Source organism: Myotis yumanensis, unplaced genomic scaffold, assembly GCF_028538775.1.
Source record: "Myotis yumanensis isolate MYYU_CA2020_CCGP unplaced genomic scaffold, mMyoYum1.0.hap1 SCAF_3, whole genome shotgun sequence".
NCBI classification, from domain to species: domain Eukaryota; kingdom Metazoa; phylum Chordata; class Mammalia; order Chiroptera; family Vespertilionidae; genus Myotis; species Myotis yumanensis.
This window is the reverse complement of record NW_027223754.1, coordinates 148,580,308-148,724,486: the sequence shown is the minus strand read 5'-3', so window position 1 is coordinate 148,724,486 and position 144,179 is coordinate 148,580,308. Positions and strand designations below refer to the sequence as shown.

General features: G+C 39.8%; 2 protein-coding genes across 2 annotated transcripts; both read left to right on the top strand.

Annotated features, from left to right (window-relative positions):
• Positions 1-84,190: 84,190 nt before the first annotated feature.
• RAP1B (RAP1B, member of RAS oncogene family) lies at positions 84,191-130,581 on the top strand. The gene is made up of 8 exons (XM_070409772.1): positions 84,191-84,345; positions 120,213-120,295; positions 121,281-121,349; positions 122,839-122,895; positions 123,307-123,447; positions 125,538-125,681; positions 126,623-126,739; positions 128,917-130,581. Exons 2-7 carry the CDS (start codon positions 120,239-120,241, stop codon positions 126,707-126,709), a joined length of 555 nt encoding a protein of 184 aa, XP_070265873.1. The 5' UTR covers positions 84,191-84,345; positions 120,213-120,238; the 3' UTR covers positions 126,710-126,739; positions 128,917-130,581.
• An 8,552-nt stretch (positions 130,582-139,133) lies between these two features.
• LOC139005383 (serine/threonine-protein kinase MARK2-like) lies at positions 139,134-143,953 on the top strand. Its single transcript, XM_070407637.1, has 3 exons — positions 139,134-140,015; positions 140,645-143,590; positions 143,735-143,953. The coding sequence occupies exon 2, from the start codon at positions 140,903-140,905 to the stop codon at positions 142,853-142,855; it is 1,953 nt and encodes a 650-aa protein (XP_070263738.1). The 5' UTR covers positions 139,134-140,015; positions 140,645-140,902; the 3' UTR covers positions 142,856-143,590; positions 143,735-143,953.
• Positions 143,954-144,179: the final 226 nt, after the last annotated feature.

Here is a 144,179-nt window from a genome sequence, read left to right as displayed (position 1 = left end):
GGCCCTTTTCTCTTTTAGATGCCCACTTGGACCTCACTCCCTTCAACAAGACTCTCCTGGCTCTTCTTATACCAGTCAGGTGCTCCTTATCTTAGCACTTTTCAAGTAAGCCCGGCAAGATATGTGTGGTTTTGTTTGCCATTTTACAGGTAAGAAAACAGACGTCAGAGAAACTGAGTAACATATCTCACCAAGATCACAAAACAGAAGCAGGAATCAAACTCCTATCAAATAATTCCAAACCGGACGATCTGGAAAAGATCATTCAGTGGAATTCTCTTTAAGATTTAATCTACTAAACATTAAGAAAGTAGAAAAGTGAGCAATTATCTGTTGACTTTGGGCAATAAACATTGAGCATGTGGATAATTATAAGAATGTATTGAGCATCAGTGTGTGCCAAGTGCTCAGCTAAGTGCTTAGTGCATTCTCTCATTTCATTCTAACAACATCCTGTAAGATCTAATAGGGATTATTCCTCTCCATCTACTTTTACATTTACAGTTAAAGAAACAGAGGCTCAAGGAGGTTACACTGGAATGTGACACAGTCAAACCCAGGTTTCTGACTCCGAGGTCACTTGCTTCACCTCCTCACCTATTGCCCACTTCCAGCCTCTCCTCCCAGAACCTTTTCTTAGATATTTATTTAAGGGGAGAAATGGAAGCTATAGGGTGAGGGCTTCCCTGAATTATCTTGATAACTATTCAATTCTTTCTTTTTCTTAACACATACAGACATACTCTAAAAAAAAAATTCAGACTTGTGTTCTAATTCTGGTTCAGCCACTTACTAGATGGAATGATTATATTCACATTATGGAACCTCCAAAACTCAGTTTCCCCATTTGACAAAAGAAGCTGATAGGACCCAGGGTTGTTGTAACTGAAGTGAAATCATGGATGTAATGGAAATATCCTAATACAGAACCTAGTAGACAGAAGCACTCAATAAATACTGAACCCATAGAGATGGGTGCCAAGTGCTCAGCTAAGTGCTTTAAATACACCCATATTTAAAGCTCGACCGAGGAAGGCCCCTGGTTCTAGGTTTAAATATGGGTATAAATCAAGCACATACTAAATAACGGAAAAAATCTCCATTCATTTATTAACTCAGTCATTCACCTAGAAATCTTGTTGACCTTTCTTGAATCTCTTCAGTTAAGGAGATTTTAAGATGACAACTTTCTAAAATAAAAAAATTTAGTTTTATATACAGTAGATAGCAACATCCCTTGCACATTTTTTTCTGAATTTGTTTGTACAAGTGCACAAATTTATCTATATTTTACACATGTTATCTTTTTTTTAATATATTTTATTGATTTTTTACAGAGAGGAAGGGAGAGGGATAGAGAGTTAAAAACATCGATGAGAGAGAAACATCGATAAGCTGCCTCCTGCAAACCTCCTACTAGGGATATGCCCGCAACCATGGTACATGCCCTCGACTGGAATCGAATCTGGGACCCTTTATCTGCAGGCTGACACTCTATCCACTGAGCCAAACCGGCTAGGGCTACACATGTTATCTATGATGATAAATACCCTATTTAATTCCACAATTATCTATTAAGTGCCTCCCATGCTAAAAACCATCCCTAGCCCCAAGGAGCTCATAGTTTTTTGGGTAAACAAGCACAAGAATACCTAAGACATGTGTGCTAATGATGTCATAACAGAGGCATGTACCAAATTCCATGGGAGCAATTAATTCTGCTTAATGTGATGGGGACTAGTTCACAGCAGAGGTGACATTTGAGTTTAGCTGTGAAGAATGAGTCAGCTTCTCTAAGAATTGATGAGCATTGAAACATCAGAGTCAAATTTCAAAGAGGAAATCTCATTAAAACTATGACCATGAGAATGTCACATCAGAAAAAAAAAAATTTCTCCTTTTGCTTGGTCCAGATTGTTAAGGACAAAACAGTTGTAATGACTTTCAGGGTTAGTCTGCAAAAGTCATTTGATGATGGTTTACAAAGCAAACGTGTGGTATTTAACTATCCCAAAGCCACCATTGTGTAGCACTTAGGATTCTGGACAACGCAAGTTTCTCCTTTGAGGGCTCATATATAATGAATGTGTGTTACATTAAAGATTATTGAAGATTGTAAGCCTTTTGTTCATATGTATGATTGGTAGCTTTTAAAATATTGATGCATTTATGCAAGTTACTTGACTTGAATTTTACAGTAAACTCAGGAAAGAAAATGTCAAAGTTGAAAAATTTTTAAATGAATTCTTTAGAAGAAAAAAAAAACACTTCTTAAAATAGGTAATACTTTGAGATAAATTAGTCTACAGAGCTCATCCTGGATCTCAAAGTAAAGTAGTTCAAGGAAGCAGTAATGAAATGGCAATTTTCAATATTTAGCTATTTTTGACTTGTTCTCTGTGTAACCCGTGTTTCCTGCTTTTTGCCTCTAATCACGCTCCCTCTGAACATATTTGATATGCTGACAGAGAAGTCTAGCTGCCATTTACGTGACACCTGCTACCGTCTCTTTTTCCATCGCCTCCATCCTTGCATTGTTCACCGTGCCCAGAAGGCACTGCCATCCCCTGCCACAGCTGATGTCAGAATGACGAGGCTGTTAGCGTTGTGCTGCCCACTTGGGAAGGATGTCTCTCTTCCCTTCCTGGCTTACCCTCTCTTAGAGAGAAAGGCCTCAGAGATGGAAAACACTGTCAGTGCAGTGGCCCTTTCAACTTTTACTCACAAAGTCCCCATCCCCGTCTCCACAGGACTCAGATGTCAGGCCCTGGCAGGAGACAACCTTACTGACAGCCCCAGACCTCTCCCCTCCAGTGACCAAAGCTTTATTTCTGGGTTCACCTCGCGCCTGGATGTCTTGTCCGTCAGAACAAATCCTCGCCAAGGAAGCCCTGGGACCATGTCAGAGGGACAGCCTGGCATGCCATCTCCTCAGATAAGGACAAGCTCGTATGAATGTCAGAGATAGAAGTGGTTTGGGATTATAGGGTTCTTGATATTATTCCTACTTGCTTTAGTTACTTGATAAAAATATGTTAAGCCTCATAACAACAAACCTTGGAGGAAGCTAATGCCTGCTTTTATTTGAAGAAGGAACAAAGGAGAGAAAGAATGTCCCACTTAAGCTGTAACTTTCCCCAAGTAAATGTTTGGTAGAAGTGGTCCATCTATGTAACCACTATGACCAGATCACTCTTAGGATTTCAAATATTTTCCTTAAGAATAGCAACAGCTAAAATGAATGCCACATTTTACAAAGCCTTTGTCATCTACATTTGATCGTTTCATTTTTAAGTGTCCTGTGAAGTAGATATCATTGTGATCTCCATTTTTCAAGACAAAATGAAGCAGTCCCTCTCACTCATTACTGCCCCCCTCCCTTCATTACTAAACTTTACCAACCCTTCAAGCTACACCTAAGACATCATTTTCTCCAGGAAGACCTACCTGGCAACCTTGGCCTGGCTAGGCAGTTCCATTCTCTGTTTCAGTTCAGCAGAGTATACCAGTTGACCAGGAGGAACTTGGGGTGGCCAGAGCCCCCCAGGCCAAACACCTCAAGCCTCAAACTGTCTCATTCATTCTCTCCAAAGTCATCTGAGGAACATCATCTTCCTTCTGGGCCAGGGCTCAGAAGTAAAAAAGGCTCAGAAGCACTGTCGTGGGAGAATGGCTACGAACCTGGGTGTTGGAAGCACTGTTTAGCTGTGACATTGGGAAGTTATCTCACCCATCAGGGTGTTCGTTTCTTCATCTGGAAAATGAAAAAAACAATAGTGAACACTAACAGAGAATTACTATCACGTAGTCTATCTCATTTGCTTTTCACAACAGTATAATTTAGGTGTTATTACTCTTCCTATCACTCAGAGAGGAAACTGAGGCATGGGGAGGTGAAAAATCACACGGATAAGTTGTTTGAACTTCACACTAACAGTATAAGAGCTGTGATTCAAACCAAGCCCATGGTTGTTTATAATCACTACACTACACTGGGATCAAAACTGAACCCTCCTCATAGAGTTGTTATAAGGATTAATTTTTTCTTTTTTAATTTATTGGGGTGACATTAATAAAATTATGTAGGTCTTGGAGGTACAATTCTATAATACATCATCTATATATTGTATTGTGTATTCACCACCCCAAGCCAAGTATCCTTCCATCACCATTTTCCTCCCTTTACCCTCTCCTACCTCCCCCGACTCCTCAAGGATTATATTTTATAATGTATGTGTAAAGAATGCTCTTGTCTCAGAATTGTAACTGAAGACCAAAACCACAAGTACCCCCACTGCTGCCCTGCAGGATTTACTGGGAGGTACCAATCCAGAGAACTAGGCTTACTAGCCAATATCATGCCACCCCAACTTCCACCAAACCCAGCCAATATAAAGAGACTCACAGCCCTGGCCAGTGTTGAAGCATCATCTCAGATACCAGAAGGTCACAGGTTTGATTCTTGGTCAGGGAACATACCTAGGTGGTGGGTTCAATCCCCAGTTGGGGCACGTAGGGGAGGCAACTGATCAATGTATCTCTCTCCTCTCTCCCTCTCTCTCTCTCTCTCTCTCTCTCTCTCTCTCTCTCTCTCTCTCTTCTTTCCTCTCTAAAATCAATTAACAAAATTTTTTAAAGACTCGAAGACCTGCCTCTAAAACAGCGGTTCTCAACCTGTGGGTCGAGACCCCTTTGGGGGTCGAACGACCCTTTCACAGGGGTCGCCTAAGACCATCGGAAAACACATATATAATTACATATTGTTTTTGTGATTAATCACTATGCTTTATGTTCAATTTGTAACAATGAAATTGGGGGTCACCACAACATGAGGAACTGTATTAAAGGGTTGCGGCACTAGGAAGGTTAGAACCACTGCCCTATGTAATCAGACCCAAGGAAGGAGATGTGGGCAGATGGATGTTGTGCTGTGCTGCTGGGGGAGAGGACAGCAGTTCTGCATCCCCCTTTCGTAGAAAGACAGACTCTGCACTTGACCCAAGAATTGGCTGGCCACAGAGGGTGGTTGGAAGTTGGAGCCCATCTTGCCGTGACTGGCTCGCATGGTGGGCAAAAAGGCCCCTGCATCAAGGTATTGCAGAGTGATGCCACCACCAGGGATGAAGGGTCAGCTGGAGAAGATGGCTAAATCCTGCAAGGGGTCTCTACTGCTTAGGGAAACTGCCTTCAATGAGTCCCTCCCTGATGGGGCACACTGACGTCCTCTTATGCCCCACCTATGAACCGTGGGAACTGTGATGCTTTCCCCACAGGCCTGTCATGAAAGCTCAATGAGATGATGTGTGTGAGATTCCTTCTGCAAAGCAGACCCGTGATTAATGTTAGCTCCCTCGCCACACTCTCGCTGCTTGGTGTTTAAAGCCTGGATAAACACTGTGAGTGTGGGAAGAGAGGGGTAGCTTTTCATAATGTCAGATTCAACTGAAAAAGCAAAAGCTGTGTTTGCAGAGTTCTATCTCTCTGGATTACCCAGCAGATTCTGAAATTTATTAACCTTTTTACTCATTTGTGAGCACCAGCATGAGGATTTTTTTTTTTTTTAATAATAAAAAAAATCTCCTCATTCTGGCAGCCAAATAAAGGGAGGCCAGGTGTTCAGGATTAAAAATGCATTACCCCCACCACTGACTTCCCTCGGATGGTGTCAACTATTTTCTCTTTCATAATATGTGCCATTTCTAAGTAGAGAAAGAAGAGGGGGGAATGAACAGAGATGCTAACAGGAAAAAGGGGAGTGGACAGAAAAATAAAGGGTGAAAGTGGCAAAGAGAAGACGGAGGAGAATCCTATTTTTAACCAGTTACAGCCTTCTTTCCTCCACTTAAAAATAGATCCTCTTCCTGCCCACAGTGAATTGAGTGAACAATATCTGGGGTTGCATAACACCATTTGTGTATCTATTTAGAGGCACTGATATTGTGTATCTTTGGGGCAAGTTGGGGCAGGCCTTTTAACACTGGATACACAACCACCAAATTTCCTGTAGAGATGCTTCTAAGAAAAATGTGTCCACATCCACAATATCATTTTTTTATTATTATTCTTAGCACAATATGGCTATTTTCTTGAAGTAAAACTAGGATAATTTCCGGTTGCTGGTAGTACTCATAACACACACGTGGACTGTCTGCAGTCTGTGTGGGTACCATGCTAAGCTCTTGACATTCATGGTACCCTTCTGTTATCAATGAGGAGTCCTCTGCGTCCCCACCTGTTGCTGGTAGAAGTGGGCTTCTTGCGATGCCACAGGAATAAGAATTTCCTGAGGCCCCCAGGGAGAATGTGGTATCATGGATGAGGCTTAATTCTGTGAGATTAAACCCCTGGGTTCCCAAGGTCCCATCTCCCTCTGTCCCGCCATGGGGAACGTCCCATTTTGTCTTCAGCAGGGCTCAGATCAGAGCCACTACCCAGAGTTTCTGCTCCATATTGAGGTCCAGTCCAGTCCAGCATGTGGCGAGCTTAGCTTCTGTTCCCAGCTGCAGTCCATTGCGTGGAGGGCCACACGGCCATGGCGGGAACATGGGCCAGTGCAAGGCAGCAGGAGCAGAGCAAAAGGAACAAGAGAGAGAGAATTCTTTGTCTGGGGATTATGTATTCCCAAATTTTCATGGACTTGCATTAGGGCCCGCCCTCCTAACCAGTGATCTTTGTTCCCAGGTTAGACTGACAGGCAAGCACCTTCCATAGGTCACCCCAAGTTTACTGCACATGTGCCCATCTTCCCTTCCCCCAGTGACTTGCAGGGAATGGACTGGGGTTCCCTGTGGAGCGTAAAGTTGCAGCTTCCTGGTGAAGCTGCTCAGGTGACCATGCTTATACTGTCTGGCCTCCCCTTTGCTCCTTTCCTATTATTAATATTAACGAGCGAGCTCTGACGGTAACACTTTCAGCAAATGAGGAAATTAAGGCTCAGAGAGCCAGATGCCTGGACCATGGCCTCAGAGCTCCTATGTCAGCAGTTCTCAACCTGTGGGTCGAGACCCCTTTGGGGGTCCAACTACCCTTTCACAGGGGTCGCCTAAGACCATCGGAAAACACATATATGATTACATATTGTTTCTGTGATTAATCACTATGCTTTAATTATGTTCAATTTGTAACAATGAAAATACATCCTGCATATCAGATATTTACATTACAATTCATACCAGGAGCAAAATGACAGTTATGAAGTAGCAACGAAAATAATTTTATGGTTGGGGGGTCACCACAACATGAGGAACTGTATTAAAGGGTCGCGGCATTAGGAAGGCTGAGAACCACTGTACTATGTGGTGGAATTAGGTCTGCCTCCAAACCCTGAGCTTGTCACCTCTGCCTGAATATCTGCTTTAGAAACCTTCAGTGGCTGCCACTCTGGAGCCCAGGCTGGGTTCTGACACTGGGAACAGGAAGAAACCTGGTTCATGGGAAAGGCAAGAGCTACAGAGCCAGTTATTACAGAAGGAGACTTGTATTGCAAACAAGCCCTTCAAATTTTGCACACAACAAGGTCATGGTGCACCATGAGTCTGTTCAAGGATTATTTTGGAAGCCTTCTGTCATTTCAGAGTTTAATAATATGAAATTAGACCCAGGATCCTCAAACAAACCCATTTCAAAACTACAATACCCTTAGAAATTAGCACTTCCATTAGATTTGAGACCATTACGTATCCATCTCTCTTGCGAGTGAAAGAGATGCTTTTACGTTGGAACAAATACAAAACATCAGAACATTTTCATCCAGCACAATTTCCTAAACTCCTCTTATCCAATTTCCCAATTTTGTCAGATGCTTGAACCTGAGATAAAGCTCTCCTCTTGGCCCAGTTTCTAGTTCACTTTACTCTGCAACAAAATTATTCTTAGGTTTCATTATCAGGCTGTTTCGTAGATGGGGCTAGGGTTTCATTATTTAAACACGCAGTCAAAATACACAAAGAAATGTTCCAGAAACAAACTTTTGTTATTTTCTTTGCATATAATTATTGAATCTTTATGCCATTTTTGGTGTAGATGTGAGCAAAATGTACACATTGCTCAAGATGTACATATTGTAAGAGAACTCATTAAACAATTACAAATTTACTATAAACAATAGTTTCTGATACTTAGATAATGAGAAATTTCTCCAGAGATCATAAACAAAAGGTATTTACAACAGGTTACGTGATTAAACAGCCTAAATATGTGGAAAATATTTTCTCAATCTTATGTGAATGAAGATTGCACACACCACAAATAAGGAAAGTTTTATATTCTTTAAACACAATAAAATATTGTCAATCCCAAACCAGTATTTTAAAAAATCCTCAGTTACACATATTTATTATATATCTATACAGTTAATTTTTACAAGATCTTTTCTAAGATGCCTTTGGGGTACCGAAATAAATAATAAATACTTGGGTCACTACTTTCAAGAATCTTTCAGTCTTGTAGGAGAGTAATGAATGTGTTTACAAGCTATAATATAAAGAAGTATGTGATGAGGGCCATAAAGAAAGGTTCAAAGCATTATGGGAGTTCAGAGAAAGGAGGGATCATCTCTATGTAAAGGCACCAGAAGATGGTGGGCAGACCATTCCGGGCTAATGAAATACATGAGAAAAGGTAATTCATACTGTTCAAGAAAGAGTCTCCTATGACTGGAATTCAAGATGTCAATGGTAGATACAGTAGGAATGTTAGCCTGAAACCAGATCATGGAGAGCAAATGCCAGACAGAAGGTTTGGAAGTTAACCAGTTAAAGAAACACAGACTCACTAGGTATAATCAATAGTTAGCACTTTATCTAATTTTTATCTGTTTACAATACCTCTTTTTAAAACAGCTTTATTGATGTATAATTGACACAATTAACTATAACTGTTTAAAGTGTAAAATTTGGTAAATTTTCACATAGGTATGCACCCATGAACCTATCACCACAATCAAGATAATAAACATATCATCCAGCCGGTGTGGCTCATTGGTTGAGCATCAACCTGTGAACCAGGAGGTCAGAGTTCGATTCCCAATCAGGGCACATGCCCAGGTTGTGAGCTAGATCCCCAGTGTGGGGCATGCAGGAGGCAGCCAATCAATGATTCTCTTTCATCATTGATGTTTCTATCTCTCTTTTTGCTAATAAGTAGTATTCCACTGTATGGATATACCACACTTTGTTTACTTATTAACCTTTCTAACGGGCATTTGTGTGGTTTCTAGTTTGGGGCTACTACAAATAAAGCTGCTATAAATATTCATATATGTCTTTTATGGACATATGTTTTCATTTCTCTTGGGTTAATATCTAGCCATGAAGTGTCTGAGTCACACAGTAGGTTTATATTACACTCCTTAAATAACTGCCAAACTATTTGCCAAAGTGATTTCCCACCTTACATTCCCACCAGCACTATGCGAGAATTCCAGTTGTTCCACATCCTTGCAATCACCTGGTATGGTCACTGCTTTTTAATTTTGGACATTCTAATAGGTGTGTAGTGATACCTTATTAAGGTTTTAATTTGCATTTTCCCAATGACTAATGACTTTTCATGTTTTTATTTGCCATTTTTATAGTTTCTTTGATAAAGGGACTGTTCAAATCTTTTGCCCATTTTAAATTATTATGGTTGGTATCTTAGAGTTCTTTATATAGTCTGGATATAAACCCTTTATCAGAGATATGATTTGCAAATATTTTCTTCCAGTCTTTTGCTTGTCTCTCAAAGAATAAAAGTTCTTAATTTTTATGACATCTAATTATTTTTTAGTGGATTGTGCTTTTGATACTACATGTAAGAAATCTTTGCCTAACTCAAAGTCACAAAGATTTTCTCCTGTGTTTTCTCCCTGATTTATAGTTTTACATTTAGATTTAAAACCCATTTTGAGTTAACATTTTTGTGTATGATGCAAGTTATGGATTGAAGTTTTTGTTTTGGAGGGGTTTTGTTTGCAGTCTTATTGTTGTTGTTGCTGCTGCTATGGTTGTTTGCAGATGAATGTCTAATTGTTACAGCATTATTTGTTGAAAAAATTATCCTTTTCTGTCTTTATAATCCTGATTTGTCTTTATACCCTTGTCAAAATCAATTGGCCATTATGTATAGGTCTATTTCTGGACACTATTCTGTTCCATTGATCTTTTTGTCTACATTGATGCCAATACCACACTGTCTTAATTACATAACATTAAAATATGCCTTGAAGTCAGGTGGTATAAGTTCTCCAAGTTTGTGCTCTTATTTCAAATTGCTTAAGCTTTTCTGGGTCCCTTGCCTTTCCATATACATTTTAGAATCAGCTTATCCATTTCTACCAAAAAACAAAACAAACAAACAAAACACCTGATAGTATTTTCATTGTGATTGTGTTAAATCTGTATATTAATTTAGGGAGAACTTAACCATGTTGAGTCTTACAATCTGTAAGTCAATATATCTATTTTTGGTCTTCTTGCATTTCTCTCAGCAATATTTTATAGTTTTCCATTTACAGGTCTTTTATATCATTTCCCACATCAAACCTTAAATATTTAATATATTTGTGTTATTTTAAAAGCTTTTATTTCAATATCTGATGATGCATTGTTAGTATATTGAAATATAATTGTATTTGATCTTGTATCCAATAGTCGTGCTAAAGCCACTTAGTTCTAGGAGCTCTTTTGTAGAGTACATAGGATTTTCTATATAAATGATTGTTATCTGTGAATAAAGAGACTTTTACTTCTTTCTTGCCAAGATGGATGCCTTTATGTCTTTTTTTTTCCTGTCTTATTACAAGACAATTATGACTCCAAAATCCCAGAGTCCCCATTAAGAGCATGAGGTGCCTGACTTACTGCTGTCACCACTGCGCAAGAATTCCTCAACTACAAGTGGAGATGGCTCTCCTTCAGGATTAGGCCTGTGGTGAAGACCCAAGTCCCTTCAGTACTGAGCCCTGCCATGATTTGGTCTGTAGTCTATGTATATTCATGCACAGCCTTCCAATCCCATTCTAATCATCATAGATATATACCCTTGATCATCATTCTGGGTTCTCCTTTCTCTTATGGAGGGTTTCTCCTCAAAAGCCTTCTATGTCTTTGCCAAATGACCTCAGTTAAGTCCATTATCTACCACTTCCTGGAAGACTACTTTTCCTTATGCAAATACACCTATCTTTTTTTTTTGCAACTTCCCAGAAGGGTAGTATTTGTCATACAAAATATAAGTCCGGTTTTGTACTTCCCCCAAAACAATAATATCTATTGGCTATACATCTATCTAAAAAAGACCATTTGAGAGATTTTTCTCAGATAAAAGTATACCTGACTCAAGGAAATTTGTATATCTAACACTGGAAATAGCAGCTACTGACAACTTTGAAGTAACAATTTTTAAAAACTATTACAGCTTTGTCTGACTGGGTATTCCCTTACAGAAGGTCTTCCAAAAGTAAGAGAAATGTTTTAGGAACATGAACATAACAGTGATTTGAAAAGTAAATGAGTGTTAGAAAGAGAGTTGAATCAGGAAGATTAGTTACTAGACTATTGTAAAAATCCAACTGATATGTAATAAAGATGTGACCTAGAGATGATAGTAATAAAGAAAAGTATGAAAATAAGGCAGTTCTAAATAGAGAGATTAAATAAGATTCTGGGAGTGAATTTGGAGAACAAGGGAGAGAAGGAAGTCACAGATGGCAAATTAATGGAAGTAATGATAATACCTTTAGAAGAAAATGGTCAGTACATAAAAAAACATAAAGGGCAAGTCTGGATGGAAAGGTAATGAGTTAGATGGTGGACATGTTGAGTCTGGTTCAAATGTTGAGAGGCACTAAGTAGTATTGAAAGAGGGTTGGTGGTGATCAGGAAACCTGGCTTCTAGTTGTAGCGCTGCCACTAACTCACTGTGCGACAGTGGCAGACACTGTTGGAACCTGCCCAACATTCATGTCTCACTACACCTTCCTCCTTTCTAATCTAAGAGAAACCAGATTTAGTTTCTGCATCTACTCAACTTGGTGGTGCCATGTGCTTAAGAGGAGATTGGATTCAGCCTCAAATGGTAAAATCTGATTGGTCTAAGCTAATTACATGTCTCATTCCCAGGACCTGTCACAAGTCTAACCACTGAGGCATGAAAGAAAGTTGGCTGTGTGCTTCAGGGTAGTGAATACTTCCTCTGGAGATATGTCCCCTTCTTTCACGGGACATTGTCACATCTAAATAGGATCCAAATACAGCTACCTAGCCATCAGGAGCAGGCCTGTGGACAGACCAACATGCTGAGGATGGCAGAGCCAGGCGATAGAGAGAACCTGGGCGTTTGACAGTGCCATTGAACTCCGACGTTAACTGACCCTGGCGTGCCATACTCTTGTAGTTCTTGTTATGGAAGAGCATACACTTATGTCAGTTACACTGGAACTTCTGTTATTTGAAGCTGAAGCCATCCTTACTGATGGCTTGATCCAAATCAGTTTACTCCCCACACCAACATTTCTTCCCTGTAAATTGATATGGTCTCTCTAAGAACTCTTCCACCTATGACCGCTCAAGATTTTATTATTACGGGTAGAAATGGATGTGTAGCAGTTGGTTAAATAGCAATACTAAACATCTAGAGAAAGATCAAAACAAAAATACAGATATAGAAGTCAGTTTCTGTGAAACACATAGCCCTGGTAAATGAGATAAAAACTGACTTCTACACATGTTAAAAATAACACCTGATTGTATCCTCAAAACTTGCAAGTTCACGTCATTGCCGTTTTCTATGAGCAAACCAAGACACAAATGTCATGAAAAGTGCAAACAATGTCCCATACTGTAAGGGATTGTCAGGATTTCAACAGTATCACATGTTCAGACAGGTCAACAAGAATGAAGACTAAGAAAAGCTCACGTGCCTTGATGATTAGGGGGTTCTTAATGCTTTCAAGATAACAGCTTCATGGGCAAGGAAAAGCTAAAGGAGTTCATCACTACCAAACCAGTATTACATGAAATGTTGAAGTATATTTTTTAAGAAGAGGAAGAAGAAGAGGGAGGAGAAGAAGGAAAAGAAGAAGGAAGAAGAAGAAATATGAACAAGAAAATGGCAATAAATACATATCTATCAACAATTGAATCTAAAAATCAAAATAAATGAACAAGGAATCTAATGAACACAATAAACTGATGAATAAATAGAACCAGAGGCATGGAAACATGGGACAGACTGATGAATCTCAGAGGGAAGAGGGGGAGGGGAGCAGGAAGAGATTAACCAAAGAACTTATATGAATATATGCATTACCTATGGACACAGACAATAGGGTGGTGAAGGCCTGAGGCAGGTGGGAACCTGGTTGCGGGGGAGGGGGTACTTGTAATACTCTCAACAATAAAGTATTTTATTTAAAAAAAAAAGGTAACAGTTTCTGCAAAGACCTAGGGGTGAAAGAAGAGAGCAAAAAGTGGGAGATGTTAAGGAAGTGAAGACCACTTTTAGCAGAAGCTTAACAGTCAAAGAAAAGGGAATGATGAGCCTTAACTGGTTTGACTCAGTGGATAAAGCGTCAGCCTGCGGACTCAAGGGTCCCAGGTTCGATTCCGGTCAAGGTCATGTACGTTGGTTGCAGGCACATCCCCAGTAAGGAGTGTGCAGGAGGCAGCTGATCGATGTTTCTAACTATCCCTCTCCCTTCCTCTCTGTAAAAAATCAATAAAATATATTTTAAAAAATAAAAATAAAAATCATCATTCTCCCCTTTAAAAAAAAAGGGGGGGAATGATGAATAGTACTTCAAGGGAGCAACAAGTTTGAGGGGAAAGTAGTTTGTTTTGCTTCTTGTTTATAAGGAGGAAAAGGCTGAAGCATATTGGTGGGCAGAGGAAAAGGGGTGAGTGGAGATGAGCAGAAGGTATAGGAGAAGGATCTCACCAAGACAGCAAGATCCAGAGGACACAGGAGAAAATGAGCCCTTTGCCATCCCTCTAGTGCTTACTCCCTGAGCTCCAGCTGAAGTGAGGGCTCTGATCGATGGCCAGACTGAGCTGATGTAATCACTGATACAAGATATTAATAATGAATGAATGTGATTTCTTTTATGCATTATTTTAATAGCCCTTTATAAAGGTACTATTGGAAAAAGACCATAGGGTCTTTTCAATGTTTATTTTTAAAATGCAGAATTACTACAGAAAAGTGTCACTGTACAGTTAAAAATCAATATTTATTTCATTCTAATAGAATATAACCTATAAAGAGGAAAAAGATTTTTAAAAATATTGTTAAAAATAAAATGGCTTTATAATGGGTCCCAAATTTCACTGTTAAATTACCTAAACCTACATTACAAGGGGAAATTCAAATAGAATAATAGAAGTTACCACTTAGCAGGAATTTACTATGTGCCAGGCCCTATGCTAAACACCTCATATATATTACTTTACCTAATCCTTATGACACCCTGTGAGATGAGTGTTATTAACTTTATTTTATGCTGAAAGAAGGGAAAGAAGTGAAGCTCAGAGAAATTATATCCCCAAGATATAACGGTACTATTCTATACCAGTTTAATAAATCAAACAATTATTCATGCATTCGGAGTGTTAACTGTGTTCCAGGAAGTGCTAGGTACTTCCTCGTCTCATGGCAGCCATGTGAGGTGTCTGCTTTTATTATCCTAATTGCAGATGCAAATCTCAGGGCCAGAAAATGAGCCATGGGATTCTAGAGTCCATCCTTTCAATCAATGTGCTCTGGTGCCTACAAAGATTTTAAAAAATAAAGTCGAGGGAAGACGAATTTGAAAACGGCTTTACAGGATCAGGTAACATATCCAACAAGTATGAGCCAAGTCCCCAGTTCCCTGAAAGGAATAACGTATACTATAAATTTCCAAGGATGAACATGTTGCCTCTAGCATATAAGCTTAATAGTATAATTAAAAACCTTTTAAGTCAAAATTGAATGCCAGTCATGAGACACTAAGTATGATATGTTTAGCACTTTCCCCTTTATAAAATAGTTGGTAGTTGGTGTTCCAAAGAAAAGCATGTATTTGTTCTATGGTTCAGTTCACTATTGGCTTCCAAGTACACATTGGCTTAGGCCTTTAAAAGTACCTAGCTCATCAGTTTTCTCTGAATTCAAGAGTAAAAACTAGAATAACCAGAAATATGGCAAATCATATTTTCAAAAACCAATGTCATTGCTTCATTTAGTAGAAAAGAGAAATATTACATTTAAAAAAAAAAAAAAAAAAAGCCCAGCAGGTATGGCCCAGTGGTTGAGTGTCAACCTATGAACCAAGAGGTCAAGGTTCAATTCTGGTCAGGGCACATGCCCAAGTTGTGGGCTCAATCCCCAATGTGGGGCTTGCAGGAGGCAGCCGATCAATAATTCTCTCTCATCATTGATGTTTCTATCTCCCTCTCCCTCTCCCTTCCTCTCTGATATCAATTAAAAAAATATTTTTTAAAAATATATTCTGAAGTCATACTGCCTTGGTCTAAATCTAGGCTCTGCCACTTACTTACCTATGTGATATCTGCTGATTTTCTTATCCTCTCTATGCCTCATTGCCTCAACTGTAAAATGGGGATATAATGATGATTAAATGCAAAGCCTGGCATATGGTAAGCACTATGTAAATGTCAGCTGTTATATGCACTTGGGTGTTTATAACACCATTTGTGGTGTCTGTGTTCTCAGTTTACTCTTGCCTGGCTGGATAAATAAAAAGTATAACTTTTTTAAAAAATTATAACTTTTTTAAAGGAATGTTTCCAGTGTTGTCCTGGGAAGAAAAGAAAGAAAGAAAGAAAGAAAGAAAGAAGAAGAAAGAAAGAAAGAAAGAAAGAAAGAAAGAAAGAAAGAAAGAAAGAAAGAAAGAAAGAAAGAAAGAAAGAAAGAAAGAAAGAAAGAAAGAAAGAAAGAAAGAAAGAGGGAGGGAGGGAGGGAGGGAGGGAGGGAGGGAGGGAGGGAGGGGGAGGGAGGGAGGGAGGGAGGGAGGGAGGGAGGGAGGGAGGGAGGAAGGAAGGAAGGAAGGAAGGAAGGAAGGGAGAGAGAGAGAAGGGAGGGAGGGAGGAAGGAAGGAAGGAAGGAAGGAAGGAAGGAAGGAAGGAAGGAAGGAAGGAAGGAAGGAAGGGGGAATAAAAGACCCTCTATGGCAGCCATTTCTACCCGTCTTGCCATCAGAACTGGCTATATCATTTCATGAAAAATGAAAACGTCGGGCTCCTTACTCAAAAATTATTAAGAATTTCATGATGGCAACAGCATGGAGCCAAGAGTGAAACCCCTCCTGGGCGAGGACCACGTGCCCAGGAAGCAGGCCCTGATCGGCATCATTTCCTTGGACCAGAAGGTCAGACTCAGAGAGCTCTTTAACTTTACTCAATTGCTTATTTATTTTTTAGAATATTTGTTTCTAGCCCTACTTTGTCCAGGAAAAGATTTAAGGTAACTCTCCTTCTATGGAAAGAGTCTGAGATAGAAACTGATCTTCAGAAAACCAGCTTCCTGTTCCCATGCGGATTTTCACTATGTCATTAAACAGAACTGCTCTCCTGGAGTGTGGGAAAAAATTCAGCAATCTTTAAGTTAATAAAGATGCCTTCTGTTCAGGGATAAGCTCAGAAACCTTTTCCTGAACTGGGAACAGCACAGTCACCTCTCAATGGACAGAGCATCAATGAAGCCTGAGGCACAAGGGCAGTTTTTTACCCCCAACCAACATCAAGTGTCCTAAATGAGCAACTAAAGGTTTTTATTCCCATTGAGAGAACCCACTGAATTTTTTAACATGCTGTTTTCCTTTGTAATTTTTCTCACGTTGTTTTCTAATCATTCAAGAATATTCAAGGCTGAAATATATTAACATTAGTTTTGTATCAATAGTAGGTTACCAGTTAACATCTATTGAACATTAAGACTAATGCCAAGCCCCCTTTCTTAATGAAGAGCCTTGACTTTATTAGGTTCAAATAGCAAATTAGTAGAAGACTACACATAAGTATAGTGTATTTTATTTCAAAAACGCCTGGTGCTTAGCCTAGATCTATCCCATATGTCCTTCCTATAGGCTAACAAGGAAAACGCAATCTATAAAAGACTCCCATGTTCACTCAATCGCCTCTGAACCCTCTTTGAACTGACAGCTAGAGAAGAACTTCCATTTGTTTAATTCATTTGCTCCGTTTTTTAACCTAGGCACCCTTCAAAACTCTCAGCAGTCTTGAATCTTCAGGAATTGTTTAGAAATAAAGCAACCATGGTCTTTGCAGATATTGGCAGATGTCGATAACACTAAAATATAAATATCTGCTTAAATCAGCTCATTTTTTTATATTGCTATTTATCAGCACTTGGATTTCAGTTGTGGTTGGCCAGACAGCCCTGTAATCAGATCATGGAATAAGGCCAGGTATCGGTTATTAAAGCAAAAAGAATCTTGAGTCCAAAGGTAAATAAAAAAAACTAAGAAGAACCATGCAATAGAGGCAAAGCAAATCCAAACACCAGGACACATATTCAAGCCATAGTAGGACAGGTAAGTGATAGAAAGTAATGTAGCAGGTGATGGTCCAAGCAACTGGTGCCCCATCATACAGTGCAGAGCTTGTCCGACTCAGTCAACTCTGACTCAGAAAGCTTCAGAGAGAAACGAATATTCAGGACAAAAAAAACAGTCTCTGCAGGGATGGTGGTGTCAATGAAAGACACATTGAAAACAAAGATAAGAAACATTCAGGTCATTACTTCTTAACTATTTTACTCTCCAGGTCATTTCCATCTGCTGTAACTGTGTGGTAGAAATACTTTACAATGACATGATACTGTGCATCTCTTCCCACATCCAAGTTTAGTAACGTCACATTGGTAGCTTGAAATTGTCCATGACAGGAGCATGTACATTGTGGAAATTAAAACAAACAAAAAAACAAAACAAAAAACATCAAAGTAAGGTTTTTTGGAGAGGAAAGAGGAAGGAGGTGACTGTTAAACATGTACTAGTACAGTACTGGTTAGTGTCTCCCAGTACAGAATTTATAGCATTGAAAAGTATAATATTCATGGATGTGAAAAGGAAAAAGGACTTTGTGACTGCAGATTCCTAAATCCAGCATATACTGTTGTCCTCACAATCTGTTCAATCTGCTGGCTCAGGTTCAGCCCATATGCTCTATTTTCTGGCCACATCCAATGTCCCTCCAATAATACACCATGTTTCTCATACCTCCATTTATTCAACCGACATTTTCCAAGCTCCTGCTGAACATTGGCACTGTGCTCTGGATTGAGGAATTAGAGGTGTAAGGAATCCTTTCCACCCTTAAGGAGCCCACAGTTTAGGAAAGAAAAGGAAGCAGCAAATGAACAAATGCTTATAATAGGGCAAGGCAAGGTGAAGAGAGGTGTACGCATGTGCTTTGTGGGAATGCAGGAGATGCACCATAAGGGAAGACTTCCTGTAAGAGACAACAGTAGAGTTGCGTCTTGATGAGGCAATATGCTTTCATGGTAAGCACATGAGTTCTTAAATCTCATTTCTTCTTGGGTTCAAAACCCAACTCAATCAGTTTATTAGCTAAATAATCTTGAACAAGTACTCAACCTCTTTAAACCTCCGTTTTCTCATCAACAAAATGAGACCCTCTTCTCCACAGAATCATTGTGAGATTAAGTGAAATAATGAATGTAAGGCATTCAGCAAAACATAAATTGCTTTTACAACGTTTGTTTTATATTGTGTTAGCCAAGTGAAGAAGGGAGTAAGGAGTGTTTCTGGTAGAAAAAAAATCGTGCAAACAAAAACAAAGAGGCATAAAAGATTATGACATGTTTTCCCAAGTACATCTTTTAAAACATGACTATAATCTAAAGCAATAGGAAAGTGAAATTTACTGTATTTCAAAAAATGGCTGTTTCTGTACTTTTCTGTAACTACCACACCCAGTTTCAAAGCAAGAGTCATCTACACTCCTTCCTTCCAGTCACCCCCATATTCGCTCAGTCACCATGGCACACAGACGAGTGCTTCTCAACCCACTGCAGTGAGGTCCATTTGTGCTCCAAAGCTTTTATAGAATACAATTAAAATGAGTTACTGAAAAAATTACATGAAAAGCAAAGATTTACATATAACAACTCTAATTTTTTTCATTATTAGATTTAGCAGTTATAAAATTACTCTTTGAAATTACTACAAATGTTTCTAAATTCTTACTCTCAATTTCTGTATTTATCTCATAACAGACTGGTAACAAACAGTTCACAAACTGTGACCAGTTCAGGAACCATACTTCGAAAAGCACTGCTGTAGAACAAACTACCTCCTTAACATTTCTAAAACATCCCAATTTCTTCCTTTAGTTCAGTGTTAGGCCCTTATATCTCCTTCAAATAACGACTTTCAAAATGGCTTCACTGCCTCCCAGATCTTATATTCCTCCAACCCACCCTCCACTTTTTAGTCAACCAAACCTTTTTAAATTCCAAATCTAATTATGTTACTCTCCCATCTAAAACCTGTCAATTATTTTCCATTGCCTTCAGGATAGAGCCTGGAACTCCACCACCTGACATCTGTCTCCTTTTCCAGTCTTTTTTTACAACCACACTCTCCTCTACTGTCCTACCACACACACACACACACACACACACACACACACACACTCACACATACACACACACACACACACACTCACACACACACACACACACACACACACACGGTCTTGCACTCTGTTCTATAAGCAAACCAAATACCACTAGCTGTCGCACACCTCCATACCTTTGCTCATATTAATGCCTCTATTTGAAAAACCTTTCTTCATCTTCACCAAAAACAAACAAACAAACAAACAACAACAAAAACTACTTATCTTTCAATATCCAGTTCAAAGGTCAGATCCTCTACGAAACTTCTGCCTTCTCCCTGCCCAATCGCTGCCTCGGGATCTGACACAGTCCTTTGTGTACTCACTGCACCCTGTGCGTGATGTGATGACTATAACATTTATCAAACTTATTTGTGTCTATTTTCCTCACAAGATCGTAAGTTGCTCTTGCACAGATACCATGTCTAGACCTTTGTGTTTTATTTCCCTAGCGCTTAGCCTACACAGTTTCCAGCATATTATTGGCACTTGTGGAATGAGGGATGGAAGGAAGGAAGGAAAGAAGGAAGGAAGGAAGGAAGGAAGGAAGGAAGGAAGGAAGGAAGGGAGGGAGGGAGGGAGGGAGGGAGGGAGGGAGGGAGGGAGGAAGGAAGGAAGGAAGGAAGGAAGGAAGGAAGGAAGGAAGGAAGGAAGGAAGAAAAGGAAAGAAAGGGGAAAATGAGGGGGGAAATAAAGTTGAAAAGGTAAAACGACCAAATCAAAAAGTACCTTATATATCCTGTAGTAGAATTTGAATTTTATCCTAAAAGCCATTGAAGGCCTTGATGTATTTCAAATGGGGGTGTGACAAAACCCCTAATTGGATTTTTGAAAGATGGATCTGGCAACAATATGATGGATGGATTGTGGGGTAGGAGGAAACAAATGAGCCTAGAGAGACAAGTTCAGTATCTATTGCAGCAATCCAGGCAAGAAGATGGAGAGGAGATGAAGAGAAGAAGATTGGTTCAAGGGATATTTATGGGGTTGAACTATGAGAACTTCACTAGTATTGATCAATGGGAATGGGGGGATAATTTCCAGATTCCTGTTTTGGATCACTGGTGCCAATCATGGATCAGAGGAATATGGATAAGAAGCGGGTATGGGAGGGGAAATAACATGTGAGCTCCTTCTTCTCTACTTAGTAGCAACTTTAAAGCATCACACTTTTCTCAAGTTTCACCTCAGATGCCCAGCAGAGAACCTCACTTGTTTCTCCATTAGGGAAAACAGCAGACATAAGGCAAGAATCTCTCCACTTCCTTATTCCTGACTAATTTGTCTGCATCTTCCCCATTCAGGCCTCAGTAGAAGAGGTACCCCCTCAGGTCTCACCCAACCCTGTGCCCCAGGACCTCACCCCAACGAGAGCCTCTTCTTATATCTTTAACCTCTTCTTCTCTCTTTCCCACAGCATACAACTTCAAAGCTCTCCTATTAAAGGGCCTATCACATCTCCTTCCATCTGTTGCTTATTCCTTGCTTTTCTTTAACAACCAACTTTCTTTAAGATAAATACCTACTGCCCAGCCAGTGTGGCTCAGTGGTTGAGTGTCAACCCATGAACCAGGAGGACAGGATTTGATTCCAGTCAGGGCACATGCCAGGGTTTCCGGCTCAATCCCCAGTGTGGGGTGTGCAGGAGGCAACCGATCAATGATTCTCTCTCATCACTGATGTTTCTATCTCTCTCTCTCTCCCTCTCCCTTCCTCTCTCTGAAATCAATAAAAACATATTTTTAAAGATAAATACTACTGTTAACTTCGTTATATTTTCAGTACATTATCATTGTAAAAATCTCAAAAAATAGAAGTATAAAGGAGAAATTACTTATACTTCCACATCCAGAAATACTTCTTGCTAATACATTGGTATATTTCTTTTTAGAAGTTTTCTATGCAGATGTACAAGTATATATAAATATCTATTTTATAAATACTTTTCACTTCAAATTATACTTGATTTTTTAAATTGTTTTCTATTAACATCATTTTAAAGAATGTGTGAATAATCAATTGTCTGGCTATAATAAAAATTTATTTAATTTTCTCTTATTATTGAATTTTTTAATTTTTCTAGTATTTGTTAAAATAAATAGCATTGCATATTATAAACATCTTTACTTACATTTCAGATTGTTTCCTCAGGATAAATTTCTAAAAATGGGACTCTGTGTCCAAGTGTATAAACATCTTTGACATTTTTGATACATATTCCTAAACTGCTTTCCAGAAATGTCGTACAAAATATATTTCTATTCACTCACGACTGTCAGGTTTATTTTCATTTAGAAAACAAAAGAAAGAAATTTTTTTCATCTAATGATCAAAAACAGTATCTGATTGTTTTATTCTGCATTTCTTTGATTAAAAGTGTAGTTGGCCACTGGACTCTACACTTAAAAGTGGTTAACATGGTAATTTTTCTGTATATTTTAGCATAATAAAATTTTTTTGAAAAAAAGTGAAATTGAACATTTTTCATATTAATCATATCTATTTTCCCTTTGGTGAATTATTTACTCATCTCCTTTGCCCATTCAAATACTGGGCTCATAATGTTTTCTTATTGATTTTTATGAGTTCTTTACTAGTATATACTAAAAGCATTAAATCTCTTGCTGTCAAATTTAGTGAAAATGTTTTCCCTTATTTATTTTGTCATCTAAGTTTGTTTATGGACTTAGACATTTATGGAGGAGAAGGGATAGTGGAGGAACATTTTACATTTTTATATTATACTAGAGGCCCGATGCATGAAATTCATGCAAGAGTAGGCCTTCCTTCCCCCAGCTGCCAGCACAAGCTTTCCTCTGGCACCTGGGACCTGGGCTTCCCTCACAGCCCTGGCTTCATCCGGAAGAACGTCCAGTCTAATTAGCATATTACGCTTTTATTATTATAAATATTCAAATCTTTTGATTTTTTGGGGGGGGGAGAGGGAGGGTTCTTCCATCACTATTATGCTCAAAAAGTTCTTTTCCAGCCAGCCATCAGGTTCATCTCCCTGATTCTACTATAGGTATTGCTCACTAGTCGCAGCAGTAACACAAAGATGAAAACACTCATTCTCTATTTTAAGGAACTCTACTAGCCATGAGAGAGACACACAAATAAACACAAATGCATAAGAGACTGACTGCTAAAGGAGAACTGCTCATTCTACTTAATAGAGGTCCATGACTAGGTCAGGGGGCCAAATGAACCTGGTTTTATCATTATTTATTAACTAGAGGCCCGGTGCATGAAATTCGTGAGCGTTTAGGGTCCTTGGGTCTGGCCAGCGATCAGGGCCTATCGGCCCCTTCCAGCTGCTACTGGACGGGGCCTTCCTTTATTCCACACTATCCCCTGGTGGTCAGCACCCATCATAGCGAGCGATCAAACTCCCGGTCTCCCAGCTGAACTCCCAAGGGGACACTTTGCATAATAGCCTTTTATATATATAGATTTTTGGACCATTTAACACATTCACAAAATTGTGCTGTTTTTATAAATATATGAAATGGGAAAATGATAGGCCATTCCAGCTAATCAGCCCCTTCTTCCTGGCTCAGGAGGTTTTAAAAACAATGACTCATGTAATGTTCCCCAGGCAACTATCCATTGAGTCTTCCCACCAGTCTGAGTTTGTCAGCCTTTCTCAATTTTATCTAGGCAGTTAAATCTTAATTTTAGCATTATTAGCATGTTTACTGGTTTGCTATTTTTCAGAAAACACTTTAAAAAGAAACATGTAAATTACAACAAAGGTAACAAGAAATGCAAAGCCTCAAGTACAATGGCAATGATTGTTAATAAATGACCATCAACAAACATTTCAAGAAATTAATCAGCACAGATGGGCGTGGCAACCATGTGTGAAAGAAGTCTTAATAGAAATGCTTTGCTTCGAGTGTTTTGGAAAATGCTGAGTCTTTTTTTTTTAATTAAATCTTTATTGTTCAGATTATTACATTTGTTCCTCTTTTTTCCCCCCATAACTCCCCTCCTCCCAGTTCCCACCCCACCCTCCACCCTTACTCCCCACCCACTGTCCTCATCCATAGGTGCATGATTTTTGTCCAGTCTCTTCCTGCATCTCCCACTCCCCTTTCCTCCCCAAGAATAGTTAGTCCATTCCCATTCTATGTTCCTGATTCTATTCTAATCACCAGTTCATACTGTTCATCAGATTATTTATTCACTTGATTTTTAGATTCACTTGTTGATAGATGTGTATTTGTTGTTCATAATTTGTATCTTTACCTTTTTCTTCTTCTTCCTCTTCTTAAAGGATACCTTTCAGCATTTCATATAATACTGGTTTAGTGGTGATGAACTCCTTTAGCTTTTCCTTATCTGTGAAGCTCTTTATCTGACCTTTAATTCTGAATGATAGCTTTGCTGGATAAAGTAATCTTGGTTGTAGGTTCTTGGTAATCATCACTTTGAATATTTCTTGCCACTCCCTTCTGGCCTGCAAAGTTTCTGTTCAGAAATCAGCTGACAGTCGTATGGGTATTCCCTTGTAGGTAATTGAGTCTCTTTCTCTTGCTGCTTTTAAGATTCTCTCTTTGTCTTTTGCTCTTGGCATTTTAATGATGATGTGTCTTGGTGTGGTCCTCTTTGGATTCCTTTTGTTTGGGGTTCTCTGCGCTTCTTGGACCTGTAAGTCCATTTCTTTCACCAGGTGGGGGAAGTTTTCTGTCATTATTTCTTCAAATAGGTTTTCAATATCTTGCTGTCTCTCATCTTCTGGTACCCCTATAATTCTGATGTTGGTGCATTTGAAACTGTCCCAGAGGCTCCTTACACTATCTTTATATTTTCGGATTCTTTTTTCATTTTGCTTTTCTGGTTGGGTGTTTTTTGCTTCTTCGCATTTCAAATCTTTGACTTGATTCTTGCGCTCCTCTGGTCTACTGTTGGGTGTCTGTATAATATTCTTTATTTCAGTCAGTGTATGCTTAATTTCTAGTTGGTTCTTTATCACAACATCGAGGGTCTCATTAGATTTCTTGAGGCTCTCATCAAGTTTATCGGCAGTTTCTAGCAAATTATTGAAAGCCTTCAAAAGTGCGTTTTTTAGCTCTATATCCTCCATTTCTGTCATGTTTTTTTGTCTCCGCATTTTTTATGCTTTCTTGGTGCACCCCCTTGTGGTCTTTGTGCACAGTCTTGTTGTAGTTAAGCCTTCATTGTTGTCAGCAATACTAGGGGTGAATTGATCTCCAGGCTAACTGGCTATGAGAGTCAGCTGTGTCTGCAGTGGGAGAGCTTCTGTGCTGAATCTCTAGGGTGGTGCTAATCTAGCCTTTGCCTGAGGCTATCTGGCAAATGCTTCTATGCAGAGCTTGGGCGGGGCAGGTCCCAGGGGATCTACAGGGTGGGCGGAGCGAGCAGTTATGGCTGCTCTCAGTTCCGTCCCCAGTGGCTCTGCAACCGCTGCAAACCTCAGAGAGAAAGCTGCCTTATGGCTTCTCCCGTTTGAGTCTGGGTCCCTAGAGACTCGCCCGGATCTGGAGCTCAGAGTCTGAAACTCCCTCCCAATTGAAAACAACAACCTCACCCTCCGCTGCCGGCCCACTCCACGTGCACCTCGGCACCTTAGTATTTCACCTCCGCACTGCGCCTCCTCTGAGTCTCGGTATGGATTTCTCTTTACTTCTAGTTGTAGAATCTCTCCTCAGCCAGCCTTCCTGTCATTCTGGGTGATGTCCGTTCCGTCTTTTAGTTGTATTTTTGAAGTGGTTGTTCAAGGCAGCAAACTCCAGCGTTAACCTATGCCGCCATCTTGGTTCTCCTCCGAAAATGCTGAGTCTTATACACTGCTAACCAGAGCATAAAATTGGTACAACCTTTCCACAGGATAGTTTTTCAATATGAGTTGAGGCTTTAAGAGGTTTATACCTTCTTTTAAATCATCACCGGAGGATATGCTTCCATTGATGAGGGGGGGGGGGGGGGGGGGGAGGGGGGAGAAAGAGAGAGAAACAATGATGCAAGAGAGAAACATTGATTGGTTTCCTCCCCCACACCCCAACCAGGGATCAAACCCCCATCCTAGGTATGTGCCTGACCAGGAATTGAGCCCACAACCTTTTGGTGTATAGGACAATGCTTCAACCAACAGAGGCACCAGGCCAGAGCACATTCCTTTGGGTGTAACAATTGCATTGCTTGAAATCTATTTTTTTTTAATCACCAGAGATTTATGTAAGCAAATGATTATTTCAGTGATATGTACTATGGCAAATATTCTAAACAGTCTAAAAAATATAGGAAAATAATCAATTTATTGGTAGAACCATACTACACAATACTACATAACCATTCAAACTTTGCTTTCAAAAAATTATTTTATGGCCCTAGTCAATTTGGCTCAGTGGATAGAGCGTTGGCCTGCAGACCAAAGGGCCCCAGGTTTGATTTCTGTCAGGGCACTACCTTGGTTGCAGGCTCCTCCCCCTCACTCAGGTCCTGGGCGGGGCTCATGCAGGAGGCAACCAATTGATGTGTTTCTTTCACATCAATGTTTCTCTCTGTCTTTCACTCTCTCTTCCACTTTCCCTAAAAATCAATGGAAAAATATCCTCGGGTGAGGATTTAAAAAATAATTAAAAATAAATAAATTATTATGTGTAATGACCTGAGAATATGCTTCCTGTACAGTATAAAATGAAAAAAAAAAAAAGATTACAAAAGATATGTATGGTTTATTCCAATTTAGGTATATGTTACATAAAAGAGAGTGGAAGAAAATACACCAAAATGGTTTCCTCTGGCTAATGTAATTATGGATGCTCTTTACATTCTGGATTTCCAAATTTCTACAATTAATCCATGTTCTATGAGGGCGGGCGGGGGGGGGGGGGGAGCTATTTTGGTGTGAAAGTATGCTCTGTGCAATTTAAAAAACAAAACAAAACAATTTTTGTGATTGACTCTGAGCAGGCTTTTTTCCACCCAGACCCATTTCCAGAAAACTGGGTGATATTTAGAGGTATGGAGCTTTCTAAATGCTTCTATGGAAAGGGTATAAAAAACATGCTTCACCCTTTACTTAAAAGATGAATCAAAATGTGTTCCATATTCATAGTCCCACTCAGGCTTACAGCATTCTCCAAAAAGAACCATCATTTCTTAGGGGAAATAATTAAGAAAGAAAAACACATTGAATGCCTACCATATGCTGGGTAATTTCACATACATTATCTTATTTTATCCTCACAAAACCCTGTAACATTGAGTTTGAATGTATTTAAGCAACTTATCCAACTTCATAGAAGTATTGAGTATTAGAGCTGAGATTTAAAATCCAGTCCAACACCAAGCCAAGAGCTCTTATAACTGCCTCCTGTCTGTATATCTGCACATCTGAGATATACATATGGTCCAAAAAGTGTCTGTCATTTCTGTTAGGCTTGATCAAGCCATTGAACTGATACCCCTCCCCTGGGAACTGGTTTTCCAGGTCATTTCACTATGAACATTCCATTTGCTGAGACCACATTTCACTTGGGGTGACCACATTCCGTTATCCCCCCTCCGGGTATGCATAAAGAAGTCTCCACCCAGAAAAAAGCCCGCCAAAAGTCCTTTAAAAGCCGCTGACTCCCGTCACTGGGTGCTGGAGCCATCCAGGCTCAGCCACCTGCTGTGGGGATGATCGAATAAATTCGTAATCCTTCACCATTCTGGCCTCGTGCTTGTCAGCTTAGAAAGATGAGACATTCATACTTTGTTACGTCTATGAAAATAATATATATATATCTATCTATATATAGAGATATATATCTATATATATAGATTATAGATATAGATATAGATATAGATATAGATATAGATATAGATATAGATATAGATATATGGTGTGGGCAAAAGTAGTTTTATTGTGTCAATGTGACATTCTTTTGAGTTAATAAAGCTATTGTAATAAGCATAACCTGCATGTCTGTTTCCACATAAACAACTGTAAACCTTCTTTAGCCCACCCTTCTATATGGTACTTTTCTAGGCTTTCTATTCTATCCCATTCTATTCCATAAATACAGGTTTACGTGTTTGTATATCCTTACACAAATATGACATTATTTTAGTTAACTGATGTTTATGATAAACATTGATGTCTGGTAGCACAAGTCCCCAGGATTCTTCTTCAAAATTGGCTAAGCTTTTTTTCTTTCTAATGGATTTTAGTATCAGCCTGAGAAGTTCCATGAAAAGCACTGAATTTGTAGATTGAATTGGGGAAAATGACATCATTGTAATATGCAATCTTCCTTATCATAAAAATCTTTTACTTTTCTATTTATTCAGATCTTCTTTAATGTCATTCAGTAGTGTTCTGTTTTCTCCATAAATTATTACAGATATTTTATTACTTATTTTAAAATGCCTTACAGCTTTGTTGTTATTATGAATTATATATTTTCCACTAATTTTCCAACCCATAATTACCAATTAAGAATGCTATTGTGGCAAATCAAAACAACAATGTGGTACCATCTCACACCTGTCAGAATGGCTATCATCAACAAATCAACAAAGACAAGTGCTGGAGAGGATGTGGAGAAAAAGGAACACTCGTGCACTGCTGGTGGGAATGCAGAGGAGAAAAAGGAACACTCGTGCACTGCTGGTGGGAATGCAGACTGGTGCAGCCACTATGGAAGACAGTATGGAGTTCCCTCAAAAAGTTAAAAATGGAACTCCCATTTGACCCAGTGATCCCACTTCAAGGAATATATCCCAAGAAAACAGAAACACCAATCAGAAAGGATATATGCACCCCTATGTTCATAGCAGCACAATTTACCATAGCTAAGTTCTGGAAACAGCCTAAGTGCCCATTAGCAGATGAATAGATTAGAAAACTGTGGTACATCTACACAATGGAATACTACCCTGCTGTAAAAAAGAAGGAATTCTTACCATTTGCAACAGCATGGATGGAACTGGAGAGCATTATGCTAAGTGAAATAAGTCAGTCAATGAAAGAAAAATACCACATGATCTCACTCATTTATGGATAATAAAGACCATTATAAACTGATGAACAAAAATAGATACAGAGGCAGAGCTGCATTGAACAGACTGTCAAACTACAGTGGGAAGCCTGGGGAGAGTTGAAGGGAGGTGGGTAAGAGATCAACCGAAGGACTTATATGCATGCATATAAGCATAACCAATGGACACAAGACACTGGGGGGTATGGGAGGTCAGGGGAAGGTCAAGGGGAGAAAAAAAAGGAGACATATATAATACTCTTTGTAATACTTTAAGCAATAAAACAAAATTTTAAAAAAAAAACCTATACAAGTGTCAAAAAAAAGAATGCTATTGTGTTTAGCAAACTTGCTGAATTCTTATTGGTTATAATAGATGGTCATCAGAGTCTCTATAGATAATCATATCCTTTACAAATAAGAAAAAGATTTTCTCTTCCTCTTCAATCTCTTATTTCTTTTCCTTGTCTTATTGCATTTGCTAGGACTGCCAATACCATGCTGAAGAGAAGTGCTGCCAAAGGCCTCTTAGTCTTGCTCTTAACTTTAACAAGAATGCCTCCAAATTTTCATCACTAAACTATGGTAAAGTAAACCATTATTAAGCTTTTAAAGTTTCTTTTCTATTGATAATTTTCTAAGAGTCTGTATTTACATATTGGTGAGCATGAGAATGGGCTTTGAATTTTATCAAATGTACTTTCACTACCGAGATGATCACATGGTGATCAAGAAGACAGGGATAACAAGGAGACTTATTCTTGTAAATCCTTTTGTACCTGTTGAATGTGTACTAGGATTTCCATTTCCAATAATAGCACAAGCTAAATAACTGGAGCAACTCTCCAGCTGAAAACAACTGAAAATATTAAAGTTTTGAAAATATTTAAAGCATCACAGGAATGTTAGGAAGAAATTATTCAGCCAAAATCTTAGTGAAGATGGGATCCAGAAATGAATGGGACACTGAAAGCATTTGGCAAACCCGGCCACTCTCAACCTTGGCTGCCATGGCCTCAGGATATGTGAACACAAAAGCCCACAGCCTGCTTGGGGGATCTAATAGGTTATTCAGATCCCAAAGGACTGGTAAAAGGATGAACCCTTGGTGGAAGGATAAATCACAGCTCCTGCTCCAACGAGGCAATAATAAAGGAGAGGAAGTCCCCTGATGAGCTGGAATGACAAACTAATCCTCATGGGGATTCAGAGCCCAGATTCACACAACCTGGATGATCCCCCCAAAAAAGGCAAGAACTGGTAGTGTTCCCAGACATGCAGTCAAAGCAAAAATAAATCCCCACTGGAAGAACTCACCATCATCCAAGGCCTCAAAGGATGCTCACAAACAATTTCCTAAAGAAAATGAGCGACTCATAGTCCTTCCGGAGACCAAGCACTAGAGCAAAATCCAGCAGAAATAATAGAAAGCAGAAGCAAAACTGCAAAGCATTTGATATTAGAATTGCCAGACACATTACAAAATTAAAGTCAAGCTTGAAAATAAATCCAGATAATAAGAAATTATACGGGATGATCAAGCAGATTTTTTAAAAGAATTAAATGGAACCTAAAAAACTGACAATTATAATAATTGTCAGTAAAAACTAAATGAATGGTTTTTAACAACATATTAGGCATAGCTGAAGAAAGAATTATAAATGGAGGATAGACCAGAAGAACTTGTCTTGAAAGAAGCACAAAGAGCCAAAGAGATGTAAAACATAAAAGAAAGGTTAAACACATGGACGGGCCCTAACCGGTTTGGCTCAGTGGATAGAGCGTCGGCCTGTGGACTGAGGGGGTCCCAGGTTCGATTCTGGTCAAGGGCATGTGCCTGGGTTGTGGGCGCATCCCCAGTGGGGAGTGTGCAGGAGGCAGCTGAATTGATGTTACTCTCTCATCGATGTTTCTGGCTCTCTATCCCTCTCCCTTCCTCTCTGTAAAAAATCAATAAAATATGTATTTAAAAAAAAAAAAAAAAGACAACACATGGACGGTAAATTGAGAAAGTAACATGCCTCTAATCAGAGTCCCAAAAGAAAAAAGAATGAGAATTAGGCAATATTTGAAGAGATAATAACTGAGTTTTCCCAAGTGAATGAACCGAATTACAAATTGAAGAAATCCAATGAATTTTAAGAGGGATGAATTTTGAACTCTGTGAAAGTATTACATATTTGAAATTTTTTTAATTTAAATTGTTTTTGAAAAATAAGCCATTTTGGGAAGAATGGGGCAAGAGATAGTCTTTAAAAAAAGAATTGCATGTTGTGTGAGCAGCTCTGATTAAATTTATTTTTGTGAATTAACTTGTACATCAGAAAGTAAGCTGTAAATATAGAGGAAAAACAGATATCAATATATTCATTTAATATTTCATTATATGAAAACTTCTTATCCAAATTTCCCCTGTATCTATTGAAGCACAAATTATGTAATATTCTCATTTTTAAAAGAAAAGAGCATTGGTGCCCAACTGATGTAGCTCAGTTGGTTGGGTGGCATCTGGTGCACTGAAAGGTTGCCAGTTTGATTCCTGGTCAGGGCACAGGCCTGGGTTGCAGGCTCGATCTCTGGTAAGGGGTTTACAAGAGGCAACCAATCGATGTTTCCCTCTCACATTGTTTCTCTCTCTCTCTCTCTCTCTCTCTCTCTCTCCTTTCTTCTCTCTCTAAAAGAAATCAATTTTTTAAAAAATTTCAAGTATTGGCTAAGGAAACTAGTCCACTCAGAACTTCTTTAACCAGAATTTTGCTTCAATCACAGAAACCTTAATTGAATCAGGAACCTGAACTAAAGTGAACTCTGAATCAAAACCCAAAATGAAATATACTAATCTGCAGAAACACAAAGGGAACAAACACATATATGGTAATAACTTTACAGAACCAAAAATCTCTTAGAAAATCATTTGCTTATTTCTGGGTATCTTTTCTTTCTGATAAATTACATTTTTTTTCATTACTTTTAGAAAACAATTATCCAACAAGATAGTGTGTCCTTAAGAAGAACAAGTTGGATATTAAATAAAATGTCCATTCCACTCTCCTCTCCAGAAACCCCTATCCAACCCAGTCTGAACACAGGATTCTGAGAACCAGGCCTTAAAGGGAGCTCTGGAGAAGCTAGGAAAACACAGTGACAAAACCGAGAAGGAAGATGCAAGTCCCTGGCTCTTTTCTAAGGTGGAGAAAAACCTAAAAACTGGTAGAAAAGATATGAGAAAGCTCTCTCTCTCTCTCTCTCTCTCTCAACTCTCTCTCCCCTTCTCATGATCTTTTCACCAATTACATCTCTCTTTTGTGTTCATTATCCCTTTGTCCTACCCGTCTTTTGCTTATTTCCATACTAGAGGCCTGATGCACGAAATTCGTGCAAGAGTAGGCCTTCCTTTCCCAGCTGCCGGCACCGGCTTCCCTCTGGCACCCAGGACCTGGGCTTCCCTCGAAGCCCCAGCTTCGTCCGGAAGGATGTCCGGAAGGACGTCTGGTCTAATTAGCATATTACGCTTTTATTATTATAGATACTTGATTTCTACATCTTCTGCTGTTATCGCTCCTTTTCATCTTCTCTCCCATCCCTTTTATCCCCTTTCCTTTCCCTTCTCTTCTTCTAGTTTTTCTTTCTCTGGACCCTAGTATTTTAATTTCCAATCTTTCCCTTCCTTCATCTCTTCTTTTCAATTATCTGATCTCATTCTCCACCCAAAGCAGAGTATGTTTATAATCTTATGGAGCAGATTTGAAAGTATTTACTTATTTGCTTTATCCAACATGATGATGTACATTGTTCATAATCTAGGGGAGAAAATATTATTTATACACTTATCAGGCCTTTTTATTAAATGCTATTTTTATTTTTGTTCCATCATCACTGCCCCATAATTTGCAAAGCACTTTTTAGTGAGCATTGGTAATCAATTCAAAATTTATAACAGTGTTAGATTTCAAGAGAAAACTCTGATATTTCTCACTGTGATTAGATTATTACCTCCTTGTATTTATTCCCCCATGTAACCCCTACCCACATTGTATAAGGATTTGTTTGTGTGACTAGTTGAACATGGTGGAAGTGATGGCCTGTGACTAAAATTAGGTTATAAAAAAAATGAGCAACTTCCGCGTGGCTTACTTGAATCTCTTGCTCTGGGGAAAATCAACCACCATATTGTAAAGACACTCAAACAGCCCTACAGAGAAGTGCACATCATGAAGACCAGAGTCTCCTGTCAACAACCAGCACAGAGGGACCAGCCATGTGAGTGAGCCATCTTGGAAGCAGATCCTCCCGCGCCAGTCAGCCTTCGGTGACTACAACCTCATGAAACTCTCTCCAGCCAGAACATCTAACTAAGCTGCTCCCTAATTTCTCACAAAAACTGTAAGAGAGAAATGTTTATTATTGTCTTAAGCCACTAAGTTTTATGGTAATTTGTTTGTTATGCAGAAATAAGTAACTATTTCTGTACATTGTGGAGACAAAACCAAAACAATTTGTGCATAAACACCTGAAAACAGTTCTTCCTTTACCAGTAACAAATATGCATATGCCAATTTCAGAAAGGAGATTTTGAAATTTTTCTGGAACTTTCTTTTATGCACTCAGCTTAATTCAGCAGTACTTCTGTAATTCTTCTCTTATGAGGGTGGAGAAAATAATATACATAGAATACAATTAATAACTTTTATATCTAACAATCCTAGTTAATTATAAAACAGGCCCCTATGATATCAGAAATTAGATTATCTGTGGAGAGCGGCTACAGTGTTTGGACAGGTTCAAGCCTTGGACTAATGAGAGGGCACAGTCCACTCATGGCCACGTGTAAATCCCAGCTTGGAGGGCAAAGCCCTCCCAGCACAGTTATAGCCAACAGCTATAGTTGTGAGCTTGAACCTATGGTCCGAACATGTGGCCCCACCTGCCTGAGTGATGTGGGCTTGATAGAGTTCAGGTGCATGTAATTGATAGATTTGAAACCCACGAGAACATTGTAACCACGCCCTTACTTTGCCTCATGGAATTTGGCTATATGTAAAATAAAGAGACGGCTTACAGGCTGTGGCACTGTCTCTCTCCATCAAAGAGGGCAGTGTCCCACCCAGACCCAGCTTTCTTCTCTTGTCTGTCTTTTCTAATCCTTCACTGCTCCCACTCAGGTTCACCCTTGGCTGTGCTGGCGCGGCACAATTATCAACCAAAAATCCTAAAATATTAAGATATGAAATAGAAAAATAACTCTATACTCTCAAAACAATGCATTTTTATACTGAAATATCTTCTTTTAATTATCCATTATATGGAGCTAAAGAACATTCTTGGTGTTTGTTCTCATTTTGAAGACATTTCTACATTTCCTATTCATAATTATATTTTCAAAAAATTTAACCAAACTAATACTAAACCTTGCTAACTCTTATAAATGGGTATTATTATCTAGCTTCCACCACTGAATTTTTTTCTTAAATTAAAAAAAATCTATACTTCTAATGATCCCCCCTTCTATTAGAATGTAATCGAATTATGTTATTAACCTAAAGCTAAAATTGAACACCAAAACGTTCCTCCATATGAAAAACTGAACTCAACTCTACTGTTATATCATTTAATTGAATCTCTTGATTTGCTTTGAGTGCAGAGAGGCTATATTTCTGAATTTTTTGCTAGCAAAGTATCCTGATAGGTATAATGTGATCATCATTTACACGATCCGAGATTAGAATGCCAATAAAAAGGAATTTGATCAACATACCAGCCATGGAATCTGTTAGTATCTTTCCTTTGTAATAATAGCCACACTAGGTCTGTAGTGGCCTGTGAGGATTTTGATGATCTCTACACATTAGATGCTGAGTGGAATTCATTAAATGATTCAACAAACATTTATTGAGCTCTGATTGGGTACCAGGCATTTTCCTAGAGCTTGAGAAGCAGCAATGAACAAGGAGCATCAGTTCTCTGCTTTTATGGTCTGGTAGAGCAATAGCTGGCAGACAGACCAAAGCAGGTAAAATACAAACCAACAGAATCACTTCAGCAGGTAATAAGTGTTGTGGAGAGCATTCAAACGGTGAAGTGCAAGGAAAAAACTTTCTAAGAAGTGGCCAGAGAAGGCGTCTCTCAGGAGGTGATACTTCTGAAATTCTGGGTCAGAGCAGTCCAGCTGTCGGAAGCATCTGATGACATTGAAACCTTTCTTTAGATATTATTATTATTATTTTCATACCCCCAAATCCCTAAGATACTGTGAACTTTGTCCAATATATTTTGCCTATTGATTTACTCTGTGGTCCTCTGGATTGGATCCCAGAAGAGAGATGATCATGTGCAAAGGGTTGATTATCTTCACATGCAACTTAGCAACCTTGGTTAATGAGGAGTCCTTTGGTCATATTAGATACCCAATTTATCTGGTTCTGAATTTATCCCTCATGCTCAGGATTTTGAACTAATTTTGAAAAACTGGAGTTACTGGATGTTCATGAAAGGCAAGGCTAGAATCTTAAAGTTCTTTGTTATTCTACTAAAGCTCATTATTTTCCAACAGCCAGCCTCTTAAATTAACATTATTTTGAAGTCTAGCAGTTCAAAGGCTGCAAAATCAACTGTGATGCCTGGTGTATTTTATAGTCATGTTTCCAAGTACCTGTCCATGCAGTCTCTTAAGACACCGACGATGACAGTTCACAAAGTAGTGATTCTGCCCATAAAGTAGCGGATGTAACCATGACTGGGGTGGGTGGGTGGATGGGGGGGCGGGGCTCTCTCACCCCCTCAAAGATTTCAGTAAACCCATTTATTTTTTATAACACAACTTATATTCCGTAAACCCATTTAGGTCTGTGACTGTCCAGAGGCCTCCCCACAATTTATGAAAATTTCCTAAACACTTATTCTCAGGGGCTTTTCTCCGCCTCCACTCTTGGGTCCACACCAATTAACGCTGCTCTCCGTGGATCTAGACACGAGCCCAGCCCTTACAAAAGTTTCTACAAAACAAACAAACAAAAAACAAACACTTGCACCAAGTATTTTATCAGTTCAGTAATTTCAGCGAAAATTTGTGCGGGGGGGGGGGGGGGGGGGGGCGGGCGCGGGCAGGAGAGGAAGAATCTCGTGGAGCAGATGCGAGCCGCTCTCCGCCCCCTCCTTGGCCGCAGCCCCTCCCTGCCCAGACGCTGCAGCTGGGAAGTTCCTGCCCAAAAGCTCAGTTCGCCTCAGAAACATTCCGCCCACACCCTAGCCCCTCTGGGGCTCTCTTCTACTCTCCAGGTCTTATCAGGATGTTTTTCAAAGTTAAGACATTTCCCTTCCTGAGAGGAATTCTGGGGCCAACGGTTAATAAAATAACGCTCCGCCTTATTACACGTGCTGCACCGGTGTTCATATTGGGGCCCCTCTCTCTGCTGGAATAGACTGCAGGAGCTTTCATGTATTTGAGCGCTTGGGAAGCCTAACTTTTAGCAAAAATAAAATAGTTTAAAAACAAAGTGGAGCCGCAGGGAGGGGCGTTTTGGGGAGAGGAACTAACAAGTGGTTTTCCACATTTGCTCAAAAGGGAGGCTGTTGATCTGTGTGGTTTGTCACCGCTTCCAAAGCCAAGTTACATAAACTTCAGACCTTCTTTCTGTAGGGCTGTATTTTGCTGCAAACTGTGACATGCGTAATGAGCTTCTGATACATTTCTTTCTAGTTCCTCTATATAACCAGAGGGTTTTGCGTTTTCTGATCCTCCCCCTCCTGAGGGATTGCCACGTAAGATGACATCACAAATTCCTTCGTTTCATTAGAAACAGCCTCTACTTAGGTCAGGTTGTGAGAATTGCTTTTCTGCAGGAAATATATTTAACTGAAAACCACAGAAAATTTCTAAATATAAGGTAGCTTACTGAAACAGCAGGAGCTAGTACCTTCCGATACTTACTTATATGACACAATGAAATTTGATTCTTTTGAAATGGACAAATATAAGCAAAGGAAAAACTGAGCATCCCTTTTTATGGAAACATTTTGCGGAGATCTTAGGTTTCACATCATTACACGTTCCCTGGCTCAGTTGGATAATGGGCATGTAAACTGTTTTATGCAATTGAGAGGAGTATAATTTTCACATAATTTGGGGGTGTGATTATTATTCAAACATTTATGCATAATTATTATAAACAAACACCCATACAATTAATTCATCCGGGCCTGTATTTCCATGACTAAGCCCCACCCCTATCCTTTCTTGACCCCTGCATGGTAATTTCTTCTGACTCACTTTAATCACGTTTCATCTTCACAGGGCTTCTTAATAAGACAATCATTCTTGCCATCTCTCTGTAATGAAATGCTATTCATGGAGCTTGACCTGCACAACCTAAATGATTTCTGCAGTCAGTACCATCGAGTTATTTGTCCCAAATGGACAGTGGATGTTTCTAAAGCAATTCTCCCTAACAAATGCCTAATTTACAAGGCCTTTTAAAGGTATTAATACTATTAAGGATGACTCGCCTAATCAGTTTTCTCTCTGCACGCTTGACCATCTCATGAAAAAGCAGGTAACCCAGAGGAAACAAAAATGACAATTTTCTCTGCAAAGCCGTTCAGAACTTCAATCTTCTGATTTCTGCAACTGAATATCTTCAGGTACCCAAGGCCTCTACCTGCTCGGTGAAATCAGGCTCCCAGGGAGGACCACAGAACAATAGGTCACAAGGTAACTAGTGCATGTTCAGAATATAAAGTGACATTTGGAGGTGTGGGATATGTTTTCAAGAAATACACCAGGAATTTATTTTTAGGACAGTGGAGCTTCAAACACTCAACCTGGCAATACCTGCAAGGAGAGCATGCTGATTATAATAGTCTTATTTTTGAGAAGTCTGGGGGCCAATGGCAACACATTGGGATTTGTTAAAATGTGGATTCTATTCCATTAAACAGACAGTTATTAAATACCTACTATATACGAGGCTTCCTAAGGCTCACAGATGAGTAAAACAGTTCTTTCCTTCAAGAAAGGCATATCCTCACAGTGAACAGAGAGGGTATTCGTCATAAAAATAACCTTGAGTGTTTACCATGTGCCAGGTGTTCCACATGCATTATCTCACATAGTCCTCATGACAACTGTTCAAAAAATGATTAGTTGGACCCCTGAAATTTGCAAGAAGACAATTTCAGTGATACAAAACTTTATTTAACACCTCATGAAGTTCATGTTCAGAGAAGTGCAAAATGGGGCAGGAGACAAGAAGCTTTATTGGATAAAGAACAAGGAAGAGACAGACAGAAACTATCTGATTGGCTGGGGCCACATAGTTAACCTTGTTTGGGATGAGAAGACCCGAGTTGACTTAGCACAGGGGACTGGCTGACTGAATTTTACCGTGTTTCAGGTCAGGCAGAGCATTTACAGGGACAGGAAAGTTACGGTTTGTTGACCTGACACTTAAGCAGGACCAGCTCCATCTTGGGCCTAGAAACTTGTTTTAACGCAGCTTTGAGATAGAAGGACTGTTAATGTCTCCATTTGCAGGTGAGGAAACTGAGAGCTTAAGAAAATGTCCAAGGCCCGGGGAGGGGCATGCAGGAGGCAGCCAATCAATGATTCTCTCTCACCATTGATGCTTCTATCTCTCCCTCTTCCTTCCTCTCTGAAATCAATAAAAATATTTATTGGACATAAATAAAAAATGTCCAAGGACAGAAGAAAGTGGTGAAACCAAAATTCAAATTTTCTGAATGTTCACACATTTCCCCCAGTAACAAAGTCAAAACCGTCTTAACTTCCTACCTTCTTCTTTCCTTACCCTGCTCCCTCCACTAAAGAACAATCCCAGTGGGTAGTCCTGTCTCAGCAATGTTTGTAGATTTATGACCTAAACTCTTTTCCTGTACAGAGGGGAGGAAGTGAGTAACAGATGTTCCCGTGGTTGACCTTGCACTTGCTCTTACAGTGCCACCTTCAAACAGGGTGAGGAGCAGACCCCATTAGTTGCTGTGGGAGCCAAGACTGCATGGTCACACAGCCTCAGGTCACCATTTGGGTCTGGACTCTCTCTTCCTGTATGGCCTTGGGTACAGTACTGAAGTTCCCACTGCCTGAAGTTCCTTGTAAATAAAACCTAGATAACATATGCCATAGGGCTTTCCTTCAGTTTAAACTTTAAAAAACGTGTCAGAGGCACCATAGCACTTTCTTCTCTCTCCCTACCTCCTCCCTGCCCACCTTAAGTGCTTCTCCCTGTTCCCTGCAATTGAGGACAGTACCAAGAGGTCTTTACTCTCTGGTCACGCAACCTCTGCTCCATTTTTCCTACTTGGTCCCTCCCTACTATCAAAAGGACTTATCCTCACACTCCCAGAGAATCTGATCTCCACCATGGGGGCTACCTCCCTTTTCTGCATATTTTTCCATTTTATCTTTGATAATACCTTGTATTTGCTTAGCCTCTCTTACAGCCTGATTGGTTGCGTTACCCCAAAACTCATGTTAAAACCTAATGCCTAGCCCAGCCAGTGTGGCTCAGTGGTTGAGCATCAATCTGTGAACCAAGAGGTCATGGGTTGGATTCCCAGTTAGGGCACATGCCCAGGTTGCAGTCTTGATCCCCAGTAGGGGGTGTGCAGGAGGCAGCCAATCAATGACTCTCTCATCATTGATGTGTCTATCACTCTCTCCCTCTCACTTCCTCTCTAAAATCAATTATATATATATATATATATATATATATATATATATATATATATATATATACTAGAGGCTCAGTGCACAAAATCCGTGCACTGGGGCGGGGGGGAGGTCCCCTCAGCCCAGCCTGCACCCTCTCGCAGTCCTGAACCCCACAGGGATGTCCGCCTGCTGGCTTAGGCTCCATCCCCCCAGCAGTCAGACATCCCTCTCACAGTCAGGGACCCCTCACTCCTTATCGCCTGCCTGCAGTGGAGTCAGGAGAGGCTCCCACCACTGCCGCTGTGCTCGTCAGCCGTGAGCCTGGCTTCTGGCTGAGCGGCGCTCCCCCTGTGGGAGCACACTGACCACCAGGGGGCAGTCCCTGCATTGAGTGTCTGCCCCCTGGTGGTCAGTGCCCGTCATAGCGACTGGTCGTTCCACCATTCGGTCAATTTGCATATTAGGGTTTTATTGTATAGGATATAAAACCTAATGCCCAGTGCAATGGTATTTAGAGGTAGTGTGGGGCCCTCATAAATGGGATTAGTGCTCTTAGATGGCTGCCTATGAACCAAGAATTGACCTCTTACCAAAAGTCAAATCTGCTAGCACCCTGATCTTGGACTTCCCAGCTGGAACAGACTAAGGCAGTTTATGAAGCACTATCACAGCCAAGCTCCCGTTTGATCTTCCTCATGTTTCTATAAGACAGGCAGGATGGGTATTATTTGTTCTCCTCATAATATTTAAAGAAATAGAGGATCCAAGCCATGAAGGGATTTGTTCAAGGTCACATCAAGAGGGAAAGAGACAGAGCTGGACCCTTCTCCACTATTCATCAGTTCATTCAACTATTTGTTGAGTGCCAGCTTTGCACGAGGCACCATTCCAGAACTGAAGGTACATCAGTGAGCAAAGCCGTGTCCGCCCTCATGGAGCTTCCACTTTAAGTACAATAGATTTATTAAAAACAAATTAATGATTACATAATAACAATTACATGACTCATAATGCCAAGAGTTCTAAATGCTATGAAAAATAACAATGAAGCAGGGGAAGGAGATAAATAGAAAGTAAAGTGGCTGACTGGAGGCTCTTTTAGATGGGATAGTCAGGGAAGAGAGCTCCTGGGCAGAGACCTGAATAAAGTGAGTCATGTGACGAGCCATAGAAGTAGCATTCCAGGCCGAGAGAACAGCAAGGACAGAGGCCCTGAGGTGGGTGTGTTCTTGGTGGGTTTAAGGAGCAGTATGTCCATTGAACATTAACTTAGCTGGTTGTTGCTAGGTGTTACTTGAAAGAAGCATTCTGTAGTCCAGTAACTTTTGGGGCTTCTGAGGAAAGCAGGATGTTCAAGAGCCTATGACATATGAACGCCCTCTGAATCTTCTTGAGCATGTACAGTACATGGCGTTGTACAATGCTATTCAACCATGGAAACCTTCCCTCAGGGAGCACCTCAGGGGATTACTGTTCCACAGACACTCTGGAAATGCTGCACCACACCCTGCTTTTACTGGAAAGAGGAAGTTGGGGTAGGAACTAGAACTTCAGGCCCTGTGCAAGGGAGGCCAGCGGAGGACACCCACAGAGGCACAGAAACCCTATCAGGCAGCGGCAGGCTCCATGTATCCACAGCGGAGAATGTTCAGCCAACCCTGTCATATCAACTCTTTGAACCTACTCGTGGCCCCTGTTTCCTGTCTGGACCTCTGGTGTGTCCCACAATTAGCTAATTCCACGCTCTGCTGACTTGCCCTAGTGCTCCCATTTGGGGAAATGGTAGAAGGGCGAAGAGGAACTTATAGAAATCTGCTTAGATGGTGTTTCACCTCAGGTTGGGGATGGGAGGCAGGGCAGGGGGAATTTCCAGGGCCCTGAATGAAGTGTGCAGTTGGTGGCCTCCCCTGCAGCCTAGGAAGGAATTCAGCTCAGGTGGTGTCACATGCTCTGAGCTCCAGCTGCCATGGACACGTCCAGAAGCAATTCAGCTGCAGGCAGGTGGGGGCTGCAAGAGGAAGACTCCCATTTGGCAGGAAAACTGCCAGCTGTGAAGAATGCTGATCACCGCCTCACTTGAGAAGAATTCCCAAGCCTTCTGCAAGCAATGAAGCCAGGAAATGAATGGGAAGCAGCTGGAGTGGACCAGGCAGAGGGGACAGCCCAGAGAGCGCAAGAGAGGGCCAGGCAGTGGCCCGACCCCAGGGAGCCCCGCAGAGGTCAGCTGGGCCTGCTTCACCGGAGGGGGCTGTCAGGAAGAAATGGCTGGTCCCAGGGATATCACCCTGCAGACTTGGACCAAGACACATCGGGAGAGTGCCAGCAGGAATCATCTGTTGGCTTTATTTTTTTAAAAAAAATAAACTGTATAAATAGATGTTAATTCCAGATGTTGCTTATTCATAAAACACGTAAAAAGTGATCAGCTGTAAATACTAAACGAACTCTTCCTTTCAGGACTTTCAAAGGAATCTTGCAAAAAATCTGGCTAAGAGCTTGACCACAGACTAACAAATACATCCTAGATAAGATTAAAATTTTCATTGCAATGGCTTGTCATAGTATTTTAAAAAGTCAGCTCAGAACTGTGATCTATGCACAACTGAGAAATTCTACTGAAAACAGCAAATGCCCAATGACTACATTGCCCCTTTGTGTGACATAATAGATAACATTAAAGATAAAAGAACTACTATAACTTTAAGTAAGTGTTGAGAAATTTCTGAGAGCCAGACATTTTACACACAGCATTTTTAATGTTTACAATAAGCTAGCATTCTAAGCCCATTTTACCGATGAAGAAACTGAGGTTCAGAAGGCTAAGTAACCTGTCCAATGCCACAAGGCGAATTAAGTGATTGATCTGGGATTCAGACCCAGACCTCTCTGACTGAAAAGTCGGACTTGTATCACACAGATAACACGATAGGGTGGTTAGAACTGAGGACAAGGCATCCTTAAATTCCTTCTTAGCACACCCACCCACCCACTTGCAATTTATAAAATCTTTTTTTTTATCCTTTTTATCAGATGTTGGGAAGATCAATAAATATTTGCATTGTGCTTTGAGAGAATTAGAAGGAAAATGCCAGACTCAAAAAACGTTACTTATGCCATGAGATAGACCAGACATAGACTTAGACCAGTTCGACTGCTGTAGTCACCCACATGTCAGTAGCTTTGGACCCTTATGGGAAGAGCTCCATACGAGATTTTCAAGGCCATCACAGAGCCATAGTCACTGCCTTGCCAACTTCTGGGAAACTTGGTGTTCTTCTGATTCTTCCCTGCTCCCCAAACTACTCTTAAATTATGAAAACCCTTTCAGATGCAGGTACAAATGCTATCAAATTCCACTTTGTAAGGTCTATGTGAAACCCTCAGGGATCCTCATATACTTGATCACTTAAGTGATCACTTTTTCTGCTCCCTCCAACATGTCTTCCCAGAGTTAAATGTCATTCACACTCTTAACTAAAAATTAACTAAATCCTTTCTGTTTAAATTGCTTTATCTTACTAAAGTATTCAGTTATTCAATTCATAAGCCTACTACTGTGTGCCAGCCATATGCTCCCACAAAAAGAGGGAGAGGGGATTGGTTCCTATAACATAATCAACCATTGGTGTTGCATACACATTTTGTTTTTATTGACAAGATTGGGCATTTATATATTTTTAATCTACATTTCATTGTAATACACAACTGGGGCTGAAAATAGTGCCTAAATTCTCAACCACAGTGATAGTTTGATGAATATATAATTCATATAAGCCTTTAGGTTTTCCTAGCTAATCTAACTCCAGTTAACAGTGGTATCAGTGAAAAAGCACAAAAGGGAAAGCATGCTTTAGTTATGTTAGTATGATATGGACACTGATATCATGATCATATTTTATAAAGAGTCAAGTATTATAAAAACATTTTCCAATAGGTTTTCTTTGCATTTTTAAAAATCTTTATTGTTGATGTCCCCCTCTTCTGTCCCCGCTTTACCCCCCTCCACTCAGTTCCTGCCCTACCCCATGCCTTCACTACCCTATTGTCTGTGTCCTTAGGTAATCCATGTATGAATATAAGTTCTTTGGTTAATCTCTTCCCACCACCCCTCCTTCCTTCCCTCTGAGATTCATCAGTCTGTTCCATGTTTCCATGCCTCCTCTGGTTTTATTTTATTCATCAGTTTATTTTGTTCATTAGACTCCTTGTTCATTTATTTTGATTTTTAGATTCAGTTATTGATAGATATGTATTTATTGCCATTTTACTGTTCAAATTTTTACCTTTTTTCTTCTCCTCGCTGCTGTGTAGGAGACACCCTATGGAGTAGGACTTGCTTCAGTGAGGCTTTGGTGCTCACTGAATCTTCCCCTTGAGTGTGGCAGAGTTATAATCTGGCATGGTCTGAAGCTGTCTACCAGGTGCACTGGTTCTGGGGCCTTCCTAGAGGTACAAAATCATCCACTGCCTGGGGTCACCCAGCAAGAGCTACAGAGTGATCTGCAGATGGCCGCTATTTGTTTTGGGCTTGGAGGTGCCCAGGAGAGATAAAACTGTGAACCAAGGCAGGCTGCTGCTAGTGCCAGGCCTGGGGCCACTTATTGAGAGGTATGGGGCATGCTGAGTCCAGTAACTACAATACTTGTTTGAGAGATTTTAGTAAAGTCTGAATCCTGAGCCAGGACAGGTCATTCATATAGACAAGCCACTGCAAACAGCTTGGGTGGAACTACAAATTAGGGGGGCTGAGTCTCAGGGAATTACCAGGGTGGGGCAAACAGTGTGGGCCAGGTTGATGGAAACTCATATATGGTGCCTGCCCATCAGATCTGTGTCGGGGAGGTCTCAGCATAGGAACAATGACCTCTGGGAGCACTTTGTCTGAGAGAAAGCTGTCCCTGAGTTCTTGCCCTGATGTCAGACAATTGAGTTCTTCCCGTATGTTCCTGGATCCTTTCAAGCTGCTGCCCCAGTGCTGGAGCTCCAAGTGAGTGAATCCACGTAAGTCTGTGTGCTGACCCTTTAAGAGGAACTGCCTGGTCTCCAGTAGTCTCCGTGTCACTGGGCCACAATTTCCATTGTTATTATAGCCAAACATTTCAGGAATTGCTCTTTCCAGCACTGGAACCCTGGGCTGAGGGGTCTGGTGTGAGACTGGGACCACTTGCTCATCACAAGAGGCCTCCCCAGCCAAGATATCCCTTCCAATTAAAAACAGGCCACATGTGGGTGTTGGACCAGCCCCTTCCAATCAGTGCATCTGCCCCTCCTACTATTGTAAGCAACTGGAAAGACACCAGGTGTTAGACCAGTGGGGTTAGACCAAACCTGGGTTCAGCAACCTTGGTACTTGGGTTCTGGCTAGGAAAGAATTCAGAGTCAATACCTAAACTGTAAGAGAACATTTATTTGGTAAATCACAGAGGTAGAAGAAGTAATTCCTAGAAGAAATGGGCTCAGGAAACAAGTTATAGAAGTAAAGGAAGGGCCCTTGGAGCTTGGGAGTGAGGAAGCTAATGGTAACAGGCCTGGGGCAGGGAGGAGGAAGGGAGAGGGAAAGGCTCAGGCATGCTTCCGGGAGGAAGAGCACACTGGGTCCTCTGTCCTAAGGGTTTTAAGGGTGGAGATTTTTAGGGGAGGTCCCAGGAGAAGATCTCAATAGAATATTCAGCAGTTTTCCTGGTCTGTCCTCTCAGGATTAATGATTGATTGATTGATTGATTGGCCGGCACCAGGGCAGGAGTCATTATTCAATGCATCTGGTCTTGAGGCTGGTTTTGTTGCTTATCTGGGCCTAGAGCTGAAATACAACTGAAACATAGATGTTATCCCTAGGGAGGAAAGGTCAGAGGTCCAAACCTCAGGACCAGTGATATGCTAGGGGAGGAAAAGTCACCCTGGGGGCGAGGTCCCATCCTACAAGTGATTGTCCCTTGCTAGGCCCCTGGGGCTTTCCACCCTGATGACCTTCTGTACCTGGCCCTATCATCCTTGCTCTGTCATGTCTGTCTAACTGCTTGCCACACTACCAGCCTCAATGTGATTTCTTCTTTAATTCTCTAGTTCAGTGGTTCTCAACCTTGGCTGCACATTAGAATCACCTGGGAATCTTTTTAAAATCCTGATTTCTGGCCCTCATCCTCTGGAAATTCTGTTTCTTTGTTATGGGGTGGGGCCACAGCATTAGTAACAAAGAAACAGAATTTCCGGAGGATGAGGCCCAGAAATCAGGATTTTAAAAAGATTCCCAGGTGATTCTAACGTGCAGACAAGGTTGAGAACCACTGCTCTAGTTGTATGACTAACATTCAGGCAGATTTCCAGCATTTCTGAATGATAGTTGTTCTGTATTTTAGTTGTAATTTTGATGTGGTTGTGGGAGGATGTGGGTACCATGTTTACCTATATCGCCATCTTGGTTCCTCTCTCCATTTCCCAATAATTTTTATTAACAGCCTATCCCCATACTACACTCATAGCTTGAAAATATCTACAATTGAAAGAAAAATCGAGGAACAAAATTAATTTAGCTACATAAAACCACTAAGAAAGTTAATAACAGTAAGCAGTTTGAAATCTAGTTCAATTTAAGTTCAACATTAAAGCTACTGCATAAAAATTCCTTTGTAGTAAAATGGGTTTTTAATTTTAGAGGCTTTGTAGCCATTCTTGTAATCATTCAAGGTCAAATGTAGTGAGGATATAGTGAAAAAGCATAAAGCTTGCCCATGTTTGAAAGAAAGTGGCAAATTTCCTTTTAATCTTTTTTTCTACTCAACAAACTAAAACCAAACCTTTTCCAACCTAGTTCTATGCAACTATATTCACTCTTATAGTTTTCTACCATCTGATTTGTTGCAGTTTTAAATGATTTATTTTAGCATTTGGACCCACAGCAACATCCATTTTATGGACAGGTGGAGTTACTTAGTACATACTATAATCTGAAGACAGTAGAATAACCTCCTTTTTCCTTAATTACCTGAATTTCACTACCAAAAAAAAAATGCATTTCTTTGGGTGAAGATATTACCCCTTATTAAAACATAAATATTCACTTTTTATCATCCATTGGAATCACTAGAGGGTTTTAATCTATTAAAGGACAGATTTCTGGGGCCCATGCCCAAAGTTTCTTATTCTTAGGGGTAAGAAATTCCCAGCCCTGGCCCATGTGTTTGGTTGGTTGAAGCGTCATTTCATGCACCAGAACGTCTCAGGTTTGGTTCTTGGTCAGGGCACATGCCTAGGTTGTGGATTCGATCTCTGGTCAGGGTGCATACGGGGGAGGGGGTAACCAATCGATGTATCTCGCTCACATGGATGCTTCTCTCTCTCTTCTCTTTCTCCCTCTTCCTTCCTACCTCTCTAGAATAATTTTTTTTAAGAAATTCCAAAATTCTTGGGACCAAAAATTTGCATTTCTAGCAAGTTCCCAGATGATACTGATGCTCTTTGTCCAGGGACCACACTTTGAGAACCTAGTATATATTAGTGCTGCAGATTTGGGAAGGTATCACAGCTGGCTCCATCAGGGAGGAATAAGGATCTGAGCCTGGGACTGCTGGCATGTATAGAGCTAGACACAGGGTTCCAAGCAGCAAAACATTGTGGATAGAGTGGATATAAAAATAAATAGGAAACATGAACTGGGAAAGCAACACTGAAGGCGTAATGGGAGCAAGTACTTCTGAGAAGAGTATCCCACTTTCCATTTAGAATTTGGATGCTTGAGGAAGCAGTTTACAACAAGAAAAAATAGCTTCCCAGGTGTTAAACTTGGGAGTGCTAAGACTATTTAAGGTCCAAACATTACATGCATTTGTGCTTTGCTGAAAGAGGACATTCCCAGGTAAAACAGGGGAGAGTAACATATGTAAGGGTGTCCCAGTGGATGCTAGGATGATCCAAAGGCAAATGACTCTTGTTGAAATCATGGCTAGCTAATGTTTATAGTGTATTATCTTTAGTCCTTTCTCTTTTCTTTCATATGCAGGTGGGACAAAAGTAGCTTTGCAGTTGTTCATATGGAAAATAATACAATAATTAATAAATAATAATACAAGAATAAACTCTGGGTTTTGCATACTCGTAACTGTAAACCTACTTTTGCCCCACCTTGTATATATATATATATAAATTATTTTTTGTTATATATATGTATATATACATATATTTTTTTTTTCCTACTTCTCCTCCCTAATTGTTGTGTAAGATTCTTTCCTTGAATCAGACTTTTCTCCTCTAAAAAACATACAGTTATTTCTAGAGAAAAATCATTTAGGTCATCAATCTTTTCTTTGTGTTTATTCTCAAAGCCTCTTGGAAGTTAAGAAAAAAGAGCCACTTTCTTTTCTTTCTTTTTGTTTTGTTGTTGTTGTTGTTGTTGTTTTGAGCATCTTGTTTCTTTAAAAGGAAGAAATACCTGAATGAGGGTGCAAAAATTATATAAATGTTAAAATTTGGCAGGGTAATGCTTTGAATACTCTTTTTACCCCACCCCTTACAAAACAATGTAATAGTCACAAGATAATTTCAGGATTTATTCTAAGATATTAATTCATGGTGGTGTAAACCAGTAATAACATTCAAGGTTGTAGAATAGATCCTGTCACAGACTCTATATCTGACCACATTTAGAGATGACGCATCAAAAATCCAAGGTTAATGTCACTTGTGAATATGACTACTCCCACCCATAATAAGATCTTATTGCTAGGGGAAAAAAATTGACAGTGTACTTTCTTCTAAAACAAAGAAGAAAAGGGTAGATTTAGATTTCACATTTACTAGTAAATTTTAGAAAAAGGGAGCTGTGTCTGAGTTCTTTTGAAAGCATCATCCCATCAGGAAGAATTTATTAAGTATACAATTAATTCTCCCATACTATGCAACCCAACAATTTAAGCCCTAAAACAAAAGAGGTAGGCTTTACCATGCCAGTCCTATCTGTGGCAGAACACAGAAATATATACATGGTATTCATTCATTGAGAGTTACAATAGTCACAACACAAAAAAATTTAACTTAATAATCTAACATCGTCTTTCTTAAATTACTAAAATACCATACAAGGATAATTTAAAATGAACTGTCTCTGGGGAAATTTTCTAAGTGGAAAAAATTCTACACATTTTTTTGGCTCCAAATGATTTTTACTATATTTGCCAGATGCGTATTTTGATTCTACCTGATTATATCAATTTGAGCCTCACTATAATGCAGTGGATTTCTTAATTTTAAAATATGATTTCTCATCTTGGCTTTAATATGGTCAGAGTTCACCTATCTCTACATTTCTTTGTCTGTTTACAGAATGTATGGTTCATTTTTCTCCAACCTTTCAGCTTTGCTAGAAATGCTGGGCAACAGGAAAGAATGAGTTCATGACTCACCAGATTGTAAGCTACTCTTTGCAGTTACTATAAATACTGCCATCAGTCTCATTTTATGGTGCTGATAAAGGAAGGTAACCTGTACAAAGGAGTTAGTTAAATGATCCAAAATGCCCTTGCTCAACACTGGAGATGCATTAATTTGTAGTCCTAGAGTTGCAAAACAGGAAATGAAGTTTTTAGGGGCTGGCTGGCCAGCTGGTCAACCAAATAGTATACCATTATAACAGCAAAAGGAAATGTCATACGGCTCTTCCGTAAGTGTATCACAAGATTTATTTTGCAAATGCTTTTCTTTTTATATTTGATTGGTTCTTTTGTAGCTTGTATTTGCTTTAGCTTCTAGCTAAAAGATGCTTTACAATGACTGTGTCCTCTCTGAAAATGATTTGTACTCGTTTCCAAAGGACAGTTTCTCTGTTTAGCATTATGAAGTGATGTTTATGGTCACTTTGGAAAGTAGCACAGTTAATGAGATTACTGTTAAATCAATAGCACAATGAAATGCAGGGAAACTTTAGTTCTATGTATTTTCCTTTTGTGACATTGTTTGACATTTTACAATAACATTGTTTAAATAATCATATAAATCATTCAGTATACAGAAACTAAACAAATTGATATGCATAAGCACAGAAAACAAAGTGTGTTGGGAAATCAAAATCTATATTTAGGGCTTAGGTTAAGATAAGGGGAAAATTTGGTAAAATTATGAAAATAATATTGAGATGTGATGTAACAGAAGCACTGGCAGGTGAGGCCTTATTCTGCATTTAGTGATCATACCAATAATAAAAATATCATAGAAAACACATTTGATAAAATAAAAACTCATTAGAGATTATTTTTAAAAGAGGAGTAAAAGAATGTACATTTAACCACAGCCAGGCCTAAACAGAAATGAACATATAATATTGCATAGAAAACCATAAGGTTAAAGAGTTAATTTGATTAACCTTGAAAATGAAAGAAACCTTGTTTTCCAATATCGTGGAATAAAATTTAGTATTTACTATGGAGTAAGATAGTGTATCAACTAAATAAAGGTATGGGCAAAACATTTTTTAGCCATAAGTATAAAGATAGGAGGGCCCTAGTCAGGTTGGCTCAGTGGATAGAGTGTAGTCCTGTGGACTTACAGGTCCCAGGTTCAGTTCTGGTCAAGGCCACATGCCCAGGTTGCAGGCTCCATCCCCAGTGTGGGGCGTGCAGGTGACAGCCAATCAATGGTTCTCTCTCATCATTGATGTTTCTATATCTCTCCCTCTCTCTTCCTCTCTGAAATCAATAAAAATACATTTTAAAAAAATAAAAATAAAGAAAGGAGGGACCAACCTGACCAAGAATTTTTTAAGAGAGAGAAGGGAAGAAAATAGGCCAAAGAAAATATTGTGATAAGAAGGTTCCTGAAATATCAAAAGATTTCCGTAGTCAACACAACCAGGGCCCTCCCAGTGATAAGTCAGAAACATTGTTTGTCTAAACCAACTTCACTTCTGGGTCACATGAGAGGCCTTTAACTTTGAGTAGGAGTCTGCAATGAATAAATCTAACTTGCTAAAGTAACTTTTCACCATTGAACTTTGAAATGTTGAAGAGTCTTTACATTCAAGAAATAATTTCCATGTATTTCTAAGAATTAACAGGAGAAAACATAAGAATATGACATTCTTCTAATAATATTCTTCCATGTGTATACTCACTTTATTTCATGAATCTTCAAGAAGCTTTCCCAAATATCGCTCTCACGACATCAATCAATTCCTGGTAGAATTGATTCAATTACTAATTCTGCCTCTTGACAGCAACAGTTCAGCCATATAGAGAAAATCTAAGATGAAAATCAACCTAAGGCCTGATTCATGGCAATCACAATGGCCCGGATCTACAGAAGAATGCTACAAACAGGCCATCCCAGATATGCAAGAGCAAAGGGCCCTACTATTCACTTTCTGGATTCTCCTCTCTAGGATTCAGCTTACTGGTAAGATTTGCCCAACCCAAAGTCTGCCCTACCAAGCTCATCTCAAGAAGCTAAAAACTACTGTACAGGAATACTTTGGCTGATCCCAATTGAAAGGGGAAACATTTATGCAAAAACAAGGGATTTTTCTTACTGACCAAATCCAAACTCAAGGACCCTCTACTATTCGATGCATGATGCTGCTTCCACAAAGGAGGCAGGTGGATGAAACCGATTAAAACCTACTTAAATCTATAAAATAACTTTCAAATTATATTATATAAAAATGTAGCATTACTCTGCCATAATTCTTTAATTATGCTGATATAGAATCATATAGATACCTCTCCTCTAAAAATGTGAAGACATAAAAATTTTAAAAATTATTTTATTCAATTTAATTAGTTCATTTTTTAAAATTCAACAGTATGGTAGGCACTGGGGGAAGAAATGAGCACTACATAACAAACTGTGCACATAAGAGATTGTGTCACAGAGGAGACAGGCAAGACATTCAATGATAATCATACAGTGTAGCAAGCGCTATGCTAGAGATATGTTCCAGGAGTTGTGGGAATATACAGGAGGACATAGATTAAAGGGTCAGGACATGTCCACTGAGTATTTAACCTAAATACTAAAGAATAAGTGTGATACAGATAAGGAAATGGAAGGGGAAAGATTTGTATGCAGAGGGAACTGCCTGAGCAAAATCACCAAGGTAGGAAAGAGTATGATACTTTGAAGGAACTGTATACACAGTGTTGTGACTGGGAGCACAGAGGGCTTAGTGGAAAATGAGGCTTGAAAAGAGATAAGAGTACTACTACAAGATCCTGTATGCCATTCTGAGTTACTGGGGGTTTTTTATCTTAAAGGTGCCAATGAAGGCTTTTCAGCAGAGGAGCTACATAGTCATTTTCTGTTTTAGTAAAAAGCAGTATTAGTAAGAAGAATATCTGTAAGAAGGGATGGATTGTTGTAGAGCAAATCTAAATCAGAGAGACCAGTTAGGATACCAGAAGCAGGCACTTCTCCAGGGACTTACAATGGAGCTGCAGGTTAGCAGGATGATTCACAGGAAATTAATGGAGTCCACAAGATCTGAGGATCAGTTGGTTATGGAGTTGGGAAAAGGAGAGTCTAGGATTTTCCTCCTAGTTCTGGCTTGGGCACCTAAGAGAGGATAAGGGGCAGGAGATGTGAGAAGAAGGATGTTCACTGCAGGGAACTTTGGATCAGAAGTACCTGAAGACAACCAAGGGAAGGTGCCAGGGAAATGGTTAGAAATGCGGGCTCAGAGGAACTGCCTGGTGGAAGGTACAGGACTAGGAGTCAAATGTGTACAAAATGAAAGTCAAGGGTGTGGATAAGATGGCCCAGAAAGCCCTAACCAGTTTGGCTCAGTGGATAGAGCATCGGCCTGCGGACTCAAGGGTCCCGGGTTCGATTCTGGTCAAGGGCCTGTACCTTGGTTGCGGGCACATCCCCAGTAGGGGGTGTGCAGGAAGCAGCTGATTGATGTTTCTCTCTCATTGATGTTTCTAACTCTCTATCCCTCTCCCTTCCTCTCTGCAAAAAATCAATAAAATATATTAAAAAAAGAAAAAAGATGGCCCAGAAAGAGTGTATACCATTAGAAGAGGGCCAAGGAGAGAACCTTGGAAACCCTAACAAAATTAAGGTGTTTTTTTTTTTCAAACTAATAAATTTTGTTTGGAGCAGTGTTCCTTAGGTAGCAATTCATGATTAATGTTAATGATACTCAAATAATAATCTAAGTTTCTTTCAACATTTCATGCATTGGGGCTAACATGAGATGGTGGCTTTCTCACTGCAAACCCAAATCTCCCTGTCAATAACAATTACCACAGATCCCAACGTGAGACCTACCTGGGAACCATCAATTCAAATACCACTGCAGAAATATTTTAAGGAATCTATGAGATCAAATTTATTTTCATGACAAAACCAAAGCATTATTTGTCTCTTTCACTCTATTGATACTTGAAATGACATTGGACAAAACTGCTGGCACCTTAGAGCAAATCAGGGAAGTGGCACTAACTGTATTAATAGTCACGGTTTTCTTCATCACCCTAAAAAAAACTAATACTGCTGTCACTTAAGAATGCCCCAATGAAGCAGAAAAAGGATCCGTTTCTTACATTTCGACCTCTGGGGATATTTTGTGTGATGAAATGAAAAATACACATAAATCACTTCTATATACCAAAGTCCATGAGTGTTCCTAGAAAAAGCATTTGTACACTTGAGCTGCAAGGCTGGCCAAGCCATTTTTTTTTCATGGACCACATTTTTTTTTTTTTAAGAACAACTGACAGGAAAACCATGATGATTTAGACCTCAGTATTTGGCAGACATTCTCTCAAAAAATTAATGAAGTGAGCCTGTCACTTCAAGGAAAACACCTAACAGTATTTGCTGACAATGATAGAATTCAAGGTTAAAGTAAAAATTAGAGTTATGAAAAATTTGTATTCACCACATTAAGCTGGACAGCTTCCCAATGCTTAAAGACTTTTCCGATGACATCAATGGTGACATTAAACAATGTAATTTTTTTAATATTGTATAATATATTGTGTCAACCTTAGGGATATTTGTGTAATTCAGGGAACTAGTATTTTCTAGATTACCAATGAATGATGTTACAAAATCAAAGCGTGCAAAAGATTCATTCAAAGTACAAAAAGATCACTGATATGGGTTCATATTGCAACTAACCTTTATGTTAAGATGAAATAGGTATATTATTGCTATTTATATATTTTCAAATTTCTCAGTTTTTATTTTGAATAGAGTAAATATTGATGGATACAAGCTACACAAACAAAAGGTCTTTAGGGGTCTCAATAATTTTTTAGAATTTAAAAGAACCTTAAGACCAAAAATTTGAGAACCATTCTCTTAGGGAAAAACAGAACAGGTTTTAGAAAGGATATTCTCACTGCCCATTGCCCTTCGGTCTTCCCTTCTCTCTTACCGTCTCCATAAGCCCTGCCTAAATAGTATTTAGAAATGTCAGTCTACTTTTTTCATCCATTGACCATCTTTGTCTGCTTCTTCAATACACTATTCCATGACAGGTCATGGTTTTATTGCAGGGAAAGTTCTGCATTATTAAATTGAGAATTTGCCCTTCTCAGAAGCTGGTCTGATCTGCAACAACAAAAATATCTTCTCACTCTAATGAATACATATTTCTCCCACAATATTTTTAGAATCATTATGATCTCTGGTCATTTTTATATCACTCTAGCCCATTCTTAGTTTGAATGCCTGTGTTTTATTAGCTAAGCTATTCAAGCAGAAAGATAATTATTGTGAACTCTCCTAGTCAATAAAATTTCATTAGAGCATCTCTATGCACATGTTGAACTTTAATTAGTGTGGTTTCATCATGATGTGTAAATACATTAAAATGAGTAAGTTATTCTGGTCTTAATCAATGGAAGTAACAAGAAATTTATATTTATGAGCAAATAATATTTATAATGAAATATGCACATGCCTAACTTGGGTTTAAGGCTAGTACAAATGTTTTAACTTAAGAACAACATGCTACAGATATATTTACATGAGAGTTTCCTATGCTTTCTGCCCTTTCATTCAATCCATATTTCAGTTAAATGAATTTCCTTTGCTCTAAATAAATTGTGTTACATTGAAATCATTTAATTTCTAAGACAGGTAGCCAGTGTTTTGGGGTCTCAAATAGCAATTTCTGACAGATACTGTGGATGGACAATTACATGTATAGTATATATTCCAACACACTTCTAGCAGAGGTTGTAAAGGCAAAAACAATATATTTCTTAGACTCTCTTGAAGCCAGGGTTCTGGACTGATTGAAGACCCACCAATCAGATGCAATCATGTGGGAACTGGTTTTGGAATGCGTTAAGTAGGCAAGAAAGAGCATGAGGCTCCATTTTGGTGTGGATCAAGCTGGATCTGATTGAGGCTGCAGCAGTATCACTCTGCAGCCAGGACCTCAAACAAGACTCTTGATTTAACAGATGGCTGTGTGTGTGTGTGTGTGTGTGTGTGTGTGTGAATTCTCACCCAAGGATATTTTTCCATTTGTTTTTAGAGAGAGTGGAAGGGAGAGGAAGAGACAGAGAGAGAGAGAGAAAAAAACATCGACGTGAGAGAGACACATCCACTGGTTACCTCCTGCACGCTGGGGATCAAGCCTGCAACTGAAGTATGTGCCCTTGACCAGAATTGAACCCAGGACCCTTCCATTTGCAGGTCAACACTCTATCCACTGAGCCAAACTAGCTTGGGCAATAGATGGCTTCTTGATAATGGCAGGAGCATCAGTAGGATTCTGTGGGGGCTTTGGGAGTTATCTATGGAAGCTCAGCCTAGAGGCTATTTCTTCAGCTACCTATCCCCAATGATACTGTAAGCCTTTTTAAAAAAAATTAAAAATAAAATTTTTTACTGATTTTTAGAGAGAGAAAGGGAGAAGGAGAGGGAGAGGGAGGAGGAAGAGGGAGAGAGAGAAACATCAGTGGTTAGAGCATTGGCCCTTGGACTAAAGGGTCCAGGGTTTGATTCCGGTTCAGGGCAGGTACCTCAGTTGCAGGCTCGATCCCTGGCCCCAGTCGGTCGGGTCAGTCGAGTGTGGAGTCAGCCAATTGATGTCACACCAATATCTCTCTCTGGGTCTCTCCCCCTCCCTTCCACTCTCTCTAAAACAGAAAAATCAATGGAAAAATATCCTCAGGTGAAGATTGACAAAACAAACAAACAAGAAGTGTGAATGACTTAAGGAAAAGGCTGATAAAAAGGAGCTAACTCAATTTGGAGAAGAATTTTTGTATCCTTCTGTTTGGAGAAAAAAAAATTTTAGTTTTTGTTAGTATGAGCAAGGTTCTCTCCTGAGCCCTCTTTTAATGGTATGCACTCTATCTGGGTCACCTTATGCACATCCCTGGATTTAGTGCTCACCATTTTATACACAGTAGACTCTTGATCCCATACCTCCCACCAGGCAATTTCTCTGAGCTATGAGTCTGCCTTTCCAATCATTCCCCTGGCACTTTCCCTTGGGTGTCTTCAGGCACCTCAAACCCACCGTGTCCCAAACTGAACATCTTTTTTCTCAAATCCTTCCTGCAACTTGAATCCAGGTGTGATGGCAAGTACTCAATCAGCCATATTGAATCATGACACTAGAAGTCACTTTCTAAGGATGGAGCAACAAAAAGTTAGAGAGAGCCTGGGTCAGTGACTTCTCGGAGATGTGCTGCTCCTGGACTTCTTACCTCTGAACTGTTTTGTGGTGGGTTTTGTTTTGTTGTTCTTTTTACAAAAAAATAAATAAATATCTATCTTGTTTAAGCTACTGTGATTTGGGGTTTTCAATTATATGCAACAGATCTTAATCCTACCCTGATACACATAATTTTCCCAAATTATTTCTATTTTAAGGTTATGTTCTTTTAAATAAATGCTTTCACCAATGAGTAATAACAGAAAGGAGTCATTATCTCAAGATAATAGCTGTCCCAAGTTACAGAGTCAACCTCTGGACATATTGTTAGATCCATATTAAATTTTCAAGAGTAAAAGCTAGATTCTCCTGTATGCATCCTTAAGAATAAAAACTTGAGTTGAGTCAGTGTGTTTTACATACTATGTATCCCTCTCAAGCTGGGTACAGGAGTACTTACAACATAGATAACCTTGTGTTTGGGTAGTTTTTTAGCACAGTGCATAGAAACACCACGTGGAGTCCACCTGGGTTCATGCCTAATATAGAAGCACCCTTGGCCACTGACCTCTGGGGCCTGCTCTGGGATCTGTTAAGCTGAGGACCAGTAATCCTTTTGCTGAAAGCTGAAAAGGCAAATGAGGATCTCTTCATTCTCTGGACATCACACAGAAGGTTTGGCTTGGAAGCTACATTTGACCACAGTGCTCTCGGTTCACACACCGTTGTACCAACTCTCTAGGAGTTCTTAAACTATTTTGTTCCATGTGCCCCAAATAGGTTTGCAAGCCAATTATATTGAAATACAATTATCAACATAAATTTTGAATTTAATATATGTGATTCTTTACTAAAACATTAAATTTTAAGATGTTGCAGTATGTCTAATAATTACCATGAATTTACAGTAGAGAGAAGGATAAATGATATTTTGTGATATCAGTAACAACTGTGATATAAAAGGAAAATATATATCATTTCTATTAGAGTCGGAATCATGGCATTATCAATAGGTAATATGGTTGTGGTTTGTGGCCTACATTTATAGGGGAAGAAAATACTAAAATTTTGCTACAGATTGGTAAAAGAAAAAAATCAATATGTGGATTTTTTTCCCATCAGGTTCATGGGCCCCTTAATTCTGAACACAGATGCCTAGGGAGTCTACGAACTCCAGGTTAAGTCTGTGAATCCTACTTTAAATCATGAGAGAATCCTGCATCAGAGACCACATAAGAATTCTGGTTTGTGATGATTAATGCCTGACGGGATTGGTCCTGTATTTTAGCACCTTTCACAGTTCACGAACTTTATGATAGCTGTACTGCATGGATATCTAATTCCAGTCACTGTCATCCAGAAAGGCCTAGGTTGTAAAATGTTAATTCCCCTGTAAATGACAAATGACATCAGATTGCAGTTATAGCCAATGCATGGATTAAAGGAAAAATGAACTACCTAGCCCCTTAAAGATCTCTTCAGTGGAGGATTGAGACCCAGGAAAGTGTCTGTGCATCTACTCTATAAAGATTATGTTTTGGCAGATTCACAGATAAAAGACCTCAGTCTCAAAGGCCTTATTTGGGATATCCTTCTGAATACTAAAATCAAATGCAAAACTAAAAGAAATAATAATCAAATTCCTTTGAAAATTCACCATAAACATTAAGTTCTACTCTCTCTCCAAAATTCAATTTAGTAAAAGAACTTTCTATAATAAAGTGGTGTCTGATGAGAACAATTTAAGGAAATATTTCAGGTATTTTTGTCTACTATTAAAGAGACATACGCAAGTAAAATCTGATGGAGTGCTCATCACAAAGTATATGTTTTAAAATTTTATCAAAACCATAGGATATTTTTAAAAACAACCTCAGTGTTATCCATATAAACAGACTATAACCCAGCCTTGGAGTAATCTTTGAAGCCTATATTCAAATCAGTTCAGTGAAATTAGGAAAAATAAAGGGAAAACATTTCTGATTTAGAAGGTAGTTTCAAGTGGCCCACAATTTGAGGGTAAAATTAACTCTTAACAAAAAGATACATTCTGCTGAGACAATTCATTATCACAAATATCATTAATAGATGCAGAAATCATACAGAAAATTTATAAATATGTCCTGGCAATTCTAAACACACAAATGCACCACACAACACCAGATTTAGAGTCAGGGAAACCTGTTTTAAATCTTGGCTCTGCCACCTATTTCATTATGTGAGCCTGAAGAAGTTACTGAGCCTCTCTGATCCTCAATTTTCTCATCCATAGGAATAACTTCACCTGTTTCTTAGACTTGTGGTGAGAATTAAGTAAATAACTGTAAGACACCTAGAACAATGCCTGGTACATCTAAGCACTATACAGTATATTTTTATCATGAAAAAATTCTTGTGAGGATTAAATGTGGCATTGCCTACAAAGTTCTTGGCCATAGTGTCTGGCATATAGTTAATGTGCAATAAATGGCAGTTTGCATCAGAAATAATGGAAGTATTAGTATTGGCATTTGATAATGTTGGAACTACTGTTGATATCAGAATTAATAGAGTAAAACCTTGCCCTTTATGACAGCATGGTTGACCTGGAGAGCATTATGCTAAGTGAAATAGAATTAATAGAGTATTGCTATTAGTAGAGTATGGGCATTGGTATTGGTTTGGCTATCAATACTGGTATCAGTACAGTATGACGTTATCCTGGAATGCATGCCGTCGTGAGGAGCTCCTCTTCAACATGCTGTTGCTCTGAGAAACCCTTTTCTTGCCTTGCCTCAAAAAAAGATGAAAGCTGGGGCCCACCACCCTCCCTTGAGCATGTCTTAGAAGTGGATTTCAAATCAACAATTCCCTGTCTGTGTACAGCATGGCCACCGACTCAGTGCCATTGTCTTTGGGTTCGGCAATAGGGCCATGCAGCCCTAATAATACAGTTCTCTCTCAGGAACATCTTACTGGCAAGGAACTAAATATACCTGAGACTGTTTTACTGCCTTTGGTCCCTACAGCCACCAGCCCAGTTCTGAAAAGGCCAGCTATTTCTGTGCTCAAGCTGGATTCATTAAGAAAAAAATGTAATAGCCCAAAGATTTATTAATTTGCTAGCTGTGAAAAATTTTTTTTCATAAAATTCCATTATCCAGAATATCTAGAAATAAGATCTGGAAGTTAGCTGCATTCCCTGAGAACAGAGATTACCCTGGAAGCCGTTCATAAGTCACCAATCAGCTCTACAAGGTCATGAAGAGTGTCCTGGATTCCATGCCCACCTTGGGAATTCTGAGCTATCTCATATTGGCCAAAAGAAATGTGTTCATTATAATAATGATCTTAGTCACCATTAATTAAATGCCTGCTGTATGCCGGGTATCTTTCATAAAATACCCCTATTTCTCACAACAATCCTGTGAAGAAGGCATTATTGTCTCCCATTAGGGAGCAAAGTAACAAAGTCCCAAATCTGAAACAATTTGCCCAAGGTCACTGGGCTGCTAGATGGAAGAGCTAAGATTCAAACCCGGATCTTCACAGCTCCAAAACCTACTCCATTCTCCACTTGAAGTTAGACAAGGTTGATAGGAAGAGCCATCACTATTCAGGAGCAAATGTCTCTTCTAATTCCAGGATCAGCTGAGCAAGAGCAGCAACACTGAGCTAGTACATCAGTGCTGACAGCATTGCCGGTGGTGGCAGGGGAAAAAAAGGAGAATAGAGAAAGAACAGTAAAAATGGCAACCTGAGTGACACAAGCAACAGCAAAGTGGCCAGAACCGGAACAGTAGTTGTGAGAAAGCTACAGCTGTCACCAGGCCCAAGTAATGCAGCCCAGAGGAGGCCCAGAGTGAATGGCAGAACTATAGTGAATGCCAACCTTGGTCCTCCCCATGCCCCACTTAGATACACCCACACTGACTGGGTGACCTGAATAAAGACTGAGCATAAGTACCAATTAGGCCCAAGTAGCAAGGTGCTGGGGAAATGTCACTAGGTGACAGAGCAGCTAAACTGCTCCCGGACACAGGCAGAGCGCATCCTCATACTTTTGAAGAAATATATTCACCCACTGCCCAAAGGTCATCCTGGGCCTATCTCTGCAAAGGGATTTGTACAAATCATCTCTGTGTGAGCAATTTGTGCCGTCTCACCCCTCCAGGAATTATGTACGTCAGGGACTTGATCAGATTTAAATGCCGGGGGGGGGGGGGGGGGGGTTGTTGTTGTTGTTTTTGTTCTTGTTTTTTGAGGTAGAATAGGAAGAGATGTGAGGGAAAGAGAGGTTCCAGAGAGATTTTGTAGCACCCATGATGATTCTCTCAGAATCATACTTCCTTCTCTGTGCATTTACACCTCCCTTTCTCTGGGCACATTTTCTCTTCATCCCTGCTATCTGGCTGACCAAAGTTCCCCTCCAGGGCCCCCAATAAAGGTTTCTTCTCCCTTAAAATTCCCACCACTCAAAAATGTACCTCTTTAAACATCTCTTCCCTCACTTCCCAACCCTCCTCAGAAGTCCCTTTCCCTCAGTTTAAGTATCAAACAAAGCAATTTGATTAAACACATCTATTCCAGGTGTAAGTGAAAGATATCCTACCTCAGGAAACCTTCCAGATAGATGTCTGATAGAAACCAAGTGAGCACAGTGGAGAAAATACCGTTGAGCAGAGAGCCTTTCCTTCGAGCACATCTGAGACCCCTGATAGGTCTCATGCACTCCTGTTGGGAGGAAGAGAAGAAGGAATTGGAAAACCTAAGGTTTCTCCAAAGACTACGGGGGTGATTGTGCAGCCCCGTCTTCTAACTTGCTGAGGTGGGGGTGCTCCACAAGCCAGGTGTTCTTTGAGGCCCTCAGTGCACCAGTACAATGACTACCAAGTCTTAGAAATCAGAACATACTAGTAGTGATAATAGAAAACAGGCGATAGTTTTGCTAAAAGAAGTGATTCCATCACTCTGCTCTGGGTGTTGACTTTCGAATTGTTTGCTAAGGATTGGATTCTGGTAGCTAAAATTTCCAGATCCAAGCTAGGAGCTGATGGAGAAAAAGAAAGAAGATACTGGCTGGTTCTTCCACCACTAGAAAAGGAGGTGGGGAAAAAAGGGAGGTGAGCTCTTGCCCCTTCTCCCAAGGAAAGAGGTGGTCAAGGGAACTTCTAGTCTCTCCTCCTTCCAAAACCACTACTCAGCGGCCTGCCTTTTTCTGGAAAGACACAGCTTCCAAGGCCCTTGAGGAACAGATTCAAGACCCTTCAAAGAGGCCCTCGGGGCAGTTTCCTGCTCTTCCTCATTTCATTTTTCCCTTTCGTGGCTTGGTTGTACAAAGTAATTACAATGACCCTTAATATGTGCTACTTACCATTTATGCCTTGTTATCCTGAAGCACAATAATTATGGCTATCATTAAATATATGTCTAACTTTATTAGGGTGTTATTTGATAGGAATTCTAAACTCTGCTCACAGATACTCATATTTCATAATTTATTGCTCAAGTGGTGTAATCACCCACTCACAACTTTAAAAATATTAGGGGAACCATTAATTAAGAGGCCAGGTTCTAGTCCCAATTCTAATTCTAATTAGCTGTGTGATTTGGGGCAATTCCCTTTGTCTCTTTGGGTCTCAATTTCCTCCAAAATAAAATGAAGTCATTGAACTAAAAGGCTCTCTAATTTACTATGCATTTCTAAAATTCTGCAATGTTGTGATTACACTAACACTGAATATTCTTTAACATTATTAGGGAGACTTTTTACCTCAAAGGAGACATACACAAGCTCAAAAGTTATTATAAAAGCTGCCTGTGTTATGTTAGCCTGCCATTCACTGGGCATCATATCTGTCCGAGATGCTACTTCAGGCATTTCACAAACATGCTCTCATTTAAACTTCTTAACAAACATACTATTACTCTGACTTTAGAGATAAGAAAGCAAGGTTAGGCTGTCAAAGTCAGCAGAGCTGGAATTCAAATAACAACTCTGACTCGAAAGCCTGTGTCCTTCTAGTCACATTGTGATGCCTCTAAAATAATTTTGCATAATGTAAAGGAGGTAAGAGATTGGTTTGAATCTATCCCAAATTTAAAATACACCTTGAGGTGTGTGTGTGTGTGTATTTTTTTTTCTCTCCTCCCTTCTCTTTTCTCCTCCTCCTTCTTATTTAGCTAAAATTTCCTGTAAATTAACTTTTTTATTATGTTTCTCATAAATTAAAAACTTGAGTGACTACAAATATTTCTATTACTGGAATTAATTGGTTGTTGAATATCTGATAAATTCAAATGTACTGGTTTATCCTAAAAGTCAATAATCATACAGAAAATGTCCTAGAATTATTTATATGCAGAAAGGCTTTGGAACTAGATAGATAAATTTAAATACCAGTTCTGCTGGTAAAAAGTTATATGACTTGGGGTGGTTTACTAAACTTCACTGGTTATGAGTTTACTCATCTGTTAAAAAGATGCAATAATGCCTGCCTCACGAGGTAATAATAAGGACTGAAGGTGCTATGTAAGTGAAAATAGCTACAACAGTAAGAATGAATGCTGATGAAGGGCCAGGGACTGTGCTAAATATTTTGTTGTATTATCTAATTAGCCCTCACAATTGCATATGAACTGAGTCCTATAATTATCCTCATTTTACAGATGACAAAACTAAGATACAGCAAGATGAAGTAACTTGCCCAAATCATGTAGGTGGAGAGTGGCAAGGTCCAGATTTCAATCTATCTTCAGGACCTAAACTCAAAAGTAAGATGCCTGAAATAGAAGAGAAACTTGATAAAGGTATATTTCTTTCACCCCTAGAAATGTTTAAAGAGATTTATAATAAGAAATTGGTCAACACATTATTTGATAAAGTGAATTTAATTTCTAGCCTTAAAAGTCCTAGATTTTGCAGAGAATATTGCATCTGAATGTTGGACAGTATGGAATGACCTACTTTAAGCAAAGGAGCTTTAAATAATAAGTTCTGTTTTAAATAGCACACCCTAGAGTACTCACCACAAAAATTGCCAACCATTTATCAAGTGAGCTGGCAGTGTGTGTGTGTGTGTGTGTGTGTGTGTGTGTGTGTGTGAGAGAGAGAGAGAGAGAGAGAGAGAGAGAGAGAGAGAGAATTTCACCTACTGATTTTTTTTTCTTCTGACATTGGGTAAATAGACTTTTGTTATTGCCTTTGTCTTTGATACCAAATAATTTACTCTAAGCTTGACCCTTGAGCTTGAACACAGTATGAATCAAGATTAGTCCATTTTAAGGGAAAGTATTTAGGCATCTGAGATCCTTATTAGATTTCTAATTTTATAACTTGATATTTATCAATTTTTTACAAATCCCACAAAGGAAAGGAAAGAAAGGAGGAAGGGAGAGAGAGAGGGGGCGGGGGGGGGGGGGGGGGAGACAAGGCAGAGAAAAAAGGAAGAAGGAAATGAAAGAACTTGAAACTAAAACAAAAGATATAGCCACAAACATCCAAGTCAATAGAAGAATATTTCTCAATTAAATTAAAAAGATAAATGCCTGAAGATGTTCACCTAATACTTTAAAGATAAAAATAAATGAAATTTTACTGAGATAAGAATACACTGTTCATATATTTATCACACATATTAAAATTCAGGTATATATTTTGTAAATCTGAGGATAAGAGAGCAGGAAGTGGTTTCAGTGACAACAAAATGCATCACTTAGTAGGAATTGGGAAGGGAGTCTGCAGACTTGTGGATGTGGACAATTAGACAAGCAATGTGACATGACATCACATGGAGAAGGCCAGAGGTGTCCCTTCTGTTAGAAATCACCAGTTCTGGGCTCTGTTTCAGCCCTGCTGTTTAAGTTCCTATTAGTAAATTACTTAAATTCTCTTAATGCATCAGAAATGATGATACAACTACAATTAAGCTATGTAATCCATCTGAAACTCAATCTAGAAAAGCAGTTTGAATGAAATAGTGACATGATTTTCCATTTCTATTTGACTGTTTGTTTTCCCTGTACTTAAGGTGGGTTGAGGCTAAACATGTATATTTCAAATATGGTGAATTGCTCCATGTTTGTGGCAAGATAGAGAATTCTTGCTAATGGGTTCTCTCTTGGTCTTACTCTTCATGTTCTAGGGAAAAAAAATGTGTGAAAATATGAAATCCATTGGACAGGGGTGTTAATCAAGAACAAAATTAAAGCTCTAGGAAATTGCACAGCCTACATATTCAATTTTGTTTTCTTGACCGAAGTTAGATATTAAAAAATAAAAATACTAATTACTGTGGAATTCAACAGCAGGAAGGAGAGAGCAACCAAATTGATCACAATTTTTTTTTTCATTTAAATCGGTTTGTTAATTGGGTTAGAATCCTACTGCTGAAAAGTTTATTTTTAGATAGTTGCTATAAAATTTTCCAGTGCTTCTTTCAGACTGGAGTCAAAAGAAGAGTAAATGCTTTTTAAAATGACAAAAGGTTAAGATTTTTTTCACACTGGCAGCTTTGTTCTAAAGAACAGAGAGTTTGATTTGAAGACATCAGACCTAAGTTCTCTTCCTTGTTGTTCAACACAATTAACTCCCAAGCCTCTGGCTTCTATCGGAGGAAGTTTTATCTTGCCCAGCGTTAATGTATTGTGGTTGAGCTCTTCATAATTTTAAAACATATACCACAACCTCATACGTATTAATTTCAAGCTATTTACCAACTCACTATTTTTTTCTTCCATGAATAATGCATAAGAGAACAAAATAAATGGAATCAGTCTCTATTTCTCCACCAGTAAAAACAAAAATGAAAAAAAAATACCGTTGAGAAACATCTTTCCGACCAGAGTCAGTCAGATGACTGGGAAGTCACCAGTGATCTATCTTCCAGCATTTCAATTCTTCCATTTCTCTTAAGACCCATCTCCTTGTCTACCTTGCGTTGTCACTGTTCTATTTGTCTTTATTGTCCTCGGTTAAGCCTTAAATTCCTTGAAGCACTGTCTATGCTTATTCCATCTTGGTGTGTTTTTTAAATATTTTTATTGATTTTTAGAGAGAGAGGAAGGGAGAGGGAGAGGGAGAAACATCAATGTGAGAGCACAAAATCGATTGGCTGCCTCCTGCTCACCCCCTATCAGGGATCGAACCCACAATCTAGACATGTGCCCTTGACCGGGAATTGAACTAGCAACCTCCTGGTGCCCAGGATTAAGTCTAACCAACTGAGCCACACAGGCCAGGGCAATTATTCCATCTTTGATGACTCCACAGGGCCAACCTCGGCATCTTGCAGACTGTGTATACTCACTACATTTTGCTATCATTTTTCTTTTTACAAAAGGGATTATCCTACTTTATAGGTAAGAAAGTTGAAGAATAACAAGACTTGCCCAAGGTCACACAGTAAAGGAGAAAGTTTCCATTTGCAAGGATGCTTCATGGTCTTTATCTTTCTATTAAATGAGCCAATAAAATTATCCCCACCATTAAGTTACTGTATCAGAGAATGTTAAGTGAAACCTCCCAGATTTAGCTGGCTACACTTGCATGATTTCGGGCCATTCATTGTAAAGCCACAAACCTCTGAGGTCAGTAAAAGCTTTATTTTTAGTTTCACAGGGATGTTGGACTCTGCTTACTCAAATCTGCCTCAAAGCATGATGTTGTCAATTGTCAATTGTCATAAAGTGGATGTGGCTGGGCTGCTCTAACCTGTATTTGATGGAAGGCTTCCAAAAAGTCCAGGTAATGCAGGAAGTGGCAGGTGAGTCACTGTTAGTAGTTTTCATTCTGAATCATTCTCCACCAAACTCCTCAGGACAGTGCTAAGAAAAAGACTGAGCTAGAACAGTCTAACTATGGCCTTTTAAAGTTAACGTCCTTTCTCATTCTCTAATCCAAGGGTGACAAGTAGGCTTCATCTCTTGTGTTAATTGCAACTGATTGGTAGTGGGGCCTGGGATGCTGAGCTGAGAGAGATGCTGAGCCCATACCTGGGCTCAGTGTTGAAGAGAGCTTGGTAGATAGTTGGTGCTCTGGGCATGGGTGTGCCAGCCATGTATTTGTTATCCCTGACCTCACAGGAAGTGCTTTTGGCTAATCCTCACCCGAGGATATTTTTTCCATTGATTTTTAGAGAGAGTGGGAAGGAGGGAGAGGGAGAGGGAAATGGAGAGGGAGGGGGGAGAGGGGGAGAGAGAGAGAGAAACATCGATGTGAGAGAGACACATAATTGGTTGCCTCCCACAGGTGCCCCCACTGGGGCCAGGAATCAAACTATAACCCGGGTATATGCCCTTGACTTGGAATCGAACCTGCAATCCTTCAGGCCCACACTGTAATCCTTCACCAGCCAGGACAGTAAGTGCCTTCAATGGTGGAAATCTAAAGAGAGTCAGGAAGAAAGGGACTACCATAGCATTCCAGTATGACTGACCTATTTAAGTAGATCAGACTCTGTGGCATCCTGCAAATTATCTAACTCAAGAAACTTCAGACTCCACCACATGCAGGGCCAGTTTAAGCAAGAAATACTATCCAGCAGATATAATGTTCTTACGAGGTTTTAACTCATTTATATCATCTAAAGCATGGGGCGGGGCGGGGGGGGGGGGGGGGGCGGGGGAAGGGTGTTTGTTACATTCTTTTATTTTTGTATTGTTTCATTCTAAAGTAAAAGTTGAGACTCTATCTTTTGGCCCTAGTTATAAATTAGCTAATTACTTACTGTTATTTTTTTCCCTGTTGAGTCCCAACTAGACACATTATTTTTAATTTCCCTTTCTAAAAACAATGTTATCTAATGTCATTGTCTAGCTACCACATACCACTGAGCTGAACCTGCCCCCCGCACCGAGTTGAAATCAAGCAACCTTGATTTATTATGTATTCACAGAAATATAAATATTTGGAAAACTAATGAATTCTCTCCTGTACTTTACAGATCTGATGTGCTTCCAAACAAGTACAGGAGGCATCCTATCTAATAAAAGGGTAATATGCAAATTAACCATCACTCTGTCACAAAGATGGCAGTGCCCAGGCCCCTCAGCCCTGCCAGAGTCCCCCAGTCCTGGGGGGGCGACCGCTGAGAGCGGGCAGCGTGAGCAGCCTGGTGGAATGCTTGCTTCATCACCGTGGTGACAAGGCAAGCATTCCACCCTGGCTGTGGAGGGCCTCTGGGCCACGGCTGCGGAGGGCCTCTGGGCAGCACACACGCGTGTGGAGCAGCCAGGAAGGAGGGCCTCTGGGCAGCGGGTGAGGAGTGGCCAGGCCCTGCAGAGAGCAGAGAACCACGGGGAGTGGACCTAAGCCGTCACAGCTCCCAGATTAGAGAGGGTGCAGGTCGGGCTGAGGGACACCCCTCCCTGTGCATGAATTTCGTGCACCGGGCCTCTAGTCTATAATAATAAAAGCATAATATGCTAATTAGACCGGATGCCCTTCCAGACAAAGCCGGGGCTGTGAGGGCCAAACCCCTTGCACGAATTTCATGCATTGGGCCTCTAGTATTTTCATAAAAAGACTCATAACTTGCATTTTCTTCTTTTTAATTTATGGAGATGTTATAGGCGCCCCTGACAATGGCAGAGCCATAGCTGCCACCACCAGAGTTATTATGGCCCCTGTAAGACTCTTGTACTTGTCATTGAAAGGGAGGCTGCTTCAAAGCCGGGCACCTTGGAATCTGCCAAAGTGACCATTGCCAATGGATTGGAACCATAGCCAGCAGCTGAGAGCTCCTTACCTCCACTCTCAGAGCTACAGCATAGTCACTGGGTCACCTGTAATGCAGCGTCTATAGGAGCAAGGCCAGCCCAAGAAAACTGTGACTTCAGCGCTGGCCTTTTGCTGTCATCTAAAAAAAGCTCCAAACTCTGTGAGGGTGGAGACCATCACTTTCTTGCTCATTTTTACATCCCTAATATCTAGCACAGTGTATGGTACATAGCTGGCACTCAAGAAATCACTGTTGAATGTGTAGCTGATGGATGGATGGATGGATGAATAAATGAATGAATATCGTTCCCTCCAAGTGCTTTATGTTAACATGTTGGCATGAAACAAACAACAAAACCACAGATGGCTGCAGGCAGGGAAGACATTAGATAATTTTACACAGGAAGTAACTATCAAGCAAATGATTTTTTTTTTTTTTTTTTTTTTTTTTTTTGTAAAAGGAGAAGCCTTTTTGATGTAGCACTCAACCTGAAAGTTATTTTCTTCCTGTGAAGATCAGGGCAGTATAACACACTGAAGCGAGAGAAAAGAAATACCTAGACATTAGCAGGCAGCTGTAGAAATCAACATTGGAGAATTTTCCTTGGAGAATGGTTTCTTACACTCCAATAATGCTTGAATCTGTACAATAGCAAAGAGGAATGCACATACCTAGAGCTATGTAAAGTTTATAAAGATTCCGACCCAGACTCTCAATGCAGAATACTCTTATATGCCATTGTCTATACATAATTTATCAACTCTGAAAATAGAAAGTAGTGACTTGATCAGTGGGGGAGATATGGTGGGACTGGGTGTAAAATGTTATGAATCAAAAAGAGGTTTAGCAAGTAGTGCTGGACTGACAGAGATTTACTGTTATTTTTAGCAATAGTTTTGTACTGGTAACTCAGTCAAAATGAATATAGGAAAGAAACAGCTTATTGAAGTGTTGGGGTCCAACCCCAGCAGGTCCAGGGGTCCCCAAAGGTGTGGACGGAGTCGGCGAAGAAGGAATGACATGGAGACAGCGTTCAGTTGATCAGCAGCCTAGCCAGGATCTCTAGCCAAGTTCTGGTCAGGATCTCCAGCCAGGTTCTGTGTCCATGTTCTCTTGCTAGGTTCTCCAGCCAGGTTCTGTCCAGGTTCTCCTGCCAAGTTCTGTAGCCAGGTTCTGTCGAGGATCTTTTGCCATGTTCTCTCCATAGGTTCTGTATAGGATCTCCAGCCAAGTCCTGCCTCTAGGTTCTGTCTCTAGGTTCTTCAGCCAGGTTCTCTTGCTAGGTTCTGTTTCTAGGTTCTGTTTCTGGGTTCTGTGTCCTGTTGTCTTGTTACATCTGTATTTATACCAGTTGATTTTAATCCTGTCAATTTCTATTGCAAAGGTTAGGGCGTTTCTTATCTCCATTCCAGGGAGTAAAGATTATGTAGCTTAAGCATGATTGTTCGTAGTTAAAGTGATTAACTACCTGCCTGGCACTTAGTTAAGGGGTTTTATTCCCTCCCTAACTTCAGGGAAAAATCCCTACCTGGGGAAACAACCTTTCTCAGAGAGGTGACCTTGGTTAAAACACATAGCGCCAGGAAGGGGAGCAAACATATTAAGAACAGTATGCCATACACGCCAGGTCCCCTGAAACATACGCTGTGCAGATGCTTCCTCCCTGCAGCAACTGTGTCAAGCAGCAAGGATGGACCAGCTTCCAGCACTGAAGTATGATTTACATACCATAAAATTCACCTGTTAACAAGTATGCATTTCAATTTCATAGTAAATTCATGCAGTTGTACACCCATCACTACAATCTAGTTTTAGGGCATTTCTATCACTCTCAAAATTTCTGCTTTAACCTTTTGCAGTCAATCCCCACTCCCATGTCTAACCCAAGCAATTAATGTTCTGCTTCCCTGTTTCTGTAGATTTGCCATTTCCAGAAATCCTATACAATAAAGAGGTAATATGCAAATTAACCCTCATGCCCTCACAAGATGGCTGCCTATGACCAGGCCGGCAGGGGGGTTAGTGAGGGACGACCAAACAACTGAACAAGTAGGCTGCATGGGGTGACCAGGCTGGCGGGGGGTGGAAGGGGCACGTGAGGGGTGACCAGGCTGGCAAGGGGTGCAGTTGGGGGCAACCAGGCCAGCAGGGCCCAGCAGTTAGGGGCAACCAGGCCAGCAGAGGGGAGCGGTTAGGGGGCAACCAGGCAGGCAGGCAGGTAAGCAATTAGGAGCTAGTGGTCCAAGATTGTGAGAGGGATGTCCGACTGCCAGTTTAGGCCCCCTGGATTGGAGGGGGTGCAGGCTGGGCTGAGGGGACCCCCCCTTGCACAAATTTTGTGCACCAGGCCTCTAGTTTAATATAAATAGGATAATTCAAGATATTGTCTTTTGTATCTGTCTTATTTTGTATGATTTTTTTTGAGGTTCACCAATAATGTGCATATATCAATAATTTGTTTATTTTCATTAAATAGTATTCCATTGTATAATACCCATTTTATTTAACCAGTCAGTAGGCATTTTTATTGGGTCCATTTTTTATTTTTTATTTTGCTATTTTAAATAACTAGAGGTCTGGTGCATGGATTCGTGCACCAGTGGGGTCCCTCGGCCTGGCCTGCACTCTCTCGCAATCCGGGACCCCTTGGGGGATGTTGGACTGTGGGGATCGGGCCGAAACCAGCAGTCTGACATCCCCCAAGGGATGTAGTAGTGCACAAAGTGGCAGGAGGCTGGAGAAGAGTCAGAGCCTGGGCCAGTCGCCACTCCCACTCAGCCTGGCCCTGCTGCACCTGCCACAGCTTCTGCTCAGTAGCGCTGCCTCAGAGGTGGGAGAAGCTCATGCCGCCACAGCTGCACTTGCCAGCTATGAGCCCAGCGTCTGGCACCCATTGGTCAGCTGAGCGGCACTCCCACTAAGGGAGCACACTGACCACCAGGGGACAGCTCCGGCATTAAGCATCTGTCCCCTGGTGGTCAGTGGGTGTCATAGTGACCGGTCAACTGGTTGTTCGGTCACTTAGGCTTTTATATATATACTAGAGGCCCGGTGCACAAAAATTTGTGCACTCGACGGGGGGGGGGGGGGGGGGGCGGGGGTCCCCCAGCCCGGCCTATGCCCTCTCGCAGTCTGGGACCCCTCGGGAGATAACAACCTGCTGGCTTAGGCCTGTTCCCGGGTGGCAGAGGGCAGGCCCAATCCCTAGGTGCAACCCCTGGTCAGGCTCACAGCAGGGCCGATTGGGGAGTTGGGGCGCCACCCCGTCATGCACAGAGCAGGGAAGATCAGGAGGTTGCGATGCCACCCTCAGTCACGCTCAGGGTAGGGCCGATTGGGGGGTTGGGGCACCGCCCCCTGTCACACTCAAGGCAGGGTCGATGGGGAGGTTGCGGGGCCACCCCCTGTCACGCACAGAGCAGGGCCAATCTGGGGGTTGGGGCGCTGCCCCCTGTCACTCAGAGAGCAGGGCCAATCAGGGGGTTGGGGCGCTGCCCCCTGTCACGCACAGAGCAGGGCCGATCAGGGGGTTGGGGAGCTCCCCCCTGTCACTCACAGAGCAGGGCCCATCAGGGGGGTTGGGGCTCCATACCCTGTCACACACAGAGCAGGGCCGATCAGGGGGTTGGGAAGCTCCCCCCTGTCACGCACAGAGTAGGGCCGATAGGGGAGCTGGGGCACCGCCCCCTGTCACACACAGAGCAGGGCAGATCAGGGGGTTGGGGCGCTGCACCCTGTCACACTCAGGGCAGGGCCAATGGGGAGGTTATGGCTCTACCCTGTCACACACAGAGCAAGGCCCATGGAGGGGAGTTGGGGTGCCACCCTCTATCACCCACAGAGCAGGGCGGATCAGGGGGTTGGGCGCCACCACTGTCACACTCAGGGCAGGGCCGATGGAGAGGTTATGGCTCTACCCTGTCACACACAGAGCAGGGTCCGTGGGGGGAGGGGGGGTTGGGGCGCCGCACCCTGACACACACAGAGCAGGGCCAATCAGGGGGTTGGGGCACCGCACCATGTCAAACACAGAGCCGCAGGGCAATCAGGGGATTGGGGAGCTCCCCCCTATCAGGCACAGAGCAGGGCTGATCAGGGGGTTGGGGCACCTTCCCCTGTCACGAACAGAGCAGGGAAGATAGAGAGGTTGTGGCCCCGCCCCCTGTCACACACAGAGCCACAGGGCGATCAGGGGGTTTGGGCGCTGCCCCCTGTCATGCTGATCCTGGTGCCGGGAGGCATAATACCCTTTTACTATATAGAATAGAGGCCTGGTGCACGGGTGGGGGCCGGCTGGTGTGCCCTGAAGGGTGTCCTGGATCAGGGTGGTGGTCCCTACTGGGGTGCCTGGCCAGTCTGGGTGAGGGGCTGAGGGCTGTTTTCTGGAAGCGGATGACTGAAGCTCCCAACCGCTCCTTTTTTTCTTTTTTTCTTTTTTTATTCTGGGCCAGCTTTAGCTCTGAGGCCTCGCTGCTGAAAACATCAATACAATGTTGCGGTGCCCGGCTGAATGAAAGCCAGTTTCTGGGGTTTTGCTTAGCTTTTTATTTGCAACATAGTACATAGTTGCTTAGAGTTGCATCTGAGAGGCCGGCAAGTGAGGCGGGGAACGTTGGAGTCCGCAGTCACTGGAGCAAGCGAGCCTCCCTGCTCGCTTCAGTGCATGGCTGCCGGCCACCATCTTGGCTGACAGTTAATTTGCATATACACACTGCTTAGCCAATGAAAAGGGTAGCAGTCGTACGCTAATTACCATGTTTCTCTTTTATTAGTGTAGATAAATATATATATATATGAGTCTATGAGCATTCTTATACAAGTCTTTTTGTGAACATATAGTATTCATTTCTCTTGGGTATATACCTAGGAAAGGAATTGCTGGGTCACATGCAAAATTTATGTTTTACTTTTTAAGACACTGCCAAACTATTTCCAAAAGTGAATGCACCATTTCACATTCTCACCAGTAATGTGTGTGCACTCCAGTTTCCCACATCTCCTGTACTTGATAAAGTCAGTCTTTTGGAGCACAGTCACTCTAGTGAGTTTATTGTGATATCTCATTGTGACTTTTAATTTGCATTTTCCAAACCAAGGATGTCAAGCATCTTTTCATGTGTTTAATAACCATGCACATTTTTGGTGAAATGTCTTTCAAATCTTCTGCCATTTTTAAATTAGGCAACTTGTCATCTTATTGACTTGTCACAAGCCTTCAAACAGACATATGATTTACAAGGATTTTCACCTACTGTGGCTTATCTGTTCATTCTTTTTTTTTTCAATCGTTCATTTCTTTAGTTAAATACAATGATAATTTTTTTCTTTTCTCTCTCTCTTTTTTTTTTTTGGTTAATCCTTATCCAAGGATATTTTTTCCATTGATCTTTCAGAGAGAGTGGAAGGGATGGGGAGAGACACAGAGAGAGAAACATTGATGTAAGAAACACACATCAATTGATTGCCTCCCACACATGCCTCAACTGGGGCCCAGGGATCAAGCCTGCAACAGAACTACGAGGTACTTTCCCTTGACCGGAATTGAACCACACTACCCTTCAGTCTGCAGGCCTATGCTCTAACCATTGAGAAAACTGGCTAGGGCTGTTCATTCTCTTAATGACATCTTTTGAAGGGCAAAAGTTTTTAATTTTGATGATGCCCAATTTATCACATTTTTTTTTCTTTTATGAACTGTGCATTTCATGTTGCATCCATGTTTTTCCCTTTTTTTGTTTGGATTTTATTTGCTTTATATTTTTTTGTTTTACTTCTTTTCTTTATATTTTATATCCATATATTTCTAAAGTTGCTATATCTATATTTATGTCTAAATTAAACTTAATCAGTATTTCACAACAAAGTGTTTATCTGATTATGCCCCCTTTCTTTCATAAAATTACATGTTAAAAGAGCCGCACTTGGAATTTTTAAAGTGAGGTGAGCCCATGTGACAGTTTCAATAAATATTATGATGCCTCAAAGGCCAGATGATAATAGTGATTTCTCAAGGGCTTACTGTGTGCCAGGTACTATCTTAAGCTCTTTGCTGGTGTTAACTCATTCAATCCTAACGCTCTCCTGTAGTAAGTACTATTATTATTACCATTCTAGAGGTGAACAAATAGGCACACAGATTATTTAAGTAAATTGCTCAGAAAGTAGCAGAGCTGGGATTTGAGAGCTCAGGCAATCTAGCTCCTAAGCCTGCACTCTTAATCACTGCCTCTAAGCAACTTCCCCTACAGAATGATTCCCCAAATAAGATCTGTTTCTGTGGGGGTGGGGTGTGGTGGGTGTCTAACATAATGTCATCCCAGCTCCTCTTCTCTGGAAACTGCCTGATCTGTCCATGGGGAGGGTTCCTGTTTCTGTTGTGTGAACTTCCCACTGCACCATCTCTTCCGTCCCCACACACGGCCACTGCTGATTAAGCCATCTGTGAAAATAACGTAAGCTGAGCATATGTTGTCACTCTCACTTGAGGCTTAAGAAATAATGGAATTGCCCAGCTGGCGTGGTTCAGTGGTTGAGCATTGACCTATGAACCAGGAGGTCATGGTTCGATTCCCTGTCAGGGAACATGCCCAAATTGCAGGCTCAATCCCCGGTGTGGGGCATGCAGGAGGCAGCTGATCAATGATTCTCTCTCATCATTGATATTTCTATCCCTCTTCCTCTCTGAAATCAATTAAAAAATATATTAAAAAAGAAATAATGGAATTGGGAGCCAAGTCAAGTCACTAGATGGCTAGAGGCTGGGATCTCTATCACCTGCCACTGCAGTCCCAGGACTTTCCATGGTGAGGCTCACTCTGTCTGCCAGTGTCCACAGGCTGCCCATCCCAACATGGGTTTCAGGACCCCTCCCCACACCTGCGGGCCTCACTGAGCCCTCACTGAGCACTGGTGATACTTGCTTGTCAACTGTGTCTTTGAGGGATGGGCTTTCTGGGAGACAACTAGCTTCTCTGATAAACTAAATTGTGCTAATTGAGAGAGAGCTGGAAGAAACCTCAGTCCCTCCTACTTACTCCCAGGTAGCATGTGTAAACTGTAACACGGGATTTCTGAAGACAATGGCGCTGCTGTTTTCTAAACCAAGGGGCTTTAATAGTGGCTGTTTGGGCTATTTTCGTTCAGAAAAGAGAGGAGTATTTCTGGGCAATAGGGGCTATATTGCGCTCTCCATTCACGTCCTCTGAGCAGCAGCTTCTTTCCTCCTAGCAGAGGGCGAGCTGGTGAGCAAAGAGCCATCAGTAAACTCCATCAGTGACAGGCGTAGCTTCAGAGAGTGACTTCGGAAGCAGCTCCAAAGTGACACTAGCTCCAGTGACAGTAACAGGTGGCAAGAAATTCTGTTTGGGGCATGTGGTTTGAGAGAAAACAGTGTGGGCACTGGAGCCAAATCAACCTGTATTCAAATTCCAGCTCACTGCACACTCAAGCAACTCCTGGGCCCATTTCCTCATCTTTAAAGTACAGTTGATGACAGTGGCAACAGTGAAGGTTGAGGATTCATTTGTCCAAAGCCTGGCACACTGTCTCCCATATATTATTCAGGTTTACCCTTTTCAAAAAACAGCAACTCCACAGCTCCTTCTGTTGTTTCTCTCTCGCTCACACACACACACAAGCACAAGATAATTCACAAAAGAATCATAATTCTGAATGTAAAACTGAGACATTTCACAAGTAGGTTTGTGTAATTATTCAAATCATAATTCTGAATGTAAAACTGAGACATTTCACAAATAGGTTTGTGTAATTATTCAAGTCAGCTGATACATGCTCAGTACAGGGCTTTCTAAGAAAACCATGATCTAGGCTAGAGGAAAATTTTCTGTAGTTGCAATTTAGTGAATATCTCTTGGACTATGCAGCCAATGTTACCAAACAATTGAAAAGCTATCTAAAGTTTCTGAATACTAAAAAATCATTATTATTTTTTGGCTATTTATTTTCCAACAGTTGCAAAAAAAAGTGGCTGAAAATTTCACTTTCCAAACATAAAGGAATACTTTCCTAATGTTTTCAATACCTTTGTTTTTCTCCACCAAACTTCACAAACTCATCAGAACTTCATGCCATTCATCAGTATGTCTAAATCTGCTATCTTTGTAGCTGATGTGGATACTGAAATCACCCACTGAAATAACATAATAAAGAGATCTAAATTTGTATTGGTTTCTAAAAACTCAAAGGAAAATCTACCAATGTAACCTTTAAAAGTAAGTCCAGATGTAAATAAATAATAATGAGATCATATGGCTAACATTTGAGTGCTGATTATGTACAAGGCAATGTGCAAAGGATTTTAAATAGGTTTTTCAATTTAATCATCACAAGTCTGTAAGGTACATACTATTCCTATTCCAATTTTTTTAGGTGAAGAAACTAAAATTTAAGATGTGAAAATAGCATGGGTTCTCACAGCTAATAAGTTATGGAGTCAGAATTTGAACTCTGGCATTCTAACCCAGAACTGAAGTTCTTAACCAAGACATTTTTAAATTGTAGTAAAATATGCATAACCTAAAATTTACTCACTTAACGATCTTTAAGTGTACAGTTTTGTGGCATTAAGTACAATTATATTGTTCTGTAACCATCCCCATCATTCATCTGCAGAACATTTTCTTCTTCCCAAACTGAAACTGTTGCCCTTAAACACTAACTTCCCATTACCCCCAGTCCCTCACAACCACCATTCTATTTTAGTCTCTATGAATTTGAATACCTCATATCTTACCTAATAACAGACAAACATGTAAATTGACCGTCCCTCCGCTACGCTCACCAGCCAATCAGGAGAGCATGCAAATTCACCCAACAAAGATGGCGGTTAATTTGCATACGTAGGCACGAAGCAGCGGAGCGAAGACTGAAGGCTCCGGCCAGCCAGAGCAGCGAAGACTGAAGGCTCTGGCCGGCCGGAGCAGCGAAGGCCTGGGTCCTGGGTGCCGGAGGAAAACTGGTGTCAGCAGCCAGGGGAAGGGAAGGCCTATTTCACGAATCTCTTCATGCAACGGGCCTCTAGTAAGTGAAATAATAGAATATTTTCCTTTGTGGTTGGCTTATTTCACTTAGCAAAATGACTTCAAGGTTCCCCCATGTTGTAGCATGTAACAGGATTTTCTTCCTCTCTAAGGTTGAGTAATATTCCATTGTATGTATACACCACATTTTGTTTATCCATTTATTCATCACTGGAGACTGGGGATGTTTTCACCTTTTGGCTCTTGTGAATAACGCTGCTGTGAGCATGAGTGTAACCAATATCTATTCTAGTCCCCGCTTTCAATTCTCTGGGGGATATACCCATTAACCAAGACATTTTAAATACTTTTCTTCTCTTAGCTATTCTTTGTGTTTTGTTTGCTTTTTGTAAATGTCTCCATTCACGAAGCAATTACAAATGTGTAATATTTAGGGAGACTCTTGGGTCCCCTTAAGCTAGTATATGGAGAACAACAGGAGGAGGTTGGGCTGGCTCACAGCTTGGGTAAACGTAGGCATATGCAAGCCGACTGGTAAAGCAGACAAAATGTTTCAGGCCAAATATATTTTAAATATAATTTCTCTCCCTCGGCTAACGTGGCATTTTGTCATGCTTTTTTTAAGTATTACGGACATGACAAGCCACTGAAAATTTTAGATAGAGACAGAAGGGGAAAGGGATCCTAGTTAAAAAAAAAAAAAATGTTGTGGTTCTGAGGTCTACTGAAAAGCCGGAAGGAAATGTATATGCACATTAGTGATGTGAAAGGCATCTTTAAAAAGGATGTAATTTAAAAAGAAAAAAAAATGGGACAGAATCAGCTAGAGCAGGGCACTGAGAGACAAATGCCCTTAGAAGGCTGCTTCTGCCACTGTTACACTTTTATCAAACTTCTACCATCACTTTACTACTACATCAGCATGGCAGGGGAAAGGGTCCATGAGCCCTTGGGAAAGAGAGACCTGGGCTTCAATCCTGGCTGCCTCAGAATGACTTTATAGCTTCATATTTTTTACTTAGACTCCCTTAATCTGTTCCCTAACCTGAAAACTGGGATAAAAATACCCAACTCAGATCATTTTTTAAATGGATCATATGAGATAAGTTCCTAGTATAGGCTTAATAACTGCACTTTTTGTCTGGATTTTGGGACGAATTAATAGTTTTCAATCTATTGTCTATACTTTTTCACATAATGTAAATATCTGAAAGGGAGGTCCTTACTTTCTCAGCCTTGTATGTATAAAGACATGTAATGTAAAAGCTATAGGTTTTTGGAAGAAGAGATAGCCCAAAAAAGGGAGTGGAGAAGAGGAAAGACAGATGCAACAAGGGTAACAAAGTTAGGAGACATGTTGAAACTGAGTGATGTGTACATGGGGGCTCATTAAATTCTTCTATGTATATTTGAAATTTTCCACTATAAAAAATTCTTTTAAAAAATTAAGGCCAGTATTTACAGAATGGATGGGAGGAGAGACAAAAGTAAAAGTACATAAACCAACCAGACAATGGAAATGAAGAAGTGGTCATATTTTAGTGATTTTGGAAATAGAATCTATAGGATTTGGTAAAGATATGTGGAGTGAAGTAAAGGGAAGTGTTCGATTTCTGTTTTAAAGAGCTGGTACCATTTACTGAGGTGAGGATTTCTAGAGGAAGAGCAGGTTTAGGGGAGGTCAACCCAGGAAAGCTTTGCAGGAGGCAATTGGCTCTAAGTATCTGGAGCTCGCAGAGAAGTCTGAACTGCAGATACAGATCTGTAAGCCCTTGGCATTTAGATGACATATAAAAGCCAGAGGAAAGCCTAGAATTGCCCGGAAGTATGCAACAAGGAAAGGCCACCAGGATCAGGCCACCAACCCTTACAGGTCAGGAGGAAGAAGAGATAGCCCAAAGACAGTAGGAAAAAAAAAAAAACAGCCAGAGAGAAGAAAATCACAAGAACAAGGTGTTATGAAAACTGAGGGAATAGTGTTATAAATGCCAATTAGTAGTAGTTGAAATTACACTTATTAGTATCAATGGATTAAAATAGGCATTTTTTTTAGCTTCCCTAATAATCAACTCATGTTTTAAAATACCCATGCTATAAACTTTATAGCATTGTTTCCATTGCATAAATATTTTCAAATTACAAGCTCCTTTAGAACATAACCAAGCTTTGAGGGCTGTCATAAGCAAACTAAAAGGAAAGGCTAACCAACATTTGTTGAATGCTTACTATGTTTGCACAAAGTTTTATTGAGCCAACATTTATTGAGAACTTTTTAGACGATGACAGCTAACATTTGCAGAGTGTTTACGTTGTGGTGGGCACTATTCTGTTTGTGTTGTTAACTCTTTTAATCCTCACAATAATCCCCTACTGTAGGTTATATTATCGTATTCATTTTACAAATGAGGAACAAAGGAGCCAGAAGTAAATTACCTAAAATAAATGGAGCCAGTATTTGAACACTTGTAATCTAATTCCAGAACCAATCCCCTTATAGCTACTCTGATGACTTCCAATTTTTACAACTGGTCTCTCTCCCTCTCTTTTTTTTTTTTTAAATGTAAAGGCCTACACTAATAGATATTATGTGCGTTTATTTTAAAGATTACTAAAGAAACCTGGAAAGGTTAAACAACTGCCAGAGGTCCCAAATCCACTATAATCAGTTTGGATAATCTAACCAAGATTAGCAAAACCTTCCCAAACTATATTTTATGTCTAATATGCCAGGTAGTATGATAGGTACAAAGAAGTGTAAAATATGGTCTTTGTTCTCAAGGATCTCAGGATGGAGGGAAGACAAAAGCAGTTTAAATGAGACAAGTTTGCTAAGTACCAAATGAGTGGCACAAACAATTATTATTAGGGAAATTTTGAGAAGCAAGAAACCAGTAGTTCTGGGACAATTACTAAGATTTAAATAAATGCAAAAGAGAGGATAAATGTCTAGCTGCCAGTTAGCATTTATAAAGGAATAACAGGGCAACAGGGTATCTGAATACATATTTCAACTCTGCCCACATGTTTATATATGGCCTTGGTCACTTAGCCTTCCTAAGTTTTAGCGTTCTCATTGAAACTTACCTCTTAGAATCTGGTAATTATTACTGAGGTATGCGATTCACACACAGGCCTGGGAACGGGTAACTGGGACAGGAAGCTAAATACTATCGTCATGATAAGGTCTGAGGGGATGCCAAACCTGGAGAATCTTTGGCAAAGTTATATTGGCTGTTTGATTTAGAGACAGGCCAGATCCTGAAAATATTTTTATGTAGTTTTTGAAGATTTCCTTAATTTAAATTTCCTTTGAATATTTCATGACAAGGGTACTTTTATTAAGTTGTTTTCTTCCAGTGGTGTTCTGTTTTGACACTCTTTTTTTTACATGATGTTTCTGGAAATGTCATTTTCATTTGTATGGTGTTTCTCAGCTACAGCTTAAGAAAGGGGGACATTTTAAGTATAAACTGTTCCTTGCATCATAGACATTACCAATGACAAAATTATAGAACTGCTAGATTTATTTAATGTGGTATAGGCAGGTCTGGTGGCCAAGCCTACAGCTACTGAAATAAGAGTACAGAGAGAATTTGAAATATATCTTGAGACAAGTAAGCAGTTATTATCCTCAGTAGAAAACATACCATGTTGCCTCATTTTTCTTATATATAAGGACTTGGTTTCCCCAAGACAGAAATCTTAAAGGACTACAAACTACCATAGGAACGTATGAGTTCTGAGTTATTTTCCTATAATAGTAATAGTATAATTATGATCTTACCTTCCCTTGAATGATTAAGTGCTAGAATGTATAAAATAACTGCATAGAATTTGAACAAAGACTCTGACCAAGAAAACAGAATGTATCTAACTATGGATTTAAGCCATGGTTTTTCCTTTTTTGCATGAGCAAGCAGTCTTCTTATCCTTCTCAACTTCCAAGTCCAGCTATGCAGGGTGCTGCAAAGGAATACAATTATATTCCATACTATATACTACATATAAATTCATATACATGTATATAATAATAAATATAGTGTATACACACACACACATATATGCATACACACACAACAGAGGGAAAACCAGTAAGAAAGTGCCTTGAAAGAATCAATTTTCAATATTTTTTATGAATGAAATAACATAATGTTTAAGGTTAATAACTATCAATCCTACTGATAACCACGCTTAATTGGAAGCTAAATAGCATGACTCTCATTAATGCTAATAAACATTAATTGTTAATTAGAAAAATTATAAATTTGGGGGTTTTTTTAATCTAATTTTGGATTTGCAATAAGATCTTTGCTTACATGGACTTTTCAAATGAAACAAATGTGGTATAGATGGTATTTGAAATAAAACTATTAAGGAGGCAAATAAGATGAATAATCAGAAATACTCTATCAGGTTAAATACATCAAGAATTATGGGTGAGCACACTATTAATTCACTTCCCCTAAAAGGGGAAAAACTAATGTTGAGCTTATTCTAGTCCCAGGGGCTAAGACATGGCTATATTCTATATTTTACCTTAAAACAGTTCTGTGAGGCAGAGGTCATTATCCCACGTTATATTTGAGAAAACTAAGTCTTGACATGATTAAAGAATTTGCCCAAGAGCACACAGCTAGCATGTGGTGGAGCTGAAGACTGGCTCTAGTGTTCACTATTTCAAAGTACCTTAGGAATAGAAAACTCAATGAACCCATTTTGGATGCCTATTAGGTGAAAAGCACCAGGCCAAACATGAAAAATATACATCCTAATCTTATGGATTTTTTCAGTACAGGCAGGACCAGCTATATCATTTGCGAGACCCAGGGCAAAATGAAAAAGCAGGCCTCTTTTCAAAATCATTAAAAATTTCAAGATGCTGACATCAGATCATTAAACTGATCCTGGAGCCTTGCTAAGCACAGAGCCTTGTCACATGCCCATGAAGTTAGCCCTGAGTACTGGATGGCAAACAATGGCCTCCTGGCCACATCCAGCCTACTGCCTATATTTGTTCTGCCAGGAGCTAAGAACAGTTTTCACATTTTTAAATAGTGGTGGTTTTTTAAAAGAAGAATATTTGTGACATGTGAAAATGATATAAAATTCAAATTTTAATGTCCATAAATGAAAGGTTATTAGAATACAGCTACACTCATTCTTTATGTATCCTATGGCTGTTTTTGCGCAAGAAAGGCAGAGTTGAATATTTGCAACAAAGACCACCTGGCTGGCCCACAAAGCCTTAAATATTTACTATCTGGCTCTTTACAGAAAAAGTTTGCAATCCCCTGTTCAGGCAGGAAGGTAGAAAACAAGTAACAAAAGAAAGGAGCACTAGAGTGGTATGGGGATTGAAAACAGAAGAAACCACACTAGATTGGAAATATCAGAAAAGATGCTCTTTCTTGGAGGAAGTAGTGACTGAATAATAGGCAGGGGTGGGAGAGGCATTCCAGGCAGAGGAAATCACCTCTACACACCAGAGAAGTCGGAAAACGCTATCTATTTGGGCAAGATGAAAAGTCCACTCTCTCTGTAAGACAGTTTTAAGTGAAAGGGAAAAGTAAGACACACGAACTTTAACTTTATTTTGGTAGAGCAGGAAGTAACTGAAAGCTCTTTGGGGAAGAGCTCAGTAAGCTTGAATACAGTATAATTAATCTGGCAATGGTGTGTGTAGAATGGATCATAGAGGAACAGACCAGAGACCCAATGGCAAGGTAGGAAGGGATAGCTTAAGTCTAGGAGTTGAGAAGGAGTGCCAACCTAAGCAAGTGTGTGATCTTAGTAGAAATTAGTTATTATTTAACAGATGGGCCAATTGACTTATGGTTTAAGAAAAGGCCGAGAACAGTGTCAAGCTGGAAAAGTAGGTAATTTCAAATATGGTGATACAATTAACAAAAGGAGAGGAAACTGGTTTGGTGACAAAAATGATGAGTTCAGTTCGCACACGTGACCAGTTCCAAGTTGCCAGTGCAATATCCTGGTGAAGATTTCAAGGAGATAGGAATAGGGGCTCAAACCCAAAAGTGATTCGATGCTAAGAGATGCAGATTCTGGCATTCTCTAAACAGAGATAATAGTTTAATACAAGTGTAATGATTTCCAGTATAACAGAGGAAAACAAATGTATATTAAATTAAAATAAACTACTTTACACATTCTCTCAAATTCTAAATAATCCTAGCTTCATTCTTTTAAAATTGAGTCTTTCTGAGAGGAAAAAAAATAAAAATCTGTTGCCTAAGGACAAAAAACGTTCAGAAAGAAAAAAGAAGAGAACAGTCTACCCAGGTAACGTCTGCTTCCATGAACTAAGAGTTCCAGGCTTTCAGACTTCTCAAAGTTTCATGCAGTAACTGAAAAGTCAGTAAGGTCAAATTTATTTGAAATTCATTCACTCAGAATGTATAATAATTCCTATAAACCATTCTGGAATTTGCTTTTGAAATTTCCATTAAAAAACGGTTTTCTAAGGAAACATAATATTACTGAAATATGTAACATATTCAATTAACCTAAATTGTAAAACACCAAGAAAGCACGTACATACAGAAAACTTAAGGTCATTATAGTTCATTCTTATCCATTCCTTTTACTTTTCAATAAAAAAGGAGCGAAATCAATCATACCTTTCATTAACCTTCCAAATTTATCAAAGTTCATAAAAAATATTTCAAGAATAATACGGGGCTCATGAACTATGAACTAAGCAAAAGTCTTCAGTAACACCCCCAACTCCTACTATCCCTGCACTCTTTGCATCTCTTCGTCCATCAAAACCTTGTTTCATAAAAACTTGTACTAAGAGTAGTTGTATTTTAGGCTTTTCTCTAAGAAAGGTTAAGTTCCCGCCCTTTTTGGAACAAGACATCATTTGGAACAGAAAGTGCCTTCTGTTGCCCAGTACTGTAGTCAGATCATAAACCTACCTGTGGGTAATCCTTTAAATTGCATTTCAACAGGCAATTTATTTTATGCATATCAACAGTGATTTAGGTACAAGAGTACAAAGTTGTTTGGGATCATCGACTTGTTAACTGAGTTTAGCAAAGCAATGTGGCAAGAGTTCACCCAGGTGAAGGCACCAGTGGATAAAATACTTGCCAATTGAAAGGAAAATCCATTTCAAGAATGCAAAAGGCTATGCCCTGGCCTAGGCTCCTTCACGGAGCGCTAGGTGCGGTGCGTGCAACTGCGCGCTCAGTTACCTCTCCAGCCCGGTTCCCCAGCACAAAGGGACGCGCGGGCGCCCACTGTTGGGTGACGTAGGTGACTGAACTATAGTTTGCATCCAAGACACCTTCCAGTTCTGGAGGGCTCCGGAGCCCTTCGCATCTCAGTGCGCCGCGGGGCCCGGAAGCCCGCAGGCGAATACTCCCCGCGCCCGAGCGGTGGGGGGCGGGAGGAAACGCCGCGAGGGGCGCCGAGCATGTCCGGCCGGCGCTGGTGTGGTGGCGCGGAAGCCCCGCCCCTCGGCTCCCCTCGCCCCGCCCCTCGGCCCCGCCCCTTCCCGGGCCGCGTATCCGCGCGCCCCGCCCGCGGACGGAAGCGAGAGCGAGACTGAACGCCTGACGTCAAGGCGACACCGCCAAACCTCGCCCAGAGTCAGGCGTGTAAAGCAGCCGGAGCGGCGGCAGCGCAGGACCGCCGTGGCGCCGGGAGCAGCGACCCGGAGGGAGCGCAACGCGTGGGGCGACGCTGGCTACGGGGACCCGCTGACAGCGTGAGAGGTTCGCAGAGTGCGTGCGTGGCCGCCGAGGGGAGCGGCGGCGCGGCAGCCCTGCGGGGCGGGGGCCCAGGCGCCGGCTGAGGGGAGCGAGTGGGGTGCGGCGCGGGCCGGGCGGGGCGCGCGCAGCGGTCAGGGGCCCGGGCGGCGACCGCTGCCTCCCGGAGCGCGGCAGGTGTGCGGGGGCCCGGCGCCCGGCGGGCCAGCGCGCTGCCTCTGGGGCCGGCGGGGGCGAGTCGCTGCCGCCGCCGCGGGGGAGCAGCGCGCTTTGCGGAAGGGGTCAAATGTCTGAAATATGGCGGAGGAAGGGAGAGCCCGAGGACCCCCCCCCCCCCCCCCACCGCGCCCGATCCCTCCTGCCCGCGGCCGCCGCAGCCTCTCCCCTGGCCGGGCTCCCCTGCCGGCTCCCGGAGGAGTCGTGCCCGCCCCCGAGCCCCCGCGCTGGCCGCCTCGGTCCCTCCCGGGTGTGGGTGGAAGTTAGAACGGAAACCAGAAAGTTGTCTTTTGCGGAGACTCGGCTTCCCCCAGCCTGGAGCCCGGACGAGGGCCGTTCGGGGGAAACCACTCCCCGGCGCCCCGCGGGCTCGAGCCTGACAGGGAAAAAGTTTGCCTGGAACGGGGCTGGTCCGCGCCGTTTGTTGCGGGAAGTGGCAGGAGGGCGGCCGCGGAGGGAGCCCCACCTAGTCTGGCAGCCGCCGCCGCGCGGGGAGAAGCTGTTAAAGGGGCCTTTCCCTTCGTCAGCAACGGGGAGAGGAAATCCAGGAAGTTTGTCCTCTTTTTCGCCATCGCGATGTGTCTCATCCGAAAACTGGCTGTCAGCGCCTTGGATTTTATTTAAAACTACCCCGCAGTGAACCGGGCCTCCCGAATTTTTCCTATGGGGGGAAAACACACACACACACACACACACACACAAACTGATGGCTTTCGGAGAAGTCATCCTTGCTAGTTTACGCAGATGGTTTGCTTTCCCATTCTCTCTATTAGTTTGGGGGGAAAAACATGTTTGCCCTGTTTCTTCTGAGCCTCCTAAGCAGTTCTGTTTTACAGTAACGGGAAATCACTTTTTTTTTAACGGGGTAGAAAGTTGACACTGAAGGTTGATTTTAGTATTTTGGAATTAATTCAGTCCAACCGGATTTTAGTTTTGCTCGTGGTATGTAACATCTATGGAGTGTTGTAACTTAAAGCTTCTTGTAAATTTATTTTTAACACCCCCCCCCCTTTTTTTGGTAATTAAAATGCTGTTTGGACTTGCTCAACAGAACCTTACCTTAGTGAGAAGTAACTTACAAAAAGGGAAGCCGTTCATTTAACTTCCAAGTTCATATCGCTCCCAAAAGCTGACTCTTTGAATAGTATTTGAGTCATAATAGAGTCATGGGACTTTCTTTTAAGGCCCGGAAAGAACTATTGAGATCATCCAGTCCCACCCTGTCATTTTTATGGAGGAGGAAACTGAGGCCTGGGAAAGATAACTAGTTAGTGGTCCTGCTGACTTTTAGGACAGAAGTCTATCCCTAATAGGGAACCTAGAGGAAGAAATGGGACGTTTTCACATTTTACAGAGAATAGCATTCCCATCACACCCAAGAAAAGGTGGGTGCCTCAGTCAAATAGTGTGGAAGCACCACTTGGGTGATTGAATTCCCACGCATTAGGAGAGGACATTGCCACTCAGGAAATTGAATAAGTTTAAAGACACAGAGCCCTGAACGGTAGTTTTATTTGAACCCATCCGCGCTTTAAATCTCTGCACTGCACAGTGTTTTCTCCTGCCATTTCTCGTTTGGCATTCATAATAAATTGTGAGGCTGCCCTATCTGAGGAATCCCCAAAGTAAATCTTGGAAATACATATAGCTAGTTTGATTGTAACATGTCATGTACCAGGATACAACCAAAAAGCCTAATAATAAATTGGCGTAATTTTTAAATGTGGTATGATACATAAAAAGGAAAGCTCTTGTCTTTTGCCTCCCCAACCCCCACCTAAAAAGTCATCTCTTTTCCGGTCTATGACACATATCACTTCCTATCTTCTGTTATCTTTATGTGTATTTTTGTTACTTATTCCACTAAATTGTAAACTCCAAGGATAGGATGTGTTCCTTTTATGTCCCAAAGTACTGTCATGATACCTTGCCCATAGAGAATACCAGTTTGTTAAATGTAAGCACCATGAGGGTAGGGACTTTATTCCTTTCATTCTCCACTGTATTCTTAGTTCCTATAACCTTGCTGTGCACAACTATTTAGCATTTAGATTTAGGAATTAGTTGTAATGAACATTTCAAGAGAGGATATTTGAAAGAGAGCCTTGTATTCCTTCAAAAAGAAACATTTCCTCAATGGCTTTGGCAAACAAGTGTTTACTATAGAACTTCGGTATTTTCTCTTAGTTACATAAACGGAAGGTGAGCCCCTATAGTAAGGAGCTGTCTTGTAAGGAGGGCCTAGCCAAGTGTAATAAAGAAGTGATCATAAAAAAACCTTGATCCATGTATATAAGAATCTTATTAAATGTATCTTACAGTTTAATTCCAGGTTGGTAGGCCTGTGCATAGATTGATAACATGCTAATTATACATGTTGTTTTAAATATAAAGTCTTAAGATTTGGATGAGAAACTGTTCATGTTCAGTTTTCTTTGTCTTTTAGTTGTAGGTGCTTGATAAATATCTGTAAAGGGAGTAAAATTAATCAGTGAAACTGGATCTGATACCAAGAGAATTTGGCTGATTTTACAAAGATGCCCCCCCCCCCCCCCAAGTGTAGTTTAAATAGACAAATTTATTATCGAATATCAAGATCTTACTGATATGCACTCAAGTTTTCCTTAGGACTTAAAATAATGTTTTCTTGAGTGTGTATTGATAAGAGGGTGGATATTGATCTGTAATGTCTAGATTTAACTGCCTCCAGGAATAGTTTAGTATTTATGAACTAAATATTCAAAAGCTGTTTTTTTCCATTATGACAATGATGTCACGTGTTCAGTCTAGAAGAACTTAATAAAGATTGACCTTTCTTAAACTTTGTAAGGCTGTATAAAGTTGTGACTAAATAATACCTTGATTTTTCCCCCCTATCATTTTTGAGGACTCTGTGCTAGGTCTTAGAGATTAGGCTCAAGTTTTACTTTTTACCGTTTCAAATTGAATTTCTTTCAGAAATTAAGAAAGAGACATTTTGGCTAATGTAATCATTCATTATAACCTTGGACAAGTCTTCCAATAAACAGGAGTACTTATCATGGCTTACCCTTGTGCTGAAAGCCTAATGTTTTTCCTGTCTTAGATATTTTGCACATGTATTGAAAGGGGATTAATTACCTTTTGAGGACTTAAGTCTTTTATTAGTTCTCTGGAAATCTCTTGAACAAAATGGAAACAGTAGCTACAAGGATGAATTTATACATTTGCAGTAAAGGCTGACTTGATATATATATATATATATATATATATATATATATATATACACAGAGTGGGGCAAAAATAGGTTTACAGTTGTGAATATTCAAAGCACCATGTTTATTCTTGTATCAGTTATTACTAGAGGCCCTAGGCCTGGCCGGCAAACAAGGCCAAACGGGGCCTTCCAGCTGCCGGCCAGGGCCTTCCTTCATTCCGCACCTCCCCCTGGTGGTCAGCACACATCATAGCGAGCGATCGAACTCCCGATTGAACTCCCAAGGGACACTTTGCATATTAGCCTTTTATATATATAGATATAGATTGTATTTTCCATACAAACAACTGTGAACCTCCTTTTGCCCCTATCCTGTATAATCTGTCACATATTTCATTGAACCTAGTTAAGCACTGGTTTATAAAACCAATCCCTTTAGTTATAGATTTCTATTATAAAGAAGAAAGGTTATGAGGAACTCTTGTGCTGCCTTTAAAAAATTTGAAGTCACTTTTTAAAATGTACCTCTAGCCCTAACCGGTTTGGCTCAGTGGATAGAGTGTCGGCCTGCGGACTCAAGGGTCCCAGGTTCAATTCCAGTCAAGGGCATGTACCTTGGTTGTGGGCACATCCCCAGTAGGAGGTGTGCAGGAGGCAGCTGGTCGATGTTTCTCTCTCATCGGTGTTTCTAACTCTATCCCTCTCCCTTCCTCTCTATAAAAAATCAAAATATATTTAAAAAAATAATAAAATGTACCTCTAACAAAAAGAATACATCCTAACCCTGGTTGTTTATTCCTGAGGTTAGTCAAATTAAGGGTACACAGCAACTGATTATTATTTTCAGTAGCAGTTTAGAAAGAACTTTTGCTTTGCATCAGTAGAGGCAAAAAATTTTAAACTCTATTTCCAAGGAGTCTAAAAACTTATAAAAGAAAGAAGTAAAAATTCAGGGGAATGAATATACCAGATTTTTAAATATTTAAATTATTTATCAAAAGTAAAATACATACAACATGAATTGCAGAATTTCCATCTGGTCTTTATTATATAGAACAATATTCTAGAGCAGTGGTCGGCAAACTGCGGCTCACGGTCCACATGCGGCTCTTTGGCCCCTCAAGTGTGGCTCTTCCACAAAATACCGACTTCTGCGCATGGGCCACGAAGTTTCGAATCACACTGTACATGCGTGCCCGCACGTGGTATTTTGTGGAAGAGCCACACTCAAGGGGCCAAAGAGCCGCAGGTGGCTCGCGAGCCACAGCTTGCTGACCACTGTTCTAGAGTATTACCATGCTTTAAATTGTTTGATTTATATGAGGTGCTTGAGTACTAGGAATATATTCATTTTTAAATTAAGAATTTTAGTCTCTCTGACCATATAGAGTAATTTTGTGACATTCTTATTTTGAATTTTACATTGAGCTGGTTCCTTAAGGTTACTACCTTTGTAGTTATGCTACTTTATAATTTTGTAGTCCTGTTACGATACACACTCTATCAGTGAGGCCTTTTAAATTTAAACTGGATTCTGATCTCATGAAATAACTTGTTAGGTAATCTTTTCCAGTGTTGGGGGTTTAAATGGGTTTTTAATATTGTACAAGTAGACTGAATAAAAATGATAAAGGAAGAGAGAGCATCTATTAAAAGCAGTTATAAGTTATTTTGATCACTAAATTGCTGTCTTAGAATCATCACTTTTACCAGTGAGCTGATTGACCCATTGGTAATCCATTGGTAGATTAGCTGTATCTGTTGCTTTCTTCTTAGTCTTGTGGGAAGGAAAACAAGATCAAAGAAAATCTGTTCTGTTCATTTAATAGCAGTTTTTGGCCAAAGCTTCTGGAGAGGAAATGGAAAATGTTATGTAAAATAAAATTCTAATTATCTGTAGCTTCTAAAATTTATCCTTCTCATTAGAATATTTTTTTAAAGTAACTTTATCCTAAAAAAAGAAAAAAAACTTGTGTGACTTTGTAAAAGTTTTAGTTAATGGGACTGAGATGATTAATAAAGACTACTAATATAACTTCTTTTCATTTAATGAATAGATTTTAGGTGTCAAAATCGTATATATATTGCATCCAACTGTTACCTTGTGTTTTAAGATTGCAGTGAGAATATTACTGTTACTACATAGTTACTGCTTCCAAGATTATAGCTTCTGCTTCTAAGATTATAAATTATTAGTGATATTAAGCACCTTAGCAACAATAGCAAAACTCAGGAATCTCTCAAGAATCTTGAATTCTGTACTATACAGATAGTAAGGAAGGATAGGGATGGAGTATATAAATGTGTGTATTATATTCTTCTGCTCTTGAAATTATTAAACTGGAATATTGCACTGAATTTGTATTGGTAGGACTGGTTGAGTTTCCAAATACGTTTGTCTTTCTAGTTTTCTTATTAAAGTGTTTAGAATATGAAAAAGTATAAAGAAGAAAATTAATATCACTTGTAATCCTACCAGTACAATGAATTTTTAGGCCAGTTTGTACTTCCCTTTCTGAATCTTTCCTACCTCCTTGCTTCCTCAGTGGGAAAGATGACATATACTAGAGTTGTTGAAGGTTAAATGGAGTATTATTCATAAATGTTTATAAAAGAATATATTAATGTAGTATTACTTGTGTGTTTTTTAAAATATATTTTATTGATTTTTTACAGAGAGGAAGGGAGACGGAGAGGGATAGAGAGTTAGAAACATCGATGAGAGAGAAACATTGATCAGCTGCCTCCTGCACACCCGCTACTGGGGATGTGCCCGCAATCAAGGTACATGCCCTTGACTGGAATTAAACCTGGGACCCTTCAGTCCGCAGGCCAACGCTCTATCCACTGAGCCAAACCAGCTAGGCATTACTTCTTATTATAAAGCTTTTATTCCCCTGTAGCATTGCTACTCCCAGTTGAAGTTTACTTGATTATTTGATTTTAAGATTCCCATTAAGATATGAATGAAAAAATAATTGTGATTGTGAAAAGCTTAACAAATGAATTATCTAGCTCAATGATTTTCAAAGGTCCAAGGAATCCTAGAGATTGCCTAGACATTTTCAGGAAGTCTGCAAGCACAAAACTATTTTTACAACAACACTGAGATGAGTTGGTTATGGCTCAGTGGTGGAGCGTCACCCTATGAACCAGGAGGTCACAGTTCGATTCTGGCCAGGGGCACATGCCCGGGTTATGGGCTTGATCCCCAGTGTGGGGTGTGCAGGAGGCAGCCAATCAATGATTCTCTCTCATCGTTGATATTTTTATCTCTCCACCCTCACCCTTTCTCTTTGAAATCAATAAAAATATATTTAAATAATAATAATACTGAGATGTTCTTTGCCTTTTCCATGTGTTGACATTTGTATCAATGGTGCAAAAGCAATGGTGGGTAAAACTTCTGGCACCTTAGAATGAATCAGGTCAGAGCACCACAGTTAGTAATCATTATATTCTTCACTACCATGCACTCACAATTTAAAAAGCAGAAACAGCCCTAGCTGGTTTGAGTCAGTGAATAGAACGTCAGCCTGTGGACATGCCTGGAGTTTCGGGCTCAATCCCCAGTAGGAGGCAGGCAGGAAGCAGCCATCAGTAATTCTCTCTCATCATTGATGTTTCTCTCTCTCTCCCTCCCTCTCCCTTCCTGTCTGAAGTCAATAAAAATATTTTTTAAAAAATAAAAATTATTCAGTTTTTTATTGTTTTTGTTGTTGTTAATCTTCACTTGAGGATATTTTTTCCACTGCTTTTCAGACCGAGTAAAAGAGAGGGGAGGGGAGAGAGCAAGTGAGCAAGAGAAACTGATGTGAGAGACAGACATCAATTGCTTTCCTCCCCCGTGTGCCAGGGATTGAACCTGCAACCCAGGTATGCGCCCTTGACCAGGAATCAAACCCCAGATCCTTTGGTGCTCGGGCCAACACTAACCAGCCAGGGGGAAGAAGTAAACATTTTTAAAATTAAATCTCAACTCTTGTATACATCATTTTAATGTACTGTGACAAAATGGGAAGTATGCTTAAAACACTTTTTGCTGTCATGGTTGTCTCTGGGGAAAGCATTTGTGTGATTATTTGAGTTGCAAGTTGGACTGGCCATTTTTTTAACGAACACCATTTTTACTTGAAAGAATCCCTGACAAACTATAGTTATTTGGATTTGGGTATTAGGCTGACATTTTTCTCAAAAATAAAATGAGTCTGTTGCTTTCAGGCAAAGATTGACAGTATTTATGGCCAGTGATAAAATTAGAATTTTTGAAAACTTGTATCAGCCACTGTGCTCTTGACAGCTTCTCATTATTTAAAAAGATTCTTTTGATGATGTTGGTGATGTTAATAAGTATGTTTTTGTTTTTAATAAAATGTAATGAAGTGTGTCAATATTTGAAGATCTGTGTAACTCTGTGAACCAATATTTTCCAAGTGACTAAGCACGATATTACAAAATCATGCATAGATAAGAAATTTTTCCACAGTTCTACCTAGACCAGTGGATTTTAATGTTAAAGAGAACATCAAGTTTATTGATACAGTTTCTTATTTCAATATATTGCAACCAGTTGTTGAGTTTTGGTGTAGTAGTAAAGGAAAATAGCCACAATTATCTGAAAAGGCTAATAAAAGATTCCCACTATCTGTCTGGTTATTCACTTTTTTCTTTTTTATTACTCATTTTTCCATGCTGTGCTGAATGTTTAACATCATTTTTTAAAAAATTATTTGTTTATTTATTTTGAGGGGAAGAGAAGAATAGGAACCATGGATAAATGTGAGGCAGTGTTTTCATGTGCTTTTATCTTGAAATCTCTTATTAATATAGAAACATTTTAAGTTCAATTCTTTTGCAGTTTTTTGAGTGTCCATTCCACTTTTAATCGCAGTAATAGATTAGGTAATTGATATTTTTAAGCCTATTTTTTTGTTTTAATTCTTGTTTTGTACATCTGGTTACTCATAGGTAGTTTGTATGTGTGACCATTGGCATAATCTTAAAAGAGCAGTTTTGTTTTGTTTTATCCTCACCCAATGATGTTTATTGATTTTAGAGAGAGGGGAAGGGAGAGAGGAAGAAAGAAATATTGATGACTGGTCATGTCCCTAATGTGCCCAGATCCTGAACAGGATCAATCCCGAAACCCAGGTATATGCCCCGATCAGGAATGGAACCTTTCGAAAGTATGGGATGATGCTCCAGCCAACTAAGCCACCAGGTCAGGGCAAAAAAGCAGATTTTTAGATAATAGTTGACTTGCACAGTTTTAGGATATGTGGCAGCTTTTTTATAGTGAAGCTATGGACTTTTTCCTACTGAAGTTTAATAATGTCCCTGTTTGACCTGAGAATTTGGTGTGTTGTCTGTCTACTTTCAGTAGATCCTTTTCCAAAACAAATGATAATGGATAATGTTCTTACCTTCTGGGAGAAAGCTTTTTCTTTTTCATGTTTATTTAAGAGTTGTAGCAACTTTTGTTAAACCATTGTTTTTATAAACCTCATGTTATAGGACAGATCCAAATTTTAAAGGATTTTTAGGCTAACCTGCATTTGGTTCAAGTAATAAGTTGCAGATTATGAAAGAAGAAAGGTAAATTACAGTTTATACTATACTCAATTTCTTGGAAATTTAGCACCATTTATTTCCCTGAAGATAATAAAATTGGTGTGTTCTGTGAAGAACGAGGCTATTGAATCTGAGCATCACTATTTGATTACGGTTGACTTCAGAAAAAGAGAAAGGGGTGTAGAATGGTATAGAGAGGAATAAGTATAAAACTGCTAATTTAAGAGTCTGTTCAGGCAGTAAACATCATAGTACTCCTGCCTACCAGAGCTTAATCCCACAAGAAGGGAGGGGATTTAATAAGGAGCTTTAGTTCTCCCTATCTATAATAATAAAAGTGTAATATGCTAATTAGACTGGATGTCCTTCCAGACGACCTTCCGGACGAAGCCAGGGCTTCGAGGGAAGCCCAGGTCCCAGGTGCCAGAGGGAAGCCGGTGCCGGCAGCCGAGGGAAAGAAGGCCTATTCTTGCACGAATTTCATGCATCAGGCCTCTAGTATTAAATAATTAACTGGTCAGCTGTTCTGTCCGTTCTGAATTAGGGAACATACTGAAATAATATTTTATGTCCAGGACATCCATATTAGTCACAAGATTACCCCTGCCTATTGCATATGCAGCTTTAGTTGCTAGTTTAAAAAATACGTTTTTATCAAATTTTGTCTATTTCAGATTTTTTTATACTTAGGGTGTGTTGTTGTTTTTGTCTTCCATGAGTCCAGTCACCTTACTGCATAACCTTAAATAAAGAGAAGACAGAGCATTTGTAACATTTTTCTATTGTTTACATGAAAGTGATGATGGTGAATAATAAATCATGAAGAGGTGGAAGGGGCAGTAAGTAGAGCAGAAAAGAGTGAAGATAGTGAGTAGGAGGGTCTCATTCTAAATGAACAGGGCTATAGCTGTTTAGAGTTCTGGTTTGAACAGGACTGATAAACACTTTGAAAAGCACTTGTGGGGGGCGGCTAGAAAAGCTTTATGGGAGGAAAGGAGTACCTATGTAATACTTTCAACAAGATTTTTTTTTTTTTTTTTTTTTTTTTTTTTTTAGTAAAGAGAACAAGCTGGTGGGGCGGGGCGGGGGAGAGAAAAGCACTTGTGATGCTTTTGTGATCTTTTCCTCCAAAGGGTCCTATGTAGGGGATAAATTGGTATTATCTATCTTAGAGATTATGGTGTTAAAGTTTCTTTACTAAGCAGGATGAGTTGAAAGTACTTTTGCTTTTTTTACTTCCCAACAGGTCCTTATGCACTTTTCTCTGCTCAAAGTGTACACATTTCATTTTACTCATAAGTTTTAGCTGATTTTTTTGAGCATGAGAGGTAAATCTGAAAAATGATGTGCTAATTTTGATTAGTTGCTAGACCTTTGATTCTACCCTGTTATCTTCAATATAGCATGGTTAGTGGTAATAACTTTGACCTGGGTGCCCTAAACTTCCATTCTCTCTCTGGCACTGGCCGTGAAACCTTGAACAAGTTAACTCCTCTCTTTATGTAGAAAAAGTTTAAACGAATGGGTGTTAAGGCCTTTCGGAGCTCTAAAATCCTGTATTACTGTGATGTTGCCCTTGATAAAGCCGGCAGTCATCTGCTGTCTGGACTCCTATAGGAGCTTCCTTACTTGTTTATTCCATTCTTGTCCTTCTTTTACCCCAGTCTCCATCCAAAAGACAGTCCTCTTTTAAAAATGTAAATCAGATCATGTAATGCCCTCCAGTCCCAGTTTCCTCCCAGTGACTTAAAATAAAAACCAGATTCAATTCTTGCTTATTATTTCATTAGTTTACCACCTTTCACCAAGCTCTAGATATACTGCACTTTCATTTTTAATTAAGTATAGTTGACATACAATACTGGACTTCTTTCTAATCTTGATTGGGGTCCTTTATGACCTTTTGAGTTTTGGTGCTTACACCTAATCTTTCTTTCCTCAGTTGTCTGCAATTCTGCCCCAGTCTCAACATTGGATCTCAGCTCAGATGTCATATTTACAAAGTTTTTCCTGATTATCTTATATAAAGGAGCATTCTCTTTTGTTACTCCCATAGTTCTTATCACACTCAATAATTATATTTGCTTGGCTGGTGTGACTCAGTGGTTGAGCATTGACATATGAATCAGGAGGTCCATGTTTGATTCCAGGTCAGGGCACAATCCCAGGTGGCGGCATGCAGGAGGCAGACGATCAATTAATTCTCTCACCATTGATGTTTCTCTGTCTCTCCCTCTCCCTTCCTTTCTGAAATCAATAAAAAAAATAAAAATAATTACTTTGTTTCTCAATTTATCCACTCTTCTCCTCTAAATTATTTGTGTCAGCGGGACAGGAACACCTTGTCACTTTTATACCACAGTCTCAAATGGTTACCCAGTAACTGGCACATAGTAAGTGCTCAAAGATTATTTTAGTTGAAAGAATACGTAAAGTGTTCAATGGTTTGTTTTTACCAATTCCCATCATAGGCTACCTTTATACAGTTTTAAAGTGTTGTGCCTGTTTCCGACTATAATTCCTCATTTAGAGCATCTGTCTCTTGAGGACTCCTTCATCTAACTGCAAGTTATTGAGAGCTAGTTCTCAGTTACCGTTGTAGGATTAAATTGAAAACTTAGACACAAAGGGTTCATAGCAAGGACATGAAAAGTTAATGTGAAATGTACTAGTAAATAGTTTAAAATAATTAAGTCCCCAAATGAGTGCTTATAGAGTCAGAGAAAGAACTAAAAACTCTTAAGTTCTCACAGTCCAAGAAGACTTTAAAAATAAGGTGAGAGCCCTAACTGGTTTGGCTCAGTGGATAGAGCGTCAGCCTGCGGGCTCAAGGGTCCCAGGTTCGATTCCAGTCAAGGGCATGTACCTTGGTTGCGGGCACATCCCCAGTAGGGGGTGTGCAGGAGGCAGCTGATCAATGTTTCTCTCTCATCGATGTTTCTAACTCTCTACCCCTCTCCCTTCCTCTCTGTAAAAAATCAATAAAATATATATTTTTAAAAAATCAAAAAAATATATTAAAAAAATAAGGTGAGATCTTACATGATATTAAAGGGGTATGTAAATTTTAGGCTAACAGTGAATCTCGCAAAGTATGTTCAAGGGAATGTGTTCCTATAGTAGATATCCATGAAATGGATTATAGGTCCATAATCCCTCACCTATAACCCCTTGGTGCCAGGTATTTTGGAATTCAGAATTTTTGGGAAAGATCTGTTCTGAATTTTGGTAAGATTAATCAAGCACTTAATATTTCTAAAGTGAAACATGAATAGTCACACTAAATAGGATACATAAAAACTATAAATAGTCTCATAGTACTTAGATGAAGTTTTGCTGTGTATAAACTTTATATCAGGTCAGGCTTTGTCACCAAATTAGTTGAGAAACTTTCAGGTTTCAAAGATTTTAGGATTTCAGAATTCCTGAGGTCCAAAATCATTACTTTGTGTCTTTGGGAAGGACATGGAGGCCTGAAAAATGTTACTTTAAAGCAACATTGCTTTTAGCTTAGAAACAGTCTCTACCAAGGAATTATTTTTTACTCTGGTGGGGTGGAATGTACTGCTAGGGTGATGAGTATTTAAGGGTATGGGAGAACCACTTAATTCCTTAGTTATACACCAGTTAAATGTTTGGAAATAGTGAAGATTCATTTGTGTATATTCGTGCCTGGAAAATAGAAAGTATTTTTTTTAATGTTCAATGATTGAGAGCTCATATTTAAGCCACAATTTCTTCTTGATAAATTTTTAAAGTCTTATAAGATTCCATGCCATTTTTTTTCTCTCAATTGATAAGGTTTCTAAGGATTATATGATACATTTAATTGTGAAGTAAGAGTACAATAGAATATTACAGGTTTAACATAATCTCTCTTTTAAAATCCACAATGGAATCACTTGGTATTGACAGAATAGAAGTTAAATATCTGAAAATACTCTTCTGAAACAGGATTGCAAGAAGTGCCTGCCTACTTTTTGTGTTTTCTCCATATGCTCTGCTTATTCTAATAGCCTAATTAACATCCAAACTTCAGTTATCATTGCCCTTCTCCATTCATTTGGTGTGACTAATGTCCAAGAATGCAAATGTATATGTGCTACTGTTTTCTTGTGGGAGTTTTTTTCTTTGATACTGTTTTTTTTGCATATCTCATTAAATTGCAAAGACAGGCATTTTTCAAAGCTACTTTTAAAAAAGTACTTACCTAACAATTATCAAGTGAAATAGTGTATGTGAAAGCCAAATATAAGCATTATTTATGACTTCTAATGTGTGGCATGTTTTAGATTTTTCTAAGTGGTTTTATTTTCCTGGATATTAAGTGCATTTTTGAATAAACTAAAGAGGGTAGAGTATAAAAAGAAGAACTGTTAAATTAGTTAAAACAACTTCATAAAAAAAAATGAGTTGCACAAGTTAGTATGGGCATTAAGCAGCTAGCATAAACTGCTTAGATTAAGATATTAAAATTATTCAAGAAAATTATGGAAAGTACCTGGGCTTCCACTGGTTTTTTTTTTAAGTTGGTTAATTTTTCTCCTCTGAACTTTTGGTGGGTTTACTAGGGAATTTTCCATTAGTAATGTCCTGGTCTTGAAATTTTATTTAGAATGTAATATAGTCATGCAAATGATGAACCCACAACCTAAAATCATGGCGTTTTTATTATGGTTTCAAATGCATTTGGGGGCAGTCATGTTAAGCTTTGTCATTTAATTCTGGTTAGGTTAACGGTAAAATGAGATAAAATATTTTTGTAGTAATTTGGTCCTTCTCTATTAGAAGACACTAATTGCATTTATTTCTGAATTTAGCCTCTGATTTCTTATACCTCTGCCCCAATAGCTCAGAAACTATACTGTGTATGTATTTGCTTGAAATACAGGAAAACAAATATGTCCCACAATGAATGGTGATATCTCTGAGATTAATATCATTATCTTATTCTGCAACCTATTCAGCAAACATTATTGAGCACTTTTGTATTAGTGTTAAATTCTGGAATCACAAATTAGGAGACTTGGAAAAGATATGGCTTCAGTAGGAACATAGAAAACATCTAGTCTTCTTACAATAATGGTTATCCCTTCACAGTAGTGGGATCTCTTTTTTTCTGTGACTGTGGAAGCTAGCACATTATCAGCAGGTTGTTTAAATTACTCAAGAATCTGCCCTGGCCCATGTGGCTCAGTCGATTGGGCATCTTTCTGTGCACCAATAGGTTGTCAGTTCGATTCTCAGTCAGGTCACATGTCCGGATTATGGGCTCCATCCTAGTAAGGGGCATGCAGGAGCCAGCCGATCGATATTTCTCTCTCTCTCCCTCTCTAAAAATCAATTTTAAGAAAGCAAGCACACACACACACTCCCTACGATAATGAGAAATGTTACTAATGATTACTGCTTTCATCATTTCATCATTGAGCTAGGCTTCTGGGTCTTCAGATTTAAATTTGATATGACCTTGACACATCTCCTGCCGCTCATTCCCAGTAGTGACTGTTTTGCCACCTCTTCATGTACCCCATGCGTTGTTTCTTCCTGTCATGCCAGGGTGTGACCCATACGCGTTAGACTACATCTTCCAGAAACATAGTATCTTTGTTATATAGTGTTCACATTTATCTTTAGAGACTCACAGTGTCTGAAAAGACAGGATTAAGTGAGTCTTGGCGGACAGCCTTGCTTTATATAAATGAAAGTGTCAGATCCTAGCTTTCAGTCTCCCTTGTAGCTAGGGTGCAAGTACTTGATGTAGGTCTAGCAAACAAAGGATTTTTCTAAAATAATCTGAAGGGAAACTGCCCTAATGGCATGAATGCTTTAATGTTAGACTGTTAACTATTTCCAGAATCAAAGTGGGCAGATTCAGTAGGTCAGATTTAGCTTTATATGCAAAAATGTACTTTCCCAAGATGTCCTTTTTTATTTTATCTGTAAAGTTGATGGAGTTTTTTTAGTATGTTGGGGGCTCACCTTTTTGCCAGAGGTTACCCTGATAACACTACTTTATCATCCTCACGAATGGCCTTAACACATTAAGCGCCCAGTCAGTCACCAGTGACTGACACTATACTTTCCTACCGGAAGACAAAACAAGCTGGGTCCTTAACGTGTTAAACAACTAAATCTATTCACTGGTGAATAAGGTGCCTGTTGAATGAATGCTGTAAACATCACTATGCTGGAACCCAGTCATTGTTTTTGGTAGACACTCTTCAAGCATTCAGGTGGACTATTCTCAGTGATTCCTTTCAGAGTTCTTTTGTGGGGTTGTTTTTTGTGGTTTTTTTGGGGTTTTTTTGCATATTACTTTGCAGGTAATTCATCTTTGTAATATTCAGACAACAGTGCTAGCTGTTTAAAAGAAGTATCCTACATTTTAAATAGCTAGCACTAGACGTTTTCAAAGGTTTTTTAGAGTTACAACCCTGGTTCTCCTTCCCCTAAAGCACAGTAGATATTGGTAATTGAGAACTGAATTCTTTCCCTTTGAGTCCAGAGTTGGTTTCAGAATCGTTCTGTCAACATAGGAAACATTCAAACTTTTGTTGCCAGTTGGGGAACTCTCCTTGTCCCCACTTGTTGCAGGGGACGTGGGCTTCTTGCAGTGTCATAAGAAAAAGAATTTTCTGAGACTTGCACAGCAGGATATGAGGTACTGCAGAAAGCTTTCTGTGGAATCAAACCCCTGAGTTCCAAAGTCCCATTTCCCTCTGTCCCGCCAAGGAAGAAATCCAGCTGTGTCTTTACCAAGGCTAGGATTAAAGCCATTGCCCAGAGTTTCCATCCCATGTCTGCACAGTCCAATCCAGCATCAGGCTAGCTTAGTTTGTGTTCCCAACTGCAGTCCTTCAATCCATTGCATTGTGGGATCCACAAGGCCATAGGCCATGCAGCCTCTAAGGCAGTGATGGCGAACCTATGACACGCGTGTCAGAGGTGACACGCGAACTCATTTTTTTGGTTGATTTTTCTTTGTTAAATGGCATTTAAATATATAAAATAAACATCAAAAATATAAGTCTTTGTTTTACTATGGTTGCAAATATCAAAAAATTTCTATATGTGACACGGCACCAGAGTTAAGTTAGGGTTTTTCAAATGCTGACACGCCGAGCTCAAAAGGTTCGCCATCACTGGTCTGAGGCCAGCCACATGGCTATGGAGGGAACAAACTCCTTTGGGGGATTATGTATTCCCAGATTTTTGTGGGCTTGCTGTGGCTCTGTCCCCTCTAGCCAATGATCTCTCTCCCAGGTTTGACTGAGGCACCTTCCCTACCTCACTGTGTTACTGCGCTTGCCTCCACCTCCCTTTGTTGGTTCCCAGGGGAGTGTAGAGCTGCAGCTTCCTAGTGAAGCTGTCCAGATGGCCATATTTATAATGTCTGGCCTCCCTTTAGCTCCTTCATATTATTAACTAGAGGCCCGGTGCACAAAAATTTGTGCACTGCGGGGGGGGGGAGGGTCCCTCAGCCTGGCCTGTGCCCTCTCACAGTCTGGGACCCCTCGGGAGATAACAACCTGCTGGCTTAGGCCTGCTCCCGGGTGGCAGAGGGCAGGCCCAATCCCTAAGTGCAGCCCCTGGTCAGGCTTAGAGCAGGGCCGATTGGGGAGTTGGAGCGCCGCCCCGTCATGCACAGAGCAGGGCGGATCCGGAGGTTGCAATGCCACCCTCAGGGTAGACTGATTGGGGGGTTGGGGCACCGCCCCCTGTTACACTCAAGGCAGGGTCGATGGGGAGGTTGCGGCGCCACCCCCTGTCACGCACAGAGCAGGGCCGATCAGGGGGTTGGGGCACCGCCACTGTCACACTCAGGGCAGGGCTGATGGAGAGGTTATGGTTCTACCCTGTCACACACAGAGCAGGGCCCCTGGGGGCGGGGGGTTGGGGCACCGCACCCTGTCACACACAGAGCAGGGCCGATCAGGGGGTTGGTGCGCTGCACCCTGTCACACACAGAGCCGCAGGGCGATCAGGGGATTGGGGAGCTCCCCCCCATCAGGCACAGAGCAGGGCTGATCAGTGGGTTTGGGCGCTGCCCCCTGTCATGCTGATCCCAGTGCAGGGAGCCTCATTGCTCCGCTGATCCCGGTGCCGGGAGGCATATTACCCTTTTACTATATAGAATAGAGGCCTGGTGCACGGGTAGGGGCTGGCTGGTTTGCCCTGAAGGGTGTCCTGGATCAGGGTGGGGGTCCCCACTGGGGTGCCTGGCCAGGCTGGCTGAGGGGCTGAGGGCTGTTTTCCCGCTGGCAGGTGACTAAAAGCTCCCAACCGCTCCTTGTTTTCTTTTTCTTTTTTTTTATTCTGGGCCAGCTTTAGCTCTGAGGCTTCGCTGCTGAAAACATGGATACAATGTTGCAGTCTGGGGCTGACAGAAAGCCGGTTTTGTTTAGCTTCTTATTTGCAACATAGTAATTGTTGCTTAGAGTTGCAGTTGAGAGTCCGGCAAGTGGGGCGGGGAACGTTGGAGTCTGCAGTTCCTGGAGGAAGCAAGCCTCCCTGCTCACTTCAGTGCATGGCTGCCGGCCGCCATCTTGGCTGACAGTTAATTTGCATAAGGATATGCTGATTAGCCAATGGGAAGGGTAGCGGTCGTACGCCAATTACCATGTTTCTCTTTTATTAGTGTAGATAGCTAGCTAATTACAACAGTAAAACCTGTAGATAATTTTTTAGTTTGCGCCAAACTGTTGACAATTGCCAGGAAGCAAAATTTCAACGAATTGAGAAAATGCTCTAGAGAATGGCAGGTGTTTGTTTTTTTGTTAATCCTCACCCAAGGATATTCTTTCCATTGATTTTTTGAGAAAGTGGAAAAGAGGTAGGGAAGGAGGGAGGGAGAAGGAGAGAGAGAGAAACATTGATGTGAGACATGGATTGGTTGCCTCCCACACATACCCCAACAGGGACCAGGAATCAAACCTGTCACCCAGTTACGTGCCTTTGAGCAGAATCAAACCCAGGACCCCCTCGGTGCGACACTCTAATTACTGAGCCACACTAGCCAGGGCCAGAGAATGGCAGTTTTGCATCTTATTTTATATATTCCATCAAAAGAGAAGACATAAGTCCAGCCACCGTGGTTCAGTGGTTGAGTGTCAACCTATGACCCAGGAGATCACAGTTCAGATTCCCGGTCAGGGCACATGCCTGGGTTGCAGGCTTGATCCCCAGTAAGGGGAGTGCAGGAGGCAGCTGATCAATGGTTCTCATCATTGATGTTTCTCTCCCCCTCTCCCTGCCTCTCTGAAATAAATATAAATAAATAAATATATAAAGAACAAAAAAACAGAGAAGACATAAGTGGGTTACATGAAATCTATTGGTGATAGATTAGGAAGGTGAGAGAAAGCAAAGTAAAGAAACTTTTGGGATTGGATAGAAAGAAAAATGATAGACATACTTTTTTTTATATAGGTGGGTACAGGATGGTTGAAGTCAACAATACAATAAATAATAATATTTGTGGTCTTATCGCTGATATGGTCCCTGTGCTTTGAGGAGTGTGGAAAAGGGAATTACTTTGACATTTCAAAGGTTACGTTATTGTAGATGCACAAAGATAATAGACAGGCTTAATTAAGGTGAAAATTGACCTTTGTCAGGGAAAATTCTAGCCTGGAACATGACTACCTGCCATAAATTGCTTTTAGTTGAAAAGTTTTAATTTCAGATCATCCTTTGTAATTATCTTAGGTCTCCGAGTGTGTAAGGCTACTGTTCAGGCCTTCCCTGAGCTTGTCAGGTTTAGTATGTGGACCCTTTTATCCACAGTTCTTAACTTTGTAGTCCAGGTAACTTAATGTTTTGAGTTGGTGTTTGAGCTAAAACCCACTTGCTACCAGTGAATTAATGGACAAGATCTCCTTATCTCTTCCAGTCTGTCTAGCCTATAGGGCAGGCAGGTATCAGCAAATAGGCTTGGTGGACCATACAAGTCTCTGTCACAACCACTCAACTCTGCTAATGCTATTATGAGTAAACCATGGACAATATGCAATTGAATGGCTGTGTTTTGACATAACTTTATTTACAAAAAGATAGGCAGCAAATGGGAGTTGGCTTGAGGGCTGGAGTTTGCCAACCCCTGCTCTAGGGCAAGAAACTGGTTTTGATTCATTCAATAATAATTGCTTCTGTATTACACACACTGTGTTAAGTTTTAGTTGTGCAGCAATTAACATACACAATGAGGTAATTAAGCACTGAGTATTTTTATGCACATGGCAGATCCAAAGCAGGTTGAGGAAAAGTATGGCCATACATCTGCCTTATTTGTGAGATCTTAGGTAAATACCTTAAGTGTCATGTTCGATGGTAATGTTATTAACTAAAAATAATCTCAGTATGCTTTAGATATCAGATGCTGTGGTATCAGTTAGCATCCTGCTGTGAAAAATAGGGAGCATAAGATATGTGCATTTCGTGTCTGCACTACCTGCACATAGTAACTACTTAATATTCACACAGTGTTGTCGAATAAAGCTGAAATTACCCCTTACCTTAACTTTTGTCAGTTTCTTATAGTTTTCTTCGAATCTATGCAGTGCATGATTCTGACCTCTTAATTTTGGTTTTAATCATCTTTTTGTAAGTTTTTTTTTGTAAACCAATTTATACACTTTAAAAGTATAACATCTTGATCATATTTTAATAAAATAAAAACTCAGTGGCCCTAACGCCATAACGACCAGAGACTGGTCACCAGGAGGCTGTGTGCACAGCGAGGCGCGCACAGGTGGGCGGGGACTTGACTCTGGGTCTCAGGCGCTGGAGGGACTCAGGGGAGTCCTGCAGCAGGGCAGGGCAGGGTCTGGGGTCCCGGGTCTCACACGATTTCCCATGGGTCTGGGTCTCGTGTGATTTCGTGTGCTGGGTCACTAGCATTTTAATAAAATGGTAAACATTTATAGATATATTGTCAAGACTTCTGTCAGAACTTTTAAAAAATATATACCTTTTTATTGATTTCAGAGAGGGAGAGAGATAGAAACATCAATGATGAGAATCATTGATTGACTGCCTCCTGCAGGCCCCCTACTGGGGATCAACCCCACAACCCAGGCATGTACCCTGACCAGGAATCGAACCGTGACCTCCTGGTTTGTAGGTTGACACTCAACCACTGAGCCACGCCGGCCAGGCAGAACTTTTTAATTCATTTTTTAAGTACTTTTAGTTTTCTCAGTGTTGGTGTGTTTCTCTTCAAAATGTCTAGTATTATTGCTTACCAAATGAGTCAAGGCTCTTGACTCAGAGATCTCTGTTAATTTTAGACTCCTGCTGTTTTTATTTTCCTGTTCCTTTGCACACTGAGATGCAGTCAGACCCTACTTTCTATTGTCGTTTAATCTTATTCCTACATTTTGCTGCCTTTTGTGCCTTTGCTGTCACCATTCTTTTCTATGGTTTGTTCTTTCCTATTCAAATTCTATAACTTTTATTCATTTGCCACCTTCTTCATAAATCTGTCTGGCCTTTCTTCTTCTGAATTTCCATAATATTTTTGTGTTTCTCATGATAGTTTCCATATTTGTATGTCTCATCTTTTCTACAAAACTCTAAGCTTCTTGAGAGCAAGTGTATTTTGGTTTTTTTTGTAACCTTCATGGTGACTTCACTTAATGCATATTCAAATACTGAGTAGATGAAAGGTATACTTTTCTAATTATGTAAGTGTTCCTTGATAAATGTCCTTGGACTTTATCCAAATGAGAAAATACATGTCAAAATTGTAAAGGCTATACAAATATTGTCTTTTTCCATAAACACTCAAATATGCTTTAAACTTCTATCAAGATGTATCTACCCAAAATAACCAACTAGGTTGTTTTGCCCTGGACTGAAGAGTTTATGGGACACAAGACTTTTCAGTACTAAAACCAAGACCTGTTGATCACCCAGATTTCACTTAATAATGTAGCCATTTCCTTTACATATCACTGTGCTAGTAGTTTGAAGGAAATGTAATAAATGCCTGGTAACTAGGTGATTGACTTGGTAAGGGAGGATTATTGGGGCACTTGGGCTTTTATGTATTAAGTTTCTGAATATTATTTTAGACAGACATTCTTTAATGTTCAAATAAAAATATGAAAGTATTTTATTAATTTGTCTATTTAAGGATATTTGTTTATGACAGCATAGTGTCTTATCAGAAGGTGGTACTACTCAAGTTTTTAATTAATAATTTCATACTCTGTTAGATACTAATAGTTTATCCTTTTTTTAAATTTAACACAAATCTTTATTTCATTTTTTATATTTGTATTGATTTCAGAGAAGAAGAGAGAGGGAGAGAGAGAAACATCAATGATGAGAGAGAATCATTGATTGGCTGCCTCCTGCAGGCCCCCTACTGGGAATTGAGCCTGCAACCTCAGGCATGTGCCCTTGACCGGAATCAAACCTGGGACTCTTTAGTCCGCAGTCCGACGCTCTATCCACTGAGCCAAACAGGCTAGGGCACTAATACTTTATTTAAATGTGTTTTATTAGCTATAGCAAGGTCTGAGGCAGCCTGAAAGTTTTCTTCGTTGCCTTTAAAGTGGTTTAAGCTAATACCTTGGTAAAAAATAAAAAAATGAAGTGATTTAAGCTTTGGTAATAGATTTGCAGAGACTGTTTCTAAAGAAATGTCTAGGATAGCCTATCCTTTGCAGGAATTAACATTTGTACATGTTAATGTTATATGAATCCATGAACTCTATGGTTTAGATCTAATAGCAGGTATATAACTTAAAGTGGCTACTAAAAATCCTTGCAAATTTTATCAGTTAAGCAATAGTAGGACATAAACTATTCTGGGACAAACACTGTGCCTGATGGTATTGTTGGAAAAGAGCCATTAAAAATATCGATACTTTATACCTAAAAAGACTTTAAAGACCTAGTTCCTGCCCTGGCCGGTTGCTCAATGATTGAAGTGTCAGCCCATGACTTAAGGGTCCTGGGTTCGATTCCAGTCAAGGGCATGTATCTTGGTTGCAGGCTCCATCCCCGGCCCTGATCAGTGTGTATGCAGGAGGCAACCAATCCATGTGTCTCTCTCACATCAATGTTTCCTCCTGTTTTGTAATGATTATATTTTAACATGCCTCTTTGGGCTATGTGCAATAATAATAGTGTCCTTAATTTGATTAATCTGTTGGCTAAAGTAGGCTCTTCTGAGATGGTTTGTTTTTTTGTTTCATTATTTTTCTTGTTTTAAGAATGTGAATAGAGTCCTTTTGATGGTGTTTTAGGCTTCTTTTTGCCAGCTTGTGAGACTTGTCCACTTATATCCTGGACCACATTGTTGTAAAAAAATTACTTGTGCCTTTGAAGCAAATGTATCCAATCTTATATTCCTGTATAGAAATGTAAAGGTAAGATTTGGTTGATGAAAAGACTTCAGAAGACAAGAAAATAGAATGGTGTCTTTTTCTTAAGAGAAAGGAGGAAATAATGTATTTTTTTACTTATAATAGTTTTGGTTGATTTGTAGTGTGTGTGTGTGTGTGTGTGTGTGTGTGTGTGTGTGTGTTTGCATATATATACATATACATATACATATATATATATTCAGACTAGACCTTAAAAAACTGTGAAGTAAACACTGGCAATGATGTCACCATACCAGTAGTATCTGTTTAATTCTAGAGAAATAAAAAATAGGGTGTAAGATTCTACTCTGATCCTGTTTACAAAAGCCTTCAGAAAAAGAGGAAAAGGAGCAAGTCCAGAGGCACTGTATGGGCAAATGATTTTTATATTTTATGGTTTATTGTACAATACAAGCTAGTCACTGACTTTTTTACACTGAGAAACTCATTAAGACTAGAAAGGCTTTTCGTTTTATACAATATTAATTATTTCTTTTCATGTTTTTATTTCTCATAAATTGGCAAAAAATCCATCAGAGTTTATTTGAAGCCTTACAACTAAAACTATAAAACCTTAGATATTTATAATCATCTAAATAATATTTCAAAGTAATAAGCCAGAAATACTGAGTGAAACAAAATTACACATGTTGCATTTCTGATCTCACTAAACAAGTCATGTTCCATGTCTGAAGCCTTTTGAACACAGGCAGTGAGCATCTTCCTTCTAAATCTCTTTGGGAATAAAAGATGCTGCTGTCATGTCCATAACATTGTCAGTTTTTACTCCACTGTCTTTGAGACATATTCCAAAAGATCTACTAAACCAGGTCTGTTCCTCCTAGGTGCACTGTCTGGTTTAATGGCCTCAGTATCCATCTGTTTGATCATGGTGCATCTTATTGTTCTGTTCACACCCATTTAGTCATTCACCATGTTCTCTTGATTATGACTTATATACATTCCTCAAATATACCTTCTATTTATTCCTTCTGTCACTGCCTTGACGAAGGTCATCATCTCTCACCTGTGGTAAACTTATTACTGAATTTCCAAAATTCAGAAAATTAATATTTAGTTTCTGTGATCATTCTAAAACAGTTATGTTTATATCATTTCCCAGCTTGCAAACTCTTGTCTCTCCGTTTCTTATAAAATACAGGCCAAACTTTTAAGCAAAGAAGGTCCTTTCTTCCTCTTCCACATATCCCTGCATTGATGATGTGATGAATTATCTTATATTAATGCTTTCACCCAGAAAAATCCTCATCTTCCAGTGAACATCATTATTCCCTTAAAAATGTCTTCCCTTCATACTTGTTTCCTCTATCCCCCTTTTCTTGTGTGAGAAATAATGTGTGGGCCCTTATAAGTAGAGTGGAGAGAATGAAATTGATTCCAGAGACACCAAGGTAGAATGAATCAAGTATACAGTTTCGTATGGTATGGTATGGTATGGTATGGTATGGTATGGTATAGTATAGTATGCTTTTGAAGACCTTTGGGTGCTTCACATTTTAAGCCCTGTAAAGAGCTAGATAAGTGGGATTTAAAAAAAAAATACCAATTGTAATTCTACTGGAATTACAATTCATACAGGACAAGTATAAGAACTTTTTTTTATATACCAAAGTTTATGTAGTTCTTTTTCAGTTGGGATTTGTGACATCTGTCAATAATTGGTGTGAACTTAAATGGCAGTTTACCTATGAAAGGTAACATTAATGGTGTTTTAAAAATCTAATATTTATTTTTAAAATAGACTGTTTATATGCTACTCACTGGTGTTAAACATTTTGTGTAGAATAAGTTACTTCATTTGAAACTTAAAAACTTTAAGTAGTGGGTATTGTTAGTCACATTTTCAGATGAGTAAATGATGCACAGAGAGGTTAAATAACATGAACAAGGTCACTTAGCTAATCTGTATTAGAACTGACATCCTAACCCAGGAAACCAGATCTACAGCTTATGCTCATAACTGTTGTTATAATTTTATGATTTTTTAAGTATCCTATATAATAAAAGCATAGTATGCAAATTGTCCCATCATCCAGGAGTTCAACCATGGGGTGGAGCCAGCCGGGGGAAGGGAGGGAGGCCCTGGTCGGTGGCAGGCAGCCACTAGGGACCCCAGCAGTGCATGAATTTTGTGCACTGGGCCTCTAGTAAAATATAGTTAACTAAGGTACGCGTGTGCATGCATTTGTGAGAGTGTGTGTGTGAGATTCTAAAACAGCAAATAATAAAGTTAATGTTCATATTCAGGTTACCTAAATTATGTTTGAAATACATAGTAGATCTTTGAGTCACTCTGTATGCCTGTAGAATTTACAGTGCGTCGGCCTGCGGACTGAAGGGTCCCAGGTTCGATTCCAGTCAAGGGCATGTACCTTGGTTGCGGGCACATCCCCAGTAGGGGGTGTGCAGGAGGCAGCTGATCGATGTTTCTAACTCTCTATCCCTCTCCCTTCCTCTCTGTAAAAAATCAATAAAATATATTTTAAAGAAACACAGTATGTAATTATATATGTATTTTCCAATGGTCTTAGGTGACCCCTGTGAAAGGGTCATTCGACCCCCAAAGGGGTCGCGACCCACAGGTTGAGTACCGCTGCTTTAGGAGGTGGTGTTTTCTTGTCTTTCCATGTCTTGGCTATGCTTTTCTCTGAGACTAGAACTAAACAACTTCTTAAATTGATAAACCAACAATGCAAGCCAAGCTGCAAAGTAAATGGAGAAAGTTGTAGAAGGTAATAATAAAACAACCCTTTAAATTAGTGAACAGGGCACTCAAGAATTTTGCAAGAAATACAAGTAAAACTGTAAGAACTATCAGTTACTTTGATCAGGACTTGGTTGATTCACACAAATTTTAGGGGATCTATATAAGTAACTAAAATTAGGAATCTTTAAATGCAAATGACATATAATACCTAAAATAACCAAAAGGTTTTTATTAAAAGATAAGTAGCAGAGTATTTGAAAACTTAGTGTCAAAAATGCTTCCAGTTTTAACAGTATTGGAATTTTCAGTGTTTTGGTAGTTATTTACAAATTGAATTGGTTTTCTTCATCTGTATTCTTAGATTATTGGAGAAGTAATGTGAATCATGCTTCATATTTATAATTGTATTAGTGCCTGCTTGTGACAGGAGTTGCACTTTCTTGCTGATGAAGTATAATATATGTGAGAAATGGCACTGTTAATAACACTCCTAAGTTCATTTTGCATGTATACTTTGTTATTGCCTGTTTAACCACCCAAAGAAAATGGGGATCTTGGAGTCCCTCACTAATTAATGAGTTAATATAATTGGTTAAGTACATAGATTAAAGCTTGATTAAAGTAATGCTGTATTTGCAGATTAGCATAGGCATATTATTATTAATTAGCAATTCTTAACTTTACAGATAACTTCCAAACCCCATCCAGTTTTTACATATAAATGCCATTATTTACAAGGAATACCATAAAAGAGAGAATATGTAAACCAACAAAATCTCATCAGCTGTACTGGAAATTCAAACTAGAATGTTTTATATATAGTTGACCAAGCACCATCATTTTTGGCAAAATGTTTAATTAAGATATCCCCTATTGCTGACACATCCTTATTCAACACATGTGTTGTCAGCATTAATATTTTATTCATTCTGAGTTGAGTGACTTGTTAAAATTAGCATTTTTTGTTTCTAATCCCACTTTTTAAAAATGCCAATAATTATCAACATTTTAAAATGATAACAACATGGGGTAATTACAAGATAACTCCACAACTTAAGTTCAAGAAAATTAAATACAATCTTAAGATTTTCTTAGTATTCCTAAAATAGTAACACTACTATGAGATTTTCTCTATACTATCAGAATTAGTCTGTATAATATGCTACACAGTAAAGGTCATTGACTTGTGTAATTAATATTAAGGGTCAAAAAACACCAGTACTAATAATATTTTTGTGTAATGATCTGTTTTTTAAAAATTGTAAGAGGGGATTAGTTCCCAGTCTACCTGAACTTCATTTTTTAATGATTCAAAATACTACTATGTTACTAGCTTTTTGTCAGTACAGGGGAGAGGAGGTTGCTGTAGGACACATTCCCATTTCGGAGATGTTAAAATGTATTTAGTGGAATATAGTAGTAAACCTTCAAGACTATAGCTAAAGAATTATAGTGTAGTTCAGTTTATTTTAATATATTCCAAACTAGTTACAGTGAGTGACAGGAGGACTAAAATAAAGATAGAACCCCCATATGATTAGAAACCAATTTTAGCATATATATTCTATATCTTAACTTACCTGGAAGAAACTTTATAAATCAGACTAAGGCTGTACAGCAGTCCCCACCTGCATTCTTGTGTTTTATTGAGCTAGAAGGTAAAATGGTATAGAGTAGTGATTCTCAACTGAGAGAGGAGCAGTTCTGCTACAATGTACTGAGCAATAGCACTCAGACCATTGCTATTATTATTATTTTTTAAGCTATCTTTTATTGATTGTTAATATTGCAAGGTACCAGGACTCTTAAGGAAAACTATATACTATTTAATTTATTGAGCACATACTATCCTATCTAATAAAAGACAAAAGGGTAATTAACCGTACCTCCGCTATGCTTCCCATTGGCTAATCTGTGAGATATGCAAATTAACTGCCAACAAAGATGGCGGCCGGCAGCCACACAGCTGAAGTGAGCAGGAGGTTTGCTTGCTCCAGTGATGGAGGAAGCCAAGGTTCCCCGCCTGCCGTGGCCTGCTCTAAGCTCCGAAAGCAACAGCTCCAAAAGCAACAAAGTTTCAATTATAGAAGCTAAACAAACTCCAGATACCTGCTTTCAGCCAGCCGAGGCCTCAGAGCTGGGAGCGCCAGTGACGGCAACAGAGTTTCAATTATAGAAGGTAAATAAATCCCAGAATTAAAAAGAAAAAAAGGAGAGGCTGGGAGCTTCAGTCGCAGGCCAGCCTGAAAACAGCCCTCAGCCCCTCACCCAGGCTGGCCAGGCACCCCAGTGGGGACCCCCACCCTGAAGGGGGTGTGGCTAGCTGCAAACAGCCATCAGCCCCTCACCCAGGCTGGCCAGGCACCCAAGCGGGACCCCCACCCTGATCTGGGACACCGTTCAGGGCAAACCAGCCGGCCCCCACCCATGCACCAGGCCTCTGTCCTATATAGTAAAAGGGTAATATGCAAACTGACCCTAACAGCAGAAAGACTGGGAATAACTGGTCACTATGACACACACTGACCACCAGAGGGCAGACGCTCAATACAGGAACTGCCCTCTGGTGGTCAGTGCGCTCCCACATGGAGGAGCTCTGCTCAGCCACAAGCCAGTCTGATGGCTGCCAGTACAACAGTGGTGGTGGGAGCCTCTCCTGCCTCTTCAGCAACGCTAAGGATGTCCGACTGCAGCTTAGGTCTGTTCCCCGCTGGCAAGTGGACATCCCCTGAGGGCTGCTGGGCTGCCAGAGGGATGTCTGATTGCCATCTTAGGCCCAATCCCCTGGGGAGCAAGCCTAAGCCAGCAGGTGGTCATCCCCCGAGGGGTCCCAGACTGCGAGAGACCCCCCCTCCCAGTGCACAAATTTTTGTGCACCGGGCCTCTAGTACTAGTATATTAGGCACTGTTTTAGATTCTGAGGATATTGCAATGATGAATAAACAGACCAAAATTCTAGTTTTTGTGGAGTTAACAATTTTGTATATTTACCTCACAACCTTATCATATGGTTATTACTGTCTCCATTTACCCAATAAGGAAAGTGAAGCTCCGAAAGTTTTCATGATTTGCCTGAGGTTATACAAAACCTGGATTTGAAACTTTGGTGCTATGAACACTATGCTATGGTGTCAAAATTGTCCCTCTTTGAAGATCTGTGAAAGAACAATAATTCTCAAAGTCTTAAACATTACCTATCACAGATCCCCTTGAAATTCTGATATAACTCTTCCCATCTTGAAATTGTGCATGAAATTTTAGGACCTCACAGGTTCTCAAGTGCTCATTCATGGCTTTGAAGTTAAGAACACTAGTATAGGAAGGTTCCGCCTGTGGCTCACAAATACACGGGTACCACCACTTTCCTAACCACCCCCCCACCCCCAAGCCAATGACAGACATTACTTATTAATCAGCATTATCTTTTCTGCTGAAAACTAATGGTCAATTTCTAGAGTTGTTATTCACAATTAAATCAGGGGTTTTTTTTGTCAGTCTTAAAATCTGGAAACAATTTTTCAAAACTGGTGTACTAAAAAGCACATTATTTGAAAAAATAATATTAGTTCACAAATTTTGGCTATTGTACTGTTAGGTTTCATTTTTAAGGAAAAAATACTTATAGCATTGGTGTTTATCAGGATTTAAATGAAAATATGGTTGCGGGTCCATATATGGAAGTATTGAAAAAAATTAATGAAAGATAATGACTATGTTTAGTTGTATTTTCTTCTTATTGGTGTTCCTTGTTAAAAAACTTATTGGTAAGTTAGATGTGTTTTGTCACTATATTTTTAGATTTGAAAGTCTATTGCTGACTTCAGTCACATTTCTCTACTTCAAAATTTGAATTATTTTCAATTTCCTATGACCATAGGGCTCTATGGTAAAAATTCTTCTTGGTTGAGTTACTAAAATTAAAACAAGCTGGAAGCAATCCAGATGTCCACCAGCTGGTGAATGGATAAAGAAAATGTCCTATACCCATGCAAAGGATCTTTTTTGTCAGTAATAAAAAATGGAAGGGCCCTAGCCAGTTTTGCTAAGTGGCTAGACTAGAGTGTTGGCCTGCGGACAGAACACTCTCAGGTTCAATTCTGGTCAAGGGCACGCACCTCAGTTGCAAGTTCCTCAGTCCCAGCGGGAGGCAATCAATTGGTGTGTCTCTCTCACATCAATGTTTCTCTTTCTTTCTCTGTCCCCTTCCCTTCCGTCCTCTGTAAAAAATCAATGGAGCCCTGGCCAGTTTGGCTCAACGGATAGAGCGTCGGCCTGTGGACTCAAGGGTCCCAGGTTCGATTCCAGTCAAGGGCATGTGCCTTGGTTGCAGGCACATCTCCAGTGGGGAGTGTGCAGGAGGCAGCCGATCGATGTTTCTCTCTCATCAATGTTTCTGGGTCTCTATCCCTCTCCCTGCCTGTCTGTAAAAAATCAATAAAATATATTTTTTTTAAAAATCAATGGAAACATGTCCTTGGGTGAGGATTAACAACAACAATAAAAAAATATACAAGGAACCAATTACTTACAGAAGCACTAATATTGGGTAAACATGACTCAATCTGGTAACAGGTAATATTTATGGATAAATGAAGCAACTGGGAAAAAGAGTCCCAACCATTTCATTAAGAAATGGAGTTCTGCCCTGGCCAGTTTGGCTCAGTTGGTTGGAACATCATCCCATGCACTGAAAGATCGTGGGTTCAGTTCTCAGTCAGGGTACATCCCTGGTTTGTGGGTTCAATCCCGGGTAGGAGTGGATGCGGGAGGCAACCCGATGTTTTGCCCTCGCATCCATCTCTCTCTCTCAACCCCTTCCCACCCCCCTTCTCCCTTCCTCTCTCTCTAAAATCAATAGAAGTATGTCCTTGGGTGAGGATTAAACAAAAATATTTTTAAAAAGAAAGAAATGTAGTTTCCATAAATGTTTACTTTTATAGTCATTGTCTTTTTTTTAAAATCCTCACCTGAGGAAATGTTTCCATTGATTTTTGGAGAGAGAGGGAGGGAGGGGGGAGGGGGTGGGAGGAGAGAGAAACATTGATGAGAAGGGGGGTGGGGGGGAGAAACACATCGATTGGTTGCCACCCACACATGCCCACCTGGGCCAGGGATAGAGCCTGCAACCGAGATGCATACCCTTGACTGGGAATTGAACCCTGACCCTTCCATCTGTGGGCTGATGCTCTAACCAGCAAGCCAAACCGCCTTAGGGCAATAGTCAGTATTTTTTAAACGGTAATTTTTATGTTGATTCAATCAGTGTTTTTGTTTTTCAGCTGTGGCAGTGTTTTTGTTCTTGGGTTTTAGTAACTTTATAGTTGTGTAGTCATCACTTCAACCAGTTTTACAACACTTCCATCACCCCAAAATATTCCTTTATGACTCTGTGTAGTCAGTCTACTCCTACCCCCAGTGAGGAAAGGTCCGGGAATTATTGAGTGCTCAAGTTTCCCTTGGAGCAGCATTATGGGACAGATAGGGGATCTTTCTACTTTTGTTTCTTAGTAAGCATGGAACATTGGTTCTTCCAATGGCTCTACTTGCATTATGTACAGCTAACCTATTCCATAGGCTCCCATTTCTTAGAAAACAAAGACCTTTGGTTCAGTTTTTTTTTTTAGCTTGTTTACTTTGTGAGGGTCTCTGAAAATGTTTAGCCATTGTATATTTTCTAAATTACAATTTTCCATTTTAAGTTTCCTAGCCAATCCGAGAGAAGGGGCTTGTCTCCCTGTATCTCAGCTAGGTCCTACCACAAAATATTTTTTTAAATTTCCTGAAGTAATTTTTTTTCTATTAAGTCATTTTTATTTTGTTTGCAACTTTAAATCTTGACCAATCTACCCCCTTAGAAAGACTTCTGAAATAGAACCTAACTAGGTTATTGTTCTCTTTAAGTCACTTTTTTAAAAGATATTTGAATCTGGTCTTTCTTATCCTGCTGTTTTAACCTTTTTCTTTTATGGGAAATTAAATAATTAGTAATTAAGTTGGAATTCAACTTAAATTTCTGTCAGTCTACCAAATTCCAGTCAAGGGCAGTCTACCAAATTTCTGTCAGTCTTCCTGAGATTTAGGAAAATCCCTAAACATAATTTCAACTAAATTCTAGACCAGTGTTTAAATTCAATTTTTATAGCTCTGCTTTCTACTTAGGCAATTAAAGGGGCTGTTTATTGTTTAGTATAATTGTTCCCTTACTGAGAAACCCTCAGGAAGGTAGTTTGTTTCAGAGGTAAAGGCGAGGAGCAGAAGAAATAGAAGGGTTTTGTGGGTAGTATAAATAGACAGAATGAATCAGGGAGGGTAGGTTTCCAAAGATTTGAGCAGCAGAGAACAAAAGAGAGACTATTTTAGTCATATTTTGAAGCCCCAGAGTACCAATTAAAGAAGTTAATTATTCAGTATTATTTTTGTCCCATAATTCTTCATAAAATTTTAGTTCCTATTAAGGTATTAATTTTGACATTCCAAAAGTTGACCATCGGTCTAGTTGTTAAGTCACAATTTTTGTCATTTACCAATTTAAGTGCAAGAATCAGGATTATATTGGAAGTTTATAAAAGACACAAATTCTACTTAGAGAAGGTTTTGGCTTTGACAAATAAGAAAGAGATCACTAGAGACAAGAAAAATGGTGTCATGGTAATTACTTAGAAGAGGCACATTGGGAACTTTATAGGTGATAAAAGTGTTTTAAATTTTAATGAGGGCTGTGTTTGTGGTTGCCAGTACTAGAAAATGTCAAAACTAATTTAATGCCTAAGATCTACTTGTTTCATTAGATGTAAATTATTCCTAAATAAAAATGATTTGAGCCCTGACCGGTTTGGCTCAGTGGATAGAGCGTTGGCCTGCGGGCTTAAGGGTCCCAGGTTCAATTCCAGTCAAGGGCATGTACCTTGGTTGCAGGCGCATCCCCAGTAGGGGGTGTGCAGGAGGTGGCTGTTCGATGTTTCTCTCTCATTGATGTTTCTAACTCTCTATCCCTCTCCCTTTCTCTCTGTAAAAAATCAATAAAATATATATATTTTTTTAAATGATTTGAGTACTTTAAAAAAAAAAAAAGATGTGCCCTTGCAAACAGATTCTCAGGTTCCCTAACCAAGTAGAGGTTAGGAAGGAACCACATAATCAACAATTCTACAGTTATTGACCTTATAATATGCCATCATGAAGGTTTTGAAAGTGACCCAAGGTGAAATTTGACAGTCATTCACCTTTGTTTGTCACTGGTTTTACTCATCTTCAACCTTTTAGTACTTGGGGCTAGTTTGAATTTAATTGGAGGCTTATCAGGCCTATGCCTCCATCTATTCCAAATGAAGCATCCTCTATTCAGGGAATGAAACTAGACAGTCCAGGAAAACACAAAACACATCACAAATAGATGGACAAAAGCAAAGCAAGTAACTAAAGAATTAAACTAATGGCAGAAATATTTACCAAACAATATTCCTCCAAGCCAAAACCTAAAGGCCTAATTGCCTTACACAAAGGATCAATTTTTTTGCAAGTCCTAGGATAACAAAATAAATTTAACAATGAAAACTCAAGGAACCAATTGGAGCTCCCACCATTGTTAAGACTGACTCATCTGACAGTAAGTTCAAAGAACAAATAGCAGTAGGTCAAAAGCAGCCTATTTATTTAGTACACTTGTTTGTCTAAGCGCTTCATTTGGAATGATGCCAAATGAAGGTCTTAGGTCAACTGTCAAAGAATGAGAGACTATTCATATCTGAAACAAAAAACAAAGCTGAAGTTATTGATTACTTTAAGAAACAAGCTATCCTAGTCAGACACAGTCTTCCCTGAACAGAGCAGACTGCTAGTTTTATATGGTTTTAGGGAATTAGAATTTAAAGATCAACAAACTTTCAAAGACAGGAGTGAATTAATGCCTACTAAGTATAGAAATATACCAAATTGGGGGTGGGGGAAGGGAAAATCCTGCCTTCACTGAGCTAATATTCTAGAAAGATAAATAGGATAGGCCCTGACTGCAGGCCAGGCCTAGGGGCCACACCTGTGCACGAATTTCGTGCGCCGGGCAGAGAGAGAGAGGGGGGGGGGGGGGGAATGAGAATACATACACACACTGAGGGGCCAGATTATTATGACCACCTGACGTTTGTAGACAAATTAGCTATAATTTCATGCTGAAGCTGCTAGAGGGCCAGACCATTATAAATAGGGAAGCAGGTTGTTTACCACGACAGTAGAAGTGATTTTTTTCTGAAGATATGGGTAAACAACGCAATTTAACAGCCTTTGAACATGGGATGGATGGATGGATGGATGGATGGATGGATGGATGGATGGATGGATGGATAGATAGATAGATAGATAGATAGATAGATAGATAGATAGATAGATGATAGATACACACACACACACTGAGTGGCCAGATTATTATGACCACCCCATCAGTACTTCATTGGGCCATCTTTTGCCTTCAATACTGCGGCGATTCTTCTTGGTATTGACTCCACGAGATGTTGTTGAAAGGTGATGCGAGGAATCTGACACCATGACTGATGAATAGCACTGTCCAGTTCTGTGAGTTTTGATGGTTGTGGAACCAGCTGCCTGATGGCTCTTTTAACTTCGTCCCACAAATGCTCAATTGGATTGAGATCTGGTGATTGTGGGGGCCACCTAAGCAAGGTAAAGTCTCCCTCATGTTGTTGAAACCACTCCTGCACAATACGAGCACCGTGGCATGGCGCATTGTCTTGTTGGAAGAAGCCATCTCCATTGGGATACACCATCAACATGGTAGGATGAACTTGATCAGCAATGATACTTAGGTATGTTGTGCTATTCAGACGTTGTTGCACACGAATTAAAGGGCCCAAATCATGCCAGGAAAACATGCCCCAAACCATAACACTGCCCCCACCAACTTGAAGAGTTGTACTCATACATGTAGGGTGCATGCTTTCATGCTGTTTCCGCCAAATTCTCACTCTGCCATCTGCATGATGCAACTGGAAACGTGATTTATTGGATCACATGACTTTTTTCCAATGCTCAACTGTCCAATCCTTGTGTTCCTGTGCGAATTGGAGACGTTTTATCTTTGTAACTGCAGACAGCAAAGGTGTTCGAACAGGCCTTCGGCTTTCATATCCCATACGATGCAGTGTACGGCTAATTTGCCTACAAACGTCAAGTGGTCATAATAATGTGGCCACTTGGGGGGAGTGTGTGTGTGTGTGTGTGTGTGTGTGTAATATCCCAAGTTCAAAGGCCGTTAAATCACATTGTTTACCCATATCTTCAGAAAAAAAACCATGTCTACTGTCGTGGTAAACAACCTGCTTCCCTATTTATAATGGTCTGGCCCTCTAGCAACTTCAGTGCGAAATTATAGCTAATTTGCCTACAAACGTCAGGTTGTCATAATAATCTGGCCACTCAGTGTGTGTGTATATATATTAGGTAGAAGTGAAGGAGAAAGTTTTGAAAGAAAGTTCATGGCAATAAGCCTGGCATCTTGAGAAATAAAGGAGTGTCATAGAGAGATAGGTTAAACAAAGGATATCTTTTCTAAGAATATAAGCTGGAAGAAAGAACATATATAAGAGATTTAACACAAATATACCAAAGTGAGTCCATTTATGATTGACTTTCAGAAGGGGCTATCAGATAGTGACTGGTTTACAGAATCATATTCACTGAAGCAAACAATTACTAGTTGATTAAATGTTTTTAAACCAGTTCTGGTAGTTACTTGTTGCTATGACTAAAGAACTATTATTTCTTGATTAAGAAGAAAGTTTAGAACCTGTTCTGGTGGCTACTTTTGTATCATGGCCACTGACCAAATTTTTTCCCCCTAGGAATGTGGGAGCTTTGTATTCTCATGTTCTCCCCTATTATGGAAACTTTTAGTGTCTCTGATAAGCCTTAGTATAGTTTGCTTCTTTTTGTTTTATTGCTATTGATACTTAGTATTTCATAATATTGAACAGAGTCTGGGCATTCATATTCAATTTTGCCACTGATTCCTGACCATTTTCAGACACCTTGTACCTCTCCCATTTCGGCAATGAATATTTGGTCTGCTTTCTCTGCTAACTCATTTACCATTCATGTATCTCAGGGGTCAGCAGTTTTTTTTCTATAAATGGCAAAGTAAATATTTTAGGCTTTGCAGACCAGATGGTCTCTGCTGTAACTTCTTAACTGCCATCACAGCAAGATAGCAACCACAGACAATACACAAATGAATAGGCATGGCTGTATTTCAATAAAACTTTATGTATAAAAACAGATGGTGGGCTGGATTTGTCTATAGACTCCTGCTCTATCCTATTTATCTTTCTAGAATATTAACTCAGTGAAGGCAGGATTTTCCCTTCCCCCACCCCCAATTTGGTATATTCCTATACTTAGTAGGCATTCAATTACTTGTGACTCAGGATAGAAAGGAGGGTAAACATGTCTGTTGCTGCCATCTTATAACCAATAGAATATCCTTTCAAGCTTTTCTTCAGCCTCCTCCCCCCATTTTTTTTCTTAATAGAGTAAATATTTTATTCTAATTGAACTTAGGAAATGCTGAAAGTCATATCTGTAATTCTGCAGTTTCTTTCTGCATCTGATGTGTTAAAAGAGCCCATTCTTTAGTAAGTCTGTTTATGGGATGCTCCATATTAGTGTGGTATCGTAATCATCTTTAAATAAATCTATTTGCTTGAAGGTCTTATTCATATAAGGACCACCTGATTACAGAGATATTACTTAAGATTTTTTTTCTTTTCTTTAATAGGTACTAGCTTTTGACAAGTTTGCACCATGCGTGAGTATAAGCTAGTCGTTCTTGGCTCAGGAGGCGTTGGAAAATCCGCTCTGGTAAGTCATTCTCACTATAACTAAGCTCTTCTCTCCAAGACATGTTCTTCTGTTGAGTTTTAGGTTTTGATTATTGGTTTTCGTTTATCTGTTAAGGTGAAATCTCAGTAATTTTAGAAGCAATGTAATATTTTTCTTATAATTTTAGTCAACTCTTAGTTGTATCTGGGTAGATCATATTTTCTCTGGAACACTGGTTACAGACCAACATGAAATATGCCAGAATACAGTGTGAGCTCAGCACAGAGGGTGAGAGCATATAAAAATGTGCATTTCAGAGCCACATAGGAGTTAATTTTGGTCTTTGTCATTATATATATTTTTATGTTAGAAAATATTAAATAAAGCTTATAAAAAATCTTTTTCAAATAACACCTCTGACTATACAGTTTTTACATTATTTTGACAGTCATATTTTCTGTATCAAGGAATAGTATAGCAAGAAAAAAGACACAGCTTGATGGTGGTTGGGAAAGGGAAGAAACTTAGGGAAAATAACTTGATGAATAGATGAGAGTTTAGCAAAGCCCCACAATAAGATAGATTGATCATCTCACTTGGCCACTTAGCACAGAACTTGACATGCTGAAATCAAACTGAGAAGTGTGTACAACAGAGCATGAGCTGCTTTTTCATGTGTAATTATATCCAGAGTAATGGGGAAGTGTTATGAGTGTACACACATGTGTGTACACAAAACAATTAGCCACTTTCTAATTAAAATTCAATTAAGACTGAAACTGGAAATACTTAAAAATTTTTAAATATAGTATGATCTCTAAATTTAGAATTACCTAACAAAGAGCATAGTGATTACTTTTTAAAAAAACAACTTTCTAAGGTAATCTTACCAAATGCATGCATTCAAATGTGGTTGTGTTTTTTATCAGTGGCATAACTACTATGTGAAATCAATAGTTTGAAATGTACAGATTTGGATTTGTTCTTTTCTTTAGAAGTATAATGCTATGTTAATTTTTTTCAGACTGTACAGTTTGTTCAAGGAATTTTTGTTGAAAAATATGATCCTACGATAGAAGATTCTTATAGAAAGGTATATGTTACTTTTAAAGGCCTTTTGCTTTTCACTTTACTATAAATATAAATTATTGGTTTTAGCTTTATAATTATTGAATGTTATTTACATAGTGGGAAAAATTTACACTTGATTTTTTCTTGGCATTGCATGTCTACCAGTTTATGAGGCTCTTGAAGACTTGGCTCTCGCTGTCCCTCTCATTCTCTCTTTCTCTCTCTGAGAATTTCAAGTTTATCATAACCCCAACATTTTAATTTGACAAATAAACTTAAGAGCTAGGCCATCCATTTCAAGTGGTAGCTTCATGGTCTATCCAAACCCCACCCCAAAGATGAAAAAATACTCTCGGGTTCCCTTCATTTTAACCTAAAGATGTGGTACAGGAGTCTCCCTAACCTTCCTACTAATAACTCTTTGAGAAAGTGTCACTGCTCATAACAGAAAGGTTTATTGCGATGTTCGCTAACACAACATATGACAATAGAACTTAATGTGGAGACATTTTAATGTAATAGCAAGAAAGTTATGCCTCACCTTATGTAGCAGCCAACATGGCCCCTGCTGCTGTGCAGTCAGTGTGTTTCATTCCTTCCTTTGTCCACAGTCTACAAAAACAAAACAAAACTGGAAAGCCCTTCCTGCACCCTAGCTGTGAGGCAGTAGAACTTTTTTTCCACAGCTAATTTTAAATAACTTTTTTCCCTAGAAAATGTTGGGTGAAAGATGGTAACAGAGAAACACAATTTATTTTTTAGCTGTCCTCTGCTTCCTTGCTACCAGAAATTTTATTCCAATACAGTGAAGGGGGGAAGTGGTTATCTAGAAAAATGAAACTCTTTCTAAAATATTGGCAGAATTGCGGTAGGCAGAATCACTTCTGATGTTATTCTCACTACAACTGGTTTTAATTTTTTAAGCTTTTTTGAAATAATTTCCTTTTTTTTTAATGAAGGGGTGGTGTTGTGGTTTTTGTTTTTTTTGTTTTGTTTTGTTTTGTTTTAATATATTTTTACTGATTTCAGAGAGGAAGAAAGAGGGAGGGAGGGAGAGAGAAACATCAATGATGAGAGAGTAGCATTGATCGGCTGCCTCCTGCATGCTCCCCACTGGGCTCCGAGCCCACAACCCAGGCATGTGCCCTTGACCAGCATCGAACCCAGGGCCCTTCAGTCTGCAGGCTGACGCTCTATTCAATGAGCCAAACCAGCTAGGGCTGAAATAATTTCCTTTCCAGAATAAAGTGTTTAATGATTCATATTGAGCTTGGATCTTGTCTGTATCTGTGTTGAGTCGGAATACATGGTTTTTGCACCTAATACAAAGTTGGTGGACCTTAATTATCTAGCTGTATTTTTCTTATGTTAAAGTATTGCTTGAGATTAGAGTTGCTATAATCTGTCTCTGTTTTAAATATCATACTAGCTTTTGTGTATATTAAGATAGTGTTGTTTATATATATATATAAAAAAAAAATGAAGGTCTATTTTGTCTTTCCCTCCCCCAGCAAGTTGAAGTAGATGCACAACAGTGTATGCTTGAAATCTTGGATACTGCAGGAACGGTATGTAAAATGAAGAACCAAAATATATGCACAACTTATGCAGTATTGTCCTTGTAAATGCTAATATTCTATAGACAGATGTTTGTTAAGCTTATTTAAAAGTACTACTTACATTAAATTGTAAAGCTTTTTTAATCTTGAATTCTACTTTTTCTGTGTGACCTTTGTAATTACAGAGAGTCAGTTATTTAAAAAGAAGTAGAAACTTGTTTGGATGAAAATTTTCAGTCTCACTAGTACTTTTAAAGCATGTTAAAATTTATTACCACATTTTAAATAATGTGGAAAATACTTGGGTATACTTATTTATTTCTATAAAATATATTTATTCCTCTGTAGCTGTGTGAAATATTTTGAATGATATTGTTCAACTGTCACAACATTATTCTTTAATGATTCTTTCTATTGTAGGAACAATTTACAGCAATGAGGGATTTGTACATGAAAAATGGACAAGGCTTTGCATTAGTTTATTCCATCACAGCACAGTCCACATTTAATGATTTACAAGATCTGAGAGAACAGATTCTTCGAGTTAAAGACACTGATGATGTAAGCTGACATCCTAATAAATAAATGTACTTTATTTTAAACTCTTATTGTAGTGATATCCAATTTAAAACTAAGAATTTAAAGTTGATGTATTTATTTGGGAGGCTTGTATTTCAAAAGCTTTTTCCTTGAGAGGCCAAAATATATCTTTAACCCTCATACCTATTTCAAATATATATAATGTGGAAAGTGAAAACACTCCTCTCCCCTTAACCTGTGTAAAATAAAATTTATATCCTTCCCATTTTTAAATCATGCATTTGGTGGGGAAGAAGGACAGATGTGGGTGACAAATGTTAACTAATAGAGCAAATTATGTTCTGGCCACATTACTGGTATAATTAAGAGCCTTTTTAACATATGAACACATCTAAAGAAACTGACAGAAAAGGAGCAAAATAATAATTATTTTTCAGGAAATGAACAAATATATTAGACTCTACTGTTAATTTACATGCCCTTCAAAGTGCACCATAATGGAGTTTAATCCCTGTAGGAAACTTCAAAAGGATTATTTTAATTCCTTATCTTACTCTATATAGCAGTGGTTCTCAAAATTCATCTTGCATTAAATCACTAGCTGAAACTGGTTAAAACAGATTGCCAGGCCCCACCTGCCCCACTCCCAGAGTTTCTGATTCATTAGGTCTGGGATTGAGCTCAAGAATTTGTATTTCTAACAAGTTTCTAGATGGTGTTGATGTTGCTGGTCTGGCCCAACACTTTCAAGAACCACTGTAATATCTATAATTTAATTATGGTAAATATTGTGAGACTTCTAGGAAATGCTGTTGTTTCTTGGACTTCTGAAATAAAAACTTTGGGGCACCCTGCCTATTTATAGTGACCTCAGTGAAGCACTTCTTAATTAGTAAATCTGTTTTGTATTATCTGTAGTAACTACTGTACTTTTCTTCTATCAGTTACATTAAACAAGTATTTATTAATATAACTAGAGGCCCGGTGCATGAAATTCGTGCATGGGGACGGGGGGGAGTTGTCCCTCAGCCCAGTCTGCACCCTCTCCAATCTGGGACCCCTCGAGTGATGTCCGACTGCCGGTTTAGGCCCAATCTCACAGTCCGGGACTGCTGGCTCCCAACCACTTGCCTGCCTCATTGCCCCTAACCACTTCTGCCTGCCAGCCCTATCACCCCCAACTGCCCTCCCCTGCCAGCCTGGTCACTCCCAACTGCCCTCCCCTGCTGGCCATCTTGTGGCTGTGGGCGCCGCCATCTTTGAGTGCATGGCAGTCAGTTAGCATATTCCCTCCTTATTGGCTGTGGGCACCACCATCTTTGTGATGGTGAGGGTCAATTAGCATATTCCCTCTTTATTAGATAGGATTCTCTATGTCTTCCTAAAAAGCCAAAATTCTTGATTTTCTAGTTTGAATTTTTTCCCCAAAAATTCTTTAGAAAGTCAGTCTCTAAATGATTAAAGGGAGTTTTGAAGAATAAGTATTATTTTTCCATAGTGTCCTTTTAAAATTACAACATCACATGCATCCAAACACATGATTAATGTGGTCTGGATTTTAGTAAATCAAGATGATTGTAACTTTGTAGCATTTTAATTAGACTCTAAATAAAAATTCTGCTTTAGGGACTTTTCAAATTTCTCCTTTTTAAGTTGTAAAATTGAGAATAATTATTTGATAAATGTGTGTCAGAAAACTTGAAGTTGATTCACATCTCTAAAAGAAACATTTAAAAATTTTGAGTTATACTGGCTTTTTACAGCTACACCCTTTGGTACTTCCTTTTTGAAAAAGTTTTGTATTTTGCTTATTATAATCAGTTATAAGTCCATTGTGATATAATCTTAAGGGTTATTTTCCCCTTTCATAAACAGATCCTAGCTTGTTTTCTAAAATTTTCATGTGAAAGGTTCTTAAATTAATTAACATTATTAAGGCTTTCATATTTAACTGTAAATTATATTACAAATGATTAATTTAATATTTTTCTCTGGTGTAATATAAAAAATAATCCTTAGAGTTGACTCTAAGAATTCTTTTAATTTGAATTTGAATTTATAGCATATATTTATTTACTTATTTCTTTTTACCCTCACAAATATATTTTTAGGTTCCAATGATTCTGGTTGGTAATAAGTGTGACTTGGAAGATGAAAGAGTTGTAGGAAAGGAACAAGGTCAAAATCTAGCAAGACAGTGGAACAACTGTGCATTCTTAGAATCCTCTGCAAAATCAAAAATAAATGTTAATGAGGTATGGTGAACTATACTTTAAAATCTCTATTTGGAATTCAACATGCAGAATTAATGGAAAATAACATATGTGTATTAACACAACCCCAAATTAATGTGTACTCGGGGTGCTTTTGTTGTTGTTGTTGTTTTCCTTTTAGTATTTTTTATTGACTTCAGAGAGGAAGGGAGAGGTAGAGAGAGATAGAAACATCAATGATGAAAGAAAATCATTGATTGGCTGCCTCGTGCACGACCCCTACTTGGTGGGGAATGAGCCCGCAATCCAGGCATGTGCCCTTGACTGGAATCGAACCCAGGACCCTTCAGTCCGCAGGCCAACTCTCTATCCACTGAGCCAAACCAGCTAGGGTTCAGGGTGCTTTGTTAATCCTTTTAGGCAAAAATCTTCTATTAAATAATATGCATGTTAATAAGCAACAATGTATTTTAACCTCATCATTAAAGTGGAATAAACCATGAAAGGAAGGAAGGCTGGAAAAAAAAAAATGGTAGGGGTGGGGAAGACGAATTAAGCCTTTGGGCATATGAAAGATGTGTTATGTAAAAGAGAGCAAATTGAAAAAAGTATGCAGTTATTGCCTTGAAGGGGCTTAAAGTCATATTGTAAAGATACATGGAAAGATCTGAAGAAGAGTAAATGTTCTAATTGAACTAAGGTTAAGATCTCTGTAGCTCCTTCAACTCAGTACTTATTTTAAGGAGAACAATTTTAGCCCTCCCAAAAAATAAACAGAAAAGAACTTGGCATTTATAAGAATACCTGGTTTTACTCTTATTTCTTAACTGAAAAAAAAATATTTCCTTTCTTGGGTTCATTTATATCCATGGAAAATTCTATTTTTTAATTTTACTTTTTGGGGGTTTTTTTTGTTTTTTGTTGTTTTTAGTTTTTTGTCTCCTATAAATTAAATATATATATATATATATATATGTTTGCAGATCTTTTATGACCTAGTGCGGCAAATTAACAGAAAAACTCCGGTGCCTGGGAAGGCCCGCAAAAAGTCATCATGTCAGCTGCTTTAATATACTAAATGCATTGTAGCTCTGAGCCAGGTATGTTCGTTTATTTTCCTCCTTTTTTAAATCTTTCAACTTGTAACCTCAACTTCATTTAGGGCAGTCTTGTTAAGACAGCAAGTATAGAATTTTTTCTTGTTCTAAAAAAGAAATAATTACTTCCCTTTTAAGATATTCATGAGTTAGTATAATATCCTAGTGATTAAAATAATTATTTCATTTACATATCATCAGAAGTATTACCCATAAGTGAATATTCTAGTTCATTTAATATATGCTTATGCCCCAATGGGACACTGGTTTTTGCTGACAATACAGTGATGAACAATACTGACCTCTCTTTGCTTCTTCATTGCCTTAATGGAAATCTAGTGGTAGAGTTGGACAAATAATTGCAAACTATGATAAATGCTGTTATAGAATAAATCCAGCCTGGTACTGATAATAAGTATTCATGACACGTTTATCATATGCCAGGCACTCTTTTTAAATACTGTCTATGTTACAAATGAGTGAACTGAGACACAAAAAGATTACTTGTTCAAGCCCTGCAGTAAGTAAGTACAAAGCCAGAATTTGAACCCAGTGATCTGGAGTACATAATTTAAGCCATGTACTGGCTGCCAAGTCCATGCTTCATTACTAATGAGTACTATGTCATAATGAGTACTATAGGAGCATGTAACTGGGACACCAAATCAGGTATGTCACATGAACTATGAATTCAGGAAAAGTCTGTAAGAGACATCTAAGCTGAGATACGAAAGTCAAATAGAAATTGTGTAGGGAATGGAGAATTCCAGCCAGAGAGAACCACAAATTCAGCCCACCAATGAGATAGCAAAGGAAAACTGAGCATATAACATTTTTATATAGTTTTTGAAAATAATCATGTTAAATGAGTTAAACCTTATAAAGCAGTTGATCAGTGCCTGGCACATGATAAATCCTCAACCATTTAGCTACTGCTGTTTGCCAATAATAATGGCTCCCTGCTCAGTGTTAATTAAACCATATTGTACTGTACTCCTATCCTTGGGCACTTTATATGCTTGTGATTCTGCTGCTGCTTATGTTAAATTAAATGGCCCTGTACTACCATAGCACTCTGGTTCTGTATCTTTTGGGGGGGTTTGACCCTACTCTCTGTTTAAGGCTTTCCGTTTAGAGGTATATCCTCTCACTTCTGATATTCTCTCTTTCCTGACCACATACATGCCCATTCTTAGCACACATGTGCCTGAACTCACACATTCCCACCTGTCCCTTCCAATTTGCTATATTCAGTCTGCTAGAAAAACTTAGCAAACTCAGAGTCTAAATAAGGGCTTAAAGTTCGAGGCATTTGGGAAATCAGCAAACACATATGTATTAACAGCTTTTCTGGAGCTCGAAACAAGTCTGATCCCCACAAAAACAGTAAAAAAAGGGAACATTTTTTTAGCCCAGACATGTATGGAGAAAATCATCCAAAGTAAATAGATATTTGGCAATGTGTTTTGACTTCTTTTATTTATATCACTCACAATTTTTTAAGTTTACGTGATTTTAGTGTAATACTAGCCTTTTTTCTGACATCTAAAAATTGATAGAATGTGTTTAAATATGGAATTAGAAAGTATATATATAACTCAACTGTAAAGAGCCATCATAGGATAATTTCTTGTCTGCTTCTCTGAACCAGCTTTTTAGCCACTCTTATTGGAAGAGCGAGGAAGAAAGGCCTTGATTTTCTGATACTAGGAACCTTAGTGAGCTGTGCATTCTATACTTATGATGTAATTCTAGGATTGTGAACACTTGTAGAATCACCAATTTTGTTAATATTGCTGTCTTTTCATCTTAATTCTAATGAAGTTGAACTGATGTAAAATTTCAATGTGGTTTCCTCCCTCCTCCCCCTGCTTTTAATCTTTGGAAGGTAATACACAGAGATTTGCACTAAGGGATACTCCCTTTTTTATCTAAGACTTTCATTTGACTAGCTTTCAAGAGGGCAGCAGGTTAGATGAAGTCATTCTAAAAAGATGAAAACATCTACCCTTGCTTTGCTTTGCTATAAGTTGTGGTACAATGTCATTAAAGTAATGAGGACAAGAGTCTGCATTCTATTCATTTTTAAACCTTGAACACTGTTGTCTTAATGTGTTCCTTTGGCTCTTTTGTGTGCTATTTTCAACCCATGTTTGCAATTTATTTTTTTCTTTTGACAGGTCTGAAGAACTGTTGCCCAATTCAACAGTGCCAGCATTCCAACTTTGTTAAACCTACCAACATCTTAAACGGACTTTCTGTGGTGGTACCCTTTAAGAGGCGGATGAAAGCTACTACATCAGTTTGCACATTCTAATCACTTTCCAGTATCACAAGAGAGATTTTTACTTATATAATAGCCCTAGTGTATGCATCTGGTAAAACCAGAGGCTACAATCCAGTATTACTGCTAAGAGACATTTTCATCCACCAATGTTGTACATGTATGAAAATGGTGTACTGTATACTATAACACGCCCCATACTTTGTTTTGGAGAGTACAATAATGTAAATCCTAAAAGCACCACTATTTTAGCATAATAAAAGAAAGTCCAAAGAGCTCCTATATAGACTACTCCAGATAACTTTGCTTCTTTGATACTTGTAGCTTATTGTAATTTTTTTTAAGAAAATCAAGGTCATTATCATTGTATTATACAAATAAGCGCTTTGATTAACACAGCTATATAGTTTTTTTAATTTTTAAAAAACCTGTGGAGACAGTGATCTTGTCTTTAAAAATACAATAGTCCTTTCAGTATAATGTCTTAGATTAAAGACGTTGCCTTTAATATCTGTTGGGAAGGAAATGTCCAGATTTTTCAAATCTCTTATTATATGTTTCCTTTTTTGTTTACATAGGGAACAATGTTTATAGTTGTGTGTACAGTGGGGGTCTACAACAAGAAGTGTATATTTTCAAACAATTTTTTAATGATTTAACAATTTTTGTAAATCATTTTCAGGCTTCTGCAGCTGTAGATTCTCACTGTGAATCCCTTGCTTGCTCATGCATAAGTGTATTTGCAATACCAAATATACAGGTTTAGTATTTTTGCCTGTTAGTGATTGTTTCACATGTGTAACGTTTTGGTTGAGATGTTAAATGGTGGACGAGTACTGTGGATGTGAATGTGGGAAGTAATTTTAATCATGTATAATTGGTCACAAGGCCCAAGTTGCAGTAACTATTGCTGTTTTATTTAACAATGCCTTGTTGCTTTGTATGCATTAATGTTTGGGTGTAAAGATTGTGTGTCTATCCAACAGGGAGCCACAGTATTTAAATTGACCAACCTAATGTTACAACTACTTAGAGGTGGCCAAATGTAAACTAAAAGCCTTAATTAAAGTGGTGCAATTTTGTATAACTTAGCATCAGTAGTTCAATAAATTTGGATTGCCATGCAAGGGCTTGCATTATAATTACTTGCCACTTGAATGTGTTTTGTGTAATGTTTAACAGTGCTAGTAAATAAATAGAGATTTAACTTCTTTTTAAATCTAATAGGTGTATTTCACATAGTGTGGTTTCATAATTTAACATTTGGGCAAGCAGACTCATTCATTATGTACAGAATAAGTGAAATATGTCATTTTTTCCCTAGTATTATTTGAATATCCATCTAACAACCTTTTGAATTTATCCTTGGGAAAGAATTTTGTAAATCAAGCAATACTACTTAGGAACATATGCCTTCTGCATAATGTTTAATAGCTCTTTGAGGTGTAAGAGGAAGAATTGAAAATACATTGACAGATGTTACACATTTGGATTTTTTTTTAATATAGGATGAAGTTATACTTAGAATATTATGGTTATAAAATTTTTTGAATGAAGTGGACTCAAGTACTACTTTCTTTTTAGATAATAGGTCTGTCTTTGTCTTATGTGTACTGTAATTCAGTTTTTTTGCGGGCGGTGGTTGATACTTGCAAACAAATGTTAACTCAAACTTTCTTAAAGTATTTGTCAGCCACTGGAGTATATCATCAATTAATTACTGATACCATCTCATTTCGGGGTGTCTGCCAATCCCCTAAATAGATTTTATTTGAATTGGATACTTCCATTTAAAGAAGAAAAAGATCTTACTCCTTATATATTTAACTCACAAAATTCCATGGATCTTTGTGTCTTTAAAGGTTCCATGGATCTATAAAAAATAAATAAATCTTTGTCCTTGCAGTAGCCCCACTTAACTAAAAAGACTTATTTTGGCAGAACTGGTTGTATTTACAGTCATTGGGAGAAAATTAAACCCAAAAGACATGGGGTTGTGGAGCACTAAAGTCACTTCAGTTTACTGTGTCCTGTTGCATCCATTTGACCCTCTTTGAGGGCACCCTCTTTTTTATAATATTTATATTTTTATTGATTTCAGAGAGGAAGGGAGAGGGGGAGAGAGAAACATCAATGATGAGAGAGAATCATCGATTGGCTGCCTCCTGCACAGCCCCCTACTGGGGATTGAGCCCACAACCCCGACATGCCCTTGTTCTGATTCGAACCCAGGACCCTTCAACTCACAGGCCAACGCTCTATCCATTGAGCCAAACCGGCTAGGACAACCCTCAATTCAAATGTTTGTTACCTACCATCTATGTATCAGGCTCAGTTCTAGGCTCTTAAAAACAGATAATCAACAGATAAAATTTAAGTACTCCATTTTAAACATTGTTCTAGGTCTGACGATAGAGCGGTGAGATTAACTTAGTACCCTGACCTCCTAGAATTTATGTTCTATTGTAGAGTTTCTCAGCCAGCGCCATGGATGTTTTGTGCTGGATAATGAAGGAGTTGTGGGAGGCTGCCCTGTGCATGACAGGATTCTTGTAGCATCCGTAGTCTCCACCCACTAGATGCCAGTAATGCCATTGCCAGCTGTCCTCTAGTTAGATTTAGGGGAAGGGGAGGAGAGCAGGTGTTGACAGGCAAAATCACCCTGGTTGAGATCTGGTAGGAAATACATTAATTTATTTAAAAGTAAAAATACAAAATGGACATTTTATGAATAAGAATGTAATCTCTGGAACCAGATTTCCAGGGTTTTTAATCCCAGTTCTGCCACTTTCTAGCATGTGAACCTGGTTAGGTGCCTCTATTTGCTTATCTGTAAAATGGGAATGATAATAACACCTACTTCATAGGAGTTAAAAAGAGTGAAATAAATGCCAATACCATCCTCTAGGTCACAATATATATATATTTGTATTTTGTTGATAGATATAGGGCTGTGGTTACACAGAAAGCACCATTATCTCATACAAAATAGTAACTGCACCTTAGGAATGCAAATCATATGTAGAAGGACTTATGTGCTTAAACGGAAAAATGCTAAAGTAATCAGTCAGAAAACTCACAAGCTCCTTTTAATGTCCCCAAGGATACTTGTCGAAACTGGAATTTTAGAGAAAACCAGAAGGATATTTCACTTAATTTTTCTGAAAAATATAAAAACCCTATTTTGACTTTAATGTTGGCTCAGCTTTTTATATGAGTAGAAAGTTTTAAAACCTATTTTTGAAAGAGTTTTGCTTTGCTTTTTTAATCATCTTGACTTTAGATGTGGGACAGCAAACTTAGAATCAATGCAACCTGGTTTTCGTTTACCTCAATCTGTGTCTTCTTTGAATTTAATCCCCATGTGTTGTTCTCCTTTCTATTAAATCTTGGAAATATAGGAAGGAGTTATAGTATTTTTATTTTATTTTTTTGTTAATCTCACCAGAGGATATTTTTCCATTGATTTTTTTAGGGAGTGTAAGAGAGGGGAAGACAGAGAAACATCAATGTGAGAGAAATACATGGATTGTTTGCACCCTGCATGAGCCCTGACCAGGGTCCAGGCTGGGGAGGAGCCTGCAACCAAGGTGTGCCCTTGACCAGAATCGAAACCGGAACCCTTTGGTCCGCAGGCCAATGCTCTATCCATTGAGCCAAACCAGCTAGGGCAGAGTTACAGTATTTTATAATTAATATTCCTATGACCTTATCTTAGAAATCTTAAGTGTTTGCAGGCTTCTCTCTCTTTTTAATATGTTTTTATTGATTTTTGGAGATTGGAAGGAAGAGGGAGAGAGAAACATTCATGAGTGTGCAACATCGATCAGTTGCCTCCTGTATGCCCCCTACTGGGGATCAAGCCTGAAACCTGGGCATGTGCCCTGACTGGGAATCAAACCTGCAACCTTTCAACCTACCAGTGAGCCCTAACAAATTATGATTTATGGGACTCAAATTATTCTTAAAAATTGGTTCTGTAATTTGTTTCAGTGCATTAATACAGTGGTATGAATGCATGAGAAAAGTGTAATTGAGAATAGAACTAAATTTATGTTCTCTTAACTGATATTAAGAGAGGTATGTATGAGTGTTAGGATATTGGTACTTGTCAAAATTGGTTACTAAATCTATTAATGGAACAACTAAGTTAGTAGGTTTGATATTAGTTTATGTTTGAAAGGTAAAAATAATATACTCATTGCTAAATAGGTCTGTTTTCTAAGTGCTGCAGTGTTTTTTCAGATTTTAAAAAAATATTCCACATGTTGTAAATACTTTGAACTTGCTCCCTTAAAACATCTTTCTTAGTGGCCTATAGATTACTGACTTTAAGAATTAAAAATTTTGACCAAAATTAGGGATAGCTACCTGATTTTTTTTTAAGCTAAAAATCAACAAACGTATTCAATATTGCTTATCTACCTTGTTTTATCATTTATAGGCAATCAATAATATCTCCTGATTTGCCTAAAAGGGAGAGGAGACAGTTTTTACTATTTTATATTCTGAACCTAGTTTAACGTGGTTTTCCTTATACAGTTACATAAATGAGAATAATGCAGATTCAGCATTTGGGTCAAAATGCAGTTTTGTGTTTTTGTTTTTTGTTGTTTTTTTCCCCTGAGAATTAGCACAGATCTTACAGGATTTTTATGTGAATAATATATTCATTAAGTCAAGGTTTTCAGCAGTTTTTTAAAAGGAAGAGATCAAAGCCTTTCATGTTTTTGTCATTATTAGTCCTTCACATTTCTGTGTATAGTGTGGTAGTTTATGTTCCCTCTAAGCACTACGTTCAGAACAGGAAACTGTTAGTCATGTGCTGCATGATGTTTCCGTCGATGACGGACTGCATGTACAGTGGTCTACCTTATAGCCCAGGTGTGTGTAGTAGGCTAAGCCGTCTAGGTTTGTGTAAGTGCAATCTATGGTGTTCACGTGACAAATCATCTAACAAAGGATTTCTCGGAACGTGTTAAGCTGCTCATGACTTTATTGTCAAACTTTTGAATGTGCACCTTTCTGTGCTTGGGGCAGAGGGAAGTAGCAAAGAGTAAATGCTAGCCCAGCCGCCGTGACTCAGTTGTTGAGCATGGACCTATGAACCGGGAGGTCATGGTTTGATTCCACCATCAGGGCACATGCCTGGGTTGTGGGTTCAATTCCCAGTGTGGGGCATGCAGGAGGCAGCCAATCAATGATTCTCTCTCATCATTAATGTTTCTCTCTCACTCTCTCTCTCTCTTCTTCTCTGAAATCAATAATGTTTAAAAAAAGTAAATGCTAAACCCAGTTCCTGCAAGACGCTTAATGCATAAATGGTGGGTAAAAAACTCAAAAAGTTTCAAATAAGCAAAAATCTAATATATCTAATAGTAGATCATATTCTGTTATCCATACTATACAAGTGACATAAAAGTAAAAATTGCTTTCAAATGTATAATTATTAGTTTTACTCAGGTCAATGTTAGATTCTCTGAGCAAATCAACCAGTGGTGAAAAACTACATGGCTGGCAGGAAAAAAATGAGTATCTTTACATACTGGAAATGGAGTATAATCAAATTGGTGTGGTATGTAGTGAGTAGTTATGAGGGAGCCACTCTACTGTTCTAAGTGAGTACTACGACTAAGTAACATTTTGACAGCTGTGTGAAAGATAGCCAGAGAGGAGTAATGGTAGAGCTGGAGTTAACCCAGCCGGCTTGTAGGCTGCTTGGGTCTGGAAGCATGAAGAATATAGGGTTGGAGCTCTGATGAGAAGGAGCCCAAGAAATTTTTTAAAGGAGTAACTGGAAAATTGGTTAATGGCTTAGATGCGGGGGCTGAAGCAAAGTAAAATATCTGATTATATTAGCAGAACCAGAGTGAGCACGAATGAAGATAAATTGAAGAAGCCAGCAAGGAATTGGTTTTTAGTGTATGAGCGAAAGAATTTTTTGTTAAGACAAAGTTTAAGTTAAGTGAAATATTGTCATGAGTATCTTCTGAGGAGAGGCTTTTTTAACAGTTGGACCTTTAAGTCACTGACATACAGGAGGCAACTGAAACCATGAATGTGAATGAAACTATTTTCATAAGAATTAAGCATGAGAAAGAAAAATAGGACATCCTGACCTAAGTGGACTGGGAATGGAGAGGGGAGGGTTGGAGTACAAAGGGCTGCTCTTACAGATAAGATAGCCTTCTATCATCTGACCATACAGAGGCTGATGGCAAGGAATAAGATCATGTTCCCCCTACTATGCTATAAGCCAGCAGTAATTCCATCCTCTGGACACATCATAATTTGTATCTGTCTATATACTTCTTAGGGGAGAACTGGCTACTAATCTAAGGAGATGATAGGATAGTTTTGGAAATAACATCCTCTAAATTAGTACCAGGTCTGTGGATGTCAGTATAAGGATTAAAAAGTCTGTTTCAGAGCCAGTGTTGATAAACTTCAAATTGAGCAGCACCAAGGCCACAAGGCATCTTTCAAACACATATCATTGAAATATTTCTCCATATACCTTTCCAATAATATAAACATTTTTGTTCCTCTCATTTTTCTTAAATGGCACTTTGGTGTTTTACCCACAAAAATGTGTTCGGTGATACTAATTCTTTTTAACTAGGTTCTTATGTTGACCTATTATTTTCTTAAAAAGATGAATGCCCTAGTTAAACAGTATGTATTAGTTCCTAAGGCTACTATAACACATTACCACAAATCTGGTGGCTTAAAACAAACTTGCTCACAGTTCTGGAGGCCAGAGGTCCAAAATCAGTGTCAGCAAGCCTTGCTCCCTCTAGCGGCCCCAGGAGAGAATCCATTCCTTGCTGCTGGTGTTCCTTGTCATTAGGCCACAACCCAAACTGTGCCTCCGTCTTCCTAACTCTGTGTTTTATCTCTCATTTTTAAGGACAGTTGTGATGGCATTTAGGGCCCCTCAGCACAATCCAGGATATTCTCAAGAGCCTTAACCACATCTGCAAAGAATTTAATTACAGTTGACCTATTAGTTTCAGGTATACACCTCAGTAATTAGACATTATAAAACTTCCTAAGTGATCATCCCCAAAAAACACCTTTTTAAAATAAAAGTAATACACATTGGTTTGGGCATTAGGAGTCAGGCATATCTTTGGGAGACATTATCAGCCCACCACACAGTGTTTTACTAATTTTGCAATAACAAAGACTAGCATGGGTCTACTCTAGAATTACCCAAAGTATGCTGAATTAAATCAGACCTAGGAAAGCTCCAGAATTAAGCTACTCTGCAGTGATGCTTCCTGATGCTTGCAGGAGTCAGTAAGAGGTCTAGTCTGGGCTAGTTTTGCAATTCAAGAATCAATATAGTGTCCATGGAATGCTGTGTTAACCATTTCCCACTGAATAACCTACTGGTGTTAAACATACATCCTGTGTACTATAAATATTTTATATTTTTCAGTGATGACAGCAGTTTCCCCCTTCCACTGAGTAATGTAAATAGCAAACTTTATTTTCTTAATCATTTTCAGCCACAAGAGGGCTTTTCCTCCACCTCACCTGCCCCCCCTTAATCAGAAATACATGATTCATATTAGAAGACAGTGAGTGCTGCTGAAACCAGTGTCATGATTTAGAGGATTGTACTCAATTTCTGCCCTTAATTTTATGTGTTGTTTTTGTTTTTTAGAAATGGGAGGACTGTGCAGGCACAAGAATTAGATGATAAAAATCATGGTTAGATAAAGTACATTGAACATTCAAACAAATTAGGGATTAATTCAACCCAATGGGTTTGAGTTTTTTAAAAATATCTATTAGTACACCTTGCATAGGAGTGAGGTTTCTGTCACTGGATCTTCTCCACATAGGCCTTATTTGTTAATTATTTAAAGCAATGGTGTAAGGAGATGGTAATTATCTGTGTGGTTTACATGTCTAAGACACATGTTCCCAGAAGTTGATCCAGTCATCCTTTCCTAGAACTATTCTGGAAATAGTTTTCGTCACTTCACTCATTCTTTCCTTAGAGTTTTCTGAATTCAATAAAATAAAGATTTTAACTGAAGAGTTATAGAGTCTATTTTATTAGGCTGAAAGACAATACCTGAACTACATCTTGGGCTCCTTGTAGAAACTGAACCAGTTATTATTTAGCAAATACCTGACTTGATTTTTCAGCCAGCTCCTAATTTTTCAGAAACAGCCACCACCATGACCCTTACTGATTCCACCAATGCTGTCATGGAGATGTCCCTAAGGAAGAAAGTGACACCCACTGTCTCTCCCCTCATCCTCCCACTCTAAACGCATACAGGATATTCCTGTTATCAGGGCACTCTCCCCTTAGCAGGATGTGGCTAATGCCGGGTACAGAATTAATGATTTTGTTGCCCTAGGCCCTCTGCCAAGGGTCTTCTTGTTCAGGGACAGTAAAGAGAACAGGTCTCAGAATGTCATCCAAATGGAATAAATGTAACTTGTCAGCCCTGGAAAGTGAAGACAGTTTACAGTGTTACCTCCCCCACTGTCTGTCAGCTGCATCTCCCCAAGAGTTCATCTACCCAAGGCTATTACATCATAAGGAAGGAATTTTTATTTTTATTTTTATTTTTTTTTAACGTTTAACACATATTTATTGAGCATCTATTACGCGTTAGGCACTAAGGACATAGCAGTGAGTAAAATGAAGCCCTTTTCCTCCTGGATCTTATGTTCTAACTGGACAGTGATTATTAACATATACGGAGGGCTCACCATGTACCAGGCCCTGCTCTAGAACTCTGCACAATGGGGCATGCCCTCTTTTTTTTTTAATTAAATCTTTATTGTTCAGGTTATTACATTAGTTACTCTTTTTCCCCACCATAACTCCCCTCCACCCAGTTCCCACCCCACCCACCGCCCTCACTCCCCACCCACTGTCCTAACCCATAGGTGCACAATTATTGTCCAATCTCTTCCCTCACCCCCCCACATCCCTTCCCCCCCGCCAAGAATAGTCAGTCCATTCCCATTCAATGTCCCTGATTCTATTACAATCACCAGTTCATACTGTTCATCAGATTATTTATTCACTTGATTTTTAGATTCACTTGTTGATAGATGTGTATTTGTTGTTCATAATTTGTATCTTTACCTTTTTCTTCTTCCTCTTCTTAAAGGATACCTTTCAGCATTTCGTATAATACTGGTTTGGTGGTGATGAACTCCTTTAGCTTTTTCTTATCTGTGAAGCTCTTTATCTGGCCTTCACTTCTGAATGGTAGCTTTGCTGGATAAAGTAATCTTGGTTGTAGGTTCTTGGTATTCATCACTCTGAATATTTCTTGCCACTCCCTTCTGGCCTGCAAAGTTTCTGTTGAGAAATCAGCTGACAGTCGTATGGGTACTCCCTTGTAGGTAACTGACTTTCTTTCTCTTGCTGCTTTTAGGAATCTCTCTTTGTCTTTTGCTCTTGGCATTTTAATTATGATGTGTCTTGGTGTGGTCCTCTTTGGATTCCTTTTGGAAGGAGGGCAGGGCTAGTCAGAAAGGGGCTGCCCTTGCTCTCTTTTAGGTCTTGGTTGTGGAATTCAGCGAATGGGCTATAGTTCAACTGTCTAAGTGGCCAAGTTGGTGGAGGGCTGGGCTCTGTCTGGAGACAAAATCCCATTTGATCCAGTGATCCCACTTCTAGGAACATATCCTAAGAGACCTGAAACACCAATCAGAAAAAAATATATGCACCCCTATGTTCATAGCAGCACAATTTATAACAACTAAGATCTGGAAACAGCCCAAGTGCCCATCAGCAGATGAGTGGATAAAAAACCTGTGGTACATCTACACAATGGAATACTATGCTGCTATAAAAAGAAGGAACTATTACCCTTTGCAACAGCATGGATGGACCTGGAGAGCATTATGCTAAGCAAAATAAGCCAGTCAGAGAAAGAGAAGTATCACATTATCTCGCTCATATGTGGAAACTAATGAACAAAATAAGCTGATGAACAAAATAGATCCAGAGACATCGAACCATGGAACAGACTGATGAATTTCAGAGAGAAGGTGGGGGTTGGGGTTGGGAGGGGAGAGATTAACCAGAGAACTTATATGCACATATGCGTAGCCCATGGACACAGACAATGGTGTGGTGAAGGCTGTAGAGGGGAGGTGTGGGGAGGAGGGGGTCAATGGGAAAAAAACACAGGCAAACAAAAGAAAGTAAAAAGAAATAAAAAGTAAAAACATAAAAAAGCAATATGCTCATGTGGGCACAATCAGAAGCCTATAATTGATGTAGCATATTGGAAAAAATGATTTCTTTCTCTTTTTTTCGAGCTTGACTTTTCCCTGGACAGTTTTACATTAAATGTCTTATCTTTGAGTCTGTGTTTACCTTGCTGAAAGAGATCATTATGCTAAGAGAATATTCTATTCTGTTGATATTATTTAAGTAACTATTAATACAATTTTATAAATAGACATAATTAACTCAACACTGGCAACTTTCTTTGAAATTTTCTCTTTTCCTTCCTGAGCTTATTGTAATCTCTGACTGTAACTTGTAAACATCTGTCTAGAAGTGATGAAATGTCCCCCATTTGGATCCCAATCGGCTCAGCAACAGAGACTATCATGTTTAAGAGCTGAGCATCACTGCAGTAAGGTAAAAATGAACAAACTAAAGTGTTCTAGTGGGAGAAGCTCACAGGCTAATAATCCCTCTAAAGATTCCCTTTATACAAAGCTGAGACTTTAGGAGGGAAGTGTTAAAGGAAAATGATTACTAGAATAACATCATAAGTAAAACACTCAATGGATGGAAAGTAAGGATTTTTCTTAGAAGATGAGTTTGAAATAGAATGTGCCAGAGGCCCCTCCAGTGTCCTCAAGCCTGCCTGCTCCCTCTCTGCCTCCATAAAGGGTAGAATTTGCCCCAACATATTACCCCACCCTTTGTACCTCTGCAGACATCTGTTAATCCAGAGAAGTCTTTTGTGTCATCTGGAAATGGATATTCAAAAGGTAAAAACACCTTGCAGCCTTACTGCAGGTCCAAACTTATTACACCCTTAGCAAGTACCAGTGGAAGGACGAATCATCTTCTTTAATCTTTACAGCGAGGCTCCTACCAGCTGGCTTTTCCTCAGTCTCACAAAGCAACCACACACCTGGAAACCCAGACTTTAGCCCTCCTCTGTCCCATCTTATCTGCCCCCAAAGCTGAGTGAGGACTGAACATATTTTAAAACGTTTTTATGAATCCCTTTGATTAAAGAGTTGGCCATATTTTCTTTTGTTACCACAAGCTCTTCTGTTAATCCAGTGAACAAACATTTATGAAACACTTATTTTATGGCCACTCACTGTGCTAGACTCAGGGAACACTATAGTCATGCTCTTTCCTTCATGGGAAAGACAGACAGTAAAGAAGGCTCAGCCCCACTGTGGTCCATGCTATGAAGATGACAAATGTGATGGCCTGAGTGAGGCAGGTAGCAATGGATGGATCAGGGATATCTGAACTGAGAATTGGAGCATGAGAATAAGTCAGATTTTCCTCGTGCACGCATCTTATAGCGTTTTCTTTTTAATAAAATATCAATCTAATATCCCACATAAACAAAAGTGTGTGTCTTTTGTTTTTTCCCCAGAGTATAAAGGTCATGAGACCAAAAAGTGAGAAAACCACTAGCACTATGGCTTATCCCCAGCCATGATTGGTCCATTTGTGGCTCTGACCTCAGATGGCGCCATTGTGATGGAATTGCAAACCACTCCTATATAAGGCCCTGTCTGGGCCGAGGATTTCGTCCGTTATAGCCCAGGAAGCTGCTTGTGGTGACCTGTGGACTTGGACTCCTTTGCTTGTTTTTGCCATTGTTTGATCTTGTTTGTGTTCTTTGAACACCATGTCTGAATTGGCAACCTCCTCTTCCCACTTTTCCACCCCTCCCGTTCCCCAGGTGCACTTCGTTGGCGATTATGTGCTCCTGCGAACAATAGGGAAGGGAGCGTGGGCCACGGTGAGCTTGGCCCGGCACGTGCCAACTGCCACCGAGGTGGTTATCAAAACCATCGATCGAAAGGGCAGTTCTGAGTTGCCTCAAGAAGCCCATTGTCTTGAGAGCTTAAACCACCCAAACATCACTTCACTGTTTGAGGTGATTGTCACCCAGGACAAGTTTTACCTGGTGATGGAGTACGTGAGGGGAGGGGACCTCCGAGAACACCTGGAGACCTCCGGCCCCCTGACTGAGCGAGAAGCACGGGCCGCGTTCCGGGAGCTGGTGTCGGCGCTCCAGTACTGCCACCACAGGGGCATCGCCCACCGGGACCTGAAGCCCGCCAACATCCTCCTAGATGCCAACAGGAGCATCAAACTGGCCGACTTTGGTTTCGGGAAGGAAGCCAAGGGCCACAAACTGAGCACCTTCTGCGGCACCATCTATTACATGGCCCCCGAGCTCTTGAAGAGACAAGACTACGATGGCTGCAAAGCTGACGTCTGGAGCTTGGGGGTGACCTTATACAAGATGCTGACGGGAAAGGTGCCGTTCCGGGGGGACAACATCGTACGGCAGAGGCAGAAGATCCTGGCGGGGAAGTTTGAAGAGCCGAACTTCGTGAGCAGGCGGGGCAAAAATTTGTTAAATCGCTTACTCACTCTGGACCCCAACCAGAGGCCGACCATGGAAGAGGTCATGGAGGACCGCTGGCTCAACGTGGGCCAGGAGGATGAGCCACTGCGGCCCTACAGCGAGCCGCCCCAGGAGGACTTGGACCCCCACGTCACCGCAGTGATGCTGGGCCTGGGCTTCAAGCAGGACCAGATCCAGCAGTCCCTGACAAACAGAAGATTTGACAGAGTGATGGGGACCTACCGCATCCTAAAGATGAAACAGCCTAAGATGCCCGGCCGCACCATCCGGGTAAGGCCCTACCCCTCCCTTGAGGCCAGGAGCATTTTATCCAGCCAGGAGGTCAGTCAGTCAGTTGATAAAAAGACTGAAGAGCCTTCCTGTTCACTAGGCTGCCCGGGGTCGAAGGTGACCACTCCCCCACCCAACCTGGTGGAAACCATATCCACCAGTGCCCCAGCCGCGCCCCCTGCGTTCAGGACAGCTACCGCCAGCCCAGTCCTGAAGCGCGGCCCTGGGGGCTCCCCCACCATGGGCAACAATAGCCGCAGCAACAGCAGTGTCAGCAGTGGGGGAGCCGCAGGGGGAGCCGCCCATGAACGCGGCCTCCACACCGGGCAGGCTGAGGAGGAGAGGGAAGACCTAGACTGCCCAGGGTCGAACGCGACCACTCCCCCACTCAGCCTGGAAGCCATAGCCGCCGCGCCCCCAATCACCTCCACTGAGTTCAGGACAGCTACCCCCAGCCCAGTCCTGAAGCGCGGCCCTGTGGGCTCCCCCACCATTCGCAACAGAAGCCACAGGAGCACCATCAGCAGGGGTAGAGCCCGAGGGGGAGCCGCGCAGGAGAGCGGCCTAGACACTGGGCAGGCTGAGGACGAGACGGAAGACACAGACTGCCCGGGGTCGAACGCGACCACTCCCCCACCCAGCCTGGAAGCCATAGCCGCCACTCCCCCAATCACCTCCACTGAGTTCAGGACAGCCACCCCCAGCCCAGTCTTGAGCACCATCATCAGGGGTGGAGCCAAAGGGGGAGCCGCCCATGAAAGCGGCCTCCACACTGGGCAGGCTGATGGGGGCAGCCCAGTCTCTCCCTCTGGCCACAGCCAGGGCCGGCCGGGGTGGCTTAGAAGGGCCTTGAGAGTCATTTTAAAATGCACATGCTGTGGGGCACCCCCCAAGAAGAAGGGATTTAGAAGGACGAAAGTCCAACCCATGTAATGTTTTAAAATCTTGAACGGTGAAGGCGGGAGCACAGTTAACTCGATGGTGCAGGTGAGAGCTCCAGGAAGGCGGGGCACGTGGTCCGGGAGCTAAGCCAGAGGATGGACATAAGCAGCTCAGGGACAGCGGCGCCAGAAAGAAACGCTGCCAGTTCCAGGAGAGAGCCCGTGGTGTAGCCGACAATGGAGGCGTGCAAACGGCTGAAAGGATGTGTGCAAGATCGTCATGAACTTGGCTCACTACCACCGCCAAGGCCCGGCAGAAGGTGCGCTGAAGAACGCGGCCCAGCAGGCCGAGCCAGGGAACTTCTCCGCTGCAGTCCAGGTGGCAGGGCTCCAGGCCTCCCCCGACAAAGTCCGGGAGGCTGCGACCCAGCAGTCCCCCACGCTGTTCAAGAGAAGGCAAACCAATGGTCCCCCGAAGCTGTCCAGGACAAGACGACCCAGCGGGGGCCTGACACTGTTCAAGAGAAGGTGACTCAGCGGTCCCTTGACGCTGTTCAAGAGAAGGTGACTCAGCGGTCCCTTGACGCTGTTCAAGAGAAGGTGACTCAGCGGTCCCCTGACGCTGTTCAAGAGAAGGCGACCCAGGGCCCCTGATGCTGTGTGGGAGGCGGCGATCCAGCTGTTCCCCAACACAGTCTAGGAGGCAGCGACCTAGAGCTCCCCCAATGCTATCCAGAGCCTGGTTCCCAGGTAATGAAGGCATTTCGGAGACCGGAGCGCGAACCAGGCAAGTTTCTAATGAAAACCCCTCTCTGGAGCCCTATTCTAGGTCCTGCTTCTGCAGCAGAAGCTGGGGGAAGTAAAGGGTGGTGTGGGTGGTTAAAAAAAAAAATGGGTATTCAAGTCGGGTGTTGGGAATCATCTTTTCCAGAAAGCCTGCTGAGCCTGGAAGACTGCTTGGCGTCCCCTGGCGGTCAAGAGGAGAGGCTGCCCTCTATGAGAGTCCACTTCTCAGCCCCCACTGAAACTTCAGAGACTGGACTTTTTCCTGTGTCCCTTTCCTCCCCTGCTCCTTGGCTCCTACGTTTGGGGGGCTTGTTATTACAGTATTTGGTTCTCCCAAATTTTCTAATAAACGTGATGATCCAGAAAAAAAATCATCAATCTTCTTTTTCAGAAACTGTTTCTCTACCTTGGTGGATGTTAAACATTTGTGGTGTGGGACTTTCTGAAGTCCTGGGTGGGCTTCTACTAGAAAAGGATTTGGGAGAGAGGAGGGAAAAAAGAAGGGGAAGAAACAGGGGGAAAGGAAAGGGGGAAAGGAAGGGGTAGGAGAGAGAAATACCAGTGTTACCTAAATCCTGGGTTACTACTGA

What these genes read in the sequence shown, in the direction of transcription:
- LOC139005383 (XM_070407637.1), top strand. Translation starts at nt 140,903, where the DNA reads ATGTCTGAATTGGCAACCTCCTCTTCCCACTTTTCCACCCCTCCCGTT.
- RAP1B (XM_070409772.1), top strand. Translation starts at nt 120,239, where the DNA reads ATGCGTGAGTATAAGCTAGTCGTTCTTGGCTCAGGAGGCGTTGGAAAA. An exon ending in TAGAAGATTCTTATAGAAAG is followed by an intron (nt 121,350 to 122,838) that starts GTATATGTTACT and finishes TCCCTCCCCCAG; the next exon opens with CAAGTTGAAGTAGATGCACA. An exon ending in CAAAAATAAATGTTAATGAG is followed by an intron (nt 125,682 to 126,622) that starts GTATGGTGAACT and finishes ATATGTTTGCAG; the next exon opens with ATCTTTTATGACCTAGTGCG.